Source organism: Tenrec ecaudatus, chromosome 1, assembly GCF_050624435.1.
Source record: "Tenrec ecaudatus isolate mTenEca1 chromosome 1, mTenEca1.hap1, whole genome shotgun sequence".
NCBI classification, from domain to species: Eukaryota; Metazoa; Chordata; class Mammalia; order Afrosoricida; family Tenrecidae; genus Tenrec; species Tenrec ecaudatus.
The window spans coordinates 48,582,062-48,725,802 of NC_134530.1; the positions used below are offsets into that span (position 1 = coordinate 48,582,062).

At 48.5% G+C, this 143,741-nt stretch overlaps 1 protein-coding gene, 1 non-coding gene and 1 pseudogene across 2 annotated transcripts; 2 read left to right on the top strand and 1 right to left on the bottom strand.

Annotated features, from left to right (window-relative positions):
* Positions 1-16,455: 16,455 nt before the first annotated feature.
* LOC142438188 (U6 spliceosomal RNA) lies at positions 16,456-16,569 on the bottom strand (annotated as a pseudogene).
* An 11,501-nt stretch (positions 16,570-28,070) lies between these two features.
* Positions 28,071-97,296, top strand: MACO1 (macoilin 1). The gene is made up of 11 exons (XM_075552605.1): positions 28,071-28,343; positions 46,695-46,836; positions 48,079-48,205; positions 52,028-52,151; positions 54,630-54,808; positions 56,010-56,511; positions 83,022-83,180; positions 84,331-84,513; positions 87,647-87,767; positions 92,107-92,281; positions 95,417-97,296. The coding sequence occupies exons 1-11, from the start codon at positions 28,264-28,266 to the stop codon at positions 95,617-95,619; spliced, it is 1,995 nt and encodes a 664-aa protein (XP_075408720.1). The 5' UTR covers positions 28,071-28,263; the 3' UTR covers positions 95,620-97,296.
* On the top strand, positions 81,819-81,925 carry LOC142438218 (U6 spliceosomal RNA). The gene has a single exon (XR_012782641.1). It is a non-coding gene; the product is annotated as a U6 spliceosomal RNA (small nuclear RNA).
* Positions 97,297-143,741: the final 46,445 nt, after the last annotated feature.

Here is a 143,741-nt window from a genome sequence, read left to right on the forward strand (position 1 = left end):
AACTTTACTTGCATTAGACATTAATGATATTGTTCAATAATATTCCCTTTCTGTTGGGTCACTTTTCTTTGGAAAGTGTACCAATATCGTTCTCTTCCAGCTGATTGACCAGGCAGCTGTCTTCCAATTTTCTTGGCGTAGACCAGTGAGTGCCTCCACTGCTGTATCAGTGTGTTGAAATATTTCGATTAGCATTTGGTCAGTGTGTTAGGCAGGGTTGTCTACAGAAACAAAACCAGTGGCACCCCTACAAGTCTAAGAAAGAACTTTATATCAAGAAGGCATCCCAGTCCTGTCCAACTCAAGTTCGTGGGTCCACTGAGAGCTGGGCCCTGTCCAGGCTCATGTAGCTGCAGGCTGATGACAGAAAGGTGAAGCGGGAAGCGGGGAGATCACAGGCTGGTGGCTGCAGTTATATGGATCCAGGGTTGGTGGAAACACGGCAGGCCACCAACATAGCTCTCCAGTTCGATGGCCCACATGGGGCGTGGCCTGGAGGCACACACAGAGTCCCAGTGAGGAGCACAGCACAGGGCAAAGGAGGAAGGGGAAGTTCTCAGCATCTCTTATAAAAAGGCCCACCCCCAAGGCATTCTCAGACTGTGATGACATTGTACTCCTCCACTACACTTAAAAAAAAATTTTTTTTTCTCCCCTACACTTTTACCCAGGAGCAAGTTGACATAAAATCTAACTCCTGTAGTCAGTTTCTAAAGGTCAATTCTTTCAGAGCAGCTTGGACTTTTTCTTTCAATACCATTAGGTTTTCATCATGCTACCTTTGAAATGATTGCCTATCAATTTTTGTGGTAGCAACTGTGTCTTCCTTCCATCTCCGTTTGATGCTTTCTGCATTTCCAATATGTTGTCGTCAGAAGTTTCACTATTGCAACTCAAGGCTTGAATGTTTCTTCAGTTCTTTCAGCTCAAGAAATGCTGAGTGGTGTTTGTTACTTTGCGTTTTCTAACTCCAGGTCATTGCACATCATAATACTCTACTCAAGCTGTCTTCTCAAGCTGCCCTTTGACGATTTCTGTTCAGTTTCTTTCTTCCTAATTTCTTCCAGTCACTTCAGCTTTGCTACATTCACGAGGAAGTTTCAGCATCTCTTCTGACATCCATTTGGCCTTCTTTTTCTTTCCTGTCTTTTTAGTGAACTTTTGCTTTCTTCATGCATGATGTCCTCCCCAGCTCATCAAGTCTTCTGTCATTAGTGTTCAAAGTGTCAAATCTAGTCTTGAGATGGTCTCGAAATTCAGATGGGATATCTTCAGGGCTATATTTTGTCTCTGATGGGCTTGCTTTCATTTTCTTCAGCTCCAACCTGAACTTACATATGAGCAATTGATGGTCTGTTCCACAAATAGTCCCTGGTCTTGTTTTTGCTGGTGATATTGAACTTCTCCACCATCTCTTCCCATAGACATCGTCAATTTGATCTTGTGTGGTCCATATGTCTGGTCACCACCTATGCGGTTGAAAAAATACATTTGCAATCAATAATTCATCGTTCTTGCAAAATTCTACCATGTGCTCCACTGCATTGTTTCTACCAAGGCCAACATTTCAGCTACTAGTCCTTCCTCGTTGTTTCTAATTTTCATGTTCCATTCCCCACTAATTATCACTGCATCTTGACTGTATATTTGATCAATTTCAGACTGATGAAATTGGTAGAATTCTTTAACTGTTCATCATTGAGTTTAGTGGATGGTGCATTTATTTGGATAATAGTTGTATTAACTGGTCTCCCTTGTAGGCAGATGGATATTATCCTATCACAGATAGTATTGAACTTCAAGACAGTTCCTGAAATAGTCTTCTTTGGCGATGAATATGATACCGTTGCTTTTCAGCTTGCCATTGCTGGCCCAATAAATCATGTGATTATATCTGATTCAAAATGGCAATAACCATCCATTTCAGCCAAGTAATGCCTGTATACTAATCTTTATGTTTTATATTTTATTGTAGATGACTTCCAATTTTCTTATGTCCATACTGTTTATATTCCATATTCTGATTGTTAATGGATGTTTTCAGCTGTTTCTTCTCATTTTGAGTTCATGCCTCATCAGTAAATGAGTTTCTCCAAAGTTTGCTCCAACCACATCATTAAGGTTGATTTTACTTTGAGGAAGAAGCCCTGATGGGGACGCTTGGTGTAGTGGTTACTCATTGAGCTGAAATCTGCATGGTTGGCAGTTCAAAACCACCAGCAGCTCCGAGGGAGGAAGACTAGGATTTCTACTTCTGTAAACAGTTACCGTCTGGGAAGCCCTCAGAAGCTCACTATGAGTCAGCATTGACTGGATGGCAGCAATTTTGTTGTTGTTGTTACTTTGAGAAGGCCGCCTTCTCCTCCAGTCACACTTTGAGTGCCTTCCAACCTGAGAAAAATGAGGCTTTTTTCAGAGGTGCTGTTTTACTCTACTCATACCATCAACTTGATGGTAGCGAGGTACAGCTTGAAGGGCTCATCTTCCAACACTGTATCAATGTCTCACTGCTGTTTATAAGGTTTTCAGAAGTGATTTGCTTGCTTCTTCCTGTTCTTAGTCTGTGAGGTCAGTTTATTGTGGCAATCTGGGGTTAATTGAAGGATGGAGGGATAAATGGCTCAGTGAGCATTGCCTTTTGAGTTCTCAGGTCTCTTGCTTTCTGATGGTCAGATCAGCGTGCAGCTGCCTTAGCCAGTTCCCTGCTTTAGCTGGCAAGGCACACTTCTTGCAAGACATCCCTGAGGGGAAGCCGCATGGACCTACCCCAGTACAGCCCTGCCAGCGCTGAGATGCTTACATATTCACTGATTCGGCTTTCCTCCTGCAGTCGGCATCATTGTGTCTGTTTTGTGAGATGGAGGAGGACTTTGTGGATTGGTGTTGGACACGTGGATTAATGTTGGACTTGTGGGCTTGGGCAGCACTGTGTTGGGATATTTTCTTGATGTACACTTAACCTTTATATGAAACTCTCTCTTATACATGAGTTTCTGTGGATTTGTTTCTCTAAAATACCCAGAATAAAACAGTCTGGAAACTTCATTGAAAACTATCAACTTTGGGCGACTCTGCTGGTCTTTGAAATACTGGTGGCATAACTTCCAGCATCACAGTAATGCACAAGCCGTTAAAGTATGACAAATGGACAGGCATTAAATGTTAGTTCTGGAAAATGTTTAAAGCAAATACAACTATTGTTAGGCGTGTGCAGTCATTATTTTATAGGCATGCACTGATATATATATAATGTTAAACTACATACAATTATGTGACTTTCTTTTTTCGCCAAATAGTGTATTCTCTGTGTCATTTTTAAAAATTAATCATTTTATTGGGACCACCTACAGACAATAGAACAATCCATATTTCCATTAGATCAAACATAATTGTACAATTACTACCACCATCAGTTTCAAACCACTTTCTTTCTTCTTGCACTCTTTAATATTAGCTCCCCTCCCTCCCTCCCCCTGACCCCCAAGAAACCGTTATGGTATTATAGCCCTCGGTGTCCGTGTCAGTCTGGGTGCACTAGAGAAACAAATTCATAGACACTCGTATGTGTATACGAAAGCGCTTTATATACAAGTGCAATTGAATTCCCAGGCACAGTCCAGATCAAGTCCATAAGTGTGGTATTAGCCCATATTTCCAATACCAATCTATAAATTCCTCTTCAGACTCTAAGAACACGTGCAATGACGCCAAATGCAGGAAGATCACAGGCCAGTGGGTGGAAAGTCTTGTGTAGATCCAGTGGCAGTGGAAGCATCTTGGAGCTAGCAGGGGTCTCCACGTGGCTTCTTCAGTTCCAGGGCTTTAGCATAGCTCCATGTCTTCTCAACAAGAATGTCTCGCAGGGAGTGAACATGTGTCCCGCCTCCAGTGAGCTATTTCCAGTGAGCTATCTCCTTCGCGCAAATGAGGTCATTAAGCTGTGGCCTGGTTGACAGGCTAAACTCCACCCCTTCACTCTTAAGTCTCAAATTGACAACAGATTATGTAACTACCAACATGTCACTTTTGATAAGCCTTAAAAACATTTCCTCTGGCTCTTCCTCACCTGTATTAGTACCATCACATTAGTGGCCAGTTGCACATTCTGGAGTTTATTTAACCTACACCCAACTAGTAGAAACTTAGATTAGTCTCAAATTTTTCTGTTAATAAAGCTTTGTTGGACTAGTGGCTGATGCTGAGTGTATGATTTTGAGTGTAAGAGCTTAGAGTCTTAGTTACATCATCTTAAAACATAATAAGATTCTACTGAATGTTTTAAAACTTCTGCAGTCCATACACGAATCCCTGCCAAAACTCCCATGTAAGTAACTATGTGGCTTCTGCTAGTATTTTTGCAATGGCAGGATGCTTACTGCCTCATAAACATTCCATTTCATTGTTGGATCATGGCAATGGTCAATAAAGTATCCATTTATGTTGGAACTCTAGTGACATTGTGGACTAAGCATCAGGCTACTAACCAGAAGTTTGGTGATTCAAAGGCACCAACTCCTCTGTGGAAGAAAGAGGAGGTTGTCTGCTTTCTTAATGATTTATAGTCTCAGACACCTTAAGAAATTGGGTCTGTTGGGTCACTGTGAATAGGAATGGATTCGATAGCAGCTGTTGATTGGCTGCATGGTTATTTCAACCTGAGACCTGGCTCCCTGCAGCTTCTAGCCTAATTTACTTATCTGCCTTCCCTGCTTCAAACCCCGCCCTGCCCCAACCTTTCAGTCTATATTCATGGCCACTGGCTGAGAACAGTCTGAAAGTCAAGGAAACACTAGTTCTTTTCTCCTTCCTTCCTCCCTCTTCCTTCCATGTCTTTCTCTCTTCTTTCCTCCTTTCCCCCCTTCCTATGCTATGTCTTAAAATCGCTGATTATCAATTAGGTCTTTTGGATACAGTGACTGTAATTTTTTCCATCTTCTTTTGAAGCTTCCTGTATCATTCAATATTTTGCCCATAAAAACTTCCAATATTGCACCTCAAGGCTTGAATTTTGTTCCTTTAACATGATGTATTTCGAGTATGTCCTTCCTTTTTGGTTTTCTAATCATAGATCTTTGCATATTTCCTTATAATACTTTACTTTGTCTTCTCGAGTTAACTTTTGAAAATTTCTGTTCACTCTTTGACTTCACCATTTTTTTCTATTTGCTTCAGCTACTCTATGATCAAAATAAGTTTATGACATACAATTTAAAAAAAATAGACAGGCCTGTGTACATTAATGTTCACTATCGCCAATAGCCAAATATGGAAACAATCCAAATATCCATCAACAAATGAATAGCAAAACAATATGGTACAAATGTACAATGGAACATTACTCAGCTTTAACAAGAAGTGAGATCTTTATACATGCTCCAACCTGGATGAACCTTGAAGACATTATGGCAGGTGAAGTCATTCACAAATGACTAAGTACTGTATGATCTAATTAATGTGAAATACCTAGAATAGGCAAACTGACACCCTCTTTGATCTTCTTTCTTTTCTGTCTTATTAATGACTTTTTGCTTTCCTCATTAATGACATTAATGTTCTTAATGTCAATCCACAATGTCAAATCCATTTTTGAGATGTTCTCGATATTCAAGTGGAATATACTGAAGATCATACTTTAATTCTTGTGGACTTGTTTTAATTTTTTTCAACTTCAACTTGCACCTGAGCAATTGACTATTCCATAGTCAGCCCCTGGCCATTATTTATGCTGTTGAAAAGGAGTATTGGCAATAAAGAAGTTGTTGGTCTTGCCAAATTCTACTGTGTGACCCCTAGCTTCACTTCTATCACCAAGACCATATTTGCCAACCATTGTTCCTTCCTATTTGTTTCCACCTTTTGCATTTCAATCACCACTAATTATCAATTCATCTTGATTGCATTTTTTTAAATCAATTTCAGACTGAAGATATTGGTAGAATTCTTCAAATTTCTTCCCCACTAGCTTTAGTAATTGGTGCAAGATTTGAATAAAGTTGTATTGACTGGATTTCCTTGCATGGGTATGGATATTGTCCTATCACAGGCAGCACTGTACTTAAAAATAGATCTTGAAATGTCCGTTTTTGATGATGAAAGTGCAGGCATTCCTCTTGAATTTGTTATTCCCAGAATAGCAAACCATATAGAAGACTTGATTCAAAATGGCCAATATCAGTCCATTTCAGCTCACTAATGCCTAGAAGAATAATCTTTATGAGGACTGTTTCTTTTTTGATGTTTCTGAGTTTTCAGATTCATATTTCATACATTCCAAGTTCCAATTATGAATAAATATTTTCAGCTGTTTCTTCTAATGTTTAGTCATTTATCATCAGAACATGAAGGTTCTGAAAGCTTTATTGCATCAGAATCATTACTGTGATTCTACTTTGAGAAGGCAGCTCTTCCTCAGTCATCTTCTGAGTGTCTTCCAATCTAAGGGGCTCATCTTCTGGCACCATATCTTACAGTGTTCCCTCATATGTATGTGTATAATGTGTGTTGCTATGGTGCTAACATGTGTCACTGGTATTTAAAAAACCAGCAGGGTCACCCAAGGTGAACAGGTTTCAGCAGAACTTTCAGACTAGTAATAGACTACGAAGACAAAAGAGGCTGTCTACTTCTGAGGAATTAGCCACTGAAAACCTCATGGATAGCTGCTGAACATGATCATACACTGAAAATCTCATAGACAGTAGTGGAACACTGGGCCAAGGGGAGCTTTTGTAGTATGTATTTTTTTTCCCTGCTAGGTGAGCATACAGCAAATTGCTCTGAGTTAGTGAACCCAGTGGCATCTCCTGGGATGGTTCTCTCTGGTCACAGTGAATTTTTCAAAAAAAGCTGTTTCACTTGAACCTCTTTCTGTGTGACTTATTGGTCCAGTTGTGGTCATTTTCTTTATGTTGAGTTGTATTCCATACAAGAATGTAGGTGGGGTTAAATGTGATAGTGGCAATAAAGTATAGGGAAATATAAAATGCTCCATATATGTTAATGAGCTTGAGAAGAAGGGAATTTTACTGTTTTGGCCACTCCTGCATGCTCTATTTCTAGTATTCAATCTATAGTAGGTGCTCAATAAATGTTTGTTGAATGAGTAACAGTTGTCATTTCTAAATTGTTAAGCACCTGACCAAGCATTTTTCACACTCTATTTAATTTAATTTTACCTTCAAGACTGTGAGTACAACCATCATTTTACAGAGGAGGAAAATGCTGCTCAGAAAGGTGATGTAAGAGTCCCAAGTCATACAAATAAAATGCACAGCCTAGGACCCAACCCAAATCCTTCTGGCTTCATGACTTGTACTGTTGATTACTTTGTAATTCTTCCTCCCAAATTATTAAATCACCTACAGTTTAATTTCCTTGTGAGTCAAATAAAATGATCTGCTTTCTTCACAGAGTTATTACAAACATGAAAATACACGAACACACTTGGAACCTGTATAACAGAAAAGATAGGCAAGCAGTGCCATGTCTATAGCATCCTGGTCTTGGATCCTGGCTTCCTCGGGTACAGTTTATCAATTCAGAAAGACCACAGCTTTTATGTGAAATGATGTCTTTTCTGTAAAAAACAGGACTCTACAAGAATACGTAATACAGGTTCCAAGATGGCATCCAGGTAGACTCACCTGCCTGGGGCTCCTGTTACTACATCAGAAAATTAGGAGGTAAGAAGGCCAATAATGGGAGGCAGTGTGCCAGATACAGAGTTCAAGTCCACTAGGATGTGTGGTTAAGACCTTCCCCTGCAATTTTCATCCACAGAGTGATTCGAGGGCTCACTGAAATGCTCTAAATTCACCACATCTGTGAGTGGACTCTGCTAATCCCTCCCCAGGTCCAGCATGATGGCACCCAAGATCCAAGACCCACAGTATGCAGTCATTTTCCCAGACTGCTGTCTAAAGGTAGTCATAAGCTTGGGATTGTGGAAAGTTTCTGAGAACCAGCCGCAAGGGCTCACACCGGAAGTCTCCTCTCTGCAACCTTCCCCACTCCGCCATTCATGGGCTTTACATCTCCTCTCTCTGATCAGTAACAGAGCAACTGCACCTGCCATCCTCTTTACCCCTCTACTCAGCTTGGCCTGCCAGCATGGGTAACAAGAGATAATTAGACACTAATTTGTTGTAATTAGAAGCCCCTAGGAATTTACTTGTGGTAGAGTATAGATCCCGAGACCACAGCTTGTGGAGCTGTGCAGGAGGGAACTAGGGGTGATACAGAAAAGCAGCCAGGGAAACCCAGATACAGGGGGCCCCAAACCCACTCAGCTAATCTAGTCTTCCTTCCCTTGGGGATAGCACAAGGACAGCCCTGATACCAGGACATACTATAAGTCCATTATTGAAAAATAAATAAATAAAAACTTTAAAAATGCCTTCAATTCCTTTGTGTAACTTTGAATGTAAGCCACCAGAAACCTGATCCATTAACATAACTTTAACATAACAAAACAGGCAGTTAGCAGATCCCCAGACCACTGCCTACAGAGCATTAACATAACAAAACAGGAAAAGCCAACAGGAGCCAGCAGCCTAAGCCAAAAACTGGTTCTACTAGTTTGGGGCATGACAAAGAGTTTTTGAAAGACTGTTAATTGTGGTCAGAACTAGTTTCCCTCCAGGGTGTAGCCCCAGGCTTTGCAGTGCCCCCACCAGACAGCCCCTGGACCTGTAGATACACTGTCAGCCTGCTGTCTGCCTCAATACACACCCCAAGGCAGGCCTCTGATGCTCTGCACCAAACTGCTAGGGGGCCTCACCCAATCGGCTTACACAGCACCACCCCATGACATGCAACCGTCTTGGCACTGTTCCCTGAGAGGGCCATCCAACCTGCTCCCCAAACAACAGAATAGGGTAGGGTAAGAAGGAAACACCAGAGGGAAAATGGCACTAAGCTCCTCCAAAACAGCATGCAGAAAGCAAATTACCTCAACAACCTCAATGAAAAATCAGGAGAAACAAAAAGCAATGTCAGAGGAAGTCCTGAACCTAATGATGTTCATAGAAAAAGCAGACATTTTAGGGCAAAGACTGTACAGATGTGCTTTATACAATTGATGTATGTATATGTATGAACTGTGAAAAGAATTGTATCAGCCCCAATAAATTGTTAAAATAAAAAAATAAATAAATAAAAGAAAAAGCAGACATTGATCTACCAGAGAAAGAAATCCTAAGAATGCTGGTTTGAGTCATACAGGATATGAGGGAAGCAATACAGAAAAAGGATGAAATGATAAGAGAAGATAAAGGAAAATACAAGAGTTAAGGGATGAGGTTAACAAAAGCAAATGACACATTCAGACTTCAACAGACTAGAAGAAGCAGAGAAATTTCCAGTGTCCTCAAGGATAACCTGGCAGACTTCAACAAATGGGAAAGACAATCAAACAAGAGCATCAGAGAAGCTGAAGAAAATGTTAGAACAATGTGTGATGCTATGAAGAGGAACAACATTAGAATAAAACAAATACTGGAACAAGACACAATGAAGTCAACTGCAAAAATAGTGAGGGAATTTTTAAAAGAAACCTTCCCCAGCTTAATGAATGAAAATCAGGCAATCATTCAGGAGGCCGAAAGGACACCAGCTAGACTGAATCCCAAGAAGAATTTGCCAAGCCATATAATGATTAAACTATTCGACTTTGAATAAAAGGAGAAAATCATAAGAGCAACTAGGCGTGGGGTAGAGGCAGTTATCTATTAAAGTACCCAAATAAGAATATGTTAAGACCTATCAGCAGACACCATGAAGAAGAGCAGAGAGTGGAGTAACATATTCCAAAAGTCTAAAGAAAATAAGGCAAACCAAAGAGTACTCTACCTACCAAATTATCTATCAAGATAGATGGAGAAGTAAGTCTTCCTGGATGAGGAAAAACTCAAAGAATACGTTAAAAGAAGGTCAGCTCTACAAAAAATTCTTACCGACCTAGTTTGGTCAGAAGAACAAGACTGACCGAGCACAAATAAGAGACCACCACATACAGCAACTCCACCCAGAGGTCAGCACATGGAAAACAGACTCCAAGACAGCACTGGCTCAACAGTGGAAAGGAGGCAAGAATGAACCTCCTGACACGTACACAAGCACTGATAAGCGAGTTAGAAAAATACCTAACACAAAAGGTGTAAGATGACATCACACAGTCTACAGATAGATGTAATAACTCAGAATATCAATGGATTGAACTCATCAATTAAAAGACAGAGACTAGCGGACTGGCTTAGAAAACAACCCATCAATCTGCTGCCTACAGGAGACACATATCTTAAGCTTGCAGACAAAAATAGTCTGAGAATCAAGGACTGGAGAAAAACATACCAAGCAAATGGAAATTTTTAAAAAGCAGGGGTTGCAATATTAATTTCTGACAAACTTGATCTCAGTGTGCAAGTCATAATGGGATATAAGGAGGTACAGTATATAATACTTAAGGGAACAGTAAACCAAGAACCAGTTAGCCTAATAAAAAATAGACATGCCCAACGAGAGACCTGTGAAATTCATCAATCAAATGCTCCAAAACATGAAACAAGAAATCACAGGCTCAACAATCATAATAGGTGATTTTAATACACTGCTCTCTGAGAAAAATAGATCACAGGGAAAGAAGCTTAAGAAGGAAGCTACAGAACTAAACTCTGTAATTAGGCAACTTGCCCTAATAGACATTTTCAGAATTCTCCACCCAAATACGCATTCTTCTGAAGTTCGCATGACATATACTCGAAGATAGATTACATGCTGGGGCACAAGTTGAGCCTATGTAAATTCACACACATAGAGTTCACTCAGACTTCCCTCTTGGACCACTTCCATAAGCCTGAAACCAACAAAAGGAATATTAAGAAAACAAGGGCAAGCAATTGGAGGTTGAATAACTCTCTACTGCAAAATGAGTGAGTACTGGCCCAGATGAGAAATGAAATTATGAAGTTTTTAGAAATCAACAAGAATAAGGATATGACATATTAAAACCTTTGGGACACAGCAAAAGCAGCTATCATTGGAAGTTTTATAATAATAAATACATGTGAAAAAGGAAGATACACTTATGATTAATATGCTGGCACAAAACCTCCAGCAGTTCCAGCAGAATCAATGGGATAATTCTACTAATAACAAAAGAAAAGGAATAATAAAAATCACGGCTGAGATTAACAGAGTAGATGTCCATTGGTAAACCTAACCAAAGAAAGGAAGGTACAAAATTCAATAGTGAGGATGAGGGATGAAACAGGGGACATTACAATGGACCCTAATGAAATCAAAAGGCTAACCACACAGCACTACAAAGACCTGTACAGCAATAAATTCAACAACTTGGAAGACATGGACAAATACTTGGGAATAATCCCTCCCTATATTAGCCCAGATGGACGTCAAGAACCTCAACAGACCCATAGCAATGTAAGAAATAGACAAAGTTGTCAAGGGATTACCAACAAAAATTCCCCTGGGCCAGACAGCTTCATAGGAGAATTCCACCAAGCATCCAGGGAAGAACTGACACCAATCCTACACAAACTCTTCCAGAGGATAGGAAAAGACAGCAAACTCCTGAACTCTTTCCATGAACCTCGTATAACACTGATACCTAAAGTGGTAAAGGATGTCACAAGAATTGCGAACTACTGACCAATATCTCTAATGATCACTGAGGCAAAATTCCTTAACAAGATAGTGGCCAATAGAATACAAAGTATGTAACATGATGGTGACCACTTGGTCACTATGACCAAATGGGATGTATTCCAGGGATGCAGGGATGGTTCAACATCTGAAAGTCCATCAGAATTTTTCACCACATGGGCATGAAAAAGGATTAGCAGTGACATGATACTGATAAATCCAAAAAAAGGCTTCAACACCATTCAGCAGACATTCCTGTTTAAGACACTAAAAGGCAGAGGAATGGAAGAAAATTCTTCAATATAATACAAGCTATATGAAAAACCAACAGTTAACGTGACAGTCAATGGAGAATGCGTGGAAACAATCCGATTGAAAAATGGGACCAGACAATGATACTCCTTGTCCCCACTTTTATTTAACATCACACTGGAGGTCCTAGCTAACAACATACGGCAAAAGAAAGACATCAAAGGTATATGTCTGGGAAAAGAAGTGGTGAAACTATTGCTATTTGCAGATGATATGGTTTTATATATTAAAAATCCCAAAAGCTTCATAAGAGGAGTGATGGAAGCAATAGAGGAATATGGCAGGGTGACAGGATATAATATCAACAAACAGAAGTCTATAGGACTGCTATGTACATTGGATGAGATCATAGAAGGGAAATTAAAAAGTTAGTACCCTTCACAATAGCCAAGCAGAAATTTAAATATCTAGGGCTGTATCTAACCAAAAAAATCCCAAAAGATTTGAACAAGGAAAACCACAGAACACTATTACAAGAAACCAAGAGTGACCTCCACAAATAGAAGAATGTCCCATGTTCGTGATCAGAACACTTAATATAGTAAAGATATTAGTCCTGCCCAAGGCACGATATAAGTTTAATGTTATCCCAATACAAATACCAACATCCTTATTCAAATAATTGGAAAAACTGATTTCAACTTAATTTAGAGAAGGAAGAAGCCCCAAATTAGCAGAAAACTCCTCAAGAAGAAGGACGTCAGAAGCTTGCTTTAACTGACTTTAGCACCTATTATACAGTCACAGTGGTCAAAACAGCATGGTACTGGTGTAATGGCAGATATTCAGATCAACGGAAAAGAACTGAAAAGCCAGAAATGAAATCATTAGCATATAGGCAGCTGATCTTTGATAAGGGCCCCAAAAATATCAAATGGGAAGTGGTTGCCCTCTTCAATACGTGGTGCTGGGTAACAATTCTACCTACCTGTAGAGAAATGAAGAAAGAACCATACTTCACTCCACACACAAGAATAAACTCACGTTGGATCACAGACCTCGAGGTAAAACCCCAAACTAGTAGGGCCTTCAATGAGGGAATTGGGACAAACCTAAGAACTTTGGCACAGGGAATACATAGGCTATTAGAAATAGGGAAGGACACAAATACAGAAGAAGCACTAATTGACAAGTGGGATATACTGAAGATAAAACACCTGCGTGTGTACATAGAAAGAATTCACCAAGAGAGTAATAAGAGAACCACAGACTGGAAAAAAAACATCTTTAGCAATGACACATCAGACAAAGGCCTTATTATTAAAATCTACAATACTCTGCTAGTCTACAATAAGAAAAAACCCCAAAACAAATAGCCCATTGAGGAGGTAGGAAAAAGACCTGAACAGAAGTTTCACAAGGGCGGAAATCTGAATGGCCAATAAACATATGAGAAAATGTTCCCAGTCTTTAGCGATATGGGAAATGCAAATTCAAAACACTATGAGATACCATTTAACACCCTTAAAGATAGCCCCATTTTAAACAATCAGAGAGCAACAAGTGTTGGCGGGGGTGTGGTGAGATAAGAACTCTCCTCCACTGCTGTTGGACCTGTAGGTATATGCAGCTGTTATGGAAATTGATTTGGCAATACCTAAAACACATGGAAATCGGGCAACCACATGACCCGGCAATCTCCCTACTGGACATATAACTAGAAGAGTTAAGAGACAGAGGGTATTGTTTTTGCCTCCACAAGAAAGGGAGAGAGAGACCAGACCTCAACCTGGTATACCAAGCCTTGAAGGCAACATACCAGCACAAAGCAGCAAACTCACAGAGAGGTCTGCGGGGCTGTCCCCAATGCCAACTATGTTGACACCATCCCCAGAAGAGTTCGCTGAGGACAGCACTGAAGATACAGCCTGGAGAAAGTGGTGGGTCTGCCCAGACCACACTGGAGCAAACTAAGAGGGAAAAAGAGAGAGAGAGAGAGAGAGAGAGAGAGAGAGAGAGAGAGAGAGAGAGAGAGAGAGAGAGAGAGAGAGAGAGAGAGAATCACATCCTGGCCCACCAAGCCCCGAGGACAACACTCCTACTCAGAGTAGCTACGGCCCAGAGAGGACGGAAGGGCTGGCCCCCTACTATGGGACATGGCGTCCCCTCATTGACCCATAGCACTTTAGGGAACAGCACTGGAGACACAGTGTGGGAATTGTGCCAGGTCTGGACACCCTCTCCCCACTACTGGGGTGAAACACAAAGAAAGCACAACAGAGCCACACGGGGAGCAAAGCAAAAAAGTCCCCAAGGGTTCTCCCAAATAGACTTCATATTCAGAGGGCAAGGCGTGGCACCTTATCAGACTGGATCAGAAAACATACAAAAGGGTCAGAAGACAGACCTGGAACTATTTATAAACTGCCCCCCCCCTTTTCTTCCTCTTCCTCCTCCTCCTCCTTCATTTCTATCTATATAAGATAGGCAAGATAAACAAACCCGAGGAGAAAACAATGGGACTCATGGTTCCAAGAGGACGGAGGAGAGGGGGAGGTGGGGGAAAGTGAGGGGAGAGGCAACAAACCCAGGGACAAGGGAACAACAAGAGATCTAAAATCGATGATGAGGAGGGTGTAGAATGCCTGGTGGGGTTCAATCAAGGTCAATGTAAGGTAGAGGAATTACTGAGAGCTGAATGAAGATCGAACATGATAGTGGGGCAGGAGGAAAGTAAAAGAAAATAGAGGAAAGAACTAGGAGGCAAAAGAAATTTGTAGAGGTATAACTATAGGCATATACATATGTAAACATAGTAATACATTGTGTTAGGGATATAGGTCTATATACATATATTTATGTTAAGTATTAAGAAAGCAGACGGACATTGGGCTTCTACTGATGTCCTGCCTCAATGCAAGAATATGTTGTTCTAATAAACTGGCATTCTGTGATGCTCCCCTTCCCAACATGATTGCTGAAGACAAAATGGGTGCATAAGTAAATGTGAAGAAAGCTGATGGTGCTGGGCTATTCAAAGACATTGTGTCTAGGGTCTTAAAGGCTTGAAAATAAGCAAGTGGCCATCTAGCAGGGAAGCAACAAAGCCCACATGGAAGAAGCACACCAGCCTGTGTGAGCACAAGGTGTTGACAGGATCAGGTATCAAGCCTCAGAACACCAAAAACAATCATATCAATGTGAATGAGAGAGGGTGGGGAGTGGAGACCCAAAGCCCAGGTGTCCATAATTGGACATCTCCTCACAGAAGGGTCACAAGGAAGGGACTAGTCAGCCAGAGTGCAGTACAGCACTGAGGAAACACACAACCTTCTTCTAGTTCTTGAATGCCTCCCCCCCCCCCACTATCATGACTACCTTACAAACCTGGCTAGACCAGAGCATGTACACTGGTCCAGATAAGAGCTCTAGACACACGGAATCCAGGACAGATAAAATTCCCAGGAACAGTAATGGGAGTAGTGATATCATGAGGGTAGGGGGAAGATGCGGGGAGAAGAGGGGAACCAATCACAGGATTGACTTATAACACCCCTTAGGGGGATGAACAGAAACGTGGGTGAAAGGAGACAAGGAAATGTGGGTGAAAGGAGACAGAGGAAGGTGTAAGATATGAAAACATAATAATTTATCAAGGGTTCTTCACAAGGCTGGGAGGGGTTGAGGGAGGGAAAAAAGAGGAGCTGATACCAAGGGCTGAATTAGAAAGAAAATGTTTTGAAAATGATGGCAACATATGTTCCAATGAGCTTGATAAAATTGATGTATGGATTGTTATAAGAACTGTAAGAGCCCCCAATAAAATGATTTAACTGAAAAAAAAAAAAGGTATAATACTCGTCACACCCTCCTGAGTGAAGCATAACAAAGCTAAGTTTTGGGCAGTGACAAAGGAGGTAGGTCTGGCCACCAACTGCTGGCAGGTCACTTCCTACTCATGGGGACACCAAATGTGTCAGAGTTGAACTGTGCTCAGTAAGGTTCTGAATGACTGGTTTTTAAAGACCTGTACTGTCAGGTCTTCTGAGGCACCTCGGGATGGACTCAAACCAATAAATGTTTGGCTAGTAGCAGCTGGGAGCATGAAGCATTTGCCCCACTCAGGAATTCCAAGGAGGTAAGTAGTTTCTCTATTCTCTCCCTAAAGCGTGACCACAGCAAGAGTGTAATCTTACTCCAGGAAGAGTTAAAGTGTGTGAAAGGTAGCTAAGCCAATCATGCATAGATATTTACTGTAGGAACCTTTGAAAATGCAGGGATGCATAAAGTTTATAAAGAACCGATTTTGGATGCATCAAATATTAATGACTGACAACCAGATGAGCCATTGGCTGACTTCAAGGATATCATGCATGAAGGAACCAATGGCCATTAAAAAGATGGGGGGTGGGCAGAGACCAACATAGATGGCAGAAGAGACTCTGAAACTCGCACTTGAATGTATAGTAAAGTAAATGGAAGAACAAAGCCTGTGATCTGAAATGCTAACTCCCACCTAATTTATAATTAAAATTTGTTAAGAAAAATTTTGGGGGGGGAACGCTTCACGAATTTGCGTGTCATCCTTGTGCAGGGGCCATGCTAATCTTCTCTGTATCGTTCCAATTTTAGTATGTGTGCTACCGAAGCGAGCACAAGGAAAATTTTAAAGTAAGTAATTGGAAGAAAAAGAAGCAAATAGAAGACTTCCAAGGGTGTTAGAAAACCAAGAGGAGAGCACTCCGCATTCATTAAGCTGAAAAAAACCAGCAATTTTGAAGGAGTCTATGCATAAAATATTGACCGACACAGGAAACATCAAAAGAAACTGTCAGGAATACAGTCACCACACCAAAATAAATTGGTTAGCAAACAGACATTTCAGGAGGTAGTCTACGATCAAGAACCAATGGTATTAAAAGAAGTCTGAAGTAGTGAAGACAACCAAACCCACCTGCAAGTTAATTGGACAGTCCCTTTCAGAAGGGTCACACAAAACGGATGATAAATCCAGGCTGCGGTGTGTAGCACTGAAGAAGCACACAACTACCCTCCTGTCATTATTATGGTTCCTATTTACCTCATTAATCATGCTAGATTTGCATATGTTCTTTAGTATAATTAAGATCGGACAACACATGAAAGTCAAGAGAGATAACCCCTCAGAAACAGTAACAGGAGTAATGGTTCCCTGAGGAAAGGGGAAGCAGGTGAGAAAGGAGGGGAAGAGGATGCAGCTGATAGCACTGATGACTCTATAACCCCATTCGAGAGGAGTGAACAGAATTGTACGTAAATGATATACTAGATGGTGTTAAGATATGGCAAAAAAAAATAAGGGTTCCTGGGGGGGAGAGAGGAGGTGATATCAAAGAATTCAAGAAGAAAGAAAACGTTTTGAAACTGACTGTGATAGCAATTGTATAATACTGTTTGATGTTATTGAACTATGGAATGTTATGATATATGTAAAAACTCCCAATAAAATAATAAAGACACACACATGAAGTCCAAGCTGCACTGAAGACAATGAAAAAGAAAACAGAAAGACAACTGAGGTATTTTAAACACATGGATACAACACTAGAAGTGCTCATTTGTCGATGTCAATAATTTGAAAGACAGTTACTTGGCCAACGGGCTGGAAGAGATTCATATTTTGTCTTCTAAGGAAATGGGGTCCTATGGAATAAAAAATATTGAATTATGTCATTAATATCACATGCAAGTAATGTTTGGAAGAAGATACTTTTAAAATGATGCAGCAATATATGGAAAGAGAACTGCCACAACATTAAGCTTAATTCAAAAGAGGACATGGCTGAAATCAGATGGATCTTGGCTGATCCCAGAGAATACCAGAAAGATGTTTACCTGTGCTTTATTGACCATGCAATGGCAGGCAACTGGGTAGATCACAGTAAATTATGGATAAAACTGTGAAAACGGAAGTTCCAGAACATTACCTTGTGCTCATGCAGAACCTGGGGGAGCCCAGAGGCAGTTGTTCACACAGAACAAGGGGCTACAGCATGGTTTAAAATCAAGAACACTCACTGCTGATTCTGACTCATAATGTCTCTACATGGATGTCTGAGGCTGTCTTCTCCCCCCACCCCAAAAAAAACAACTATATAATTTCTCTGCTCCCAATGCAAGTTTTATGGGCATATAACTCACATATCATACAATTGAAACTATAAATCTTTTTTTGAGCAGACAGCCTCATCTTTCTCTCATGGAGCAGATGGTGGATTTGAACCACCAACCTTGCAGTTAGAAGGTGAATGCTTGCCCAATAGTGCCACCAGGGCTCCTTGCAATATTTTAAAAATGATCTTCAGCAAAACTTTACTTGGGTGTGATATTAATGATCCCATTCAATAATTTCCTCATTCTGTTGGATCACAGTTCTTTGAATGGGCACAGCCCGTTGGCAAATCAGTTGTCTTCCAAATTGGCAGAGAAAAGTGAGGACTTAGAGTGTTACATTCATGTGTTGAAATATCTCCATTGGAATTTTATCAGCTCCTGGAGGCTTGTGTTGTGCAGGTGCCTGGAGTACAGCTTGGGCTGCTCCTTTTGGTCAAAGCCAATTTGTCTGTCATAAAAGGATCCAAGTCCATTTCAGTTCGGGTTAGATCTGATGGGACAGAATCTGGGAGGTTTTTAAGGCTTTGACCCATTTCTCTCTTTTTTCTTTTAAATGTTAATTTTCTTTGTCTTTATGTATAAATATTAGAATTTATTTTAATTTATTTTCGTTTGTGAAATATTGTAATACATGCAAATAAAAGCATTCTTATCAAATCAGTGAGCATTGCAATAAACCCCACCCCCATATGTGGGCCTTTTTACCCGCCCTCCCTCCCTCCTTGCTTTCCTGTCCCTTCCCTCTCCCCTCACCCCACCCAAATCTCGTTGCCGTCTTTAAAGTTTTATCCTTCAGGATAAAAACCATGTCTCTCTTGCTTTATTTTTTTCTTTATAATAACGATGTCATAAAATATTTATCTTTATGAGATTGACTGACTTTGCTGGGCATAAAGTTCTCTTGTTTTGTCCATGTCTTAACGTGTTTGGATCTGATTCCTGATCCTGTGCGCCTTCCTGGAATGCTGGAATGTCGACCAATTCATTTTGGTGCAGTGTTTCTGTGTGCTCCATCTTCTTGCAGTGCTTCCTGTGTTGTTTGATATTTTGCTCATAGACTTCTTCAAATTTACATCTGGAGGCTTGAATTTTCTCTTCAGTTCTTTCAGTGTGAGAGATACTGTGTGTCTTCTTCTGCTTGGGTTTTCTAAGTCTCCATCTTTGCATATCTCATTTGTGTCCTTGAGCCTTCCCTGGAAACCTGGTCAGCTCTTTTCCTTCATCATTTCTTCCAGTTACTTTAGCTACCCTACATTCAAGTGAAACTTTCAGTCTCTCCTGGCATCCGTTTGGGTCTTTTTTTGGGGGGTGGTGCGTCTTTTCTTTTTGCCTTTTTATCCCCAATTTCTATTGAGTGAAGGTTTACAGAGCAGAGTGACTTTCCATTCAACAACTCATGCACATTTTGGTTTGTGACATTGATTATAATCCCTGTAATATAACAACACTCTTGCCACTTCTTCCCTTGCCACTTCTTTCCTGGTCACTATTCTAAGCTTTATCCATGAGCAAATATTGCCCTTCCATCTCATAGTTTGGTTGTTCTAGGAAATGCATTACCATTTCAACATAAAGACGAATCAAAAATCTTCACAACTGGGCCAATAAACAACATCACGACAAATGGAAAACATGGAAATTGTCAGAAATTTCATTTTCCTTAGATCCACAATGAACCTCCATCGAAGCAGCAATTGAGAAATCAAAGAATCTATCGGCACTGGTAACCTGCGGCAAAAGATCTCTTTGCATGTCACAAAGCAAGATGTCACGTTGAAGACGAAGGTTCTGCTGGCCCAAGCCATCACTTTATCTATCAATTGCTTCATATGCATGTGGAAACAAGGAATAAGGAAGATGGAAGAATTGATGTCTTTGAATTACAATGTTGCTAAAGAATCTCAATATCCCATGGACTTCCAGAAAAACGAGTAAATCTGTTGAACGAAGTACAGCCAGAAATAATTTTGGAGACAGGGACAGTGAGACTTTGTCTCATGAACTTTGGAGAAGGACATCCTGCTTGGTAAAGTCCAGGATCAGCGACAATGAGGAAAACACCCCCCTCCCCCACCCCCACAAGATGGATCGATACAGCGACTGCAACAATGGCTCAATAATAGCAACAGTTGTACGAGGCTGTAGGACTGGACATTGCTTCTGTTCAGTGCAGTGAATCATCATCACGTCACCTACCCTTCACAGCAGCAACAGAACCTTTATAAAAAGTGCTCCTTTTCATCTCCTCCAAAACTGGAAGTATATTTTTTAAAGAAAAATGTTAACTAGCAATATTTTATTTTTTGTATGCAGCCAATTCTTAATATCCGTAGTAGATTTGGTCTGTAAACTCACCGAGAACACCAAGTGAATATTGAGTCACTGCTCCCTGGGGAAATAAGGAATCAGGTTCTTGAGAGCCTTTGTCACAATATTTTCACCAACCAATCCATCTACGACTTAATTTTCTTTGGGTTCCTGTTTAAAGAACCTTCTTCCATATACAGCCAAACCTGGGAAAGCTGGGCCTGTTGTAAGTGCAAACTCAGTATTTTCCAGTAAAATGAGCAACGGAAAAGTGATTGGTAGACTGCGCCTTGTCAAAAGCAGGAAACTTGTAACTCCCAGGAAAACAAACCAGTCCCATTGCATTCTGGCCCGTGTAGGTTTCAGTGCTTCTGGTTGATACATTAACTGATTGCTTGGTCAACTATACTCAGAGATTGTTAATATTTATAACTCAGGTCTCAGCAAAATTTAGCTAACATGATTTCTCCATAAGGCAAACCACAGCCGTCCTAACTTAGGAATCACGTGGACACGGTGGGGTAGGGGCTATCTTACGTGGCAAAATCACTAACAAAGTTTTTTTTGTTGTTTTTAATGCAAATTATGGCTCTAAAAGACTGTGTAAAAGATACTTGTTTAAAGTGGGAGAGCTGAAACAAGCAGGCAGAGGGCTGCCTTGGTGGGGCGCAGCTGGAAATGTGACCAGTGGGTGGGCTCACATGTTTTGTTCTGCACACGATTGTTTTATTGTGCTGCACAGATACCGTGCCTTTTAATGAATTGAAAGTCTGAGGCAAAGCTGCGTTGAGGACGTCTACTGGAGCCATTTCCCCAAACACGTGTGTCTTACCTCATGTCTTCTGTGTCACGTTTTGGTGATGTTCATGATTTCAAACTTTTTCATACTGTACATTTAGTAGAATATTGTAAGTCCCTTGTAAGTATAACTTTTCTATGCACTGGTTACACATTGGGCTGCGTACTGCAAGGTCAGCAGTTCGAAACCACGGGCCGCTCCACAGGAGAAAGATGGAGTTTCTACTCCTACAAAGAGTTCCAGTCTTGAAATCCACCAGGGCTCTTGTACTTTATCGCCACGAGTTGGTATCAACTCAATAGCAGTGAGTTTGATTTTTGTTGCTGTTGTTTTGGGAACAAAAAAATAATGTGACTCATTGGCCTGGCACTGAACTCATACTATCTCTGAGATATGCCTATATTGATTTTGGCTCAGCGATACTTTTTGCAGTGAGTAGGCAAGTTCATTTGCAGCCCTGATGGCACAGAGGACATGCATTGGGCTGTTAACCAAACCATCCGCCCCTTCCAGGGAGAAAGACGAGGCTTTCTACTCCTGCAACATGTTTCAGTCTTGGAAACCCACAGGGTCAGTTCGACCCTGTCCTATGGCATTGCTCTGAGTTGTCATGGGCTTGATGGCAGTGAGTGAGGCAAATCACAAACACCGAATCGGTGAATGATGGGGGGATTAACTTCAGATTTTTTTTCTCACATGGCTATAATTTATTCCCACAAAGATGATAACTACTCGTACTTTTGGTAACTGGCTTTTCTAATGAACACTGTCTCAAGGGCAGTTTCTAAATCAGAAAAATCTTTAATACTCACAATGGTGGCTTTGAGCTCAGCCTCTGGTACCAGACTGCCTGGGTTTGAATGCCAGTTTTGTCACTGAGTGACTTAAGCCCTCTGCACCACTGTTTTCATATCTGTAATATCTGTAATACGGGGCCAGTCATCATTACAATCAGATGAATCAGTGGTGATCAGATGGCTCATAGCTAAAAGCAGAGAATACCAGAAAGGTGCTTACCTGTGATTCATTGACTATGCAACTGTGTTCAACTGTTTGGATCAAAACAAACTACATGTGGCACTGTGGATACTTACAGAACTCACCATTGGACTCACACAGAACCCGTACATGGACCAGGAGGCAATTGTTTAAGCAGAACAAGGGGACGCTGTGTGGTTACAAATCATCAAAGGTGTGCCTCAGGGTTGCCTCCTTTCACTTTATTTATTCATTCTGAGAAGAGGGGTTCCATGAAGAACATGGGATCAGGGTTGGAGGAAGGCCATTAACAACCTTTCTTGTAAGTGAAGATGGCTTGAAGCATTTACTGATGAAAATCGAAGACCACAGCCTTCAATGTGGATTACAACTCAGTGTAAAGAAAACAGAACGCCTCGACTGGACTAAGCTGACATCACAATAAATGAATTAAAGACTGAGTCATGGAGGATTTCATTTAACTTGGGTCCACAATCACTGCACACGTGGAAGCAGCAGGCAAGAAGAAATCAAACGACATAATTGCATTTGGCAAATCTCCTGCAAAAGTCCTCTTTAAAATGTTAAAGAGCAAAGATTCACTTGAAGGACAAAGGTGTCAATGACAAAAGCTTCCACAATAGCTTCACATGCATTCGAAAGCTGGGCAGTGAATAAGGAAGACCAGGGAAGGATTGATGTGAGGAATATAGGACTGCCAAAGAGTGAATTATAGTCAGGAGGGTCTTCTGAAGCCAAGATGATGAGACTTTGTCCAGGTACCTTGAATGTGTTACCAGTAGGTGCCAGTCACTAGAGGAGGATATCATGCTTGGTAAAACAACGGATGATGGAAAAGGAGGAAGACCCTCCAGACAGGAGATCAACACAATAGCTGCAACAATAGACTCAGACGTAGCAAGGACTGAGAAGATGGCGCCAACCGGGGGTGTTTCTTCTGCTGTCTATAGGGTCATTGAGTTGGATCCAATTGGATGCCACCTGCAACTACAACAATCATCTGTGCCCCAGAGTGATTGTGTGGGGATAATAAAAACGTACACAGTGCGTAGAGTCGTGTCTGGAACGTTGCTAGTGCTAGTAAAGTCTTCCCCTGGAGGCTCCCCAGGAACATTCTGGCTGGGCTTCCTCCAAAACAGGGCCCTTTGCCATTCTGGAAGTCCGGTGGGTATTCAATCTTTTTTGCAAACACCACAATTCACATGCATTCATTCTTTTTTTTGTTCTTCCTAATGTGTTGTAGTTTCTACATGTATATGAGGCGATTAAGAACGCCATGGCTTGGGTCCTCAATGTGAACTCTTTGGTCTTTTACACTTTAAAGAGGTCTCGGCAGCAGATTAGCCTAATGCAATTCGTCACTTAATTTCTTGACTGCTGCTTCCATGTACATTCATTATGGAGCCAAGTAAAAGGAAACCCTTGGCAATGTCAATCTTTTCTGTTCGTCATAGTACTGTCTATTAGTCAGTTGTGAAGTCTTGGTTTTCTTCACGTTGAGTTGTAGCACAGATTGAAAGCACTTATCTTTGATCTTCACCAGTCCTGCATGTTCAGTAGGCAAGGCAGTGTCATCTGTAAACCGAAGGCTGTTAATGAGTCTTCCTCCAATCTTTATATTAATATAGTGTTCTTCTTCATATAACCCATTTTCTCAGATTATTTGTTCAGCATATAGATCAAATAAGGGTAATGAAAGTACGTATACAACCCTGATGCACATCTTTCCTGTTTTGAAATCAGGCAGTAACCCCTGTCTCTTAGTCTATTCCACATGAGCAAAATTAAGTGCTCTAGAATTCCCATTCTTTTCAGTTATCCATAGTTTGTGATGATCCCAACAATCCATGAATCACAGGTAAACATGTCTATTCACTGCTTTCAGCCAAGATCATCTGGCATCAACAGTGATATCCCTTATTCCAGGGGCTCTTCTGAATCTGGGCCTGAACCTCTGGTGGCTTTCTGTCAAAGGACTGCTGCAACTGTTGTTGCATTGTCGGCAGAATTTTACTTACATGTGATGTTAGTGATACTTTTTGATAATTTCCACATCCTGTTGGGTCACTTTTCTTGAGAACAGGCACAGTGATGGATCTCTTTCAGTTGATTGGCCAGGGAGATAACGTCCAAATGTCTTGGTGTACAGCCCCGCAAGAGCTGCACTGGAGTGTTGAAACATTTTATTTGGTGTTTCGTCAATTACCAGAACTTTGTTTCTTGCTGTGGCCTCTAGTGCAGCTGGGATTTCCTCCTTCACCACCACTGGCTCTTGATCATATGCTATCTCTTGAAATTGTTGAATATTGATTAATTCTTTTTGGTATAGAGACCCTATGTAGTCCTTCCATCTCTTTTTTTTTTGGGTATAAAATTGTTTCATTTTTTCCCCCTTTTTAAAACATTTTATTAGGGGCTCATACAACTCTTATCACAATCCATGCATATACATACATCAATTGTATAAAGCACATCTGTACATTCTTTGCCCTAATCATTTTTTTCTCTTTTCTTTTTTTACATTTTATTAGGGACTCATACAACACTTATCACAATCCACACATAAACATACATCAATTGTTTAAAGCACATCCGCACATTCTTTGCCCTAATCACTCTCAAAGCATTTGCTCTCCACTTAAGCCCTCTGCATCAGGTCCTCTTCCCCCCCCCTCCCTCCCCGTTCCCTCCATCTCCTTTTAATGCTCCCTGCGTTGTTCAATATTTTGTCCATAATTTCTTCAATATTACAACTTGAGGTTTGGGTCTTTCTTCAGTTCTTTCAGCTTGAGACATGCTGAGCACATTCTTGCCTTTTGTTTTTCATATTTCATGGTAACACTTTCCTTATCTTCTTTGAGTTGTACTTAAATTTTTTTGGTTCTGCTTTCTTTCTTCTATTTGTTTTAGCTACTCTGCACTCAAATGTGCCTTTCAGAGTCTCTTCTCATGCCCACTTTGCTTGTCTTTTAAAAGGCTGCTTAGTGTTCTTCATGTATGATGTCCTTGATGCCATCCTTGATGCCATCCCACAGCTCACCTGGCCTTCGCTTATTAGTGCTCAGTGCATCAAACCTATTCTTCAGATTACCTCTGGCTGCCATGATATGATCATTTGGGTGACTGACCACCTTTGTGGGATAAATAGGCTGCTTTGATTCTAACCCAACCATGAGGATCTTCTCTTAGTTCTCTGGAAAAGTAGAAGAGTCTGGATGTCTGGACTTTGTGATTGCCGTGGGACAAGAATAAAGCCCAGGGGAAGCTAGGTCAGCCCCATGCAGTTGGCTGCGTCGAATTGGAGCTGTAGAGGCAGATGCCAGTACAGTTTCCTTATGTGTGAAACGGTGCAATGCTCCCTCTGTAGGAGCTATCCTCAGCTCAATTGTAATCCTTGTTTCCCCAGGGTCACTACATGAACATGCTGGAGGGGAAGTGAGAGATGAACAGCACACGGTTAACAGCAGTTGCCCCTTATGAAGTGTCTACTGCAGGCTTGACTCGGGGCTTCATTCTCCTCCAAGCCTTAAGACAAACCTTTTGGAAACAGAGGCTCTGTAACTTGGGTAAGCTCCTAGGTGGTCAAGCTGGAATTTTCAACCCTGCTCTGAAAAAGCATTTGCTGTAGGAATCTAATTCCCAAGAAGCTTTGTGGCAAGGTAGATAAACGATCTTCATCTAAGAAACCACCAAGGAACAGCAGCACCGATGGAGATGCTCTACATGGGTACCACGGCCTCCAGTGGGTTAAAGACAGCAAAGAGCAAGGTTTGCTTGCCTGCAAACGAGGGTGTGCCCTGATCAGCCCTGGTCCCCATGCTAAAGGGAAAGGGTTTTTCTCTTCCAGGCACAGAGGTCTCTTTGAAGGTTTGTGAGCAGGAGAAAGTAAGCTTGATTGAGGACTACCCCTACTTTAATTACAAATGCCTCCTTAAAGTGGTGTTAAGAGGTGATCACAGAGCAGGGAGAGGTCTATCCATCCTGGACAGGGCAAGATGGCATCTAGTCTCTGGACAGCTTTAAAATACGCTGCTGGTGAGTGGTTGAGTTGGCACAGTCGCTTGGTGGTTCGTTGTGCAACCATCAGAAATATGTACCTGTACAAGACACATACAATGCTTGTGAAGGAAAGAGCAGGACGCAAAACTAGATCTCTAGTGTGTTTAGTAAGAAGCCCCGGTGGCATAGCTGGTAAGCTTTGGGGGTTAGGAGCACCGTCATAAGTTCAAAGCACCAGCTTACTCCATGGGAGAAAGAGGAGGCTTTCTACTCCTTTAGTCTTGGAAACCCACAAGGACAGTTCTACTCTGTCCTGTCAGGTCTCTGCCTTGGGACTGACTCAATGGCAGTGAGTTGGTTTTTTTTGGGACTGTGGTCACTATTCCGTTTAAGAATAATAATTATAAAATCATCCATGGGTGAAACTAGAAAGAAAGTTAATAAAATGCGAACGGTTGCATTAAGGTGTTTGTTTTCCTCTTCGGCTATTATTGTGAGGTGCCTACTTTTCTACATTTTCTTTCGGATGATATGCACTCTTCTTTCTTAAATAGTCTTTGCTTTGTTGTTTCTTTTAAGAGCTCTTACAGTTCTTATACCAATCTATAAACATCAGTTGTATCAAGCACATTTGTACATATGTTGCCATCATTATTTTCTAAACATTTACTTGGTATCAGCTCCTCTTTTGCCCTCCCTACCTCTAGCCTTTTTTAATTGTCATTTTGCTAATTCACAGGTAAGGAGCCCTGGTGGCGTGGTGGCAACGTGTTGGGCTGTGATCTGAAAGGTCAGCAGTTTGAAACTACTAGCCCAGCCCTTCCATCCCGTCCTACAGGGTCGCAATGAGTCAGCACGGTTTCAATGGCAGTGAGTGTGTTGTTGTTGTTGTTTTTAGGTCTGAGGGTAGGGGGGTGGGGATAGGGGGAGTGGGCGGCAAAGAGATGAAAACTAACCAGTACGGTGTCTTGCACAAAGTCGCCGCTCAACAAGGCGTCTTGTCTTCGCCCATCCTTTAACCACGACCCTCCACCCCACCACCCCAGCCCGCGGCTGGGAAACCACATGCCTGAGGCGGACGCTCCGCGGCGGCGCCCCGGTCCTCGCCCGCCAGGTGGCCGCGAACCCCGCGCACCGTCCCCGGCAGCCTCGCGCGATGTGGCGCGCGCCCACGGCCCCTCCCCGTGACGCGGCAGGCTCTGGGGGTGGGACCACAGGCCCCGCCCCCGCGCCCTGTGATTGGCTGTCGCCCTGTCACCATGTCGCGGGAAGCTAGCAGGGTGTGCGTGTGTGTATGTGTGCGGGGTTTGCTTTGTCATTCGCACCCCCCTCGCGCGCTGATGCGGCTGGCTTGACGGGGCGCTCGAGCACCCGCCAAGAGGGCCCTCGCCGCTCTCCCGGGCGGCTCCCGGGTCGGGAGGCCGCTGCCAGCGCCTTACATAATGACGCGGCCACCGGAGCACATGGGAGCGCGCAGGACCGCCGCATGCCGCCAGCCCGGCCCGCGACTTAATAGACGGCGGGGTGATAGCTTCTGATGAAGTCTGCACCTTCTGCTTTGGCACCAACTATAACACAATGGAGTGAAATCCAGTAATAAGAACGTGTACCTTCGCAACAAGGCAAAATATAGGATGTTATATTTATAGGGCCTATTTATAAGCCTCTATTTAAATCTTTTCTGATAGGTCCGGCTACAGATCTAGACACTCTAATGATTGGTGCATTCTTTTGTCCTTCAAGGAGGCGGGGTCTAGAGTCCGTTTTGCCTCAACTGGCCCTGGGGTTGGCCAACATCGCGGAGGCGGCGCCTCTGATTGGCCCCGAGGGCCGTCCGTCGGCGCCCGGAGGCGGGGCAGGCGGCTGGCTGGTGCTGGGGCGGGCGGGCCCCGGAATTGTCATTTCTTTGTTTCCGAAGGCGGAGGAGGCTCTGAGCCCCCCCTCCTCGGCCCTCCCCCTCCCCCCGGTGCTGGTTCCATGTCTGCGTGACCAGCCCCAGGGGTAGAGTCCAGGCCCGAAGTGGGGCGGGCCGGCGGCGGCGGCGGCGGGGGTGAGGCGGCGGCGGCGCGGGCACCCGGCCCCCCAGCGTGAGGATGAAGCGGCGGAACGCCGACTGCAGCAAGCTCCGCCGCCCCCTGAAGCGGAACCGGATCACCGAGGGCATCTACGGCAGGTGAGTGCCGGCGCCCCCCCGCCCCCCGCTGCCCGCCGGCGCCGCGGCCCCGGGCCCACGCTGGAGGGGCCGGGCCCCGTTATGTAACCCCGACTAGGCCGCACGCCCGCGCCGGGGGCCCCCCGGGGGAGCGCTGTCCGGGGGGCGTCCGGCCCACCCGCCGGGGCCGCGCCGGGGGCGCGGGGCGTGGCGTGGGCTGGCCGGGCCGGGCTGGGAGGGCGCGTCGGCCGTGGCCGCGGGCAGAGGGAGCCGCCGCGCCGCCGTTGGGAGGACCGGGCCCCGCCGGGGGGAGGGGCGGCGAGCCCCCTCCCTGCCCGACGCCCCCCAGCCTGCGCCGTCGGCCCCCTCCCCCAACAAGAGCCGCTCCTGGGGGTCCCCGGCCGCCTGCCCCCAAACCCGCCTCTGGTTTGAGTTTGCTGACTGGAGCCGGGAGGCGCGTGGACCATATGTACTGCGGGGGGGGGGGTGCGGGGGGGGAGGGAAAGGCTAATTCCACCCGCCGGACCCCCTAGCCAAATTTAGGAGCAGACAGTGGCCCTTCGGTGCCCCTGAGCTGGCGGCCAACTGAGCTGGTGGCCACGTTGTCGCTTCTTTCATCTTCTACTTCACTGAAGGGATGTCAAACTTGCCACTGTTGGGCTGAAGCCAGTAACCCCCAAATTATGCCCAGTGGCCCGGCTCCGGACTGGGAAGGGGCTGATGAGCATTTTCCTTGCAATAAGTTTTTTTTTTTTTTTTTTTTTTTTAATAATTTCCAGTAGGTCATATTCTTCGGATCGTTGACTGTGGTTTTTCAACAAACTTGTTCACACACCCTTCCCAACTCTTCCCATCCCCAAAAGAAAAGCGCCGTTCTTTTAAATAGAAATTAAATTCAATGATCCGAGAGGGAGAAAGAACATGTTGTGGGGCAGCTTAGTGACAGTGGTCGCTTCTTGCTGGCAGAATTTGTGTATGACTTGTGTCTGGTTCTCACGGTGTCCGTTCTACACCGCACTTGCTTTGATAAAAGAAATTATTTCAGTGGAGAAGTAATTAGTTGGCAAAGGAGAATTCTCAGCGTGCGGATATAGGCTTAATTGAGTCCTCATGGTGTTATACCATTTAGCTCTCTTCTAGCTGTGGGATTTAGAGAAAGAAGTGAGGTGACTGATGACGTCGAAGTTGTCTGAGCATTAGCTGGGCTCTGTGCACATGCCGTTGTTTACATGTAGGGCCTGAGTGATTGTCACCAACAAGGGGTGCACATTAGGGGTGGGTTCTTTCCAACACAAAAGCATTCAGAAAGCAAAGCGAAAAGTTCTTGGAAAGGTAATGAACCCCATAGATCACAGGAATAATTAATAGTCAACACATTCACATAGAAAGACATTCAATCAAGACACATCCATGTATACATGTATATGCATACGAATATACTGTGCACCAGGTACTGTTCAGCCACAAGGACACAGCAGTGAGAGAAACAGGTCAAACTCCATGTAGAATCAGCCAAACCTGACACCTTGAACTAAAACAATAAAAAGGAGAACAATTTTCCCTATAAACTTAATGGATGGGGAAAGGTCTATTCAAGTTAAACACAGTATAACTCTAGAATCAAAGAAAGCCTCCCCCATCCCTAGTCCCCCTAGCAATCGAAAAAGCTTTGAATGACCAGTATAGCAGAGTTGCTAAACTATGGGAAACTGACATTTGAATGGTTGCTATTTCCAGTAGCATGATCGTGTACCTCCATTTATAGCAAGAAGATGGGGAGTCCCAGAGGCTACTAGTGCTCTCCTTTAGTGAAAGCTTTTCTTTAGACTGGATTGACTGTGCCCAGTCTTGTTACCTGCCCCACAGCTGGCGTGCAGTCAGTGAGGTCAAGAAGTGAGTTGGATGTCTATGATGATACATTTTGTGAGTGCTCTTTTGAATATAATTTTCCTACTCTTAGGAGTGTAATAGTAAATACACTAAGCAAGTTATTCAGAATTTCATCTCTTAAAAAAATAAATCAAGTGCACAGATCTGTTTGGCATTCTGTTAAGTTAAAGGTTAGTAAAAGACCTAGGTATTTCTGCTTATCTTTCCTGGTTGAAGCATCATATCAAATGAATATCGCCATTGGACCGAAGGACGCGATCGTAGCTGGGGTGGGTTTGTTTGTTTCTGCCCCTGAAGAGAGTTCTCTTTTTAAGAAGAGGTTTAGAAGATTTCTAGCAAACGGAACTGAATGGGCTAGATAGAAATTATGACAGCTGAGGATTTGCGAACGGCACATTGTTGTTGGTCATCAAACTTAAGTGTATACTAAAATGTTTCTTCACACATCTGTGGCCCACTTTGTTTCTCAACATCTGGCCTAGTTTGGTCTTTTTTTGCTTTTCCTCAGGCTGTTGGCAGTTTTGATAACGCTGTCTCATGTTGCCTGACCTTACATGGACTCATTCTCTCCTCAGTCCGTACAGCTCGCTAAGCGCTGGCCGGAGGGGAAGCAGCTGTGGTGGGGAGAGTCCTGTACCCAGGGCCTCGGAAGACCTCTCTGGAAACTCCAGTCCCAGCTCAGGCATGGTGGGCAGGCAGGACACATACTCTCAGCTGTCAAATGCATTTTGAGAACTAAAGAAGATAATGGACAGTGTGAGAAAACATAAATTCTACCTGGTATTTAAATATTATTTAACATGGTGTGATTATATTTTAACTTCCCTACCCCCACTCTTAGGGGGCAAAAAGACTAAGAGTTGGTACAACCATAAGGAATCGTGGGCAAATCAAGGGGTCAGTTGCTGTTCTTGGTCTGGCTTAAAAAATCCTGTTGCTGATAAGCTTTCAGCCACAGGCTCCAGTTTAGCCATTGTTACCAAAGTGCTTGTCAAGTGATGGTATCATGTGTTTTCACGGCCATGGCTGCATTAGGAATCTGTTCCAGAGGCAAGGTGGAAAGAAAAGAAACTTTAGATTAATGATATGTATATATAGGAAGGCTTTGAAAAGTTTGTGGTGAAAATTCATTATCTCTTAATTCCATCCCCCCCCCACATTTTTTGAGCCCCCCTCACATATCCCTTGACTTGAGAATTGAAGCATGCTATAGAAATACATTATTCTAGTCAAGTTCGTAATCAAGAATAGAGAAGGGCAACAAGAATGGTGATCATTTGATATTAAAACCACCGGCATCGAGTCTAACTCAGCAACCATCTGTAGCGTAGTATAGTTAATATAGTTTATATGCTCAGTATGAGTCGGAATAGACTATGGGGTGTAGACAGAATAGGGTTTCATATTTTTTTAAAACATAAATTAACCCATTTATCACAGGCCAGAGATGTTTCAAATCGTGGAGCTTCTCCTGGTCTTTCACTTCCTTCAGCCTTCTGATGGCGGACTCTACTCTGACAGCAGAGGTGGTGGTGCAGGTCCAGGCCCCCCCAGCTACTGCAGGAACCACAGTGCCAGATGCCCACGGCGCGTCTCTTCATCTTGGTTTTGCCATAGAAGGAGCAAGTGTACGTGGCATGTTGGTGGATTTCAGTTGTCTTCATTTTCCTGAGGGAGGCGCCATAGCGGGCCCTGTATGTTTTCGCGATCCCGACCTTCTTGGTGTGTTTGGCCATCTCACCGCAAACTAGTTCCAAGCCAGAGAGCCAGAACAGACAGGTGTCTGAGACTGTAAAGCTTTTAGGGAACAGATGGCCTCATCTTTAGTCCAAGGAACAGCTAGTGGGCTTGAACCAGCTGACTTTGTGGTCAGCAGCCCAGAGTTTCTCTCACAGCACTATCGGGGCTCCCTTATAAGGATTAAAATCCCTTTCATTTTAAGAACATGGAGCTGTCACTAAACTTGGTGCATAGTAGGCATTCAGCGCTCAGTGACTTGAATGAATGGATTAGTAGATAAAGGATTGCAAGTGCATCCACAGGGCCAGCAGTTTGAAACCACCTCTGTGGGAGAAAGATGACGTTTTTCTGCTCCTGTAAAGAGTTACAGTTTCAGAAACTGGCTGGAGCAGTTCTGCCTTGCCTACAGCAGTGGTTCTCAGCCTTCCTTATGCCAGACCCTTCATACGTTCCTCATGTTGCGGTGATCCCCAATCAGAACATTATTTTCATTGCTACTTCATCACTGTAATTTTGCTACTGTTATGAATCGGGTGACCTCTGTGAAAGGGTTGTGCGACCCCAAAGGGGTCACGACCCATAGGTTGAGAACCGCTGCCTTATAGCTCCATCCCTATGAGTCAGCATCAACTCAGTGGCAGTGAGTTTCATTTTTTTATTTTAGGTACAAGACATTTTCCAGGGAATTGGGAAAGATACAGACCAAGTTGCTATGAGTTGGAATCGACTTGATGGCAGTAGCTTGGAGCATAGGCTAAGACATGATTTTTGTCTTTAAGCAGTCTACAGTTTAGTAGTAATTCTGTTTTAAATGTTGAGGCGCCTTCAATTACCAGTGTCCCTGTTGAGCTCAACTTTACCGTACAGTGTCAGTGGTTCACCGGCCCATATTGGCTTCATTTGACTCCGTGTATGTGTTACTCTGTTTTGCTCTGTGTTGCCCTAGGCAGTGGCCATAAGTGAGGGAGTGTTTACTCTCAAACGAGGTATAGGTGAGTGTGTTGGAAACCGTGAGAACGTGCTAGTAATATGAGAACGTGGAGTGAAGGCTTCTACAGAAGCACAGTGTGGTAGAGCGCCTCCGTTCTGGGCACTGATTCCCTTTACACACCTGTCCGCCTCCACACACCTGCACCCTCTCCCAGCAGTAATATCTCATTACAGTCAACCTCCTGGTGAGGGCCAGACGGAGGACTGGGTCGGATTTGAAAGCCTTAATAAATCTTGTGTGGTCCGCCCCTCCACCTGTCACCCTCCGCATCCCAGCCACCCCTGGGATTCACTGATGCTGTACTCCTTAGATGAGGTAAGCGATAGCATGTGAAATTTGGAGGCAGAAACATTAATGTTTAACATCTCTTCCCAGACTCTGCAGTTAAAATTGTTACTTAAAGTATTAACAATAATAAGACTTTCAAGTAAGATGTTTCAACAGCAGGAACTGATCTTACATCTGTTACTGGCCATCGAAGAAGGCATCCCTGCCATTGTGAATGTGTATGTACTTCCTGTCTTCTCATACTAGGCTCTGCTCCTAGCACGGCACCGGAAGCTTAGGCAGAGCCGTTCTGGACCTGCCTCCCACCTGTTTAAAGTTTAGTAACTTAAAACCCCAGACCAAGGCCTGTCCTGCTGTCTCTTTGATATGTTCCTCCCACTTTCTATCAGAGATGCTCTTGAAAGTGACTTTGTAAAATAATTCAATTTTGTGTCCTTCCCAGCATCCTAGTTTCCTTTTTTCAGGCCCCTATCAATTGTCTGGCCTGCAGAGACTTCACGTTACTGCTTTGCTTGCCTCCTCAATGTTGTTTCCTAAGCCTGGTTTTAGACCGCGTCACTGGAGGTTGGCTTGACCCTTGACTAATTTGACTGTGCTTGTGTTCTTGCCACTGAAACCCTAGATCACAGCCAGTGTTGCAGCCGCACAGCCTCTTAAAGCACTTTGGTCATCTCGCTCGGCTTTACCTTCTACAATGCTGGATCTGACCTGAACGAGCTAAATTCTTTATTGTTTAGAGAGATGTTGGGGCAGGAAGCAAGGATAATGGAAAACTTGAGGTGCAGTCCAATAAGGCCTGCTATATGAGGCCTTCATGAAATGCATGGACTAGAATGTCGGTGTTTAGTTTTTGTAGTAGGTAGTGTACTACCTTTCTTTTTTTAGAAGGGCACTTCCAACTCTCATTGATCAGTCTTCTTGTGTGAGTGGTCTTGGCAGTGTTCTTTAGTTAGATCTTTTGAAAAGCCCCATAAATTGCTGCTCCTGAATTGATGGGGGGGGGGGGGGGAGGAGGGGGAACATGATCCATCTCAGATTATTTGCTTAAAAGCTTGCTGTTTTGCCAGCAATAGTCATCTCTTTTTCACAGGGGTTCCTTGTGACCCTTCTTGACCCTCAAGGGTTTGGAGAGGCATTTTGCTGGCAGGTTTCATCATCCAGGTGCATATTTGGGACATATAAGAAGATACACCACCTATCTTATGGAGTCGGGAGGGTCAGACAGAAGTTTTCACAAATATAATTAAGACCACCAAGTGAAATGCTGTAATTGCCATACTTTCTTGTTGCCTGGGAATGCCCCTTCTCCTCCTGGTCTCCCACCTTCAGGCACATGCACATGCTCTGGAAACTTTATAAAAATTAATGTTTGAGAAAATTCTTTCAGGCCACATAGCTTCTACTTGACATTTTAAATTAACTGGCATCACCTTGACCTTTGCTCATCAACCTTCTGAGGTACCTAGTCTCCCCAGCCCCTTGAAACCCCTTCAGATAGTTACTGGCCTTTATTCCTTTGTGTCCCCCCCCACCCCCCGCCCAGCTGCCCATAAGACCACTCTGCTCACTTGAGTCATGGGATTGGTAGTCAGTGGGTTGAAGAGGTACAACTAGTCCATTTTGATATGTGTGTAGGATACACAGGTGCATTTTTGGCCTACTTAGTACAAGAGAAGCAGCTAGAAATACTCGTTTTGTTTTTAAACGATATTATTACTCTGTTCGTCTGCACGACACTTTTGGAAACCAAGTAAAGGGCTCAGTACTGAAGGCAGCCCTTGGCCTATCTGACACTTGAGTGCCAGCAAGAATGAGCAAAGCAACCATTCCTGTGTCGGTGAGAGTCGTCTTGCTCAGATGTGTCAGAATTGTTGTCTTTTTCTAAACATTTCATTGTGTTTCTGACTTTTAAAAGAGCGAGCTCTGATTTTTAAGTTACCGATCTTCTCTATTACAGTGACAGTCCAAGTGTGTGCTATAGTTTTTTTTTCTATAAAGCCTATTAGACGATTATTTTTTTCTGCAGAGCTCAGTGTGTGTTATGAATGACGTTTATGAATTCGGAGTTTGCCAATTAAGGTGCTCAGCGTTGGGGGGAAGTGGAGAAAGCGCTGACACACTGTGGGAATTGCACACAATGCCACAAAACACTTTGTGTGTAAATTGCTAAAAGGGAAACCAGTTTACTTGGTCAGTTTTCACCTAAATCACAATACAATTTTTTTTAAAGTCACGGATTGTGTTTGGCTTTTTAAAATAAGGTGGTGAGAATGTTACTCTGTTTTAAAGTATGCCTGCTCAGCTTTATACAAATCGGATTCTTTTGGATAATTGAAATATGTCTAACTTGACCATGTCTGTAAGAAGAGGTATGAAGGGAACAGTAAGATCTCCCGTGTTTATCACACAAGGTGAGGAAGTCTAGACTGGTGGATAAGCATGTAGGCAGGTATTATTTGGATTCAAATATTACCTCTGACACCGGCTAGTGAATGTGATCTTGAGCCATTTTAAAGCCCAGAGTATAACCATATCCCTGTCGTCTAGTCGATTCTGACTCCTAGTGACCCTGTAGGGCAGAGTAAACTGCTGGACACCTTCATGGGCGCAAACAGCCTCATCTTTCTTCTGCAGAGTCACTAGAACCACCGGCCCTTTGGTTAGCGGAGCAGACCTTAATCCATGGTGCCACCAAGGCCCCGAGGATAATATTGCCAACTTTATAGAGGAAGGATCGCTGAGATAAGGCACTTAAAATACTTAACGCAGGGCACGGGCACAGAGGAATTGTTCAAAAGGGTTTGCTGTGGCTGCTATTGGGTCCATGTTCATTAGTCTATGTCGTCCAGAGTCTTGATAGCATAGTCATGGTGACGAGTTGGGCTGCTAAGTACAAGGTTAGCAGTTCTACCCCATGCTATGGGGTACCTGTGAGTCTGTGTGGACTCGGTGGCGGGGAGTTTATGTAGCCCAAGTCAGAGGATTGGCTTCATTTTCCCAGGTGAGGAAAGAGCCTGCTGGAAGTTTAGTTACCTAATGGGGAACCGTATCTCTCTGTCTGCAAAGCCAATCTTTTTGTCTCATTGTATTGTGCTATCTCATCCTTCTGAATGGTACTTGTGTGCATTCATGTGACCCTCTCCAGCTTGCCACTCTTAAGTAGGGCAGGTGCCAGTACCTTCCCTTTCCAGATGAAGCAGAGCTACAGGTCCCAGGAATATCTTGTCCACAGCACTGGCCCTTCTGCTTCTCAAAACAGGAATTTCTTCTCCATTAAAAAAAAAATCAATAAAACCCTGACAACATAATGTAAAATGTGATCCTGAACCAGGACTTCTATTAGTTCTTTTTCAGAGACCCTTGTGAGATAATGAGTGAAATTTAAATAAGGTCTAGATTAGGTAATAGTTCTGTATCAGTGTTTGTTTCCTAGTTTTAGTAGTTATAGAAGAAAATGTCATTGTGTTAGGAAATTTAGGAGTAAAAGGGGCATTATGACTGTAATTTACTTTGAAGTGGTTCAGGAAAGGAAACACCCAACGATATGCATACACATACTAGCGGGGAATGATACATGAACTTGGTATAAGATTATGATTTATGGAATCTGAGTGAAAAGTATAACGGATTGCATTTTTTGGTAATTTTTCTCTGAAATTATTTCAAGCTACAAAATAAGAAAGATCCAATATAACAGATAAGATAATAGTAATTTTCAGTAGTCCTGCCTTGAGATGATGGTGCTTACATAATATGTACCTATCACCCAACTGAAATGAAACCCACTGTTATCCAGACAGTTCCAATTTACAGCGACCTCAAAGGAGAGAGCTGACTTCCTCCTTAGGGCTCCCGAGACTATAAATCTTTATGGGGCAGACGGTCTCATTTTCTTGAACCACATGAAACAAGCATGCTAGGATTCTATTTGATGTGGCAGTGTCGTGGCCGCTCCCCTCTGCTTCTCTCCCACATCCAGATCTACCTCACTCCTTCTGTGTCGGATTCACACCATTCTTTGTGGTCGCCAGCTCCAGACTCTGCCCTCAACGGTGCCCTGCAGCCTGCTCGCTCTCAGTTCTTTGGTTTTCTTTCCTATGAAATGCCAATAACTGCCCTGTCTGTGTCACAGTCGTGAGAATAAGATGAGAGAAGTAAAAAGAGCAAGTGTTGATATAAATGTAAGGTGTGATTAGGTAGATAATGATATTTGAGAGGATACAAAGACATGTCCGAAGGGGCACCCCAAAAAACTGGAATAAAGCTCTGCTAGGTGGAGCTTTCGTAGTATGCATTTTTCGCACTGGGTGAGCATCCATCAACTTGCTCTGAGTTAGTGCACCCAGTGGTGTCTTCTGGGAAGGTTCTCTGATCACAGTGAATTTTTTCGTGAAAGCAGTTATGCTGAAACCTTGATTTTTGTGATGGCAAATTTAAGAGAACAGTGTGCAGCTGTGTAATTTTGTTTGGGGGCGGGGGGGGGGGAATGCCGCAGATACTGTTGTGATGTTGAACACAGCTAACAAGGACAGCGCTATGGGAAAAACTTAAGTGTACAAGTGGTTTTCTCATTTCAAAAAAGGTGAAATGTTGATTGATGATAAACCTCATTCTGGATGGCCATCAACTTCCCAAATGGACGAAAATGTCGACTCATAGTGCATTCAGAATTCATTCCACCAAGTCAGACTGTTAATCAAGCTTTCTATTTAGAGGTTCAGAAAAGATTGCCTAACAGTGTGCAACATAAAAGGCCTGATTTGTGGCAGACGGGGCACTGGTTTTGCTACCACAACAATACACCTGCTCATGCAGCCATCTCAGTGCACCAGTTTTTGTCAAATAACAGCTTGCCTGTCTTGTTCCACACACCTTACTCACTTGTTCTCGCTCTGTGTGACTTCTTTTTATTTCCACGAATGAAGACAGACTTGAAATGACAGCGATTTGACAGTGTAGAAGAGGTGAAGAAAAAAACAAGGGAGGTGCTATCAGCTATCCAATCAGATGAGTTTGAAAAATGTTTCCAAGAATGGAATTATAGATTTGACAAATGTGTTAAGTGTAATGGAGAGTACTTTGAAGGTGATAAGGTTGTTTTGTGAAAAAATTTAAATACATAGCTTTGGGAGGGGTGGGGAATTCCCATTGTGGGGGGTGGGTGACACCCTCTCCTATAAAAGGAATTTCTAAAACAAGGTTAAACAGGACTTTTAAGACCTGTGGGTTGTTTATTCTCAACTGTTTTGCTACTTTGGCCCTCCTCATCCCAAACTCCACAGACTCCATGCTGTTGACAGTAGTTTTTGAGACAGAAATGGGAAAAGCTCCGGAGTTCCAGTCATTGCACGAGGTCACAGCACGTATTCTTGCCAGCTCTGCGCCCTGTGCGGTCCTGTATCAAAGTGCAGTGCCACTGTCTCTGGTGCTCTCTGTCCTGGGGGCTTTCTTTGCTTTTAATCTGGCGTGTTTCACTCTGTGAGGTTTGTCACTGCATTGACTGTGTGTGTGTGTGTGTGTGTGTGTGTGTGTGAGAGAGAGAGAGAGAGAGAGAGAGAGAGAGAGAGAGAGAGAGAGAGAGAGAGAGAGAGAGACTGACTCTAGAAGAGCTCTCTTTGCAGTCTGCAGGAGGCCTAGAATAGACGGGGAAAGAAGTGTGGCCCAGCTTGGATCTTCTTAACCATTTCCCCTTCACCGGGTCCTATGCCAGGCGGTGTGACTGTAGAATGGGCATTGAGTTCAGTGAAGTTTATGTTGAGGTTCATGCACAAGTTTCTCTAATCTAGCATTGCTCAAATGTTTTTTTGTCTGAACAATTGTCTCTTACAAGTGACTGAGATCTTTGGTTTATATGGGCTTCTATTTACTAATGTATACTGTATTGGAAATTACAGCTGAAAACTTTCAAAACAGTTATTGAGTCATTTAAGAATAACGATAATACATGCGTTGTATGATAATATTATTTCTTTTTTTTGGGGTAATATTATTTCTTAAGGAAGATATTTTTCCAAAGTTAAAAAAAAACGCAGTGAGGAGAGGGATGGTTTTGTGAGTCTGCACACCTCTTGAGTGCCTTTCACGGAAGCTTTTTGCAGGGCCCTGTTGCAGGTAGAGCCAGTAGCAAGGTGACCGGTTTGGGATGGTAATCTGGCCCCAGAACAAGGCTGATGGGAATAATTTCTTCAGAATGAAGAATACAGCCAGGAGATGGGAGCAGGTCCACCATAATTCCTCGGGCTGAAGGTTGTCGACATTGTTGTGCCCAGACACCTTGTGCATCGGCTCACCCCTCCCTTCAGTGCAGATGTGTGCTCCTGTTGGTGCGTGTCAGGCCATTCCTTAAGGGGAAGGAAGATACTGTGCTGGCCACTGAGGATAAAGCAGGAAACGGACCAGGCAATGCCTCTGCTGTCATGGACTGTACAGCAAAATGACCTAAAACATCGCCTAAGGATTATGGTAATGAAATGCCCTCATGGTGCAAGGTGCTCTGTGGGCATACAGTGGAGATGCTTCAGCTTGGGGTCAAGACAGCTTTTTCTTTGAGGATGCTCCTGATGAGTACTGAAGGTTGAGAAGCCATGGAAGGGCTTCATTTAGTTTAAATTGTGGTAAGGTTAGAGGCCTTGCCTGTGAATTAGGAGTGAGTAAAGAAATAGCCAGGTACAGTTGGAATGCTTCCCATTGAGGGGTGGATGGCTAATAGTGTGGAGATAGTACTGTTGATCACGTCAGAGCCTTCTTTGTGGGGCATTGTGAACTCCAATGGGTTCGCCGTGATCATGAGAGGTCTACCTGTAGACAGTACTTCTCCAATCTTAGTGTACACACAATTGACCTAGGAATCTGGTTCAAATGTAGGCTTAGATTAAGTAGACCTGGGGCCTGACATTCTGCTTCTCTGGCAAGTTCATAATGATTCTGATGCTGCTGGTCCACACACCGTACCTTGAGCAGCAAGACCACAGATTGCAACATGGTCAGTGGGAGACTTTAAAACACAAAGATTCTGACTCAAGTGACTCTAGAGAACAGAGTAGAGCTGTCTCTGGGGTTCTTCAGGGGTGCAGATCTTTATGGAAGCAGACCACCACGTGTCTCTCCCTCGGAGTAGCTGGCAGGTTTGAACTGCTGACTGTTTTGTTTAGCCGAGTGCTTAACCACTGTGCTACCAGTTTGCCTGATCTCCAGTAGGGAGAAGTATTCGATAAAACACAACAAGCAGTTGGGACGCAAAGTGTCCTGCTGCCTACTGAACACTGAAGTTGATTCCAAGCACTTGGCATTACACAGGGGACAGAAAAGCTAAGGATTGAGATGGGTGCCACTAGCATGAAAATCAAATAAACTCACTGCCCTTAACTCGATGCTGGTTCATAGTGACCCTAGAGGACAGGGTAGAACTGCCCCTGTGAGTTTCCGGGAGTGTAACTTTTTACAGGAGTAGAAAGCCCATCTTTCTCATGCAGACCGCCTGGTTGTTTCGAACTGTAGACCTTACAGACCCAGGGCTCGTGCCAGTGAGTATTCCAGAACCATTTGTGTGGTGAGGACGAAGAGAACTAGGCCATTAGTTTTCCTAGGTAAAAGGGCAGGCACTGAGGATTGATGGCCACCCTGTAGTAATTATGTGGGCCCCAGAAAATTATTTCGGTGACAAGCTGCTAGAGATACTGGAAAGGAGGTACACTTTACTTGGAAACAGAATAATGTTCAATACTACTTCTCGTTAATCATGGATGATGGAACCATAGAGAGTATTACTAAATGGATCCAGGTAACAAAACGGTGGTAAGTGGCTAAGGTAGGAATCGAGTGGGAGTGGGGTGTGTGGAATCATCTTCTGTTCACATTGACTTTGAATGATAGTTAATAATGACTTTGAAAGAACTCCATCAAGCCTGATGATTACCGATATCTTCTCTTTATTTCACTGGCACCCAGAGTAGAAGCCTATAGTACTGTCAAAAGACTTTGCCGGCTTCAATGGAGCAGTATGGGAAATACAGCTTTTTGCGGCAGTTCTGCTGTAAGACTGTTGAAGATGTTTTAGAGCATTTTAGCAAATTTATTTGGATTACAGAATTCAAGTAGCCTCAGATTTCCCCATAAACCCTATCATGAGCTGTGTACATAAAAACATTATATAAATCTTGTATTCCTTGTGGTTTACAGTAAATCATTTGGAACGTTGTGCTGGCTGGTACCCTAATTAATATTCTCCTCCTTTACGTGTCACCTCCTTGGACTTGCAAAATCTCTTGACCTTCAGAGCATGACGGAGAGGAGTTCCTTTCAGCGTCTGCACTGATGAACATCCATTTGTCAGTTTATTTCTCGTTGGACACCGTTTATTGTCAGTGGGCTGAAGGGTTCCAGCTCAGATCATCAGTTTCATGCCGAACCCTTTGAGCCGACTTCTCCCGCCTCATTCGTGCAGTCCCCGCGGTGTGACATCACCCACCTCACTTCTGTTTTGCTCTTCCTGTTTCCCTCCTTCCTCCTTTCCTAACCCTTCTGAACTTTGCCCTTGCTGCCTTTTGATCTCAAATGATTGAGTATTGTAAGGTGTGCATACTGTATTAGTGTTGTTCCCTTATAGATCAATCTGTCTATTGTTTAGCTGAAAATTGAGCCCGGGGTTGGGGGGGCGGGGCGTCCATGTCTGTGTGTGTGCGCACACCTGCGCATACATGGAGTGACTAAGGGCCACGTCTCAGGGCTTCCATGAGAAGCTTGATCTTTTTTGAATGGTTTTGCATTTTGTTCTACAGTTTCTTCCCACTCTGTTCAGGCGATCTCCTTCACAGCAGTTGGTAGCAGAGACCCTGCACCTTCTAGTTCATGTGGTCTCAGGTCATACAGCCCGATGTTTGGGTGGTGTATTAGTTTCCTGGACTAATTGTTTCCATGTGTGTTTGATTTCATTACTGTTCTCTCCTCTAGACATGGACAGACCAATGTTTGCACCTTAGATGACTGCTTGGCTACTCAACAAAGTAGAATGTAGAACAGCGTCTTTGTGGATGAGAACATTCATTTTAGATTACTTGTCTAGCTTTTGTACATATTAGGTAAGATATAGAGGGTTCAGTGACCATGCAATCGGGCAGCTGTCTTAAACTTGGAAGGTAAGACTCTGTAAAGGCCGAAATGACTCAATAAAATTAGAAGCCTGGTCCATTCTTTGGGCCTTCAGTGTGTGACAGTGTTTCAAAGCTGTGCATAAGGTCACATCCTTCTTGGGGCACGATGATGAGACTGCATTGTCTGCACATGCTGTCCAGAGAGACCAGCCCCTGGGGAAGGACCTCATGCTTGGTAAAGTGGAGGGGCAGCGACAAAGAGGGAGACCCTCTACGAGATGGCTTGACAGTGACTGCCACGGTGGGCTCAGGCCGAGGAGCAGTTGTGAGGATGGCGCAGGGCTGCTGTGTGTCGTTCTGTTGTTGCACATAGGGTTGCTGTGGGTCAGCAGGGGCGTGATGGCACCCGGCAGCAATAACAGACCAGGCCAGACCACCTTTGCGAATTACCGTGTGCGTTATAGGAAGGGCGCGAGTAGGGCCCATGTGTGTGAACGACCATGTTTCCTTGGAGATCTGCACTCGACACCGTGGTTCCATGTGCTGCCGTTCTTTGGCTGAAACGATTCACTACGGATGCAGCACTGTGGCCGGTGGCGAGGCTGGGCTCCCGCCAGGCTCTGGCAGAATTTGGGTCAGTGAGCAGTTGTAGTTGTACCTTCTCCACCTGGGAATCTGGTGAAGACTAGACAGGCCTGAGGTAGTTCCTCCCCACGGTCGCACTCGGCTGCATTCCGGAGACGGCCCCATGCAATGTTGCAACCAGGACAATAAACACATCTTCAAGCCATTTTATGAAAAACCCTTGAAAAGTGGAGAGTCCGTTACTATTGTTCCTTCTTCAAAACCCAGAAACATACTGCTAGAAACAAAAGAAAACACACTTTTAATTTCAATGCAAAGCCGCTTGGAAATCTAATGTTAGTCTGGATATGTGCTCCTGAATGCCTGTGCGAGTCAGTTATTGTTTCAATGAAATGTGCGTTGCTTTCCAATGGCTAGTGACAGATTTAACACGCCAGTGAGACTGAGGGCCGGCCCTCATTGGGCCAAAAGAACCTTGTGGGAGAAACCAGAAGGTGGGATCGAGGATTCAAGCCTGTGCTGTCTGCTTCGCCCTGGGCTGCATGACTGCAGGAACCCTGGGAAGAGAAACTTACTGCTGTCAAAGAGCCACTGGAAATCCACCCTGGTTGACAAGCTGTTTGTATCCTGGATGTTTGCTCTCTCTCTCTTACCTTATGACTTTCAAGAAGACAAAAAAGTCCCCAATGGTGGATACTGCTTTGGTTTCTCTTCCCAAGTATGGAAGTCCTTTTGTCCCTTTCTAGATTGTATTTCAAAATTATGTATTAAAACTCTTGATTTGGGTAATACATAACACGGACAGTTCATTCAAGTGCATCAGTGTTGCAATATTTGTGTTGCAAACCATCATGCAAAAACTTTAGCCCATCTCAAAGTGAATGTAGTGTTTGTATCCAGTTTATTTTAGGACCCCTTTTTAATGGCTCAATTTAATCTGCTCTAAAGTGGACAAGGTTAGAAGCCACTGTCGCATGGATCACGATTCCTGGTGACTCCACCTGTGTGAGGGGACTGTGCCCCACAGAGAGCTTTAATGCTTTGTCTCCCGCTTAATACTGTGTTTCAGTCCTCAGCCAGCAAATTCTCCTCTGGTGATTCCATGACACTGGCTATGGTCTTCACCATGTGGGAGGCTTCTCATTATTACTGTTTTGGTGGTTCTATGTCCATTAATCTCGTTTCCCTGCCTCCCCCCTCCTCTTTATAAAAAAGTTGTGGCTGACTGATTTCATTAAGCTGATTTTCAAAAGGAGCATGGTGCTTATGAGTGATCTACATTACAACCAAGCCCACGTCCATCAAGTTGCTTCCAACTCAGTGCCACTATGCACTGCTTCCAGGCCAGCAGTGAGAGGAAGATGAGGCTACCTCACCACGCTCTACCGCCTCAGGGTTGCTGTGAGCCCTTGGAATTGACTCATTGGCAGCTGGAGATAGATATTCACTTAGATGCCTTTCCAAGGCCACACTCAGTGCCTTCGAGTCTCTGCTACTCAGAGTGCCCTGCGTGCAGGTATCTGTTAACATACTTGTCTACACACACACAATGGCACATATTTTAAACTTCTGTATACCATATCAATTACAGGTCTGTTTTACCTTTTAGTGATGTTGTTTATCTGTGCCACACTGTGTACGCTTCACTTTCATGTCACGTTACCTTTCCAATCACTGAAACCAGCAAGTGGCTGCTAGCTAGAGAGTGTCATAGGGTTTTTAGGGGTTGGTTTTTAAGCAGTCGGTTGCCAGCCCTTTCTTCTGAGGCACTTCTCTTGGTGTTAGTGGGTGTGCTAACCTTCCGACCCGCGGCAACTGCATGTGAAGCAGTTGGCGTGCTCCGTAAGATTTCCGTGGTTGTAATTAATCTTTACCAGAGCAGGCATCTAGCTAGCTAGTGGGTTTGTTTGACCTGCCAGCCTTTCTGTTCATAGCCAGCTGTTGAATCGGCACCTTTTGACCAGGTGAGGAAACACCCATTGCTGCCAGGTTGCTTCTCACTCTTAAAGGCCTCCTAGGGCAGAGGGGATCCAACTGCCGCGTCGGAATCCCACGGCTGTTATCCTTCCTTCCCGAGGCAGCCAGCCACCTGCTTCTCCCACTGAACTGCTGGGGGGTTCGAACCTCGAATCTAGTGGTTAGCAGTCCAGTGTTACCCTGCAGCTCCACCAGGCTCCTGCTCAGGGTTCAAGGAAACCCTCACTGCCATTGAGTCAGTCCTGACTCACAGCATCCCTGTATGACAGAATACAACTGCCCTGTAGGTTTCTGAAAGAGCCCTGACAGCACAATGCGTACTCATTGGGAGGCTTAACTGCAAGGTCAGCAGTTCGAAACTACCAGCTGCTCTGAGGGTAAAAGATGAAGCTTTCTCTCCTGTAAGAGTGACAGTCTCAGAAACCCACAGGGACAGTTCTACCCTGCCCTGTAGGGTCCTTTTGAGTAGGCATCCACTCAACGGCTAGGAGCAGAACCTCTCTTTCTCCCAAGGAGTAGCTGGTGGGTTCTTCACTCCTCACCTTGGGTTAGCCGCCCAGCATGTGACCACCACATCACCAGAGCTCCTTTGTCAGGGTTATAAAACCCCAAACTCGCTTCCATTGGGCCGATTTGTGGGGGCCCTACAGGACAGGGTAGAATTTCCCTGTGGGCTTCCAAGTCTGTAACTCTATGGGAGTAGAAAGCCTCCTCTTTCCCCCTGCGGAGCAACTGGAGATTCCGAACTGCTAGTCTGGTTAGCAGCCCAGCCCCATGCATAACCACTATGCCACTAGGGCTCCTATGTCAGGGTTAAGGACGTAAAATTTAGGGGCTTAATAATAGAATTGGAAGACATCTGTTATGTAACCAATCAGCTAGACTTTTAGATGATATGAAAAATCGTTTTCATCCATGTCTTTTTTGAGGGAGCCCCAGTGCTTCTGTGTGAGGTCATCGGATCAAACTCACCAGCTGCTCCACGGGAGAAAAATGAGGCTGTCTGCTCCCATGAAGACTGAACAGTCTCGGAAACCCAAAAGAGCAGTTTTACTCTGTCTTATATAAGTTCTTCTTTGTCACTATGAATCGTAATCTACTTCATGGCAGTGGGGTTACCCAATTTTGACCTCTGCTGTGGTAAGATATGCCCTGACCAGCTTGTCACAGTGATTACTGTTCATACTGAATAGGCAGGCACTTGCATCTCAGAGCAAGGCCTGATAGAGATTTTTGTGCCCTCACGGCCCCTAGTAGTGATTGGCAGCTGCTCCTTAAATTACTCTCTGTCTATTTTGAGAAGCCATTTGAGTTGCGTTTGTTTGGTGTAGATGAATACTATAGAGAGAGGCAAGAGGCGAAAGGAAAAAACGATGGAATTCTTCAAGCATCTAGGGATGTGCATCGAGAACTTCAAGCACTCTGTGAACAGATGTAGCGGGGTGGAGGAACAGCAAATTTGAAGCCTTTCAACCATGACATTTTCTTCTAATGAAGAACAGCTTGAAGGCTGTAATTTTGAGAGTGTTGCAGTATTTTGAAGTCAGACACTTAGCACATTTTTAAATAGTGGTGAGATTAAAATCTTTCCCCTCTTAAATGGAATCAAGCATTTTTGGTCATCCTCTTGTCTTGGTAGCCGTGGAGCCCAGAATGCCAGAGCTTCCCAAATGCAGGCGGACCAGGCAGCGTCTCTTTGTACCCATTCTCCCATTATTCCCATGGTTTGTGCAACCTCCCCTCCCCTTTAAGCATAAGCAGTGTTTAAACAGAAATGACCTTGGATTAATTCTTAATTTTTGTATCTTACAGTACATTTTTATACCTGAAATTCCTGGTAGTGTGGGCGCTTGTCCTCCTGGCGGATTTTGTCCTGGAGTTCCGATTTGAGTACCTGTGGCCGTTCTGGCTTTTCATCAGAAGTGTCTATGACTCCTTCAGATACCAGGGCCTGGTATGTCACTGATGCACGCTGTCCAGCTCCCTCCAGGGAAACGTTCGTTGGCTTTGAGTGAAGTTACTGAGTGCCTGTGTGACTCTGTGGGCTCTGTGGGTTGATACTGGCCTCCGAGGCCCGTTTCGCCTCCTCTCTCCTCCTTAGAAGCGGGGTTGCCGTGGGGAGCAGGACTGTGGCAGGGAGACACCGGGAGGAGGGGACACTACTGAGTCTCCGCAGTCTCACTGGGGAGCACTTTCAGCTGCAGTTAGGGTCCTCGCACACAGCGACCTCAGGCCCCGTTTATCCTCTGAATTGTCGAGAGCTCCAGGGAGCCTTTGTTGATGGGGATTATGTTACATCTGTCCATGTTTACTGCGTTTCAAATGAGTAAATTTCTCACAAGTTAATATCAGTGATATTTTAAAAACGAAAAGTAATTATCTCCTGTCCCTTTTCCCCCAAATAAAAGAAATTAACTCAAGTGATTCTCTTTTTGGAATCTCTAATATCTGTGTTCATCGAAGACAGCAGGATTCAGAGTTCCCTCTATTAGAACATGTCATGAAGCTTCTGAATGACACTGCCATACTTCAGAGAAAAAAGGCAGAAAACATCTTTATATTGTTGCAAGGCCTGCATTTTGAATCCTCATCTCCTGTATTGAGAACCACTGGTTAGGTGAGGGCCCAGGCCGGGGCTTGTTCAGTTAAGCTGTTCTCTTGCACCCTTCTGCCCACCCTCCACTCGAATCCCAGCCTTTAGATGGTTCTCATCTTCTATTGGCAGGGCCCAGAAGGAGGCTACGTCATTAAATGATGTATTAACATGATCATAGTTCTTACTTAGATTTTGATTGGCCTGTGCCCCAGGAGGTCTGTCCTTTAAGAATAAGGTTCTTGGGGAGCAGTTAAACATGAGAGAGCAACCTTTTTATGTTGAAATCCCACTTTGAGTTAACTCGCCAGTGGCATCGGAATGAACTCACTGTTCATTTGTTCCGGTCCAATTTGGATTCATGGTTTGAGGTCTATAAATGGTATTGCTCTGCGAAGTTAAATAATCACTAGTTGCATGCCTAGCTTTTAAATGTATTTAGGTTGATTTTAAATATTTAAACGTTCCTGTTCTTAAATGGCTCTCTGGTATTGCGCAGTAGTTTCAATAGTTTCAGAGATGATATTTGATACATTTTTAACATCCACTGCTAGAAAGGAACAAGTTCTAAGACTTTTTAATCTTGTTTTTTCTTCCCTTTAGGCTTTCTCAGTGTTTTTTGTTTGTGTAGCATTTACGTCAAATATAATATGTCTGCTGTTCATCCCCATACAGTGGCTATTTTTTGCTGCTAGCACATACGTATGGGTCCAGTACGTATGGCACACAGGTAAGTCTTACCGATGTCTTTGATATATGGAATCAAACTTTGTAATGTAATTTTTTCAATTAAACTATTTAGAGCTGAGTTCAAGTGGGCATTTGAAAGTTGCCTTTTCTTAATAGATTGTAATCTACTTCTTAAAATATATGAATAAAAATTTTATCTTCATGGGATACCGTCTTGATTGTAGGCATATCGACTACTGAACCTAGGTGTACTAGATACCCATTAAAAATAAATAGTGATTGCTATTTGGGTAGGCTTGAAGACAGCCACGTGCAAGTAGGAAACGTGTCCCTGCATTTCAGTATTGGAAGGAACACCAAAGGTCGTCTAGTTGAACCCGTGGCACAGACTGAAATCTTGGCACAGGAATCCCTGCCATGTGGTGCTTCTCTGTCTGATTGAAAACCTACAGGGACAAGGAACTTACTCCGTTCCTGGCACCTTCTTCTCTTCTGTGCAGCTATAGTAGTTCTTGGCCATACTGAACCCAAACCTTCTTCCTCACGTTTCTGAGCCAATAGGCCTCAGTTGTTTCTGAATTTCCTCATCTCTCTGAGGTTCTAAAGAGGCTTTCCCGAGGAAAATCTATAGGAATGCACAAACAGTTTCCTCAGAATTTTATCGGGCTACAGGTCACACCCTAGAGTTCAAACCGTGGATGCCGGCATTAGAACCACACTGCATGAGTGTAACGTCTCTTCCATATTAACATTTGAAAAAGAATTTTATTGGGGGCTCTCACAGCTCAGCACAATCCAGCCCACTCCTCCACAGGCAAAATAGCTCTGTGGTTTCATCAACTTTTCCTTGTGTGGTATTTTAAGTCTTTTTACCGTTTCGTGTAGGAACCCTAGTGGTTTAGTGGTTACCTGTTGGGCAGCAATCCTCAAGGTCAGCAGTTTAAAACCACTAGCCCACCCCATGGCAGGGAGGGAGAGGGCTTCCTACTCCCATAAAGAGGTGCAGTCTTGGAAGCCCACGGCCAGTTCTGCTCTGGCCTGTAGGGTCACCATGAGCCGGCATCGACTCAGTGGCAGGAGTTGAATTCCTAGTGGTGCTCTAGCCTTTGTGAGCAGACCTCCACAGCTTCTGTTACGCCAAACTACCATCAGGGAGCTGTTGTGACAGCTCCGGGCCCCCGGGAGAGCGTGAGTGTGGTAGGCACTAGGATGTGAGGATTGGCCCACAGAGCATCACGTTTGGCGACACGTTTGGCTGCACGAAGCTGATTGTTAAGTCCAGCTGCCACCACTGAGAGCACACTAGTAAGGGCTCTCTGGGGCAGCAGTCAGCATCTTCTCAGAGCTGCTCAGAGGGTGATGTTCACCCACGGAGCACTTTAAAGTATCTGGTACGAGCGTGGCGTTCTCCGTAGTTAGTATTCCCCTGAGTCTGATTTGGCTTACAGGCTCGTGTGAAGGTGCTGTGGTGTGCTTTATTTAATTACTGCACATTGCTAGTTGTACTCCCTGGTCCCGGGCCTCACCTTGTAGTGAAAGCCTTCTTTCTCATCACCCCCTGTGTGTCTCCGTTTCCTCTCCACCCTGTGCTAGACGATGTCTGAGAGAGCCATCCAGCCCCAGTCTCATGTGACTGAGGAACTCTGACGATGCCCTGAATTTAATAGATGCCCCAGTAGTTGGAAAGAAACTGCTCACATCAGTGTTGTGGAGCCTCCTGAAAACCAGGTCACTGGGGGCCGCCCGAATGTCATAAGTGTGACTGGCCGCTCTGAGGAAATGAGTTGAGAAATGGGTGTTAAAAGAGTTACACTGCAAAATCTCTTTTAATTTGGGGTGACTGGTGCTTAAAGGAGCCCCAGGGGCGTTCTCGGGTAAGTGTTGGACTTCTGACCTCAAAATTGGTGGTTCAAATCTGCCAGCCACTCTTAGGGAGAAAATAGTTCTTGCATTTTCTTTTTTTATATCTGCTTTCAAAGATTTACAGCCCTGGAAACCCTCTGTACGGTCTCGATGAGTTGGAATCGACTTGGTGACAGGGGGTTTGAATGCTTAAAAAGACAAACAAATAAACAAACAAACATTTTGTTCTTACTGAACCAGACAAATATGAGTGTAACCTTTTTAACTTGAGGTTACTTTTCTTCCAGTGGTTAGAATTTAGGGGTTGAAGTGAAATTTTATACGGTTACCAAAAATGACGAAATTATGAGAAACTTCTTTCCCGCGCTGTTAAGAGGGGAACGATAGAACCAGTATACAAAACTGTGATAAAACTTGATTTCTTATGCTTCCTCAGAAGTGCTTTCCATGTGTTGTTTTTTTATAATGGTGGAATTGCAGGCGATTTTTTCTGCATTTGTTCCTAGAAGGTGCTCGCCATAGCTACAGCAGTTTTAGAATGTAGTAGAGGCGAAGGGAATGCAGATTTTTTGAAAATAGTACATTTTGAAATTATTTTGAAAATGCCTTTTCCTGTGAGTTGTTTTTCTTTGTACCCAGTGGGGAGAACTTGGGGGGAGTATGTTAAATGCTATGACTGGGTGAAGCAGTTGGCTGCTTCCCAGAGCTTCCTGTGTCATCTTACTCCACTGACTAGGTCTAAGGGCGCTGGGGTTCAGCAGACAGGAAGACTCTCTGAACTTGGACACAATTTGCTTAATCTCTGGGTCTCACTTTTCTCTTCAATTAAATGAGGAAAGTAGACTAACTGGCCTTTTTTCTGGGTAAAAGATTCTTTGGATTTTCTGTCGTTATCCCAAAGCACCTTAGCCAGTCAGCCCTTCAGGTGCTGGTATTTGCTCCCTCTCCTCTCCTTGGTAATGTTCTTGTCCAAGTCCTTTCAAAAGAGCTGTGCCAGATAAGCACATTCGTAGACACCCAGTTTGTCATGTTCTAACATAGATGTTGTTATTGTAAAAATATATCAACACACTGGACAATGGAGGGATAGCAAACCCATTAGTCATTCCCTACAGATATTGATTCTGAAAGGCCAGGGAAACTCATGCCACAATTTCATTCTATTTATTTTGTTGCAGGTTAAGTTTTTTACTTCCCCTGAAATTTGTTCGTAGTTACACAAGAAGTAGGAGCTTGTTTTTAAGAAAAAAAATTTTGAACAATACTTAAATGTCAGAAAATTAATTTTTGTGGCAAGTCATTCTTAAGCTGATTTTTGTGTGACCCACCATGTCCATACCAATCTTCATTCTTTGAAAAGCTCCATCATTTTATTATATAGATATATCATAATTAAACAATTCCTTGATGCACACTTATGTTAATTCTGAATGCTTACTACTGTAAATAATACTATGGTATTACTTACTTCATATGTTTATCCCAAGACCCTTTTGTATTTCGATAGCCCAGATTCCTAGATACAGAATTTCTAGATCAAATTTGAGAGTGAACCTTTCTCCACACTTGACTATGGAAGTCTGCACATGGTTGTCCTACGAGAGAGGTTAAATTTGCATTTCCTGATGAACAGTAAGCATCTTTCCTAGGATGCTGTTCCCCTCTTTGTGTCCGTCGTGACACGCACGTTTTTCCCTTCAGTTGCCATCTTACTGGTTTGTAGGCACTTTTCTATATTGGGGCCATAAGCCCTTTGTTTTATATATAGTTTGATATTTTCTCCCAGAATATTTGTCTTTAAACTTTGTCTATGATTCCGTAGCACCTTGGTATCTTTCATCATCTACAAAGGTTAGTTTGGATCGAGTTGCTGTGTATTAATTTGTTTGGTTAAAAGTCTTGGCGAAAATTACTGTAGTTGACTGAGCCTCCCAACCCACCTCTTCTGCTCCCTTGGCTGCTGTGTCATTGACCCTCTCTCTCTGCTGCTTTCCCACAGAAAGGGGAGTGTGCTTGCCGACAGTGTCCCTCTGGATACTCTTTGTTTATATTGAAGCAGCAATTAGATTTAAAGACCTCAAAAATTTTCACGTAGACCTTTGTCGTCCGTTTGCTGCTCACTGGTGAGTGTGTTACGTGTTTTTCTAATCTGAAATTTATTTGTCCTTTCCACAAAATTGGTAAATTCAGCTACAGGGTTTTTTTGTTTGTTTTTACATGAGCCCAGAAAGCAGCACAGCAGGTGGTACAAAGCATGAGCCTTCAATTTCGGCCTAAGAGTTTGCCTACCAGCCCTGTGCCTTGGGCACACTGCCTTGCTGGCCTCAGCTCTCCTCCCCACGTTAGCGAGGGCCTATTTTATTTGCCCATGTGAGAGGTGATAGGTATTGTGTTTAGCTTATTGCCAAGCACCTCAGTGCTTGCTATTTTTATTACAATCCTATACTGGCTCAAAAAAGTATGAATGAAATATATGGCTAATGCTTGAAGCTAAAATGAACCTAGAATTTTCTATTTTAAAAACAGTGTTACTACGAGTTTTAAAAGAAATATTTTACTCTGTCAAAGATAATGAATATTAAGATATCATTGTCCATGTTAACTTATCTATAGAACATTAAAAAAAAATAAGTGTGCTTCTTATTTGTATCTTTTGTGGAAATCACACCATAATATATATTTTTCTTTTAAATGTACCAGTTTCAGTTAGCGTTTGTGGCAGAAAGCCAAAATAAACAAGAACAAATGAAGACCAGGCTATTTCTAATATTTTAAAACTCTTTTCACGAACACATAAATTAAATAAAGCTAGTCTATAAAACTTGTCACTTTAAATTTATAGGTGAGACTATATTTAGGCTAATTATAATTGATGAATTTTAATGTTAATGTTAATGAAGCTTAATGGGGATTTGACAGCATTTGCTTTGAAAAGATTAGATATCTTGATGAGGTGAATGCAAATTGTTCGATTTATTCTCACAGAGATTAGAGGTTTAAGTGTAGCTCATGTAGTTTGGTGGTCCATACCAAATGCCGGCACTGGTGGTGATCAGGTTATTTTTAAATGATTCTTGGATTTATATATGACAGGGCACTTGTGAGCTGGCTTCCCAAGACTTGCTGGAGACGGCACCTCTCGGGCAGCAAGAAGTTTAAGTGCATGTAGATACCTGAATTTGACTCAGCCTTCTGGTATTGAAAACCAAGATGTCCTTTTGGTTTTTTTTAACAACTATGTTTATTTGTAGCCACCCATAACATCTCTACCCTGTTAAGAACATACATATGTGTAAGTTCTAACACAAGGCAGTTCTGTGTTTTTAAAAATAAGTGTTTCCTCAAGAAACATTTGGCCACTGGGGTGACCCCTTATAATTAGGAGGAAGACCACCAAAGTCTGATGGGAGGCCTCTGCTTGTGGTCTAGCAGGGGCTGCTGCTCCCTGGGCTGTGGCCACAGGGTTGGACTAGCCTCCTATTTCCACAGCCGGCATTATATTTACTGTATACACTCAAATGTAAGCTGACCCTAGTATAAGCCGAGGTACCTAATTATTACCTGGGAAACCAGAAAACTGATTGACTGGAGTATAAGCCCAGGGTGGAAAATGCAGAAGCTATTGGTGAGTTTCAATAATCAAAACAAGTGAAAATAAAATTACTAAAAATTGAGCCATCAGTGGGGTAATGTATTTAAATATTTATTTTAAATAAAAGGACAACAAGTCATTTAACATTAGTAAACCAGCACAGTAAGTGGAACAGGCTCAACAAAAACAATGATACCTTAAGAGTACTATTCCCTGAGCTCAATCATCAACCAAGCTAAAATGTAAAGAGTTAAAATCCTTCAAAACTGGATTCCTCATCATCATCCGTATCCCAATGCAGAGCTTCAGCTGGTGTGAGGTCATCATAGGCGCTGTCCTCACTGAGATCGCTGTCATCACCATCACTGCTGTCATTTTCATACAAAGCGCAGTCTTCACTGCCATCCATGGCATTACTAATACTACATTTCTGGAAGGCACGTTGCACCATGTCTTCTGGAATGTCTTCCCATGCATCTCGAATCCACTTTGCTATTAACTCTATGTCAGGCTTCATGAAATTTCCTCCTTCTGTTAGTCGGGCTTGACCAGATGACATCCATTCATGCCACATCCTTCGCACACGGTCTTTAAAAGGCTTATTCAGAGATACACGTCGTAGGACGGCTCTGATTGGTTAGATGTGAGTAAACAAACACTCAAAGCCCTGCAGTGTTGCAGGGCTTTGAATGAACAGTGAAGAAAAGGCAATCACCTGCGAGACAACGGGCGCTAGTTCCGTTACCTGGGGGGGAGGGGGGGACCCAGCGAGATGTTACACCTTGCTGGGGTACCACTGACCTGTGTATAAGCCGAACCCCAGTTTCTCAGCACATCTTTTGTGCTGAAAAACTCGGCTTATTCACGAGTATATACGGTATGTATGTGTGACCTGAAGGTTTTCTTCACCTACCATCAACTAGGATTTATTTTTTCATTGTAGAGGTGCTTGTTTGCATAAGTTACTGGGTTTTAACTTAAACCACTAGCTGCACTGTCTTCTTTTTAGTATCGGGTACCCTGTGGTGACGTTGGGTTTTGGCTTCAAAAGTTATGTCAGCTACAAAATGAGGCTAAGGAAGCAAAAGGAAGTGCAAAAAGAGAACGAATTTTACATGCAGCTTCTTCAACAAGCCCTCCCTCCGGAGCAGCAGATGCTGCAGAAACAAGAAAAAGAGGCGGAGGAAGGTAGGTCTTTACTCCAGAGCCGTTGGCTCAGTACACGAGTCATGACAAGTCGGTGTGGAGCCTTTTTCTCTTTGGGGAGAGTTTCTGGGCCTGGGATGGTTAACACGCATCTTCTTGCTTTCTGGGGTTCCTTTTTGGGCCACATTTGGGCACCTCTCCCGGAGTGTGGGTGATTTTATCTGAAGACCATGTGCTTTTCAGTAAGTTTTAAAAATATTTTATTGGTTTTGAATATTTAAAAGTCTGCATTATCAGCAGTGAGATGTTAAAAAATCTATGTGATTGTGTAACTGAAGGAAGCCAGAAGCCAAAGCATAAGCAAGATAGACATGTAGACCAATGTAGAATTGTGACTTCCAAGTTGAAAGTTTCCTGACGAGCGCCCCTATCCTAAGTGCCTCATGGAGTGATACGTGAGCCCTCTCTCATGGGACGTCTCTCTTAGGCTTTTACTCCATAGAACTGCCCATGATACCTGCTTGCTTTGGGTTGAATGTTGGAAGTTTGGTGCCATATTATTAGTTGATCCAAAGTCTTATTTTCTGGCCTGAGGGGTGACAAACATCGTTTCATCCGCTGTAGCCGAGACAGGTAGACCTGATGCAGAATGTTCTTTACAAGTAGCCTAGTAAACGACACAAACTGCCGAAGTCACTACCACTGGTCAGAAAAAGGATAAATGTTCTGGACACTAACATCTCAATTCGTTTTGGATTTCATTTGGCCTCTCTCTTTGCAGTAACTTCCTAATTAGCAGTTTGTTTAATCCAAAGGGTTACAGCCTCTTTGGAAGATGCCTGGGTCCTCTGACTCCAGTGAATAGCAACCAACTCACTCACTGCTGTCACTGCCATGGAGTCGACCCTGACTCACAGGCATGCTAGAGACGAGTTTCATTTGACCGAGAGAGAAAGTATGCCTTCATTTTTAAAAGTCTGATCTTATTTTGAGGGCCCAGACTTAGTGGCTGGCACTTATGAATGATCGCAATTTTCCAAATGTGCCACTTGTCAGACTTACTTGGATTTGCCTTTTGAAGTTAACACGATGCGCTATGGTTATTGCACTTCATGACTTTGCAATTACAGTGAGTTTATAAGCAGAGATGTTGCAGTTTGATTAATCAGCTTCTTTTATGTTCTTTGCAAACTTAATACTCTGGTGTGGTTCTTGTTTGTTTGTTTGGTTTTCGGTATTGTAGCAGCCAAAGGATTACCTGACCTGGATTCCTCGCTCCTTATACACCACAATGGAGGTATCCCGGCCAACAAAAAACTTCCCGCCACTCTGCCAGAGATCGAGTACAGAGAAAGGGGGAAAGAGAAGGACAAGGACGCCAAAAAGCACAACCTTGGAATAAATAACAACAATATCCTACCCCCTGTAGACTCTAAAATACAAGAGATTGAGTATATGGAGAACCATATCAATAGTAAAAGATTAAATAATGATCTTGTGGGAAGTACAGAAAACCTCTTAAAAGAGGACTCATGCACTGCTTCCTCAAAAAATTACAAAAATGCCAGTGGAGTTGTGAACTCCTCACCGCGAAGTCACAGCGCCACCAATGGGAGTATCCCTTCCTCCTCCAGCAAGAACGAGAAGAAGCAGAAGTGCACGAGCAAGAGCCCCAGTGCACACAAGGACTTAATGGAAAACTGTATTCCTAACAACCAGCTGAGCAAGCCAGACGCTCTGGTAAGGTAAGTGTGTGTGCGTGCCCTTGCCAGCACGTGCCAGTGAACTTGACCTAGGTCTTGACACGCGGACATCCCAGCTGGGCCTGTCAGAGTGTTTGTGTGCAGATGCTTTGGCTCTTCCCACTGTGGGATTTGGCATCCTGGTGATTGTTGGCCTTTCCCTGCAGCCTTGACTGCAGTGAGTTTCCCCTGGGTGTTTCCAGTGCTCTGAGTAAGAGTTAACGAATGTCCGTGTCGCTTGCTGCCTGGGCTTCAAACTAGTTCCAGACTGTTCTGTTGTGGCAGATGGAGACAAGGACAGTGTGAGCACCACATGGCCATTAGGGCTCATGTGCTTGGGATTTTGACCTGACAGGGAAACGGGCTGCGGTGGGGCCGCACTCAAAGAGGGCAGCCAGCACACATTGTGGAAAGCCGCGTGGTGGCCGTCATGTTTGAGTGGGCACTGCGCGTTGCCTACTTGAGTCAAAATTGACAGTGTCCTGGGTGTGGTTGCTCTTGACCACGGCCTGTTTCCTCAAAAACACCTCCACGACTGTCAAGTCCATTCTGACTCATGGCAACCCTCTAAGGCAGAGCCGCCCTGCCCCGCCGGGTTCCACAGCTGTAACAATGGGGGGGAAAGGAGTGAGCGGCTGGTGGGCCGCCTCTCACTTTGGGGCTGGAGTCCAAAGTACAAGCGATGGGGCTGCGACCCACGGGCCGCCCTTGTCTCCACTGGGACCGCACCATTTCCACGGTCTGAAGTCCTGCCCGGTTCACCTGGTGGCACTGAGAGGTTCTTCTCTGGCCCGGTCATTGGCTGCTGGCATAGCCAACATTCTTTTGGCATAAGCACAAAAAGAAGACTTTGTGCCCTTTGAGTGTAAACCTGTTATTTGCCAAACAGATACAGAAGGGATGGGGGTTGTCCTTAGCCCCTTGTGCTTATTTTTGTTTTGTTTTCCCTTAGAGTGTGAACCTCTCCCCAGATAACTCGGGGAAAGTTGGGTTTGAAGTGTACTCACTGATTGGTAGACTTATCAGACACGCTCCTTTTCTCCGCTTCAGCTATGAGAAGACCATTATATTACTGTCACTCCGACTACATTTGCCTTTTTTTTGTCGGATGTGTGTTAGGTCAATACGATTACATTCCCTTTGCCTCAGCTCTTTCCTCACAGAACCTGAAGTGTCCCCTGGCACTTCCCTTTTTCTCTGTAGCTCGAGAGGGCATTGTCCCTCCCTCCCGCTCCCTCTCCACAGTAGCTCTGTTTCCCTCTTCCTTTGGCTCACTGAAGGACAGAGGGCTTATTCTAGGAGGGAAACAGGTGTAAGTGACATAAGCCAGGTTATTTGTTTAGTTTTCTAGTTGAGAGAAATTCATTTTGGTTCTACTGCTCAAGCCCCCAAAGGTTTCATGGACCCCGCGCCATTTTGGGGAGTGTGCCATGCTGGTGCCGGTGCCGGCGCTGGTCTGGCACTCGTGTGTTTGTTATGGCATCCTGCCCCTCCGCTCCTGCAGAGAAAACACTCAGCAGAGGACCCATGCGAGAAACACCCAATGAGCTGACCTTCGGTTTCGCAGGAAATACCCTAGAAATCCCCCAAGACCGGCAATAAATGAAAACGTATCTGCCACCAAGGTTGTGGCATCCTTTGCCTTAAACCATTTAAGTGACGACGTTGAAGCCGGTTCCCCTGTTGGTTACTGCAGTCAGTGCAGTCTGCCCGTCTTGCCTGAGCCCCAGTTGTTTGGGCCGGTGAGTGCAAGGTTGACTCTACTACCCAACCTGTCTGGTAGAGACGCTCCAAGACCCTGTGGCCAGTCAGCCTGCGCTGGTGGCACAGATCGAGTCCCTCTGCCTGCGCCTCGGTGCTCTGCATTGACCTTACCTACAGGCACGAGGATCTCAGAGGATCTCTGTTTTAGGAAACTACCTGCTGCCAGCTAAATATATAGAAAACAGTTTAAAATCCGTTTATAAACTTCCACAGGAGTACTTTAAACTGTTATTGGAAAATTACAAAAAAAATAGGAGGACCAAAGTATCCAATAATGGGGGAGGCATTCCAGTATTTGATGACCTCCTAATACAGGTAGACATGACAAAATACTATTTCTGAGCTGTTGCGTAGTAAGGAGAAGTGCTCGTGACATGTCTAATGAGAGGAGAAAGCGATTTTTAGTCCCGTCTTTTTTTTTCTTTGAGCACTCATGAATGTTTAACTTTTTCTGTGAGGAGCAACCACGGAGAGTTTTCAAAGAAGAGTGTCTGTCTGAGTGCTTTGTCCAGCGTGGCGGTAGGAGGCCTTCTCCCGCTTCCTCTCGCCCTTCTTGGCTCTCTCCTCTGCTTCCTGTGGTTTGGCTCCATGTGAGTTGTGATGAATGTTCCCAGCCTCGCACCTCTGAGTCATTAGCTGAAGAGGAGCTGACTGTCTTCAGAGGGAGAGGACTGGACTCCGTGGTCTCCAAGGTTCCTTTGAATGCAAACATATTTGGGTTGACAGCAAGTCCATGTGTGTTGGCACACCCAGGCCTGGGCACGGTTCCAGGCTGGCTGTAACTTCCACAGGAATTTTTTTTAAATCATTTTATTGGGGGCTTATACAACTCTTACCACAATCCATACATTCATCCATTGTGTCAAGCACATTTGTACATTTGTTGCCTTCATCATTCTCAATATATTTGCTGTCTAATTGAGCCCTTGGTATCAGCTCCTCATTTCCCCTCTCCCTCTCCAATCCTCCCTCTTGAACACTTGATAATTTATAAATAAATGATTATTTTTTTCATGTCTTAACTGACCAGTGTCTCCCTTCACCCACTTCTGTGTTGCCCATCTGCCAGGGAGGGGGTTATATGTAGATCTTTGTGATCAGTGCCCCCTTTCTACCCCACCTTCCCTCCACCCTCTCGGTATCACTACTCTCACCACTGGTCTCGAGGGGTTCATCTGTACTGGATTCCCTGTGTTTCCAGTTCTTATCTGTACCAGTGTACATCCTCTGGTCCAATTGGATTTTTAAGGTAGAATTGGGATCATGATAGTGGGGTGAGGAAGCATTTAGGAACTAAAGGAAAGTTGTATGTTCATCGTTGCTACACTGTACCCTGACTGGCTCATCTCCTCCCCACGACCCTTCTGTAAGGGGATGTCCAGTTGCCTACAGATGGGCTTTGGATCCCCATTCTGCACTCCCCCTCATTCACAATGATATGATTTTTTGTTTTTTGATGCCTGATATCTGATCTCATTGACACCTCATGATCACACAGGCTGGTGGGCTTCTTCCATGTGGACTTTGTTGCTTCTGAGCTAGATGGCCACTTGTTTACCTTCAAGACTTTAAGACCCCAGATGCTATATCCTTTGATAGCCGGGCACCATCAGCTTTCTTCACCATATTTGCTTAGGCACCCGCTTTATCTTCAGCGATTGTGTCAGAAGGTGAGCATCATGGAATGCCAGTTTAGTAGAACAAAGTGTTCTTGTGTTGAGGGAGTATGTGAGTGGAGACCCAATGTCGATCTGCTACCTTAATACTAAATCTATAAATATATGCACATAGATCTATTTCCCCATCATCATAAATATATTTACATATGTACATGCCTATATTTAGACCTCTATAAATGCCCTTTGCCTCCTAGCTCTTTCCTCTATGTCCTTTTACTTCCTCTTGTCCCACAATCATGCTCCGTCTTCATTTGGGTTTCAGTAATTCCTTTCGGTTACATTACCCTTGATCAAGCCCTACCAGGCCTCTTACACCCTCCTTGCCACCTATTTTGGATCACTTGCTCCCTTGTCCCTGGGTTTGTTAACACCACTTCCTTTTCCCCACCGCCCCCTCTCTCATGTCCCTCTGCAACTGTTGGTTCCCGGAGTTTTCTCCTCCAGATTGTTTATCCCGCTAATGTTATCTAGATAGACCTGGAGAGATAATAATATGCACAAAAACGACAGCAAAACAAAGCAACAAAAGAAAAGAAAACAACAGCAACAACAAACCAATGACATAAAAAATATCCTGTAAATAGTTCAAGGTCTGTTTGTTGACCTTTAGGAGTGTTTTCTGGATGAGTCTGATGGGGTGCCATGCCCTGGCCCCAAAGTCTGTTTTTGGTATTCCCTTGGGACTCCTTGCATTGCCCCCCTTACTGTTCTCTTGCACGCCCTTAGTGTTTTGCCTCAGTGTGGTGGGGTCAGATTGGGTGCAGTTCCCACACTGTGTCTCCAGTGTTGTCCCCTGTAGGGCTATGGGTCAGTGAGGGATGTCGTGTCTCAAAGTGTGGCCGGCCATGTGGTCTTCTCTGTGTATTGGCTGCTCTGAGCAGGAATATTGTCCTCTAGGCTTGCTGGGCCAGGATGTGCTCCACTCTGTCTTCCTCCCCCTTCATTTGCTCCCTGTGCTCTGAGCAGACACGTCCCTCGCCCTGAGCGGTAGTCGCAGTGCTGTCCTCTGAAGCACAGAAATGTGTTAAGGATAAAATGGAGCCATTTCTTAATATGTTTTCTAAAATAGCATTTGAAAGCTAGCACTGTATTGTGATTAGGTGCTGTGTTGATTTTCAGCTCCTAGAGACCCCATGTGACAGAGTAGAACTGCTCCCAGATGACGGTCTTTATGGAAGCAGCTTGCCAGAATTGTCTCCCCCGGAACTTCTGGGTGGAGGCCAACAGTCACTTTTTGGTTAGTAGCTGATTGGTCACAAATGAATTGTGACCCACTCAACAACTGTTTGTCCATCAAGTTAAAAACAGCAGTTTTTTTGAAGAACTGGTTGTTATGGTGGGGTTGGGTGGGGAGGCTGGTAAAAAAGCCATTCTTACCCTACCTTCCCCACTTTGCAGGAGAATCTTGGCGACTGATGTGGCTGTCAGGAGGAGGGTTGCTGGCCGCTCCCTGCAAACGATCGGCAGGCCTTCAGGTCTTTCCCGAGCCCTGCAGGCTCTGTGGGATGTTTCAGTGCTCTCCAGACAGGACTAGCCCACTGCCTGTTTTTGTGAAAAGTTAATGGACCACAGCCAGTCTCATTCATTTACGAAACATCTACAGCCAAGTTCACGTGACCTCATAGCCCACCAAGCTAGACACCCTTGACTTCTGGCCTTGACCGAAAAGAAGGGATGCTGCCCTGTGCAGTACAGCCCTGGTCAGTTTTGAGAGTTGTTTTTCCTCACTAGACAGGTCCATCTGCGTCATCTTGGTGTCTCGGTACAGAAGTGCAGTGCTCAGTGGAAGCGTGTTGAGGTGAGCGAAGTGAGCGAAGGGGAGGAATCGGGAAGAAGCATTGTCCGGAGGGCTTGTACCCGGAAAAGTATGGAGCGTGCCAAGGTTGGTCTAAAATCCTCTTGGTTTGAGGAGCGCCTGTCTTACAGAGTGACCCTGTTTCTGCCAGCTTGACTTCTGAATTCCTTACCCAGTATGTTTAAAAACAGTCATATGTTGATAGCCAGAAATATTTGTTATTCTTTCATGGGAAAAAAGACTGGACAAAAACACACAAGGCAATGAGGAAAGTCAATGACTTTATCTAAGTGCTAAATTAAAAAGAATTGTAAAAATGAGCACAAAATGTTTTTCTTCAGTGATCAACTTGAAAATATTTATAGAAAATGTAGGCCGAAGAAAAGGGAAATGCCGTCACTTAAGGTCTATCTACCACCTTGACACAAAATCACTGGAAGTTTTGTTGTATTTTACATAGTTGTGGCTGTACTATTGGTACAGTTTTTGTGTCCTGCTTTTTTTCTTAACGTCACACCAAAATAATTTTCCAGCCAAGTCTAGCATTTTAGCTGGAGTGGAATATTCTATGCCAAGTCACTGTTCAGCAGTCTGGACAATCCTCTACAATTAGGCAGACCTGGGTGTGACGCCTGAGCAGCTTCCCCGAAGTCTCAAGGCCTGTGCGTCAGGCAGAGGACTCACCGCCGGTGGCACAAACGTTGCAGGTGGCACGCAGCGCCCCCTCACCCTGGGCCCAGGTCTGTGGGATTTCTTGTTGGTGACTGTTACTTGTTTCAGTTTTGTGGTTAAGGGAGGGACTTTAAAAGTTGGAGCTAACAAAACATAAAGTGGCCCATAGTCTGTAGAAATGTTGAAGCCAAAGTCTCTCTGGGCTTATTTCCATGCCACTGTTTGTTGTACCCAAGACAGACAGAGTCCTCTGTTTCTCAATATGCTCTTAACTCTTAAAGTAGTTGAGCAGTGTCTGCTGCCAGGTGTCATAGAGCAGTGTGCTGCAGTTTACCGACGAGAGTAGCAGCTAACAGGATTTGGAGTAGCTGTTGTTTTGGGGGGCTGGAAGAGATCCTTGAGACAGCTCTACTAGGGCCTCAGCCCCCAGCATCGGTGAAACAGGGGTCTGAGAGGGTTAAGTGGCCAGAACTAGGTGTGAGGTTTGGTTTCTCGAATTCTTCCATGCTACTTCTCAGTAGCTAAATGCTCTTTGAGTCACCTTTACAGCAGGCAGTCCTGACTCGTAACGAGCCCTCGTCTAACTGGCTTTAGAATGTGTCTGAGATGCTGAAGTTGGCTGTCAGGTTGACACTAGAACTTGGTTTGATTAACCCTGGCTAAAATAATAGGGACAATGCTTCGAATTTCAGAATTTAATTTTTCCCCATTCATTTTTTTCTGTTAAAGAGGTGCATATATATATATATATAAATTTTTTTTTCTTACGCAAAAGACACAAGGAGATACCTAGGGACAAAAGGTGGCCAGCTTACAGGGATCTCTGAGAAGTCAACTCTGGTTAGGGTTGCCTTGGGAATTATTCTAGTCCAGAATAATTAATAATGCCACCCTGCCTGGGACTTGCCTTTTACTTGGGTAGGCTTAACTTGGTAGTAGCCAGTAAGCACTCAGAATTGGAAAGCTAAAGAAAGGGTGAAGTAGGGAGAAGGTGGGGAAAGAAAGGGAGGAAGGGGGAGCCAATCGCAGTGATAGACATATAACCACACCCCTCCCCTCCAGGGGAACAAACAACAGAAACCAAGGGAGACAGTGGGCTGTGTCAGAGATGAGAATAATGATAATTTATCATTTATCAAGGGGTCATGAGGATTGGGGCGGGGAGGAAAAAAGAGGAGATGATACCAAGGGCTCCATAGAAAGTGTCTAGAACATAATAATGGCAACATGTACAAATATGCTTGATACAACTAATGTATGGATTGTTATAAGAGCCCCCAGTAAAATGATCGTATAATTACAAAAATAAAAAGATGGAATGAAACTGCCAGCTAATAACCCAGCAGAGGAAGGTCATCAGTGGCTGTGTGTGTGTCTTGGACATGGGGTGCCCAGGGTGGGCATAGCCATGGTGATGGGAAGCTCAAAGCCCAGACTCACTGCCATCGAGTCAATGCTGACTCACAGCGGCCCTGTAGGACAGGACGGAACTGCTCTGGTGCGTTTCTGAGACGTGACACTTTACAGGAGTAGAAAGCCCGGCTCCTTCCTAGGAGCGGCTGCTGCTTTCAAACCACAGCCCATCTCTTTTGGAACCACTGCCCCAACAGGGCTCCTTACGGGATGGGCCTAGAACTTTTCAAGCCATAGAAGGAGAGAAAGCCATTTCTTAAGGGGAAAAAAGACATCCAAGATGTTGGAATATACAGAACACTCTTAGTTCATTTGGTTATTTCACCCGGCTGTTGCGTCAGCTCTGACCCCTGTGTTGGAGAAGAACTGTGTTCCTCAGAGTTCCCAGAGGCTGCTCTCCTGGAATTGGGTCATGAGGACTTTCCCCACGTGGACTTGAAAACCCAGCCTTTGGTTAGCAGGGACATGTGTTGACCATCTCTTCTGTCCAGAGACTCCGTGGCTACTTTGTTGTGGTTGTTAGATGTCATCAAGTCAGTTCCGTGCCTGGTGGCCAGAGTACAGCAGAACAAAATACTGCCCAGTCCCATGCCCTCCTCCAGGCACGCGAGGTCGGAGCCTGCTGTTGCAGCCACCATGTCAGTCCATCACACTGAGGGCCCTCTCTTTCCCTCACCAAGGATGCTGTCCTTTTCCAGGGACTGTTCCCTCCTGATCACTTGTCTAAAGTATGTGAGCCGAAGTCTTGCCTCTTCCTGTCTAAGGAACATTCTGACTCAACTTCTTGCAAGACAGACTTATTCACTCTCTGGCAGACTATGGCACATTCAGTATTCCTCACCAAGCACCGCGCACATGCACCCGTTCTTCAGTCTTCCCTGTGCATCGTCCAGCTGTCCCGTGCATATGCGGCCTTGGAAAATAGCGTGTCTTGGGTCAGGTCAGCCTCAGTCCTCAGAGTGTCCCCCGCTTTTAGCTGTATAGGGGTTCCCATGCAGCAGATTTGCTCAGTACAATGAATGCATTGTTTGATTTCTGCACGGCTGCTTTCTTGGGTGTTGATTGTGGATCCAAGTAAACAGAAATCCTTGACAACTTCAGTCTTTACCCCCTTTTACCGTGATCTTGCTTATTGGTCCAGCTGTGAAGGTTTCTGTAATTTTTTATGGCGAGGTCTGATCCATGGGAAAGCAGTAGTCTTTGTCCATCACTAAGCGCGTCCACTTGCGTTCAGCAGGCAAGGTTGTGGTACCTGTCCATGTTCTTCTTGATGTAATCCAGCTTCCCCATGGTTTGCTCGGCACACAGAGAGCGCCCTGCATGCAGCACTCACCTAGGCTAAGAAATGTGGAAGGCGGCTACCTGGCCACCTGACTGGAAGAGATCCATATTTGTACCCATTCCAAAGAAAGGTGATCCCACAGAAGATGCAAAGAACCAAATAATGTCATTGTCACCACACTCAAGTAACGCGTGCCTAAGTTTGGTGAAGATACAACCCTGATGCATACCTTTCTGCTTTAAGCCATGCAGTCTCCCCTTGTTCCATCCAAATGACTCCCTCTTGGTCTGGGCTTAGAGTCTGCAAGAGCACAACGAAGCATTCTAGAATTTCCATTTTAGTGATGTCTGTAGTTTGTTAGGATGCACACAGGTGCATGCCTTTTCACAATCAGTGCCCAAATGAACATTCTTTGCTTTTAACCAAGCTCCACCTGACGTCAGTGATGATACCCTTCATTCCATAACCTCTTCCGAATCTGGCTTGTGTTCCTGCAGTTGCTTGTTGATGTACTGCAAGCATTTTTAAATTACCTTCAGCAAAATTTTACTCGAGTGTGATATTAATGATATTGTTTGGTACTTTCCACATTATGTGGGGTCACCTTTCCTTGGGATGGGCACAAATCTGAATCTCTTCCACTCAATTGGCCAGGTTGCTGTCTTCCACATTTCTTTGTATAGATGAGTGCTGCATGCTTACATGTAAACATCTTGGTTGTTTTTCTGTTGATTCTTTTATTTTTACTCATTTTATTGGGGGCTCACACAACTCTTATCACAATCCATACATTCATCCATTGTGTCAAGCACATTTGTACATTTGTTGCCATCATCATTCTCAAAACATTTTCTTTCTACTTAAGCCCTTGGTATCAACTCCTCATTTTTTTCCCTCCCTCCCCCAACCTCCCTCCTGCATGAACCCTTGATAATTTATACATTTTTTTTTCACATCTTAACACTGATCGATGTCTCCCTTCACCCGCTTTTCTGTTGTCCATCCCCTTGGAGGGGGTTATATGTAGATCATTGTGATTGTTTCCCCCTTTCTCCTCCCACCTTCACCTTACCCTCCAGGTATCTCTATTCTCAATATCGGTCCTGATGGGTTTTTCTGTCCTGAGTTTATCTGTATTTCCAGCTCTTATCTCTACCCGTGTATGTGCTCTGGTCTAGCTGGATTTTTTATCAGGTAGAATTGGGTCATGATAGTCATGGGGAGAAAGCATTAAAGAAATAGAGGAAAGTTGTGTGTTTCAGTGGTGCTATATTGTACCCCGACTAGCTCGTCTCTTCCTTGTGACCCTTCTGTAAGGGGATGTCCAATCCCCTACAGATGGGCTTTGGGTCTCCACTTTGTACTCCCCCTCATTCACGATGATATGATTTTTTTATTCTGGGTCTTTGATACCTGATACCTTATCCCATCGACACCTCATGATTACCCAGGCTGGTGTGCTTCTTCCATTTGGACTATGTTGCTTCTCTGCTAGATGGCCGCTTGTTTATCTTCAAGCCTTTTAAAACCCCAGGCTCTATATCTTTTGCTAGCCAGACACCATCACACCACATTTGCTTATGCACTCACTTTGTCGTCAGCGAACGTGTTGGGAAAGTGAGTATCACGGAATGCCAGGTTATTAGAACAAAGTATTCTTGCATTGAGGGAGTACTTGAGTCGAGGCCCAATGTCCATCTGTTACCTTAATACTAAACCTATAAATAGATGTACATGGATCTATTTCCTTATTGTTATAAATAACTATATTTACATGTGTACATGCCTGTGTTTAAACCTCTATAAATGCCCTTTGCCTCCTCGTTCTTCCCTCTTACTTTCCTCTGTTCCCACACTTGTTCAGCCTTCACTTGGGTTTCAGAAATTCCTCTTGGTTACATTGCTCTTGATCACACCCTACCAGGCCTCTTACACCCTCCTCACCACCGATTTTGGATCACTTCTTCCCTTGTCCCTGGGTTTGTCCCTTGTCACTTCCTTTCCCCTACCTCTCCCTCTTTCGTGTCGCCCCCCCCCACCCCCAACCATCAGCCCAGTTGTTTTCGCCTCTGATTGTTTATCCCCCCCCCCTATTTTATCTAGATAGCCATATCAAGACAATAATAAGCACAAAAACAAGACAGAGCAAAATAAAGCAACAAAAGAAAACAAACAAAACCACCAACAAAAAAATAGACACGGTCTGTTTGTTGACCTTTAGGAGTGTTTTCTGGTTGAGTGTGATGGGGTGCCATGCCCTGGCCCCACAGTCTATTTTTGGTATTCCCCGGGGCTTCATTGCTTTGCTCCCCTCGCTGTAATACTGCTCGCCCTTTTGTTTCGCCCCTTTCTGTTGATTCTTGGAGTCTTGTTTTTTACCATTGCTCCCAATACAGTTTGAGCTTTTCCTGTCAACACCTTCAGTTCTGGATTATATGCTACTTCCTGAACAGGTTGATCATCCGATTCTTTTTAGTACAATGACTCTTTATATGCCTTCTACTGTCTTTTGATACTTCATGCACCATTTAATAGAATCCTTCAATATTATAATTCATGGCCTGAATTTTTTTCCTTAAGTTTGCTCAGCTTGAGGAAAACTACTTGTATTCTTACCTTTTGTTTTTCTAACCCCAGGTCTTTGTACTCTGTTCATTATATACCTTGTCTTCTTAGGCTTCTCTTTGAAATCTCATGTCACCTCTTGATTCCTTCTTCCATTCAGGTCAGCTTTTCTGCTGGCCACCTCTCTGGCCCTGGGTAGTGCTAGGCAGTGCGACATAGCAGTTCTGCAGATGGTCATAAACTCAGGCTTGCACTTTGGTTTTCGTGGACTTTAAAGTATTTTCTTAAGCTTCAATTTGTACTTGCACAGAGCATTTGATGATCCGTTCTGCACTTGGCTCTTCACCTTTTTCTGTTACTGAGTTTTTCCATCGTCTGTTTCCACAGATTTAATCAATTTGCCTTCTGGGTACTCCATGTGATAAGGATATTGATGAAAAAAGCTACTTCCAATGAATATCATACATACTCGAGTATAAGCCGACCTGAATATCAGCCGAGGCACCTAATTTTAACACAAAAACTGCATTAAAAATGTGCTGAAAAACTTGGCTTATACACGAGTATACATAGTAACTGGTTTTCCTTGTGGGTGTGTTGATAAATATATATGTATATAGATATGTAGATATACATACACACACATATATATTTTTTTGTTTTTTGAAAACATTTTTTTAGGGGCTCATACAACTCTTATCACAATCCATACATATACATACATCAATTGTATAAAGCACATCTGTACATTCTTTGCCCTAATCATTTTTTTCCCTTCTTATTTTACATTTTATTAGGGTCTCATACAACTCTTACCACCACCCATACCTATACATACATCAATTGTGTAAAGCACATCCGCACATTCCCTGCACCAATCATTCTCAAAGCATTTGCTCTCCGCTTAAGCCCTTTGCATCAGGTCCTCTTTTTTTTCCCCTCCCTCCCTGCTCCCCCCTCCCTCATCTGCCCTTGGTAATTTATACATCATTATTTTGTCATATCTTGCCCTATCCGGAGTCTCCCTTCCCCCCCTTCTCTGTTGTCCCTCCCCCAGGGAGGAGGTCACATGTGGATTCCTGTAATCAGTTCCCTCTTTCCAACCCACTCACCCTCCACTCTCCAAGCATCGTCCCTCACACCCCTGGTCCTGAAGGTATCATCCACCCTGGATTCCCTGTGCCTCCAGCCCCCCCACACACATATTTTTAAAGAATCATTTTATTGGGGCTCTTGCAGCCGGGAGTGTTGATACTATCTATCGTAGACAGCATTGCACTCCTCGGTAGAACTTAAAATGTTTTTGACAGTGACGGTGGTGCCGTGCCTCGTGGTTGTCGTTCCCTGCATAGTGAGCCACATGGTCGTTGGACTCAAAAGGGCCAATACCAGGCCGTTTCAGTTCACAAACACCTAGGATCTCCATCTCTGTGTGTTCCGTTTCTTTTTCAACAGCTTCCAACGTTCCTGGGTTCACACTTTTTTCGCTCCATGGTCCAGGGATGGAGACCGCTGCTTCTCCACATTTGGACTGTGCCCCCACGTACCCGAAAGTCCAGAAAGCTGGCCTTTTTTCATCCGTAGCATCGGGGCTGACTCGACTTGGAATGGGCAGCTTTTGTCCAGGTGTATTTTGAATGCCTTCCAGCTTGCAGGTCTTGTCTTCAGACAGTGCTCTGCCCCTGTCCGTACGGTTTGCAGGGGCTGCTTTCCCACCCTGTGTTAGTCGGGAAGTCTTGCTGAAATGTGACTGCCATGGTGGCCCCACTGGTCTTTGAAATACTGGCGGCACAGCTTCCAGCAGCACAGCAACAAGCAAAGCACCGCAGCACGACAAGCTGGCAGATCAGTACAAGTGGTTATTGTAAGCACACCAAAATGTTACTACTTATAACTTGGCTTGTTGATATACTTGTGTATTTGGAACTTGAGATCCAGGGGGAATGGAGTTTTTCCTTGGACCCTCTAAGCATGTGGTGGCTCTGCCTCAAGAGGGGAGGGAGCGGCAGGGCTAGAGGAGCGCTTTCCAATCGTTAACTCATGCACCCTGAAGGGCGTCCAACTTAGAGCTACACACAGGAAGCAAGTTACTGCTCTTGGAGAAATGTTTGGCAGTATACAGATTGGTAGCAATGTAGTTTCCAGATAAGCTATATAATGATTTAGTTCAGGAGTCCTCAAACTTTTTAAACCGGGGGCCAGCTCACTGTCCCTCAGACCCGTTGGAGGCTGGACTGTAGTTTTAAAAAAAACTGAACAAATTCCTATGCACACTGCACATATCTTTATTTGAAGTCAGAAAACAAACAGAGCAAAAACACCCGGCGGGCTGGGTAAATGTCCTCGGCGGGCCACAGTGTGAAGATTCCTGTTTTAGTTAATTAATGATCCTGTTGATTAATGCTTGTCTAAATTATCTTGAGTGTTTATGACCAATTACTTTCTAGGTGTAGCTGGTAGATGAACAAAATATCATTGTTCCTCCTTTCAATTCCAACTTCATCTAAACTTTGTGTTTACATTTTCCTGTTTGAAATGTTTCTTTGAAAATTGCAGAAGCTGAAAATAGCAGAGGCTAAAAATAGGCAGATTCCTCCTCTGACTGGATTTTGCTGATGGCACAGATTGTCAAAGTGTGGTGGCATGACCAGTAGTTCACGGGCTTTCGTACTTGGAGTTTCATCTTGTCTTTACGACACACCCAGCCTTGAAGGAGAGAGGATCGCCAGCTGACTGCCAGGGAGCCCTGGTGGCGCAGAGGTACTGGTGCTCAGCTGCTAACTGAAAGGTCAGCGGTGTGAAGTGGCCCCCTGCTCTGAAGGACTGGGGCGCTTTACTCTCTCCTCTAGGGTTGCGATGAGTTCAGTTGACTTTATGGGAAGAGCGGGGTTTTTTGGTGTATTTGTTTTTTAATAATCACGGACTTATTATGTAAGACTCCTTAATGTAGTCTTGCTGCTTGGGGAAAAAGACAAAAGGTGACAGTTTATGGTGTGCTCTATTTTTTCATGTATTTCATTGTAATATGTCTAGCCACAGTTAAAAACAAGGCGTCCATTGGAAAGAGCGCCCTAATTGTAGATGGTGATTTTAACCGTCAGTGGGTTCCCTGTGGTTTGTATGAATGCCTGTGGAGCAGGACAGAGGGAGGCCGCTGTTTTGTCATCACAGAGAAGCACAAGGCACAGTGGAGCCTCGTGGTGGTGCCTGACATCAGAAAGACCCCACGTCTCCCCTTTCCCTTGGGGACCCTTCCTTAGGTCCTGGCGGGGTCAGGACTCCTAGTTGTGCAGGCGAGGGAGAAAGGGGACCTGCTGAAGAGGAGTCGGAGCGCTGACTCCCGTGGTGTGGCTGTTCAAGTAGACTAGGGTCCTGAGCGGAGGCCTGATGCGTGGTAAGAGGCAAGGCAGAGCAGCCAGTGCAGGAGGCATCCCCTGTGAGCACCCCTGAGATGAGTCCCCAGGGTGCAGGGCCTGTTACGGATCCCTGGAGAATCCTGAGTGGGAAATCACACAACAGTTTATGTGGGAGAGACCCCACCCAAAGCATCACCTTGAAAGGTATAGGGCTGCCTTGAAAGACAGTAATTTAGGGAATTACCCAATATTTGCTGTCAGAGAGGAAAAATAGCAAAATAAATTATACAGCATGAACTTGGAAAAAATCTGAATATATTTTGCAAGGCCAGTGAAACCAATTAGAAACACTTTATGTGAAATGATCGGTCACAGCTGAGGATAGGTGATACGTACCTTTGGCTTTGTCTATTCTTGTGTGGTTTGAGGTTCTGCAACACATTTGTACCCGTAGGCGTAAACTCAGTGAGAGCATTTCATTTGTCGGCCGCTGTACGCCGTGCTTGACGCAGCGTAGGGAACAGTGAGTGCCTGTGTGATACTTAGCTGATACTTGTCTCATTTTACTTTAGTGTAAAATATGTCAAAAAGGAGGGGAAATAGATGGGGCCCAAGTAACGTCAGCATAGTGTAACTCACAGGCCTTTGAGCAAGACCCAGGCACCAAAGTCAAAACACTTGATGTTTTTGAGGAGCTTGTTAGTGATTTTCTTTCCCCCAAATAGAAAACCTCTTTACTCCAACACCCCTCTCTTTAGTATTTCCCAGAAAGTTTTAAAATGATTCTGTCTGCCCTTTTTTAATAAGGCTCTACAGAGGGTTTAAAAATTGCTAGACGTTACAAGGGACATGAGGAGAAAGATCAGCTGAGGAGCAGCAGCTGCGGGGCGGTTTGGTGGTAGGTGTTGTACTTTAGGGACTGGGAATAGAGCCCAAGCCACATCTGAGCCAACAGCAGTGGCCAAACCTTGGTTTGCCTCACCTCATTCACCTTCATCTTCCCCAGGGTCTCCTGCCCCTGCCTCCAGCCCAGAGCTTTCTCCCTCACTGTGGCAGCTGGAAATTGAGCTCAGATCCCACCTTTCTGTTCCATCTGTCACGTCAAGGAAACGCCCAGGTTAGAACATACGTTTAGCCAGCTGGACGTCATCCCAGTTAACAGAGCGAGCAGCTCGTTTGCGGGTCCTCCTTGCTTGCATGCGTTCTACGCGTGTGTCCGAGGAGTTCCCCGGGGGAATCTGGCTGCAGGAGATAGAGACTTGGGTGTTGGAAGCCCCACTGCATGCTGCCCTCCCTGCCAGGCACCCTCAGGGCTGCGCCTACCCACCCATCAGGGCTTTCTGCTGCTACCCGTGCACAGGAGGATTTATAACCGTAGTTTTTCTGAGCTGAAATAAAACTGCGGTAGACATGTATGAAACCAGTTAGGGTAAAGGCTCATGAAAATTGGGATCTTAGAGGATCTATCTAGATTAGATTAAGAATGTGATCTTGGATAGAGCAGACACATAATTTGAAAATTATGTAAGGAGGCAGAACAAACTTGTAGTAAGGCCATATGTCTGTTTGGTAAATTGAGTGTGTTTGTTTTCTGTTTCCCTGGAAACATAGTCTTGATTTGGGTTTGTCTGGCACTGTTTCTGAGCACATAAACATTGTCAGTCACTGAAGACCCGATTTGTTTTTACTTTCTGCCATACTTACAATTTTTTTAGGGACCTATGGGTTTTACTTGGTTAATGCTGATTATATTTGCTCACAATACCACTTGTGTTGATTTTAACCATTGCAGGGGCCTAAACATCAACCCTGGGATGTAAATGTTTTAATAGACACATGGTGACTTTATACTTAGACAAGTCTTTTTTTTTTTTGTCACTTGGATTCCATGTTGCAGTATAAAAACCAGGGACGGCAGTTTAAGAAAGCAATTGACCCAGTGTTTCCGTGTCTCAGTAGTCAAGCAAGAAGGTAGTGGTCTGCGTTGTGTGGGTGTAAAATGATGCAGTAATGCGGAAGTTATTTTAGGGGTTCACAATGGAACACTTTTTTTTGGCCTGAATGCTAAGTGTATTCAAAGAAAACGGGGATTTCGGGTTAGATCTGAGGAGGAACTGCAGTAAAACTTGGGGAGGTTTTGGGTTGCCCTCTGAGTCAGCCCCTCATTGGCATGTATGGAATTGAGATTTCTAAACTGAGGGGATTAAGGGTGGATTCCCTGAAGGGGAGGTGCACCCTAGGAAAAGGAACCATGTTCTTTAAATGTTGCTCAACGCCCGTCATTTAGAAACCGGCTCTTTGGCCGCTTGGCCAGTCAGCGTGGGTGTGTTTCAGGCTTTGTGAATCTCACGGAGGCCTCCTGGGCCTTTTACCCCAGCCAGCAGGGGCTCTTGGGCTGAAAAATAGCTTTGGGTTCTCATTGGGAAGAATGAGAACACACCCCTCTGGTGAGGTGTAGTGTACCTCTTTGTTAGAGTGCGGTAACAGGCTCAAAACAGATACACAAAATAATAAGAGGACCATGGTCCAGCTCGCTCCTGTAGGCTCTCAAACTGAGTTGACCTATACCCCTGTTTTAGAAAAGTCAAAACAAAACAAAACCCTCAGCCCCAGCCAATTAAAACTGACTGTCCTCTAGCCATAACCCAGGATAAAGTGTCGGGGTCTGCTTTTGTACCTCCCCTGGATGGTTCCAGATGCCCCCCTTCTTGGAGGTGGGGGTATCTCCCACTTTAGGAAACACTGGCCTAGCGCCAGTGTTGGCCAGTGCAGGATGGTACAGGAGAGCGGGACAGGGCATGTGAGAGTGGGGGGCAGGCTGCAGCCAGCAGCCTGGTGTGGGGGCCGTCGGCATTCATACTCAGCCCTGCAACTGACCCCGGAGCTCGACCACCCAAGAGTACATAATAGGCCCATTGCTGCCATGGAGAATTGTAAGCCCAAGGTTGCCAGATCGCCTGGCATTTTGAAGACATGCTAAAAAACAGACATCTTCACGTGAAATCTCCAACTTAGAAAAAACAAAAGCAAGCCTCCCTCCCCCTTTTAGTGTCTCATGGAGGAAGAGTCAAACAAGCATATGCGATGGGCCAACCTGGCTTGGCCTTGTCAGCGCTGGCAGCCGCTGCTCCTGCTCTCTCCTGTTCCGAAGCATTTTTGTTCTCCATCCTCCAGGAAGGGCCTTTCTGCTACCATCCCATGAATGACTCTGTCAGCCTCGTAAACCCTGAAGTTGGTCCCTTTTGACAGTGCCTCCCTGGGGGCTCCCCACACAGCACAGCCTGCTGCTCAGGAAGACCGCTCGGCAGGGAAAGGAGACAGCCTCATGTGAGAAGGGTGGTTTGGGGTCTTCCCATGTTACCCCCAAAAGTGAAGGACTAGCCTAGGCCACCTGTGCTAGGAAGGATGGGTGACTTCTCTCAACGCGAAGATTTTCCCCTGCCGTGTTCTTGACGCGTAAGATAGACCGGAACTCGGGACATGGTCACTGGCCTTCGACAGCCATCACGGGCCAGCAGGTTGAGCACTTGACCTCTCCAGCAGCACCCCTTGCCAGTGCCATGGTACAGTCAAGAACCTCAGCGTGACGGATGCTCGCCCGAGACCAGTGTGGCGGCAGAGCGAGGCTGCCAAAGGGCCCAGAGCTGGACAGTCAGCTGAATGCAGCTCTAGGCTTCAGACGTGGGAAGGCTGCCTTCCTAGGAGCTGGTGACTGGGAAGCCCTGGAGATGCCGTGGTGAAAGCGCACGGCGGCGTCCATGAGAGACAGAGTGGCCGTCTGCTTCCACGGGACGTCGCGCTCAGGGCAGGGTGAAGCAGAATTAACCGGCAGCTCTTCCTCAGGCTCCCAGACGTGTCTGGAACTGACCAGTGGCAAATAGAAGAGTCGCGGTGACCACCAAGCTGCTCACCGAGCCTTCTTTTAAATGAGGATCCTCCCAATTAGAAACCATCATGTAAAATCTGGAAATTAAGGTATATATCCTCAAGACCTTAGCATGGTGGTTCTCAACCCTTTCACACAGTTCCTCAGTTCCTCATGTGGTGACCCCCAACCATAAGATTATTATTTTTTTCTTTTTAAAATCATTTTATTGGGGGCCCACACAACTCATCACAATCCATACATCCATCCATTGTGTCAAGCACATTTGTATATTTGTTGCCATCGTCATTCTCAAAACATCATAAAATAATTTTTATTGCTACTTTGAAACTGTGATTTTGCTACTTTTATGAATTGTAATGTAAATAGCTGATATGCAGGATGTATTCGGCTACCCCTGTGAAAGTTGTTTACTCCCAAAGGGTCTCGACCCACGGGTTGAGAACCACTGCCTTAGTGCTAAGGAAGCATTAGCTACTGTTTCATGTACGCCTAAGTCCCCAGCTCAGACTGTGTGTGTGTGCTGTGTGTAATTCTCTTTTCTACCAGCCCCACTGTGAGCCTTCTCCCACATCATTGCTTAGTCCCGCCCCACGACCCCCCCCCCAGATTTCAGAGTAAGTCGCATAAATACACCAGAAGTTACTTGTCCTTACTTTGTTGAGTGTTTGTTTTCCCGTTTTCTCATTTGAATGATGTCTCCAAAACGCTCCTGGGCGTGTAGCGGTGTGCTGCCCCCTTCCTCAGCTGACCATCGGGGCAGCGCTGCCTCCTCCCTGAGGTGACCGGTTAATGGCTGGCTGCAGACTCGCCATCCCAGCCGTATCTCCCTAAGGGCTGCACTGCACTCGGCGCTCGCTCACACTGCTGCTCTGCTCTCAAAGGGCCTCGACAAGTCAGCGCCCTTGTTGCCCTCGTAGCCCGTTTTGCGGAAACCTGCTGATTCCTTTTCTGTCTCTGGCTTTTCGTAATGACAGTGAATATGCGGGACAGGTGAGGGGCCAGAGACAGAGTGATTCTGGAATACACTTCCATCTAGTAACCAGGTCACTGGGTTGTGTGCCGCGAGGCAGCTGTGGGCTGGGGTTTCCAGGACTGTGGTGAAGGCAGTCGATGGGGCAGCTTCAGGTCCGGTAGGCCTCCGGTGAGCGGAGCTCCCTCCCTCATGGACACATGGACTGTGGTCTCGGGTGAATGAGCCGACCCTCAGTTGTCAAAGAGCCCTGGTCGCGCAGTAAGCCCCGGCCTGAGCTGCTCACCACACGGTCGGGGCTCGGCCCCACCGGAGAATGGTGACGCAGCCTGTTCTCATAAGGACGTCAAGTCGCAGGGACCCAAGGGAGCCGTCGGCCACCAGGAGTGGGGATGGACCCACTGGCTGGAGGTGGGTGGGCCTATCCTTCCCGCGGGGTGGCCCGGGAGAGGCATGACCTGATGCACAAGGTAATCGGTCTTTTTTCTGGGGACTGAGCTCTGATTTACGAGCTCAGCTTTCTGCGTGGACAGCTGTGTGGTCCCTAAACAAGTCTTGTCTTGTATGATTAATGTCTACCAGGGGATTGCCTAATGGAATTAGGTATTTACCAAGATGAAGCAGTTGCTCTTCAGCTCTTCATTCATTCTTTTCATGTGCACCTGCCTTCTTGATAAGCAAACACTCATTTACCCCTGTCAGCCTGCTGTAGAGCTGTGGTTTCCAGAGCCTCGCATGCCACAGCACTGACCCCGTCCTGTTCTAAGCTCTGAGGAGATAGGCGCCAGATGAATGAGAGACCTGCACTATAAGGCCAGGAAGAAACCTCAGGAATATCATCCTGATAAACACTCAGGAAGAGTCAAGAGCACGGGGCAGCGGTTGGTGCCAAACAGGAGGCCATACCGTGCTTACAGAAGGAGCAGGTTCCTTGGTCTGATGATCAGTGTCTCATGCTGGCTTATTTTTAGTTTATTGTTCCACGGTCCTTGAGGGCAGGTAGGATTGGAAACTAGCCATTCCCACCTTGGAGAGGGCGTAGGTGTCTGGACACGCAGTGGGTCATGCCAGCTGTGTGAGGGATTTGCTCCACCCCCTTGGCTGTGAAATTGGAGATGACCTCTGGGCCCTTCTCACAGAACAAGCAGGACTGTGAGTCTGTGCTGCAGAACCTCGGGCATGCTTTGTCCACCAGCTCTGGAGAGGCTGGAGATAAAATGCGAGGTTCTTCGTGAGGCCCTCAGGGATGTGCATTTAGGTTGTTTTCCTATCCCCCGCAGTGCCACCAGGGCACCCTGGGGAGGGCATGGGGTGTGACTCTGAGTTTGAGGGAGCCAGCAGCCACCACGTGTCCGTCACCAGAGGTCTGTATATTGCTGTGAAGAGTTTTCAGCAGAGCTTCGAGACTCAGACAGACCAGGAAGAAAGAACTAGCGATCTACTTAGGAAAATCAGCCAGTGAAAATCCTGTGGGCCACTATGTACAACTCCAAGAATATTATCAGTGTGATGGGTTGTGTCTGTAGAAATTACTGCTTTGGTGTGTGTTCTGCTGTGTGTATTTGCAACAAGAACAACAGAGCGGGCCGGTCCATCGCCCAGCCTCGGGCTGACACGTCTCCCTCTGTCGTGCATGCATCATTCTGAGTTGGGGCCCGCTCAGCCGCAGTCAGACAGTGCCGTCTTGTCTGTCATGGGGTCTGCCTCTTTACAAGACTTGCTTCCTAGGGGATGTTCACTGCCCCATGCCTTTAGCATCCTTTGCCCTCTCACCCAGGCATCATTTTAGACCGTAAAGTTATTGGCAGGACCCATACGAGACAGTCAGATGTTTGAAGTCATAGCACTGTGAGCTGAAATTCAAGGGGTTTCTGAAAGATGAGGATTACACATATTTAGGCCTTTTCAGACACCCAAAAATAAGACCCACAGCAGCTAAATGCCATCTCTTAATACCTTTCTTTGTCTTCGTCTATTTTTCCTACTTTACGTGCCTGCTAACATTTGATCGGATAGATTACCCCTTGTAAAATGTTAATGTTTTCCTCTTAAAATCAAAGTTATTGATCATGTACATGATGCTTTCCGTAAGTCATGGTTAGAGCAGAGGTCAGCTGTAGTTAGAGGTCGGAGTTCCCACCTACTTTGTGGGAGAGTCGGGTTTGATTTCTGATGGAGGCCTCGTGCATCCGACCGTGGGGCCTGTCTCTTGCTTTGGTGTGGAGCAGGTTTCAGCGGCACGTCCAAACTGAGGGTCTAGGAAGAAAGAGCTGGCGAGCTACTCCTGAGCATCAGCCGGTAAAAACCCTGCAGGTCACAGCAGGCTGAGGGGCGGCCTGATCGTGGAGGGGACACAGGACTGGGCAGTGGCGTATTCCGCTTGCAGCGAGTCAGGGACCAGCTTGACAGCAGCCAGCAACATGAAGCAACAAGCTGTAGTGGTTGCTAAGATTTGGAGTGGGTCGGAGGGATCCGAACTGTGGCAGTTTGGCTTTGAAGTCAGACCAGTTCACCCAAGGAAGCACCGCTGTAGCTGGGTCCCAGCTCTTGCTGTGAGTCGGGGATCAGAGGCTAGCCTCGCAGTCTTTAAAAATGACTGGCAAAGCAGTTAGGAAAAGCTTGGGGACTTAATATGGAACATTCTGAGTTCATTGTCGTATACAATCGGACAAAGACCGATGTGTCTGATAGTAGAGACAGACTTCAGCTGTGCCATCGGCCCTGTCTGTGGCCCAAGTGCTCATGCACTGGGCAGCCCTTGCCAGGGTGAAACTGGTTTCCCTGGAGTTGGGCAAACAGGACGTCCTTTATTTCCTAGCCGAGCCTTGTTGAAGTATGTGGGTACCCTCCATCTGGTCCTGGTTTTTGTTGTTGTTTTTTTAAAGGAAGGGATATAGCTCTTCCCAGGGAACGTTCTCTCTTTCTCTGTACCTTCACAGGGTGGGGATGAGAGCGGCAGAGCCCCACTCAAGCGTCTGAGCTTATGGATGGATTGTCCCCCTTTCTTTTGGCCCTTGTGTCCTAAAATTAGTTGCAAGGGTTGTAAACTCTTGCTCCAGCCTCATTTGCTTCCTGACGACATGTTTTTAATTCGGGTCGCAGCTGTTGATATTTTAATAAAAATCCCATGAATACATTTGAAGATTTTTTTAACCTCTTAACACAATTTAACGAGAACGTGGAGCCTCGCAGGAATAATTGCGACTGCGTTTCACCTAGCAAGTGTCGACCTTCGGCACCGAAGGGTTAAGTACATCATTAGCACGAGTAGCGCTGTCTGTCGAAGAGGTGCCCACAGCACTTGACCACCTTGACTCAGTCCAATTTACTGACATAATCCCGTTAAAATGCCCGAGAGCACATTTTTCAGTGATATACTGTGAGCTGTATATTACAAAGTCGGACTGTGGTGTGGTTTCACCCTGGTGCACATTGCGCAGTGATGGAGCTCTTAGGAAGAGCATCGCAGTCACCCTGTGAAACAAGAAAGCAGACATCCCGCGTGTGAGAGCCCTTCTGCCTGGTGCGAGGGTCATGAGTTGTCTGTGTTCTTTCTCGTGGTTTCTGTTTGCACCTGTTTTTGTGCAGACTGGGTATCGCTTTTGTAATGAAAAATAAATCTAATAAAGAATTGTAAATCATGTTACTGCCTACCTTAGTAAGGATTTAAAATATAGAGCAAACATTCAAGGTTAAATTACTGCTTTTCTGTGGAGAGACCATGAAAAATTGCCCATCATAAATTTTTTTAAATGACTGCAAATTTACCATGTAGCACTTGGAAGTCATTTTCCATTCACTGCTCCTGGGACCAGTGTTCCTTCAGTTTGGGGATGCCGGTGTTAACTCACAGGCTTGGGAAGTCACTAGCCACTCAGGTATCCATAGAATCCACGGTAGCCGCCGTGGAAAAGCCTGAAGCAGCCCAGCGCCATCTCTCGTCAATAAGTGGTTGATGTTGTCAAGTACACATTAGAGATTTGAATTGTTAGCATACAGCTGATGGTAAATCCACAGCAGGAGCATATCCCTGTAGCCACTTGGCTTGGTGTTTGTTGTCTGGGCTTTTGGGTCTGTCCTTATGTCCGGGACAGTGCTGCGGTAGAGTGTTCCCTGGGGAAGCAAGGAAGGACTGCGTCTGCGTCTCCTGGTGCCCTGAGGTGACCTCCCTCCGCCCCAGGCCATTTGCACTTGGCTTTCCCACGTGGACCCCAGCTCCACACTCAACGGTGACTCCATAGGACAGCTAGACCTGCCCCCCGGGGGGGCTGGGGAACAGCGGTGTCCCGAGACGGCGACTCTACGGGCATAGGAAGCCTCGCCATTCTCCCGACTCAGATTACTAGTGCTTTGGACGTTGGGTTTGTTTTTAAGACACTGTCACAGCTCACTCAACTATCGTGATCCTTCTTAGTTCGTGGGAGAGAGACAGGTGCGGTAAGACTGGAAATGCAAAGAGAAGAGAGAAAGCGGTAACTGCAAGTGACTGAGGCCTGGCCTCGGCAGGGTTCCCTGTCCCTTCCCTCTCGGAGGCAGCCCCGTCTCCCCTGGGTGGCCGGCCACAGCACTGGGAACTTGACCCTGCACCTCAGCAGACGGCACAGTGCGGTTTGCTAATCTGAAGAAGCAAATCAACAGCTGTCTGTCTGCAAAGTATGTCAGAGCCAGAAACCCTGCACCAGGCAGGGAGTGACGGCAGAGACCCTCGGTCTCCAGGTGGAGAAACTGAGGCCTGGGAGGGTACATGCTGTCCACAACTTAGAGGTGGCCCAGAGCCGAGTCGAGAGCCCTGTCTGTCCCCAAGGTCCTTCCCTCAAGCATGCCGTGCCCTGTTCTCACCTAAATGCCACGCGCAGGCCAGCAAAGTGGCTCCATAAGGAAGAGAAATCACCTTCGCGGGGATTACCTGCGACGCATGTTGACCCAATGTGGGTGTGTGCCCCTGGGTCCTCTGAGGTGAGCACGGTGGTGGGCCAGGCGCAGATCTGAAACTGGACAGGGCCATTCCAAGCACACGTTCAACTGGAATAACCCTGGCAAAAGGGAACGGGTGGCGTGATGGCAACTCGTGACCCTTCCCTGGGGAGCGAGCTCTGCCGGGGCCCGGCGGTGCTTCTGAGTGACCAGGTGTCTCGCCTGTGCACCCAGGCGCTGGACAGGAGCTGGCTGGTCTGCTTGGGCTTCGTGACGCGTGTGTTCTTGGGATACTTTTCTTAAGTTGGCAAGAAGTAGCCAGAGAAATCAGCGTGCTTCTCGGTGTCGTCAGGGAGGCCAGGCAGCCACATCGAGTGCCTGAGTGCCTGACCCCACGCTGTTGTGTAGTGTTGAGTCTGTTCTGAACCCTAGTGGCCTTGTGGGACAGACCAGAACTGCCCCTTAGGGCTTCCAAACCCATAACCACAACAAAAGCTGACTGCATGTTTGCCTCCCTCTGCGCAGCTGGGGCATTCAAGCTGCCGGCCTTTCCACGAGCAGCTGAGTGCTTCACCATTGCACCACCAGGGTTCCAAGTCACTTCAGAATCACGGTGATCCCAGCCGTGTCTCAGTGTGTTCCCCAGGGCTTTCACTGGCTAGTGTTTTGGTAGAGTGGCCAGGTCTTTCTTGTGAAGGTACCCGAGAGCGGGCTCAAAACTGGCCTTCCCATTAGCAGCTGTGCTAACGGTTTGCAACACTTAGGTACGCGCTTGGAGGTTTCATGTTCACAGCTGACCGCTCCACAGAGGGAGCACTACCAGCTCTCTCTGAGTCTAGAGTGGCAGTCCTCTTGGTGTGCTGGATAATGCCGTGCCAACTGCGTCCACCTGGGACAGCTGATGCTTCCCCGCCTGAGCTTTCTGCCCCCTGGTCTAGAATGCACCCCCTTCTGTCCCCCAGCCTTGGGCCCCACTCAGTTCCCATCTTCTCTGTAAAGCCTTCCTCAGTCGTGCTCGCTTCGGCAGCACATAGACTAAAATTGGAACGATACAAAGAAGGTTAGCATGGCCCTTGCGCAAGGATGACGCGCAAATTCCTGAAACGGTCCATGTTTTAAAAAAGCCTTCCTCAGTCAACCCACCCCTTGCTCTTCCCTCCCCGGAACTCACGCCGGGAACCCGTGCTGAAGCGTGGACTGTGGAGCTCTATGGCCCGGGGCTGACACTTCTCAGACCCACGTCCCCTCTGCAAAAGAGGGGTGACTGATGTGCTTCACGGAGGCTGTGTCGCTTCAGTGAGTGAATACCATCGAGTCTGGCTGCCAGTGCCTGGCACCTAGTTCCCAGTAAGTATTAGCTGTTAAGGGTGTCCCTCCTTGCCTCCCATGTGGTACTGCTTAATCATTGTAAGTATCTGTTGGCCCCTTGTAGGAGGGATCGTAAAGGCCTCCCGTGAGGAAGGACTGGACTTTACCCTCTCAGTTACACACGCACATCAAAGGTTCCTAATACTACTGCTTACGTGAACTCTGCTGCTGTCGGGAAGAAAATAGCTGGGCGAGCAGTAGGCATTGAAGAGGAGACACACACAGATGGGTGCTTTGCTGCCCATAGAGCACATAGCGAGGCCCGCCTCGTGTTGGGTCCAGTGAGCTGCGCGCTTGGTGGGTCAGCGTCACAGTGTCAGCAAGGGTGCTTGTGTTTCAGAAGGTTCTCCGAGCCAGTGGGCAAGGGGCTCTGCCTGCCGGGGTATCTCAAGGCAGACAGGGTGGGTCGCACCTGCCCTCAAACTCACCACCATCAAGTCAGTTCTGACTCAGGTGACCCTATAGGACAGGGTAGAATCGTCCCTATGGGTTCTTTCTCCCGCGGAGCACCTAGTGGTCTCAAACTGAAGACCTTGTGGATTGCTCGAATCCACCAGCAGGGAGGGGACCATCGTCGCCTTCTACCATGCTCTCCTTGCCTTCCTCTGCTCCCGTGTCAGCAAACTCAAGACCCCTGCTTGCCCCTGAGTGCACACGCATGAGGGAAATCACAAGTCGGCCCTGGTGGAAAGAGGCTGCGACCCAGGTAGATGCTCTCCAAGGTGACTGTGGATGGGGATCCCCTGCTGGTGCTGCCAGGGGGAGGTTCACTACCACCACCCCCATCCTTCCACAGCCCTGGGGGGACCGCCCCTGATGAATACGCTGTGTCTCTCCTTTTCCTAGGCTGGAACAAGACATTAAGAAGTTAAAGGCGGACCTGCAGGCCAGCAGGCAGGTGGAACAAGAGCTCCGCAGCCAGATCGGTTCCCTGTCGAGCACCGAGCGAGGCATCCGCACAGAAATGGGCCAGCTCCGGCAGGAGAACGAGCTGCTGCAGAACAAGTAGGTGCCACCCCAGCCCCAGTGGTGCCTCCCGGAAGACTCGTTAGATAAGTTCTTTCAAGTATTTAATTGAGTTGACCCACCCAAGACAGATATACACATGTGTGTAAAATCGACGAAACCCTATTCTCCCCACCCCAAGAACAGTTGATTAGTCTGCCTCCTCTTGCTTACTGATGGCTTCTTCTCTTGGTTTAAGCACTTACGGAGTCTTTGTGAAGTAAGTAACATTGACGAGAAGTCATTTCTGCCCTATTTTGAGACACTTGTTCCTTTCAGTGGAGGCTTCCAGAGGGTTCCACTACGTTTACTTTGATTTCAGAATTAAAAAGGTGATGTGATCTCTGCTTGATTTTATTTGGAGAGAAGATAAGAAGCCAGCTCTGGCCTGTGAACTCTTTTTCAGCTTTTCCTTCCTTTATTCTGGAATTACTTCTTGGCTCGCTGTGGGCCTGTCTGTCTGGAGTCTCTCAGCAGTGTGTGCCTGTGATGGGGACGGAGGCTGGGGCGGGCAGGCCCTGGGCCTCGGGGTTTCCCACGTGGAAAGAGAAGGCCTTCGCCCTTGGGCGGGGAACTGAACCGAGAGCGCACCATAGGCAAAGCTGCTCGCACACAGGCGAGCGGAGCTGAGCTGGCTTGGGGTCGGTGTGGGAAGGTGCGGGCAGTGGCAGGCAGGGAGGGGAATCTGGCTGAAAGGCTCCTCTGACAGGCAGCCCGCTGTGACTCTGAGGAAGAGATCTATTTTGAGATGCTCTGAGAAGACCTCGCACAGCTGGAAAGCAGAGGCTGCAGGAGGCTGCAGCAGAACTGTATTTAGGAAGCACCCCCACCCCCTACCCCCAGCCTTGCCTCCGGGGCTGTAGAGCTGGACCCACCGGTGGGTCCCTGGTAGGAAGGAAGTTCCTTCTGTTTGTTTTTGAGCTACCCACTGTCAGGGAGCCTGTGTACTAGAATGTAGGAGTTGTTCGATAACTGGCAGTGTGGGTTCTCTGGGAACTCTGGCAGTTGATGTTTACGGTTTGCTGTTGAAACCTCCTATGGACTTGGCCGGAAAATGATAAAAGCTGTGTTTTTCCAAGCATGGTGGGGGCGCCTGGGGAGGGGTCGTTTCAGGTGATAGAACTCCACTGTAACATTCATTTCCATGTAGGTTACATAATGCGGTGCAAATGAAGCAAAAAGACAAGCAGAATATCAGCCAGTTGGAGAAGAAGCTAAAAGCTGAGCAGGAAGCCCGGAGCTTTGTAGAAAAGCAGCTCCTGGAGGAGAAGAAGAGGAAGAAGCTGGAAGAGGCCACGGCCGCCCGGGCCGCTGCGTTTGCTGCTGCGTCCAGGTATGCAGGCAGCACCCGCCCGGCTCGGCCCCCTCGTCTGCCGTGCACCAGACACACGGGGTACGGGGTCCAAAGTACCGTGACCCTCCAGGGTCGGGGTGGGGTGGATTGTTTTTAAAGGACAGTTTTATTAGCTGGCTCAGCTGCCTCCCTCACTGCCCTCACCTATAAGGTGGGATGAGGGAATTCCCCGGCCACCAGGTGTCGGGGCCAGAGCCTGCGTAAGAGTAGCGGCCCAGTCGCTTTCTCAGACTGCAGATGACCGAATGCTTGGAGCGAATTAAATTTAGGAAAAGATTGATTCCATCTGCAACCTCCCCCGCCACATACAACAGTTCTCCACCCTTAGGTGTAGAAGAGCCTTGTCGGTGCAAGGGTTAAGTGCTCTCTTGTCCGCCCTCCACGGGAGAAGGAAGGCTGTAGTCTTTTCCAGCACACAGTGACCCTGTCAGGCAGGGCAGGACTGCCCCATGGGTGTCTGGGTCTCTACAGCTCTACAGGAGCAGAAAACCTCATCGTTCTCCCTGGAGCAGCTGGCAGGCAGCCCGATGCATCCATCGCCCACTGTGCCGCCCAGGGCTTCCTGTGAGTCAGCATGGCCTTCGCAGCACTGGGTCTGACAGATGCTTCCAGAGGCTGCCTTAAAAGGGAAGAGAGAGAGGCCAGTTCTTGGTTGCCTCAGCAGTGAGCTAACTATGTGCTCAGGCCTGACAGGTGTCAGCCAATGAGCTGGTGAAACAGCGGCGCTTTTTCTTACTAGTTTTACTAGTTTCTAGTAAACCTGACTCACTGCCTCGAGTTGCTTCCGACTCTCGGCGACCCGACGGGATGGTTTCTGACACTCACTGTTGACGGAGCAGAGAGCCCTGTTGTCTTCTCCCTGGGGTTTTGTGCTGCTCCCCTGGGACTACAGTGCCGTGTGGAACCACTGCACCACCCTCGATGAAGTTTCCGGTAGAAAATCTGACACTGTGGCCTGATGCAAACTGAGGGCTGTCTCCTAAAAGATCCAGGGAAATGCTTGGAGCCACTGGCTGCAGGGGGGAGGCGGTCAAAGCTTATGTTGGAGACAAGGGGAGGGTCTCTGCGCCCCTTCATCCCCATTTCTTTGGGTTTTCAGCCCGTGCGGCCCGTCCCGAGGGCTGGGTCATTTGTGGGTCTGCAGCTACAGAAGGAAGGTCTGTCATGATCTTTGTTTCCTTAGGGGTTTCCTTCCTGGTTTGTATCTGTGTGGTCTAATTTTTCCTTCAGTTTTTGCTTTGCTGTGTTAAACAAGTAGTTTATTTGGCCACCTTTGGTATGCTAATGACGCTCTCTTAAAGTCAGTGTTTGTAGAATTGATGCATTGTCATTTAGGCGATTAGGAAGTAGCCCTGTGTGACTCTGCCTTACCCTCAGCCTGCCAGCTGGTCACTCTCCCATTCTCTGCCCCAGCAGCATCTGTCTCGGGTTCTCAACCTTCCTCACGCCACGATGACCCTTTCACTGTGGTGGTGACCCCCAATTATAACATTATTTTCGTTGCTACTTCATCACTGTCATTTTGCTACTGTTATGAACCAGGCGACCCCTGTGACCCCCCCCAAAGGGGTCACGACCCAAAGGTTGAGAACCTCGGATCTATCCAGACTCTCAAACCCTTTCACCACCCTGCATCGAGGGTGGGCGCTTCTCTTTGTTAGTGTTAAGGCCTTTCTGCTTCACACTCACAGGAGGCTGCTCTGGACAGTCTCCTGGTTTGTCCTGTGCTCTTGTTCATTCACGCAGTGACCGTCCAGCCTTTCAAAAACCCACCCAGGAGGACCCTTCAGGCCCGTTACCCTGCTGTTCAGCGCCTCACATACCTGAGAGGCTGGTTTGGTTTCTGGGTCCCATTGGCTTCTAGTGAAGCTTGTTTGGTGTAGCCGGTCCTTGGATGGGGGGGGTGGGGGCAGATAGCATAGCAGGTTACACATTGTGCTGTTCACTGGAAGGTCAGCAGTTCACTACCACCAGCCGCGCTGCTCTGAGGGAGAACAGTGAAGCCTTGTGCTCGCATAAGGATTTATAGTCTCAGAACCCCACAGGCGCAGTCCTACCTTGCCCGACAGTTTTGTTACGAGCCGGAATCTACTCGAAGGCGGTGCGATCCTTTCCTGCTCTTGTTTGCATCATCTACACAGAAGTTGTCAGTCTCAAGCGTGCAGTCTGTCCCGGGCCCTCCTTTTCATTTTTAACATGTTTGTTGGCACATAATTTACACAGCATACACTTCATAGTTCAGTCGTATCAAGGAGAATTGTACGATCATTACCACATCAATTTTAGAACATCTCCCCCCTGGTTAAATTGTCAGGGGGCGATTTGAATGAGTTGTGCAATCAGTCAGTTCTGGTGTTCCCTCCCTGTCTCCTCCCCTACCCCTGCACCCCCATCAACCCGTATCCGTTACCGTGCATCCACTCCTGAGGGGGGACACTGGGAAACCCCACAGAAATAATAAACACAGAATTAGAAATAATATAAAAACCACAATACAAATGATAAGACCCTTGTCAACATTCCCAAAGCCAGGGGAGACATTTATGTAACGGAACAAGCGAGGCAAAGCACCGCCCACTGTCTACACTGGGCTGCTGTCTGTTCCCAGCCAGCAGTGTGAGTTGGACCCACACGAGGGCAGGGGGTGCTAAAGCTCTGAGAAGCAGCCCGATGCTGCTCCTTCCCCTTCCCTCTAGGCTCTGCTACAGGCCTGGGGCAGCGAGTGACCAAAGCTCACCTGAGGCGCCCAACCCACAGCCTGCAAAGTTTTAGCTCAGCGCCCCCTGCTGGGGGGGTGGTGTGTGTGTGTGTGTGTGCGCGCGCGCGCGCGCGCTCCTGCTCTGACGGTGGCCTTGTGCTAGTACTGGCTCCCTTGCCCTGGGACGTGGGGTCATACACCTTGCCCCATAAAGCTGGGTAAGGCGGTATAGGTAAAGTACCTAGCTTGGTAGCGGCCTCGTGCTAGACCTCTGAAATAATTCTTACAGATGATTGTGGAGTCTTAACAAAGGACAGAGAATGAAGCCAGACCTGTAAAAGGACTCGGACGGAACCTCACGGTGAGAGTACACCTGTCTTAGAAACCCTTCATTCCCGTCTCTTTTCTACAAAGGGGAGAGTGCACGGAAACCTTGCGGAATCGGATCCGAGAACTCGAGGCCGAGGGCAAGAAGCTGACAATGGACATGAAGGTGAAGGAAGACCAGATCCGAGAACTAGAACTGAAAGTTCAGGTAAAGTGGGGCAGGGGAGGCAAGGCAGCAGAGACCTCCCTCTCCTATAGACTCCTGTTCTAGGCTAGATCCATCCTCTTTGCTAAGGCGCCCTGGTGGTGTAGCGCATTACACGTGGAGCTGTTAAACCCAAAGTCAGCAGTTCAAAACCACCAGTCCCTCCTTGGATCTGATGGGGAAGGAGACAGGTCTTCAAGGCTGTGAGTCTGTCTCACTGTCTCTCCCTGGAGAGTATCACCACACAGGGAAAACACACAAAACTTCAGTTTCACAGCCCAATTGCCACAGAACAAGCTGGCAGAAAGACCACCCCCATGAAGAGTTGCAGTCTCGGAAACCACGGGGCAGTTCTACCCTGTCCTAGAGGAGCGCCGTGAGCCGGAATCACTCGATGGCAGCCAGCTTTTGATACAAGCCACACCCCATCACACCTGAAAACCACCCGGTGGCAAAAAGACTCATAACTCTAATCCTGTCCAGCTTGTAAGTCCTGTGCCGCAGACCCAGAGTCTAATACCAGCCAGATTGACGTGTTGTGCCGGGCGCTGATGGTACACCCTTCTGCTGGGGCAGGTTGGGCAGGCCGGATTCGTGTCCTTCGGAATTGATACTTCTCAGCCCCTGGCCAGGGAGTCAGTCACCTTTCAGGGTTGTGCTTCTACGCAATGCTCGCTGTGGAAGGACACCCGTGCGTGGACGTAGCTAGTCTTTGGGGGCTTGTTTTCCGTCACCAAGCACTTGACATTGGCTCTTCCAAAGGACATTGAGAACTGATGCCATCAGTTGGAAGGTTTCTGTCACTTGCATCACGTGGCACTCTGGTGACACTGTGGTTTAGTGCCCAGCTGCTGGCTGAAAGGTGGGCAGCTTGAAGCCACCAGCCACGCGCCGGGAGAAAGTTGGGTAGTCTGCTTCAGTAGTTCTCCAGGAACTCTCTGGGTCCGAGTGGACTTGGCAGCAGTGGGTTTGTGGTGGAACTGGGGGGCAGAAATACCAGCAAGTCGCTGCAGGACCCTCGATGACAGAGAAGCCTAACGCTGATGTCATCCAGGCGGCCTCGGGTGTCGGTGGCATAGCGCGGGCTCGGGGCAGGGGCTTTCGAGCAGTCCATGTCACTGCAAAGAAGAGCCCACGGTTAGAAGCTTGTTTCACATCACACGTAGAAAGCAAGCCATACCAGGCGAATGGTCAGATACAGGAAACCAACTTGAAAAAAAAATGGAAGGATAGTAGAAATAGTTTGATTTTAAAGCCATGGAAGAAATTACAAAGGAGGGAGGGGGAGAAAAGTGAAATTAGAGCAGAAACAGATGGCACAACAAATAAAATAAGTTTTAGGGGCTTAATATTCTCAGTATATAAGTAGCTCAAAAATAGCATGCTAAGACGAGCTAAAGTAGTCGGGACACATGCAGAGGATGTGCACAGATAACTCACAAAACATTATGGACAACCGATAAGAACATATCCCCCTCAGTCACTGAAGAAATGCACATGAACAAAGGTGTCATTTTTCTCCTTTAAAATGAGCATTGATGGGGTTTTTTTTGGGGGGGAGGCTCATTGTGTGTGTGTATTTACAATTTTAAAATTAATAAGTCATTGGGAGTTCTTACAGCTCTTATAACCATCCATCAATTAAAAAAAATTATTGGGGGCTTATACAACTCGTATCATAATTCATGTATATATCCATTGTGTCAAGCACATTTGTACATTTGCTGTCATCATCATTCTCAAAAACATTTGCTTTCTACTTGAGCTCTTGGTATCAGCTCCTCATTTTTCCCCTCCCTCCCTGTCCCCCCTCCCTCATGAACCCTTGATAATTTATAAATTATTATTATTTTGTCATGTCTTACATTGACCGACATCTCCCTTCACCTACTTCTCTCTTGTCCGTCCCTCTGGGAGTGGGTTATATGTAGATCCTTGTGATTGGTTCCCCCTTTGTGATCGGTTCCCCCTTTCTACCCCACCTTCTCTCCACCCTCCCGGTATCACCACTCTCACCACTGGTTGTGAGGGCTTCATCTGTCCTAGATTCCCTGTGTTTCCAGTTCCTATCTGTACCAGTGTACATCCTCTGGTCTAGCCAGATTTGTAAGGTAGAATTGGAATCATAATAGTTGTAGGGGGTGGGGGAGGTGTTTAAGAACTATGGGGAAGTTGTATGTTTCATCGTTGCTACACTGCACCCTGACTGGCTCTTCTCCCCGCAACTCTTCTGTAAGGGGATGTCTAGTTGCCTACAGATAGGCTTTGGGTCTCCACTTAGCACCCCCACTCATTCACTGTGATAAGATTTTTTGTTCTTTGATGCCTGATAGCTCATCCCTTTGACACCTCGCAATCACACAGGCTGGTGTGCTTCTTCCATGTGGGCTTTGTCGCTTCTGAGCTAGATGACCACTTGTTTATCTTCAAGCCTTTAAGACCCCAGACACTATCTCTTTTGATAGCCAGGCACCATCAGCTTTCTTCACCACATTTGCTTATGCACCCATTCGTCTTCAGCAATCGTGTCTGGAAGGTGAGCATCATGGAATGTCAGTTTAATAGAACAAAGTGTTCTTGTATTGAGGGAGTACTTGAGTGGAGGCCCAATGTCCATCTGCTACCTTACTACTAAACTTATAAATATATGCACATAGATCTATTTACACATCGTCATATATATATATATATACACATGCCTGTATTTAGACCTCTACAAATGCCCTTTGCCCCCTAGTTCTTTCCTCTATTTCCTTTTACTTTCCTCTTGTCCCACTGTCATGCTCAGTCTTCATTTGGGTTTCAGTAATTCCTCTCGGTTACATTTCCCTTGATGAAGTCCTACCAGGCCTCTTACACCGGATCACTTGTTGTTCCCTTGTCCCTGGGTTTGTTAACACCACTTCCTTTTCCCCACCTCCCCCTCTCCCATGTCCCCTCGGAACCATCGGTCCCATTAGCTTCTCCTCCAGAGTGTTCATCCCGCCTATCTCATCTAGACAGACTTGCAGAGATAATAATGAGCATTGGTGTTTATAAGTGGTAATGGTGAGCCACAGAATAGTCCTTACACATTGCTGGTGGACGTGTAACCTAGAAGAAGTTATAAATATTGTAAAGATCTCTGATATATATAATGACAATCGATTTTCCAATATATATGTGTGTATATATATATGTATATATGAATAGAAAGTCTCTTTCTCCCAAGGAGTGGCTGGTGGGTTTGAACCGCCAACTTTAGAGTTAGCAGCGCCGTGCATATCCCTTGGAGATGTCTGCACATCAGACCAGGGATTGATGCACAAAGATAAGGTTACTGCCGACTCGTCACAACCTTGTGCTGGGTAGCACTAGCCTAGTGGGTTTCTGAGACAAGACAACTTCTTAGGGGGTAGAAAGGCTTGTCTTTCTCCCCAAATACAAATTTAAATGCAAAATTGGAAATAATCTGAACACTGAGATTTTTTTAATGCAGTGTGACATGCATGCACACAAGAATATTATGTAGCCATTAAAATTATATTTTGAAAAATTAGTTGGAATAAAAAATTTTAAGCTACATATAAAATTGCTCATTTGATATGTTTTCAGTTATGCTTAAAGAGGTTTATGTGCTGATTAAAAGACAAAAGGGAAGACAAAATTTTTCACAGTATTACTTAGACTTGGGGATTATGGGTGATTTTTTTTTACTCTCAATTCCTTGTAGTGTTTAGATATCTCATAATCCCCCCACCCCCAATATTGTGTACCTGTTTATTGAGTATTGGTTTTGTGTGCTTATTCTGCATTACATGCAGTCAGAATTATTCCCAGTTTTGTTGGTTTTAGTGTAAGTTCACAGTCGAGTTTTGACAATGGAACTACAGCATTGCATCAACCTTTCCAGCTGCCCGGCAAGGAGACGTTCTGCGTACTTGTGAGGGAGGCTGGCAGGACAGTTTTACTCATAGACCTATACCCCCAATACAGATATCTCTCCCCTAAACGGTTCTTGCATGAGTATCACTATACATGTTGTAAGCAGTAATGTCTAGCTCCACAAGATGTTGGGATGCTCAGTGCTAGTGGCCAAGTCAACAAGAAAAACTCCAAAACCCCACACTCATTGCCGTTGGCAGAACTGCCCTGCGGGGTTTCCACGGCTGTCACTCTACGGGAGTAGAAAGCCTTGTCTTTCTCCCGGGAGCTGCTGGTGGTTTTGAACCGCTGACCTTGTAGCTCGCAGCCCAGTATGTAACCACGGTGCCACCAGTAGTGGGATTTAATTTGGATCTCAGCTAACTTGTGGACGTGGCTGCCTGAGCGTGTGTCCCACTGCTGTCTGTGCTCATGACAGGAGCTTCGGAAGTATAAGGAAAACGAGAAGGACACTGAGGTGCTGATGTCCGCCCTGTCCGCCATGCAAGATAAAACACAGCACCTGGAGAACAGCCTGAGCGCAGAGACCAGGATCAAACTGGACCTGTTTTCCGCTTTGGGGGACGCCAAGCGGCAGCTCGAGATCGCCCAAGGTAAGAGAAGAGCCGGACAAGAATGGACAGGGTCGCAGAGAGCACCCCTCCCCTGAAAGTTCTGAACCAAAGGGCACTTCCCATTTCTCTGCCAGGAGATTGGTAAGTGTCCAGCACGGAAGTCTAGGAATCAGCTCATTTGTTCATTCAGTCTGCGAACGTGTTGAGCTGAGAGCATTCGTGGGAGGACACAGGACACGACGAGCTGTCTCTGCCCAGTGAACTCACAGGCTGGTGGGGACTCGGTGCCACTGCATGGCTGTGTACAGCGAGCGCTGGGGGAGCATCGCAACTGCGGAGCAGTGGACGGAGTTAGCGGGAGCTGGTCCCCAGGGCAGCTGACCCATGCTGGGCAGAGGCAGGAAGGCTCGGTGGGGGCAAGACGAAGGGGAGGAGAGGCTAGAGGGCAGGCCATTCATAGGCAGGTCCTTACTGGACTTGTGAGCATCCCTCCGGATCCAGCCCTAGTGCGGACAGACAGCGAATGCGGAAATGTATGACAGACCAGGAGGTCGTGGGTGCAGGAATGGCGTAAAGCAGTGAGGGAGAGGGTTCCAGAACAGGAAGCCTTCGAGCAGGGGTGCGCTCGGTGAACATCGGAGGAGCAGCCGGGGCAGGGCTGGGTCTTCTAGAGCCCTGTAGCCCAGGGAGAGAATGCTGAGTGACCTGGGAGATTTGCAAAGATTCTCAACGTAGCCTTGACATGACTTGATGACAAGAAATTTGGAATTTATCCAGGAAATAATTATTATTCCCCTACTATCATATGACCAGTCGGGTCATTTCTGGGCAAACTCCAGTGACACTCAGAAAGACCGGGAGTCATGAAGGCGGGTGGCAGGCTTGGCGACAGTAGGACGGATTGGACCTGGTAGCCCCTGGGACGGCACTCTCTGTGACCAGTGCAGTCCGGGGGTGGGGGTGGGGTGGGCTGAGAACTCCCTCTGAGGAGAGGGGCAGGGTGTGTAATGAAACCGTGCATTTGCAGAGCAGGGCCAGCTCTGTTCCCTGAGGGAAGAGTAGGCCAAGGAAGGGCGAGCCGTGTCCACAGCGGTGGCCTCAGCAGAAGAGGTGGAGGACGAGAGTGGGCGGTCAGAGGGCCACGAGTGAAGCCACATGCAGTGTCTCCCAAGCTTTGCAGGGGGAACAGGGGCACAGGTTCTGCCCCTGAATTTGGAGGTAACGGGGTAAGAGAGAGCCGAGACGGCCAGTGCCATAGCTGTCTGTGGTCTCGTGGGCCAAGAGGGGAGTGTCGGGGGCGCAGAGGGCAGACGCTGGGGAAGGCTGGGAAGCTCGTTGCAGGAGCCAGGAGGAGAGCAGAAGAGGCTTCGGAGGGGAGAGGAGAGGCTGAGTTTGATGGAGAATGGAGAGAAGTCAGAACTGTTGGGGAAGGGGGGTTTGGAGGTCATGCTGCTTCTGCATGGCTCGAGTGGCCCAGGCAGAGCAGCAAGCAGAGAAAGGGCTTAGAATCGAGCTAGTGTGGCCGGAGAGGCTGTGGCCTCAGAGAGAGGTGTTTAAGAAGGAGGCTCCTGGGAATCTTGCAGTAAAGCCTGACTTTGGGCCTGGCTCAGCTCATCGCCATGCACTTAGGGGACAAGCATGGAAGCACCCCCACCAGCCCCAGGCTGAGTAGCACTGGCCTCGCAGTAGCCAGAGGAGCTTAGCTTCCCACCGCCACGGAGTGGGGTCCCGCTCTGCCCATCTTTGTGGGAGCAGCAGCCTCGTCCTTCACCCACAGAGAGGCTGGTGGGCTAGAGCAGCTTGAGACTAACGCACAGCCTGGCCTGGGCTCTTCGCTGTTGGCCCCAGAATCCCCATAAAGAGGCCCAGAGACCGTTCTCTCCAAAACTCCGAGATGGGTGTTTCGTCATCCGCGGCCTCTTGCTCACAGAAAGACTGCACGGAAAGGAGAGGCAGGGTGCAGGGCCACCATAGCTCTGGGCAGTTCCCACCACAGGGGTTCTCACCCAACCCCCCTGGGTTCCACGGTGACTTCCTCTGACGGCGGCCTCTTGACCATTCCACCAACCCCTCAGGGCCGTGACCTGAGCATGAGCACAGCTGTAATGCACCTTCGTGAAGGTCCTGCCTTTCCCTCAGTCGACGGGGACCTGAGGCACCGTAGAAATTACGTGGGCTTTGGAACAGAGTGGTCTTGAGCTGGGGTGCTGCCTCCATCTCAACTGGATGACTTGGAGAAGCTGTGTACTCTGTAGACTCAGTGTTCTCACCTTTAGGCGCCCATTAACTGGAGGAATTTCTGTTGAGTTGGGATTTGGGGGGAGAGGGGAATCAGCAGGCGACCAGGGATACAGTAGTGGATACAGTCTCTGTCCCAGGCGGGCACATGCCATCAGCCAGGTGACTGAGAGTTGGGAGTGGGCTCTGGGGCCCCCTGGTGGCTGCGATGGGGAACCACTGGGTGGCACACATGAAGCCTTGAGTGCTCCAGGTGGTCATCCCGGCCACCGGCACAGGAAGCACAGAGCAGGGTAGAATGTTTAGCATGTGTGGGAACCGAGGGGGGGGGGAGGCATCCAGGATGAGAGACCAGGGACAGTGGTGCGAGTGGATATGGACTGCAAGCGGACAGGAGGTGGCAGGAGATGCCCAGGAAGGGGAGGTGACCAAGGCAGGACCTGGAAACTGAGTGGGGAGGACGTGCCGTGAAGTTGTTCAGGCTGATGTCTGTCCCTGCATGTACAAACCAGATGGCCCAAAGGCTCCCTCTGAGGACCAGCTCCGGGTGACGGAGGGCCCCCCCAGGCAGCAGTCACAGTGACAGTGCCCCTTCCCATGGGAACCCCTGTGTTGCTGAGTCTGAGGTACTGGCTGGACCGGAGCCCTGGAATGTGCTCTTCCAGCTGGATAGAGGCCATCATAGGCCATTCACATCCACAGAATCACTTTGACCCCAACCCTGGGCCAGTCAGCCCCGAAGCGCACAGGCCAGCCCAGCCTGCCACCGGTTCATGCACGGGCCCTGTCCCCGTAGCTGGGGCAAGAAAAGAGGCACGATGCGAGTGTGCGGCCCCTCCCAGGAAAAGTGCGCATCCTCCCCCCACCCCCACCCCCTGCGAGCTCACACTGCCAGGCTCGCCCTCCTCACTGGCCCCGTCTCCGCTCTTCCTCCAGGACAGATCCTGCAGAAGGACCAGGAGATCAAGGAGCTCAAACAGAAGATTGCCGAGGTCATGGCGGTCATGCCCAGCATCACGTACAGTGCCGCCGCCAGCCCCCTGAGCCCCGTGTCCCCCCATTACTCCTCCAAGTTTGTGGAGACCAGCCCCTCCGGACTCGACCCCAATGCCTCTGTGTACCAGCCCCTGAAGAAATGAAGGCCGGCTTGGGCGTGCCCCACCATCGGGTGCCAGCAGGCAGTGCAAGAGCATCTCTGGCAGTCAAGATTAAAAAAAAAAACAAACAAAAAAAGAAAAAAAAAGTTTATATTGTATTTTGTGGGACAGTATACGTTGCCATTTTTAAAATGAGAGGGGGGAGACCATCCAAATCTGATAGAACTGCCCATCGGTTTTTCATGTGTCACTTTCTAGACGACCTCACAGAACTTAGCAGTTTATTTTTCTGGGCCAACACATTAAAACCGTTCTTGGATTTCAAGTCGCCAGTTTTGCCTTTGATGTATTCTCACGTGGCTTCCTCTTGAAGGAGAAAAGCGAAACCTAAACAAAGCCGGGTTGCCACTCCTCCGCCCTCTATTTCTGCTCTGCCCGCAAAGCCAGGCCAGCACATCGGATCATGTCGAGAGCGAGAGGGTTCATTAAACAATCGACCCACTTTAGTTCGATAGCTGCATACAGGGAGCTGATTATTGATAGTCCAGAAAATAAAAACCGACCGCCCCTCCAAGGCCCCCCTAAATTCCAGCCACGTGGTGTCAGCCGAGAGAAGAGACAGGAGACGAGCTTGATTAACAGAGCAGGGCGGTGTCTGAAATACTTAGGTTCCCAGCAGTTGGTTAGGCCTAGAAAGCGGCGAGCGGCCGTCCGGTGCACAGCCGTCGGGTGCACAGTGCCTTGGGAAAAGACATTTCCAGAGGACGCTTGGATCACTTTAAGCTATCCCTCCACCCCCGCCCCGGGCCCCGCTGTACCACCATCTGTCGTCTGTCTATTACAAGCTCACTGTGGATCCTGGTGGCAGCGGGGCTGCCGTCCCCACCAAGGCCCCAGCCTCGCAGCTGCTTCTAATAGAAAGCTGCCCGGGGCTCGGTGATTACCGGAGCAAAGTACCTTGGGAAGGGGAGCTGGGCAGCGTTGCAGGGAAGAGACTGATGACAGCTAAGAAAGCTGCGATTCTAGGTGGTTTTTCCATTTTATTTATTTTATTTAACTGTGTCCCCACTTCTCATCATCTTGTGTTTGACTGAAAACAGCAGCTGTGCCAAGGTGGATTTTGTTTCCTTGTTATTTAAAAAGTTTTCTGAGCAAACTGCACAAAGATTTGTTGTCGATGTTTGTCGCACTGGCCACTTTGGAAGGCATGTGAGGTCAGGGTGGGGAGGGAAGGGCATGTCAGGATTATTTGGAAGCTAGCAGAGTCAAGAAACCCAGTCGACTGGTTTTGTCTCCTTGCCCTGAATGCCAGAAGCACAGAGTGCTGGGATTCCTGCTCAGGGCGTCGGCACCTGTAAAGCAAAGGCAAGCCAGGCTCGCCGAAGTGTTAGGCTCCGTCCTGGTCACAGAGCTCTGTGGGGATGAAGCACAAGAGCCCTGCGTTAGCCAGGTGTGCACATTGCATTTTTGAATCATCTTGTGAAATTGTCGCCATAAAAGTGTTACTTAGAATTGTTACAGACATTTTCTTTTTTTCATCTTTGTGCAAAAACATGGAAAATTGTCACCTGGCTTTTGTGTTTGAGAGTCCCCTCATTTTGCTGCCTTTGGGGACTCTGTTTACGTAAAATACTTGGTCTTGACTGCATTCTCTCCCCCCTCCTCCCCCCCTTTCCTCCTGTGGGGTTCGGAAGAATAAACATTTTCTTGCAGATAAAACCAGCTTTCTGCCTTTTTCACTTGTAGGGTGAAGCCAGGTAGGTCGGCTCCCTTGCCTTCCTAGCCCCCACCCCCCAGGCAGTGTCCCCCCACTTCCTCCACAGGCCCGGCCGGGAGCCAGGCAGTCAGTGGGGTTTCAGTCTGCTGTTGAGGCCATTCATCTCGCCTCCCCTCGCCGCCGTCTCTTGGAGCCAAGGCTGGCTTACCTTCTGGAACCTACCCCCGTCTGCTACCGATGCGGAACTGGACCCTGCAGTCGCTCCCCCTCTTGTCCCGCACGTTCACCCCCGAGGAGCCACCTGCTCTCCTGGCTCGTGGTGTCCCTCTGTGGGCTGCGGTGACCTTTGGTCTGGGCCCCAGTTTGGGAAGACTGCTCTCTGCAGCCGCCCCTCACTCATGGCTGGATGGCCTCACTGGGTCTTGGCCCCCAGCCTGCCTGGCCGACACACCACCCTTAATGCCAGGACCCCAATTCCCCCGGGCACACGCCTCGGAGTTGGCCCGCATGCTCCCAAGAAGAAGGGGCTGCCGACAGCGGTTTCCAGTTGTCTTGGTGGCTTTCTGCCCATCACAAGGTGCCTCCACTTAGACATCCTCGTTACGACGTGCCGTGGGCAGTTAAGTATTTACGGAATGTGCAGGCCCCGCGTGTTTTGACGGACTGGGTCACCGTTACTGAATCGCCCAGCTTGGCATGCGGAATAGCTACCCCATGTCCAGTCTCCCCAAGAAGTCCTGTCAAACAAGAAGAATGCCAGGTCCGTGTCTCGGGGCTTGCCCACCTGAGAGTCGAATGACCGGTCCGAGCAGCTGCGGCTTCTTGCAAAGCGCACCCCGCAGGGGGCGCTGAGCTAAAACTTTGCGGGCCGTGTGCAGGCGGGCCGTGTGCAGGCGGGCCGTGTGCAGGCGGGCCGTGTGCAGGCGGGCCGTGTGCAGGCGGGCCGTGTGCAGGCGGGCCGTGTGCAGGCGGGCCGTGTGCAGGCGGGCCGTGTGCAGGCGGGCCGTGTGCAGGCGGGCCGTGTGCAGGCGGGCCGTGTGCAGGCGGGCCGTGTGCAGGCGGGCCGTGTGCAGGCGGGCCGTGTGCAGGCGGGCCGTGTGCAGGCGGGCCGTGTGCAGGCGGGCCGTGTGCAGGCGGGCCGTGTGCAGGCGGGCCGCAGGGACTAGACCCGCTAGGGTTAGCTGACCTCTGAGACTGATGTGAACGGCTGAGCTGACTTCTCTAACGGCCCTTAGAAATAGTTGCAAGGCTGCCTCTCTGACGGCCCCAGTCAGCTCCAGGCCGGCCAAAGTGGAGGCGTGCCCTCTGAGCAGGCAGGAGGGAGCTGGTAGTCTGGCCCCAGCTTTGCCCCCGCTGGCTTGGTGACCCGTCCCCCTACTAAACCTCCCCGGGCTGTTTCCCTACCTTGACAAAAGAGGATGGCTCCTGGTGCCCTGCCAGCTTTGGGAGTTGCTATGGCAACTGTGTGGCACAAGGCAAAAGCACTGCAAATTCCCTGCCTCCCAGATGATGTCCAGAAGGGCAGCAGGAAGTGGGGAGCCAAGGCCCTTCACCCAGACAGAGCCCCGGCTCCTAGGGCTAGCTCCTATGCAAGTCGGTGGTCCACTTGGTGGCCTGGTAGCAGCAAAGCCCTCTAGGGGCTGCCATCGAGTCAGCCCAGATGCATGGCCACCCCCTGCCCAATGGAAGGCACACCCGGTCCTGGGCCGTCTTCATGATGGGGTGTAGACTGGGCTCTTGTGGACCTCAGAGCTGATGGTGCTGATTGTCAGAAGGAGAAGTAGACGTCGTTCAGCAGCATAGCCGCGTGCAGACCACCTGTTGGAGGCTTGGGGCAAACTAAGCTACTCGGGCTCCCGTCAGACGCACAGATTTCTCCCGCATAAGACATGTTTAATGGTGTCTCTCTGCGGGCACGTTCTCTCAGCAGCGCACTTGTTTTACTCTCGCCAGGTGGCCTTCAGAAAAGGGGCAGTCGAACCTGTGGCTGCCCAGGGCAGCTGGTGGGTCAGTTCAGTGGAAGGCAGAGAGATTGGCTCACAGGTTATTCAGACTTTTTAAAGAACTTTTTAATCCCAAAGGAGTAAACCTGGTAAAGGGACAGAGGGTGATCATGAGGGATAATTCGGGAGAGAGTTTAAGAAAACCAAACACTGCATCGATGAGGGAAAGGCGCTCTTTCCCCTGCATCACGGCAGGTGCATGCTCCTTCTCCGTAGGCAGCGAGGGCGCCCTAAGACGCTCTATCCGAGATTTGCCCCGTCTCCCCACAGCCCTGCTGTTGCCCTTCAAGCTGCCTTTTGTTCCCAACATTCAAAACAGCTACAGGAGGCGTGCAAGGACGCCCAGACTGCCACTTTGACATGGCGTGAACGGAAGAGTGGGAAACCCTTCAGGGAAGGGTGAGAGGTGGACTACCATGTTGAGCCGTGTAGACCTAGGTGGTGGATAGATACATTGAGAAACATAAGCTTCGTATTGTGATATTTTTGTTTAATAAAGGTTACTATGATTTCGTAGCAATACTTTTTTTTACTTGCTGTGTATATGTGTGAGCGCGAGAAAAAACATTTACCGTATATCCTCAAGTATAAGCCGACCCAAATATCAGCCAAGGCACCTAATTTTACCACAAAAACTGCATTAAAAATGTGATGGAAAACTCAACTTATACATGAGTATATACAGTAGTTCAAGAAAATGGCTCACACAGCTGTGGAGACTGGGGTGCTCCAAGCCAGGGGTTCTCAGCCTTCCTGGTGCCATGACCCTTTCATATAGTTCCTCATGTGGTGGTGACCCCCAACCATAACATTTTCGTTGCTCCTTCATCACTGTCATTTTGCTACTGTGATGAATCGGGAGACCTCTGTGAAAGGGTTGTTTAACCCCCCAAAGGGTCCTGAGAACCGCTGCTCTAAGCCCATGGGTCTGTCAGGCCAAGACTAGTGGCTTCTCCTGACTCAACCTGGTAATGAGTTAGCAAACCCCAATTGGCTCAGGTCCTACGCAGGAATGACAAAGGGCAGACTCCGACAAGACGGCCGAGTCTACCGAAGACCAGCCCCACCAAAGAACTCAGCCTCGCACATCAGCTCACAAACGAGGCTGAGGACATAAAGCGGGCCGAACCACAGGGCTGTGGCTTAGCCAAGTGGACACTTGGCCACCACGCCTCACATGACAGAAGTGGTGACTGCAGGGGCCCGAATTGAGCCAGCGGCGGCAATTCTATCAACAAACCGCCACTGGGGGACAAAAACTATTCCTCAGACTCACTAAGTCCGCATCTGCGTTTTAGGAAGAAATCCGGGGTTCGTTGGCCCGTTAGTGGGTGTAGAAGCCCTGTCTGAGCGGACTGACCCCCGTGAAGACGGCTGTGTCGCACCTCGAGGATCCCATGCTCTCTCGCCGCCACAAGCACCCACACGGCGCGTCGTTTGATGCAAAGACCTTGAAACTCACGTCCGTTTAGCCCTGGGTGTTTCGAACAGTTAACGCTCAGCTCCTGACTGCAGGGTGGTGGGTGGAGGACACAGAGGGAGATGTCTTGTACACGGTCCTGGCGCTCTGTTTCCGAAAGTCAGACTTGAAAATCGCACGGCAGGCCGGTTCTGCCCGCAACCGTGGGGCGCCATGCGCGATAGCCTAGAGACCCGCGAGGGCAAGGCCTGGGCACTTTCCTTAGTGGCTCTCCCCTCGTGGAAGGCACACTCCAGGTGGCACAGATTATGCCCTGTCGACTGTTGTGACATGTTGCACGATGACTACCACGGAGCAGGGCACAGGAGATTTTCCTCGAATGAATAAAGTTCAGCCACAGCTCGGACCTGTAATCGGAACAGGGCCTGGCAGTACTGCTGCCGGAAGCACACATGACTGTCCTTAGGAGGAAGAGGGACAAGCCTGAGGCGAGAGAATTACAGCGACAGCTCCCATCTGCTTTCTGCCCAAACCTTGTGTTGCCGAAGGACTTCAGCCCTGACCAGTTCAGTCTTGGCCAACGTGGTGAAATGGGAACAGACTGGATTTGTGACATGCGAGTCAAAGCTCTGGGAAGGAAGACCCACTCGCGGGCGGTGCGCCTTGTCCGGAGCCTGACGCAGAGCTGGGGCGACTGCCAGAGCTGTGGGGAGCCCACCCAGTCAGGGGGAAGCACGTGGCCGCCAACTTTGAGCTGGGCACTGTGGTGCCCAACACTGCCGGTCATGAGATTCGGTGCCTACCCGAGGCACACGCCGCCCTGGCTTTCTAAGACATGATATTTCCACAACGCAGGGCCCATATTTTCCCCATTCCACTTAACATTCTGGTGCAACCTCATTTTACACATTCAGGTCTACTGAGTCTTCACTTGGTCAGCCGTGACTGACCTGCGAAGACCCAGTCCGAGGGCGCGTGCCCATCAGATGGTTTCTACAAACTCCTGCTGAGTTACCCAGGCACAGACGTTTCTGAATAGCTACGTGCACTGAAAATAGCCCCCTCTTGTCTGGGAATCCTTGCCACCAGCCACCTGGGGATCCATCGTCTTCACCCAGTGGGAGCTTAGACCCGGTTTCTCTTCAAGTCAGGTGGGGCATTCTCAGCACGACAGTAACTGAATTATAAAATGTTTACTGCAGGAAGGCATCCAATTAAGTGAGCGGGTCTCAGAGGATCTTCCCGTGTTGGAAAGATCTTTGCCCCCCTCCTCTCTCCTTTGGACTTCTGTTTTCAGTTTTTCTGCTCTGTTCCGATCTCAATTTTTGCCCTCAATCCCTCTTGTCTTCTGCCTGAGGTTTAAGTATTGCATGACCCTCACAGGAGGTTTTCTCGGGTTGTGGAGTCACCTGCCATTACAAAGCCGGTCTCTCTCCTCCGACACCCGTCACAGTGTGGTGTGGCGCTTTAGACCCGGCCCAGAAGCCTGGCTCTGCTCACTCTGAGAGACACCTGCTCCACCTCTCTCCCTGCTCTGCAGCCTCCAGACTCCTCCAGGGTTCAGAACGAGCTGGGCTCCCATGTGTTCGGTAAGGCTGCCCTGGCACCTGGCGTTCACAGCATCAGTTCCTGCCGTCTCCTAGTGCACAGCAGCCGGTCTCATCGCTTAACACACGTATCCAAGGTGAACAAGTTTCCCAATCAGTGATTCATGCACATGGTTCTGTGACATTGGACACAATCCCTCTGATGTGCCCACCAAACCCTAAAACCAAACGCCCCGACACATACTGACCCCGTAGGACAGGGTAGAACTGCCCCTGTGAGTTTCTGAGATGGTAGATTTACGGGAGTAGAAAACCCCAAGTTTTCTTTCTCAGAGAGGCTGGTGGTTTTTGAACTGCTGATCTTGCGGTTAGTAGCTCAATTTGTTACCACCAGGTCACCAGGGCATCAATGAGTCCGTGTTCTCCCCAATTTCCTCCCGGTTCCCATTGCCACCTGCCTGGCTGCCCTGCCTCTCCCTGCGGTCTCCTTGGTTTAGGGCCAACGGCGCCCTTTCCGTCTCGTCTCCTCGATTGTTCTAAGGAGGACACACTCCAGTTTGTTGTGCCTAGGCCTTGCTCTGCGGCTGACAGGTTCCGCCAGGAGCACCTTTGACTTCCAGTTAGGACATAGTCTCCAGGCAACACAGTCTTGGGGCTTCCTCCAGCCTCTTTCAGACCAGATTTGCCCTTTTCCCTCGCCCTTTCATTTGACTTTTGTTACTACCTTTCCCCACCATTCTAACCAGACCCTCCTCTTGTGGTCCTGGCCAGAGGGGCCGGGGGAGTAGCCAGGCACCATCTAGTCCCTGGGGTCTCGGGTTCGTGGAGGCTGTGGCTTGTGTGGGCCATAGCAGCAGGTCAGGGGCAATGCTCCCTTGAGTCTTCGGCGCACCAGCAGGAAGAGCCCACCCGCTGCCCTGTCAGTCAGTCAGTCGCCTCGAAGACTTTTAAGACCTGACGTGAAGACAGTGTTTTGCACCCTCACCCAGCTCTGGAAGTTGCTTAGAAGAACGGCCCTCACACTTAAGTGTTGACAGACCACCTGAAGGGGCTCATTCAAGCCCAGCTGCCTGGGCCTCCATCTCTGAGTCTCTGACACTGAAAAGCACACATCTCACAAGTCCCAAGCGAGGCTGATCCATATCGTTCCGGGGCCCCACTTTGAGGACCAAGGACTTGAAATTTTTGAGAGAGTTTCCTAGAGGGCCAACCTTGGCCGTAGGTCATGCCCTCTGACTGCCACCAGGGCGCACTCAAGTTCAAGTTGAGCCATCAGCCCTCCGGCACTGAGGTTCTTCCCAGATGACTTGCAATTGTTATGTATTAGGAAGAAGAGAGGTAGATCTACACATCCAGCCAGTTTCCCCAAGTCTGACTGGCAGGATCCGGACTCTCCAGAAGTGGAGCGGCTGTGGCTGGTTCATTTCTGGACCAGACGGGGCTCCTTGCTCCACTCCCTACAGTCAGGATTCCCTTCAGAATGACCCGGGATCCTTTGGTATTCGGGATCCACCGGCCAGTGAGAATGTTACTAGGTGCCATCCAGTCAATTTCAACTCATGGGGAACCCCCCCCCCCCAATCCCCGGTGTTTTCCAAGTTTGCAATCTTTACAAGAAGGAGCCCAGGGGTGCTATGAATTAGGTGCTGGGTCTGCGGTTCAGACTCAAACCTGCCCACTGCTCCTCAGGAGAAAGGTGAGTCTCAGAAACTCACAGGAGCAGGTCTACCCTGCCCTGGAGGGTCGCTATGAGTCGGCCTTGGCTCAATGGCCCTGAGTGAGTGAGTGAGTGAGTGTGAGGCAGGCTCCTCAGGAAGATGAAAACCCCAAACAAAACCAAACACTGCCACTGAGTCACTTCCAACTCAACTGCTCCTAAGTGTTTCTGAGAGTGTCGTTGACAGGCGTAGAGAGCCCCATCTTCCTGTAACCACCACGTCTCCAGGCTGGGTTCAAAACTTTTCCAAGTTTAACAATTGTGTCCCCAAGACTCCTTCTGTTAGGAATATAAGTGGTGTTAATTTTCTTCTTAAACCTTAGTGTCAAAAAAATAAAATTTAAAAAAACCTTTGTGTCTGTTTCAAATATTCTTCAATGAACATGTAACTTTTATAGTAAAAAAAGAATGGTTGTTGTAAGACACTTTAAAAATGTAATTAAAAGCACAAACAACTCTGAAGAAGGGTAACTACCGAGGCGTGGGTGGAAAGAGAGAACCCTCCAATTGGCACGTGAGCCCCAGGACTCCCTGCTCATTGGCTCGCTGAGGTTCCTGGCTGGGGTCACAGGTGGCAAGCAGGCTGCTCAAGAAAGCAAGGCTGGGCCCCACTAGCAGACAGGCATCGCTGAGCACCGAGAGAGGCCTTCTCAGTCTCTCTGTGGCTGTTGCTGGGCCCCACCCACCCACCCAAGCCCAAGATCCCCGAAGGCCAAGCCCAGGAAAACATCGGAGTTCTACTACAGGGTCTGCCCTGAATTGTTGTCGGTGCCCGTCGAGTCAGCCTCGACTCAGTGACCCCGTGTACAGCAGAGCCCACTCCTGCACCATCCTCACCACAGTACACCCGCCCCCCCCACCCCGCACCCCACCGCCATGCAGCAGGAAGGGAGGGGGCAGGTGAGCTCAACCCCAGTTGCTCATTAGAAACACCTGGGGAGCTTTTACAAATGCCCCCAAATATTCTGTTCTGCAGTCAGAGCAACCATGCCTCTCGGGGGCAGCTCAGAGCAGGAGCTTCTCAGCAGAGCCTGGGCCCTCACCCGGGAGGAGGGGGTTCCTGCTCCAACCTCCCCTGAGTGGGTCTAGGGCAGCGGTTCTCACCCTGGGGGTTGAACGACCCTTTCACAGGGGTCACTTGATTCATCACAGTAGCAAAATGACAGTGATGAAGTAGCAATGAAAATAATGTGATGGTTGGAGGCTCACCACCACATGAGGAACTGGATGACAGGGTCGCAGCATGAGGAAGGCTGAGAACCATCAGTCTAGGGAGACGGGAGGTGGGGTAGATGTGTATGATCATGCCCATCCTCCCCCCTCTCTCCCCTGGGAAAAGGCTGAACCCACTCTGGCTCTTCGACCTGAGCAGGGAGTGCACATCCCCACCCCAGAGGCAAGGTGGGCCTGTGGATTGTGAGCAGAGACTTCATACCCCAGGGCTGAGCAAAGGTTCCTGGGGCTCCCCAGGGGAGAACAGCCTTTCCCACGCGGCCTCAGACCTGTGAGCCCAATAAAACGACACACGCTCCTGATGTAAGCCTCTGGGATGAGGGGGCTGTTTGTTACCGCAGCGAAAGCTGACTCACACAGGGGTAAGCAGAAACCTCAGACACCGGCCTGGGTCTCCTCCCAACAAGACCTGCCTAAACGTGGCTGCAACCCCCGGGGGTGGCTGCAGACCTGCTCGTTCTCTCAGTAATGTGCTCCTCTTGGTCACCTTAAAAGGGAAAAGACTCCATCAAAACACTGGATTCTCAGATCTACTGGGCTAGTTAAATTCAAGGCTTAGGGGATCCCAAAGGGTAATTGGTGGGTTTTCTGGAAGAACCCGATGGCCACGGGGGCTCATCATGAAGAAGCTTTAAGAAAATGGAAGGTCACATTGGTGAGAAAAGGGCCGGAAATGTCGCATTGAGGACCCCTTTTTCCATCACAACGATGCCCCTGCTCATTGAGGGCAGTGAGGACTGTCCTGTGAGAACTGTCCTAGGAAATCTCACCCTGTCCACCCGACTGCCCTGCCTGCAGACTCCTTTTTGCTCCCAAACTCAAGGGTGGTGGGCTAGGAACAGGATCTGCGTCCCTCGAGGTCGCCCGAGAGAGTCTATACTATACCATACTATAGAGTTTATACTATACTTGACAGTCTATACTATACCACACTATAGTCTATATTATACTAGCGAGTCTATACTATACCATGCTATAGAGTCTATACTATACTAGAGAGTCTATACTATACCATGCTATAGAGTTTATACTATACTAGAGTCTATACTATACTAGAGAGTCTATACTATACCATACTATAGAGTCTATACTATACTATAGAGACTATACTATACTATAGAGTCTATACTATACCATGCTATAGAGTTTATACTATACTAGAGAGTCTATACCATACCACACTATAGAGTCCATACTATACTAGAGTCTATACTATACCACACTATAGAGTCTATACTATACTAGAGAGTCTATACTATACCACACTATAGAGTCTATACTATACTAGCGAGTCTATACTATACCACACTATAGAGTTTGTACTATACTAGAGAGTCTATACCATACTATAGAGTCTATACTATACTAGAGAGTCCTAACTATACTATAGTCTATACTATACTAGAGTCTATACTATACCATACTATAGAGTCCTTACTATACTATACTAGTCTATACTATAACCTACTATAGAGTCTATACTATACTATAGAGTCCTTGCTATAATATAGTCTATAGTATACTAGAGAGTCCATACTATACTGAACTATGATATACTATACTACAGAGTCTATACTATACTATAGAGTCCTTACTACACTATAGTTTATACTATACTGCAGAGTCCTTTACTATACTATATTATACTATACTATAGAGTCCTTACTATACTATACCATAGTCTATGCTATACTATAGAGTCCACACTATACTATACTATAGGGTCTACACTATACTATAGAGTTCTTACTATACTAGAGTCCATACTATACTAGAGTCCATACTATATTATACTATAGAGTCTATACTATACTACAAAGTCTATACTATAGAGTATTATACTATAGCCTATAGTACTATAGAGTCTATACTATACTATAGAGTCTATACTATACTATAGAGTCTATACTATAGTATAGTCCAGGTGTCCTCAAACTATGGCTCGTAGGCCACACATGGCCCACCAAGGACATTTATCTTGCCCGTTGGGTGTTTTTGCCCCATTTGGTTTTTACTTCAAAATAAGATATGTGCAGTGTGCATAGGAATTTGTTCATAGTTTTTAAAAAAAATCTATAGTCTGGCCCTCCAATGGATCTGAAGGGCAGTGAACTGGCCTTCTGTTTAAAAAGCTTGAGGACCCCTGGTATAGTCTAGATGATACTATAGGGTCTACACTAGACTATATTATACTATACTACACTATACTATACTATCTCTAGACCCAGATGGTGACAACATCGACAAATGCCAGCTTCACATTTTGATATCTTTGTTTCAGAAGGGCATCAGCCATCTTGTAGCAATACTCTTTAACTTCTTCTCATACAGAGAGCCCAAACTAGGATCAAATGCTCTCCCCTTGGCCCAGCTCTGGGGAGGGGGAGCAGGAGTACAAGACCCTCTCAGCTCCCACAGCCGCACACAGAGACAGGAGGTCCTGCTGGGCTGAGGGGCCCCCAAAACCCACATATGCCCATCACCAATAGTTCTAGCAGCCAGAGGTCAGGGCAGGCAGTCTTAGCCTCCCCCTCCTCTCCAGTGAGCTCCAAGGGGGTTGCCAGCAAGTACAACTATGAACTCCAGGTATTGGTTCATGACAGCGGTGCCGTGTCAGCCCAGGGCGTCACTGCCCATAGAACTGACCACCAGCCATGGTGCGGAGCCAAAAAGCCAGCGAATTCAACCATTCAAGTCACCTGGGCAGCCTCATGTGGGCTTCCCGAGATCTCAAAATTAGCTTGGCGAGTGCAGTTACCACTGCCCCAGGCCTCTGTCTGTATATCTGGGGCCCACTCCCTTTCCTGAGGGGGTGCCATTCCTGTAGCGACACTGGAAGTCAGAAATGTCCTCCAGGCCCAAAGGAGCCGGCCCAGTGGGGATACTCCAAGTTCAGCATCAGGCAGGGCAGGGCACCGGGTCTTCTGAGGGAAAGGCCCTGGAGGGCTTTCCTCCACTGCACTCCGAGTGGTTCACCAGTCGTCCTGGCCCTGGCTGAGGAAACTGACTGAGACAGAGGCACGTGCAGGGGCGCACAGGAGGGACGAGAAGCTGGGGTTCAAGCCAGGCTGGCCTGCAGTCCTGTAAGACTGCAAGAGCAGGTCCCCGGGTGTTGAAGGTGAGTGAGTGTACAAATGTGGCCGCCTCCCCACCATCCAGCCTGCCTCTCTCCAGCCTCCATCCACTGGGGACTCACCTCTCACAGGAACCCATTCCTTGGTCGGAATTGGCCCCGCCCACTTCCCGGGAAGCATCTACCCACCAATGCCTGACCATCCCGATTGATTCCAGGATGCAGCCCAGCGAAGGCCACTGGGAGACAAGGAGACATCGACCAGGAAGAGTGCTTTCTCTCTTTTCCCACAAAATGCCTTTATTTGTTTGTTTAAAAATCATTTTATTAAAGCTCATACAACTCTTATCACAGTCCGTCCATCCATCCATCCATCCATCCATGTGTCAAGCACAGCTGTACACATCTTGCCATCATTGTTTTCAAAACCTCTTCTTTCTACTTGAGCCCTTGGGACAAAGCTGTCTCATCCCCGAGAAAGCTCCTCTCCGGGCTAGGCCACAGGTGTGAGGTGTTAGGTCTGACACAGGGGAGAGCACGCTTAGAGAGCCCAGGGGTGCCTGTTGGTGATAAGCCAGGCACTGAGGTTGGAAGCCAGATTTGCTCACTCACACCCCTGGCTGGCACTCTCCCTGTGGGTGCCCAGGGACCAGGACTTCCATCCATACACACCGTCGATCTCACTGGACACAGCTTTTTTTGAGAGAGTGAATTGATAAGTAAGGTTTGCTCTCGGCTTCCCACCCCTAACGAGCGGCGGGGCCGAATGAGTTATGTCCCCTACAGTACTTCTGCCACCAAAACGTCTCTGAGCCTCAAGGTCCCTGTCTGCATCACTGACCCCGGCACTGCTGGAGACCCGGGACTTCAGAGCTGCTCCCACGTCAGTCATGGGGACAGACAGGCGGAGGGATCCATTTGCTCAGCTGTGACATGGGGAAGCACCCATTTGTGAATTCACTCAACAAACTGCCGAGGGGAGGCCTCTTACTGAGGGTGGGGGGCAATGACAGAGATGAACTGGGACTTGTGCCCAAGACACTCCTCCCCTGTTGTGGGAGGCAGGCAGGAGTCAAACCCGGTGGGAAGGGAGCCAGGAGTGGGGGCCCAGGACAGGGTGGAGGCAGACTCCTCCAGGGCAGAGCGCACTGGGAGAGGGCATGGGTGCTGACTCCACATAGCTCGGAGTTTCCCCCCTGAAATACCACCTAGATTTTAAAAATCAGGCGGAACGGTGCAGACACAACTCCTTAAAGACTTGTATCCTTTTGAAAAGAGAAATTTTGTATGCAGCTGGAGCTCAATGTGAGGCGAGCAGTCGGTCACACCGCCACCTGGTGGCAGGATGCCCACAGAGCAGGTTGTATCTTGTTGGGGGAAGTGACTTAGGGAGGCAAGCTCAGTTGGGGACCCAAAGCCACAAGCTCCCCAGTCTGAAGCTCCACTCTCACCCGTGACCTGCATCAGGTTGTTGGAATGGGTCTGTGCTGAAGGTACACCTCTTTGCACTTCCCAGCAGACAAGGGAACAGGCTCCCCTTCCTTAGTCCCTGCCTTTCACCAGCCTGAAGAAGCCTGCTCCCACCCTGCCCGCTACCACCTCCCCAGACCCTCAGCCCAGCCCCCAACGACAGAGCATCCTGAGAAAATCCTCCCCAAGTAATGGTACCCAGTGCAGATGGGCCCACATAGCTCAGACTATGTGGGTTCAAATCCCGACTTCACGTCTTCCTGCCTGTGGGTCCCTGGGTTTCTCCGAGCCTCCGTCTCCCCATCTGAAAAGTCGAATAGAGTCTGTCTTCAAACTCAGATGGTTTGCATTTTCCCCTATGATCCTTCTAAGAGCTGGAGCTGGTAGGGATGTGGGAAGGGGTGGGGGTGCAGAGGATCATGGGAGGCAGAATGCCCCTCACAGCGTGGCCTCTCTCTCAGTGCCTCTCTCTAGAAAAGCCTAAGCCTGGCCCTGCCGGAAGCACCTGAGGATCTTCCTGGGGCTCTTCCCACAGCACCCTAACCAGCCCTGGTTTCTCTTCCGAACTCAGAGCCTTGCTGCCAGCACCCGGGCTGTCTTCCGACTCAGCACTAATTGGACACAGGCCCGTTGCCCCCTCCTTGGGTCAAATTCTACCTGAGAGGGCAATGCTCCACTCCCTCAAACGGCTCACAAAAAATAGTGTTCTAAGCAATCAGCAAAAGAGCCGGGCTGCCCAGCTCTGAACCCCCGGGGCCCTGGTCCTAAGCTTAGGGAGCCAGCCTTCCTCCTGCCTCAGCTGCAGCGGCCTTGGTCTTGAACAGTGGCCTTGGACAAGTCACTCACCCTGGAGCCACGAATTCCCATCTGCAAAAGAAACCTCCCCAATCCAGTCCAGCTCCGACACAGGGTGGTGCTTGGAGGTCCTCCCTCTCCCCTCTGCTTGGAGGAGGAGGTGCTACAGCCCCTGGGGTTCCTGAGGATAATCCGCTGTGCTCCCTGGCAGCCAGCGCTAAGTGTGTGTGTTAATTATTACCAACTCCCCCTGGGAAGCAAATTCAAAGTGAGGTCACCATGGTAACCCAGGTGGTTGCAATGTGACCAAAATTTTTAAGTGTTATTTTCCAGGCAAATGACCTCTCCGAGGAAGAGAAAAGAGCAGAGCTCCAATCCCACACCTCAGTAGCCTCGGGAAGAGAAGCTTTCTGCAAAGAGAGAGGCCGGTCAGGGAGAGGAGCCCGGCGAGAGGGACCCGAGCAGTCACCTGAGCTGGCCACGGCAGCCAGCATCCTGAAGGACCCTGCGAAGCCCGCCTGGACTTCTATACCCTCTCTCTCTGCCCTCAGGGCCCAGAAAAGCTTTTGTTGTTGCTGTTAGTGCCATGCCATCAGTTTTGACTAAAGTAATGCCATGCTCAACAGCGCTGTTGTGGCCACTGTGTCAACCCATCTCATGAAAGGTTGTCCTCCCCCGCCCCCTCTGCCTTACCAAGCACAATGTCCATCAGCGACTCCCTGAGGACAAGCCCCAGTATGTGAAAGAAGTCTCACCACTTCTGCTTCTGAAGAGCCTCGGGCTGGAGCTCTTCCAAGTCAGATTTGGTCATTCCTCAGGCGGCCCATGGAATGGTCCGCATTCTTCTGCAGCCCCATAATTCAAGTGCATGGTTGCTCTCTGGAACTTGCTCATTGTCAAGCCTTCGCATGCCTCTCAGGTGACTGAAAGTACTGTGATTCAGTCAGGCGCACCTTAGCCTTCGGAGGACATCTTTGCTTTGAAACACTCGAAAGAGGTCTTTTGTAGGAGAGGTGCCCGAGGGCAATGCCCCCTTTGGTTTTCCCGACTGCTGCCCCCCTGGGCAAGTGAAGTGAGCTCTTGGACAACTTCAACCTTTTCTGTCTACCATGTCGCTGCTCGCTGACCCACTTGTGAGGAGGTTTGTTTTCCCTGTGATGAGGTGTAATCCACACAGAATCCACGGTCTTCAGCAGCCAGTGCGTCGAGTCCTCTTCACGGCCAGCAATCAAAGTCGGGCCATCTGCATATCACAGGTTGTTAATGAGTCTTCCTCTAACTCTGACGCCACATTCTTCTTCATATATTGCTACAGCTCAGACCGCTTGCTTAGCATGGCCTGACACCCACCTCCCCTGATGTCCAACCAGGTAGACTCCCCATTCTCTTTGAACGACTGTCTCTTGTTCTACAGAAGGGCACCACCAGGTGTTGTGGAATCCCGTTTGGGGCACCATTATTCATAGTTGGCCACAGGCCACAGGGCCTTTGTAGACAAGGGAAGCACAGGGAAACAGCTCTCTGATCGTCTCTGGCTCCTGGCAAGATCTGTCTGACAGAGCGGTCACTCCTTCTGCATCCAGCTGGCGACACTGTCGGAGCGATCTTCAACAAAAGGTCCCCTGCGTGTGATACGAACCATCTTGGGCAATGAGTCCCACAGTCTGCTGATCCCCCTTCTTTGGACCGGGCACGGATTCGGACCTCCTCCAGGCGGCAGGGGCTGTCTGTCCTCTATGGAGGGACATCAGCTCAGAACAAGATGCCAACAGTCATTCTGTTTGTCCCCGTGTCCCCAGCACAGCTGGGGCTTGCTCCTTCTGTCAGGCAGAAGCGGAGTTAGTGGGGCAGGTGGGCTAGGAGGTGGTGAAAACCCTCCAAGGATGCTACAGGAGGCCGGACCCCCTCCCACCCCCCACCCCGCTCCTCCTCCCCTTCGGTGGCCTTCAGGCCCAGGTGCAGAAGACTAATCATTACAGACAACCTTGAACGCTGTTGCTTAGCTCGGACCTGCAGACAACAAAGTTGCGGTGGAAACTTCCCCAGCTCCTCCCTCCCCCCAGTCACCTGGACAGTGTGACGTCTTGGGGCCCCAACTGGGGGCCCGTGAACCTCACCCAGGAGCTCAGGATGCTCCCATCCCTTTCTCTGCTCTCCCGTCCCCCCCGAAGCTCTGAAATAACCCCCTGAAACTGTTTTCTACCTTTTCTTTCTTTCCGTCACCAAATCAACCTCACACCTTCAACTCCACTGGCTCCTGATCAGATGCTGCCTCTTGAAATGTTGGCCGACCAATGGTTTGGATTACCAAAAACCAAGTCAAACTCACTGCCATCAAGTTAATACTGACTCAGACAGGACATGGTAAACCTGGGGTGTGTGTGTGTGTGTGTGTGTGTGTGTGTGTGTGGTGTTTCCAAGACTAACTGTTTACAGGAGTAGACAGACAGCCCTGTCTTTCTCCTGAGGGGCCGCTGGTGGTTTCAAACTGCTGACCGTAGCCCAATGAGGAATCAGGACACCGGCAGGGCTCCTCATTTGGGGGGCAATGCTGTATATTCTGTGAATACACACAAAACCACAGTCAGCAGAATTTCTTAAAGCAACAGCGGGATGAGCCCAGGGATGGGGGTGGGTTATTAACCGCCTGTATGGTGGGTGGGGGCCGGGGGTGCTGTTAATCAGGCAGAGAGACCTGAATTCAAGTCCTACTGCTGCCACCCAGTAGCCATGTGCCGTTGCGGCATGTGCGCTCAGAGCTGAGCACCCGGGCACGACTCCGCGTGACATCCTTACCGCGGTCCTGGCGGAGCACAGTGCCCTTATCAGCCCCGTCTTGCAGATGTGGAAATGAAGGGTAGGGAGGTGGGGCAACTCCGACGTGCACAGACACTCCTGGGGTGGGCCCTGGGGTGCCTGCCTCTAGGACTCAATGCCCTGACCATTCTCTCTGTGCCTGATGATGGAAAGAAATGCAGACCGCGTGTCCGACGCTGCGTGGCAGGCAGCTGGTGCTCATTAAACAGTGGGTACCCACAGGCACACCCAGGTTTTGTGTCATGGCAACTGATCCCTGTTCCCTATCTTCTGGGGCTTGGGGACCTGGATCTGGTGGGTTTCAATCTTCAGGGGCTCAGGGAGCGATGGGGGAGTGGGCAGCAATGGGTCTCCTCCTCAGGGCCCTGCCCAAGGGGCGACCAAGGGCTACCTGGTCCCAGTGGCCCTGGCCCTCCTCTTGCCTGTCTATGGAGCCATGACTGCAGGGACACAACTGGCACAGAGCAGCCTCTGACCTCATCCTGCCGACCCCCCCTGGACCTACACAGCCCCAGGCCTGCCCCTTGCTGCTGGGTCAGCATCCTAGTCCGCCCTGACCCCCAGGGACCCCCAGGCGGGACTGACTTTCCCAAGATAGAACGAGGTCAGGCCTGCAAGTGATGGATGCGTTTAATAATCAGCTGCTCCTGCCACCAGTCCACAGGGTGGCAGGCATATCCAGGGGCAAGAACCAGCCTGCCCGGCCAGGGGCGAGTAGTCAGAGGATGGAGACCCTCCCGCCCAGCCAGCTCGGGGCTCTGAGGAGGCTCTTGGCACAGCTCCAAGTCCAAGTCTGGGGAGCGTGGACACCCTGACCTTAGCCCCTCCATTTGATGAGGTCTAATGTGGGCGAGTTGCTGCTCTGCTCTGGGCCTCCGTTTCCCCACGGGGAACACGGGCGGATAGTCCTCCGAGCCAGCCTCTGGAGTCACTGTGGAGACTGAGCCGTGCGCTCCCACCGTGAACCACCTTGCCCATGAGAAAGTGTCCGGTGTCCCGGAGCTGAGGCCCCACAGAGGCCATCGCAGTGGCTCTCCGGGACAGAAATGTGCTCTCTCCCGGTTCGGGAGCTAGAGTCCAGGACACCAGCGCCAGGAAGGAGAAGATCTCCATGGGCTCTGGGGGAAGGCTTGTGCCTTTCAGCTGCTCCGGGTCCTTGGTCTCGTGGATCACCATGTGGCTTCTTTCTACCACCACGTATGGGTGCTTCTTGGTCTCCGAAAGTGGCGTGCAGGCCGCCTCCACGAGGGACCAGGAGGGTCCAGCAGTCCCCAGCCAAGGCTAATTGCTGGGAGGTAGAGGTCAGGCACGCGTCCACCCTCCACCCTTCTTCACCCCATTCTGGCCCCAACCTCTCTTTGTCTCGAATGGGTTCAACAATCTGCTGGCACAGCTGCACAGAACCCACAAAGAGTGCTCCTGGGTGGGGTCTGTGAGGGACGCCGTTGGGTCCCCCACGTCGGGATCAGAAAACATGAAAGACTCCGTCTTGGCCCCGCGGCAACACCGTCCTCAGCCAGCAGCCAAGTCTCTTTCGGTTCCTCCATCTTTCGAGCTGGGAGTCCCTGGGCCTCTGGCAAAGCCCCCTCTGCTCTACCCCACGGTCTCCGCTTCGGCAGCGTCGGGCCTCTGACCTTGGCTTCCTTCAGAGAGGGACCTCAGACCTGCTCCGCCAGCATCTCTCCTTCCTCGATGGTCGCAGAGTCTCTGCTCCTGCGTCTGAGATGCCTCCTTACACCCGGTGGAAGGACAAAGATGCCCAGGGGCTTCATAAAGTTCATGGGGGGAATGCCCAGTCCCCCCCTCACTGTATAGACTCAACAAGGGACACAGTCCAATCTGGAACAAGGTTGACCTGGTGACTGCTCATCTCGGCTGCTCTCTGGGTGGGCTCCCTGGAAGCACAGCCTGAGATGTGGGTGAGATGGTGAGCAGTTGACTCGGGAGGAGCTCCCAAGAAGCAGTGGCGGGCAAGTGGAGTGGGAGGCAAGAATAGCAGACACCAGTCAGGGCGCTTTCCTGAGTAGTGAGCGACAGACAGCAGGGGCCACAGAGCCTCGGCCCTGCTGGATCCCCTGGGAGATGGTGCCTTCAATCTGTTCCAATCAAAAGGTGAGAAAACTGAGGTCTGTCCCCACCACTGATGTCAACTTCCTGGAAGGAACAGAATGTGCTCTGAGGCCAGGCACGCCTTCAGAGAGTGACACGTACTTACAGTAATAGGTAGCTCTGTCCAGGGCAGGTGACGCCAAGGGGAGGCAGTACCTCACAAAAATGGTCTATTGTTATCTTCACCCCAACTCACTATTACACCTCATAGCGACCCCAGGGTGCCCAAGACTCCCCATCTTTATGGCAGCAGACCACCACACATTTCTTCCAGGTAGTGACTGGTAGTTTGACTCTTCCGTTTCTTCTTCTTTAAAAAAAAATCATTTTATTGGGGGCTCTTATAGCTCTTATCACAATCCATTCATACATCCATTGTGTCAAGTGCATTTGTACATATGTTGCCATCATTTTCAAAACATTTTTTTCTACTTGAGCCCTTGGTATCAGCTCATTCCCCTCCACTTATGAACCCTTGATAATTTATATATATATATATATATATATACATATATATATATATATATCCATGTTTTATACCAACTGTTGTCTCCCTTCACCCACTTTTCTTTTTTCTGTCCCCCCTGGGAGGGGGTTATATATAGATCACCGTGATAGGTCCCCCCCCACCTTCCCCTTTCCCTCCTGGCATCACTGCTCTCTATATGGGTCCTGAGAGGTTTATCTGCCCTGGATTCCCTGTATTGCAAGCTCTTATCTGTACCTGTGTACATGCTCTGGTCTAGCCAGATTTGTAAGGTAGAATTGGGGTCACGATAGTGATGGGGGGCATTCAAGAACTAGAAGAAAGTTGTATGTTTTGTCAGTGCTATGCTATACCCCGACTGGCTTGTCTCTTCCTTGTGACCCTTCTGTAAGGGGATGTCCAGTTGCCTACAGATGGACTTTGGATCTCCACTCTACCCTCTCCCTCATTCACTATGATATGATTTTTTGTTCTGGGTCTTTGATACCTGATATCTGATCCCTTTGACACCTCATGATCACACAGGCTGGTATGCTTCTTCCATGTGGGCTTTGTTGCTTCTGAGCTAGATGGCCACTTGTTTTAAACCCTTATGACTCCAGACACTATATCTTTTGATAGCCGGGCACCATCAGCTTCCTTCACCACATTTGCTTATGCGCCCATTTTGTCTTCAGTGATCATGTCAGGAAAATGAGCATCACAGAGTGCCAGATTATGAAAGTAGAGTGTTCTTGTGCTGAGGGAGTACTTGAGTAGAGGCCCAATGTCCGTTTTTCAGTTGGCAGTCAAGCACTTCGACCATTGGGCCGCCAGGTTCCAGGGAGGTAACATTAGTAGTTCCTTCTTGCAGAAGCATAAAGACTTGCCCAAGGCCACCCAGCTTGGAAGGGACAGGGCGAGGGCAAGCTATGACTTCAGTCTTTGCATGAGTGGTAACCAGTGATGTGCTACATGATTAACAAAGGACAGAAGTCTCGGTTTGTAATGTTTACTAATAGCCATGATGTAAACACTCCAGCCACATCAATTTCAAGCTGTCAATGATGTCACTGAGGAAAGGTGCTAACAATTGGTTCTCCTGAGTTAGTATGAACTCGCTCCAGGACCCCACTGACTGGGACACTGGGGGTTCTCATCTCTACTCAGCACCCCCTCCCCACCAAGTTGACAGACTTTCCCGGGGTCAAACACATCACGATTGTTCCAGCTCCCACTTCTTGGCTCCTGCTTTTCCTCTAGTCTGTAATGGCCTCTTCTTCCTCTCCAGGTGTTCAAATCGTAATTGCCTTTAGGAGGTGGCTCTGATCCCGCCTTGTCCAGACTGAATCAGCCAGGATAAGTAACACTAGCTGCTGTACTAACCCCGCAGTATCTGATAAGCCACAATCCCAGCACGGATGACAGAGGGCGCTCTGCTCTGGGCAGCCCAGGAATCTAGGTCCTCCCCATCTTGTAAATCAACCCCTCCCTTCCAGGTTTACTGCAGAAGGGAACAGGGTGGTCTGGCCTGGGGTGGAGGCTCATCTCTTCGGCTCACTTTGGTTGGCCAGACCCAGCTATGAGCACCTCCTACATACAGTGGGGCTGGGGAGTATGGTTTGACAGGTTATGTAACTCTAGTCTGTTTCTCTGACTACTGTAGCCCAAAGAAACCAACTTCATTCTTGTTGCAATTTTGCTCTGGCGTGCTGTCTGGGGAGCGTTTTCTTTGGGATTTGCCTCAGACTGTCCGGCTGGATGACTCAGTTGTTGGTTTATTTCCGTCCCACAGGCTCACGGAGACTTGTCTGCCAAAGGACCCTTCCAAACAGCGGTGCAAGCACTTGCTTCTGGAGACACCAGTGGATGCTGGGCTCCCAGACCTGCCACAGGGAGTCAGTCTTTGTAACCAGCGTAGATGTCATTCGGATGCGCTCCAATGTTGGGAACCACCAACCTCCCCCAAAGGTCCCCTTTTCATGGCTCTGGAGGCTGAGCCACAGAGCCAAGGAGGAGCGCACCCTGAGCCATAGAATAAATTAAAGCTGGACCTGAGACCTGAGCCCAGAACTCCCAACTCTTCATCCCGGGTTCTGTCTGCTATCCTTGGTGTAGCTCACCTCCCACCTCGGACTCTGGCCCCAGACCCAGGTGGATATTGAGTCAGGTTGCAGGTGGTCCCCGATGACATTTGAGGCCAAGAGACCATGGGATCCAGCATGAGCTCCCGAGCCAGGCACCCTTGGCCTCAAACCTGACCTCTTCACCAACTCGTGGGTGTTAGGCAGGTCACATTTTTTCAAAAAAAGAAATCTCTTTCAATGTCTGTTGAAAATAGACATTGCCCAACAGACGTCAGTTCAACAGTTTTGGCCTGTGGCATCCATTACAGTCTGCGAGGCAGGGGGTGGGGTTGGGAGCGGGGCAACCATGCTCACCCACTTTTTCGGAACTGCAGCTCCCCGCTTCACACCCACTCACAGCCCCCGAGGTTCCCGCCGATACTTGGAGTTGACCCCTTAGAGAGAATTATACCATGTAGGTGCCCTGCAGTCTTTGCCTAGAGTCATCTCTGATTTGAAGAAGACACCAGGAGAAATCTTCTGGTTTGAGGCTTAAACGTGATGTCAGGGCCCTCGTGTCGGGGGTTCACCCAGTAGGACACGCCTCTCAATCACTCTGAACCTTGGTTTCCTCATCTGGAGACGGAGGAGAACAGGGTCGTCTGGCCCATTGGGAGGGCCCGTGTGTGGCAATGCCCAGCACAGTCTCTGATCAGCTCTCAGGGGCGCTCATGCTGGCTCCCAGTGTCTGCAGAGCGAGCAAGGGTCCTCGGGGCATCTGGGAGCCAGGGTGAGATGACCACCAGAGAGCCTGGTCTAGGTAAGATTTCAGCCGCTCTGCGGAAAGATTATTCTCATGAAAACCGCTCCCCAAATGTACGTGCTGATCCCATGGAAACTTCAGCTACGCAGCTTGATCTTGATTTTAACCAGTTTGGTGCATAACTAATTGTTTTAAAAATACACCCAAGCTGTATCTGTGGGTAAGCAAGGCCGGATGGTGTTTCATGCACAGAGCCGGTGGGTCCCTGCCCACAGAGAGCCATGCTGTCAGAGAAGGTGAGGTTCTGCGGCAGTAACAGGCAGCCCCAAAATTTACTGCTTGGGAGGACAACGGTTGCTCAATTCCTCTCCGTGGACATGTGGGTCGGCTTTGACACTCAAGACCAAGGCTCTCAGCTCATAATTCAAGGGGTTTTGTCCCTCGTAGGCACTCAGGGATCCAGGCTGATGGAGCAGTCACTGTAAAAAGATTGTCCTCCATTGGGGCTCAACTCAAGTAGTCCCTCAATGCAAGCACACTTTGTTCTCATAATCCGGCATTCCGTGATGCACACCTTCCTGACACACTCACTGAAGACAACGTGGGTGCATAAGCAAATGTGGTGAAGAAAGCTGATGGTGCCCGGCTATCAAAAGATATAGTGTTTGGGGGTCTTAAGACTTGAAGACAAACAAGTGACCATCTAGCTGAGAAGCAACAAAGCCTACATGGAAGAAGCACACCAGCCTGTGTGATCATGAGGTATTGATGAGATCAGGTATCAGGCATCAAAGACCCAGAACAAAAAATCGTATCATTGTGAATGAGGGGGAGTGCAGGGTGGAGACCCAAAGCCCATCTGTAGGCAACTGGACATCCCCTTACAGAAGGTCACAAGGAAGAGACAAGCCAGTCAGGGTGCAGTTTAGCACTGACAAAACATACAACTTTCCTCTAGTTCTTGAATGCCCCCCCCCATCACTATCGTGACCCCAATTCTACCTTACAAATCTGGCTAGACCAGAGCATGTACACAGGTACAGATAAGAACTTGAAAGACAGGGAATCCAGGACAGATAAACTCCTCTAGACCAATATTGAGAGTAGAGATACCAGGAGGGTAAGGGGATGGTGGGGAGAGAAAAGGGGGAACTGATCACAATGATCTATATATAACCCCCTCCCTGGGGGATGGACAACAGAAAAGTGAGTGAAGGGATACATCAGATAGTGTAAGACATGACAAAATAATAATAATTTATAAATTATCAAGGGTTCGTGAGGGAGGGAGGGAGGGAGAGTAAAAAATGAGGAGCTGATACCAAGGACTGAAGTAGAAAGAAAATGTTTTGAAAATGATGATGGGAACAAATGTAAAAATGTGCTGGACACAATGGATAGATGGATGGATTATGATAAGGGCTGTAAGAGCCCCCAATAAAATGATAAACCAAAAAAGATTGTCCCCATATTATTCTGAGCCAGAGCGGGCAAGAGAATCAAGGTGAACTTTAGCCCAAGGCTGATGGTTCCCAGGTCAGACACATGATCTCTCTCTCTCTCTCTCTCTCTCTCTCTCTCTCTCTCTCTCTCTCTCTCTCTCTCTCTCTCTCTCTCTCTCTCTATGTCTGCTGTGTTTAACCCTCCATTGCCATGGCCACGCAGAGGTCAAAGATCACAGGGGTTCTTAGGGAAGTGACAGGCTACATTCCAGGGTCAGGCAGATCTCTCTGGCCCTCAGCCGACTGGCCCCAGCTCAGGCCTGGCCTCTGCTCTGCTTGGGCGAGTGTTACCAAGCTCTTTTCATCTGCCCAAAAGTGCCCAGACACACTCGCCTCCACCCAGAGAGCCCGGCCTGCAGGCACTCCATGCTCCTGCTCTGGCTCTGCTCCGCGGGTCAGGTTGGCAAGCTGGGCTCTAAAGACAAGTGCCCGGAGGCACCCAGCTCCACCAGTAAGCTCCCGTCCCAGGCTCGCCCCTCTCCGCTCCTGTCTCCTGCCTCTGCTCTTGCCCTTCTCTGCGGCTGGCCATCTCCCGAGTTCTCTGGTGCAAGACTCTCTCTTTCTCCTAGCACCTGGGTCTGGAACAGATCCAAAGGACACACGCCACTGTCAGCTCTTCTTTCTCAATTGTAGTAAAGTCCTCCCACTGCTCTGCGACAGGCCCAGTAGGATGGCAAGCCCTACCAATCCCTCATTAGGGTTCCAAACACCTAATTTGCATCATTCCAATCCCCTGTGGGCTCCACACTCCTTGTTTGCATTGTTAGCAAGCCAAACAATGTCCTTGGCGATCTTACGTACTTCATTTGCATAATCCCACAAATCCGTTTATGGGAGCCACAAAGCCCCTGGCTGGAAGGGCCATAGTAAGCACTGCATTGCACCCCAGCCCCACTCTCATGTTACTGTTTGCTGACTGGATTGTAAGAGGCCTTCTGGGTGGGGGGCAGGCTCACACTGGCGATGAGATGGCCCGGCCTGGGAGGGAGCCACATAATTGTATAAGCCCTAAGGCAAGTGCCACCTCAATCCTGGAACTCAGCTGTGTTCTCGCCCTGTAAGAGGCTACAAAGGAGCCCTGGGTGTGTAGTGGGTTACGAGTTGGGGTACTAACTGAAAGGCCATCAGTTCGAAACCACAAGCTGCCCCATGGGAGAAAGATGAGGCTGTTGGCTTTTGTGAAGCGTTACAGCCTTGGAAACACATGGGGCAGTTCTACCCTGTGCTGTAGGGTGGGTATCAGTCAGAACCTATAGGGTCGATTGCCAGGGGAAGCCAGCCCCTAACACATCATTACGGGTCTGGTAGGCGCAATTGTACAGCGATAATAAGTAAAGATCATAGTAAAGTCATAGAGAGCATGAGAGATAGAAGAGAAATATTGAAATAAATGGAGTCAGACACGTTTCATGGTAGCATGCTCACCTCTGCCCCACTCGATGGTCCACGTGGAGGGAGAGAGTGATTCTTTAATGTTAGCCCACGCTTTTTATATTCTCTAGGGACATGTAAGCCCCCTAATCACAGGTGAGTACCTACGTCACAGGGAGGGGTGGTACCATAGGTAACACAGTAATGAGAAGGGGTGGTCTAGGGACATACATGCAATAGGAAGGGGAGGAATTGGGGGTATACATTTGATAAGATGGGCGTATAACTTAACTTTGGATGTCACAGTCAGTTTGGCCTGTTCCCTGACACAGTTGATAGAGATCATTATTGGTAGGGTGTGAGCGCTTGGTCTCAGGCCTCAAGGAGGAATAGTTTATTGTTCCCAGTAGCAGGGAGTGAGGCCTGCCATATAGTCTGGCTGACTAACTGCCCTAGAGGACTACCCTGTAGTCTGGTGACTAACTACCCTGGGGAGGATGTCTGTAAGCGTTTGACCTCTCCCCACAGTCGATGTGAGTCGATATGAGTCTTGAGTGAGAGGAGGCTGGACGCCTACACTAAGGGGGCCAGCTCTGGGGGAAGGCTCTGCTCTGTCTCTCTGGCTGCCCTAGGGGAAGGTCCTTGGCTCTTTATCAGCCCCTCCCCTGGTCCGTTGGAGAGCTCCTTGTGACATGGCATCTCCCCCATCTCTGCGCTTTAATCTGCGTCTTTTCTATCTCAAGAGAGGTGGACACAAGAGGCATCCTACTACACTAGTAACACGTCACCCCCAAATGGGATGACACCCACAGGGGTAGGTAGAGGTTCCCATTTACAAGGCGTATGTGGGGGGACACAGCGCAGTCCACGACGCCATCACTCCCCGTCGCTAACCAGTACAAGGCTGTGGGACTCCTAGTGGCTGGCGCGGAGAAGGTGTTGGCCAAATGATGAGTATAATGGCCGAAAGGTAACAGCTCATGGGTCCGTCGTCTGTCCGTCGTCTGTCTGTCTGATGAACAGAGAAACACGATGTGGTGTCACCATACAACAGAGTCTTCAACAGGTCCCGAATTGCAGGATTCCATTGACATGAAATAGGTAGATTAGTGCTGGGTAGGGCCTCCGGGTTTGGAAGAATGGGGAGTGATGGCTAAGAGGCATGGGGTTTCTTTTGGGGATGATGGAAATGTTCTGAAATGCCGGGCTGCTAACAACATGGTCAGCAGTTCAAACCCACCAGCTGCTCCTTGGGGGAATGATAAGACTTTCTATTCCTGTGGAGAATTAATCTCAGAAATCCATGAGGGGGCAGTTCTACTCTGTCCCTTGGGATTGGTGTGAGTCGGCATTGACTGGAGGCAGTGAATAACACAACATTGTGAATATATGAAAAATGATGGATGTGTACACCTTAAAATTGTGATGTATACATTGTGTGACTATACAAGAAGGTACCAGGGGAAAAAAACCCGGAAAAAAAACTCCACTTGCTTTCGCAGTATGTTGGTACACATTTTTCCAGCCAGGCGAGTATCCAGCAACTCGCTCTGAGTTAGTACATCCGGTGGCATTGCCTGGAAAAGTTCTCTCTGGTCCCTGTGAATTTTATTGTAAAAGCAGTTTCCCTCAAACCTCATTTTTTATGATTTGTGCCTGGGTCAGTCCAGACGGAGGACTGGTTTTGCCACCATGACAATGCACCATGACAATGCACCATGACATGCAGCCGTCTCAGAGCGCCAGTTTTGGGGCAAAAAACAGCATGCTTCTCTTGCCCCACACGCATTACCGACCTGACCTCGCTCGGTGCTACTTCTTTTTAACGAGCATGCAGAGGGACATGAAAGGACAGCGATTTGACGACATAGAAGTGGTGAAGAAAAAAACCCAGGGCGGTGCTGTCAGATGAGTTTGAAAAACCTTTCCAAGAATGAAATTGCAGATTTGACTAATGTATTAAGTGTAATGAAGAGTGCTTTAAAGGTGAGGTTATTGTGTAAAAAAAAAATTTTTTTTTTAAATACATAGCTTCTGGGGGGAAAATTCAGTTTCTTTTGGACACCCCCTCGTGTATACAATCAATAATAAATGAAAATGCTAAACATAATAAACAATGCACCACGAGTTCCCCCCACTGTAACCCCCGCCATTGCGGTGCCATTCCTTAGGAACTGGTCTGTCTCACCTTCAAGGGTGTGCTGAAGCCTGGCTCCTTGTGGGCCACTCAGGGTCCTGGCTGTAGCATCTGGTGTGTGACCTTTGCTCTTTCTCACGGTCACTCACAGAGCTCGGGACCCATGCTTTGTGGAGGGAGAGTGACCTCCTTTCTCTCCCCTAGCATGCTTCCTGCCCGCTTTGGTCTCCCCAAACCCGCCTCCTGCTTCCCCGGGATCCCATAGGCCCTGGGAGAAAAGAGCCGTGTCCCCCAGCTGTCGGGGCCCTTCCTTCCTTCAGTAACCAGGAAAGCCAGGCCCGGAGGAAGACTGAGCCAACATCACACTTGGATGCAGAGCCCGGGCACCTCAGAGCTGGCCCAGTGCCCTCCTGGGGCGGTGGCCTGTCAGGACGCAGACCCTCAGGGCTGGGCAAGTACTGAGTGGCCCTTGGGCCATCTCAGAGTCCCACCTCCAGTCAAGTGACTGTGGACGTGGAGCGAGGTGACTGGCAAAACAGGGAGGGTTTGGGTTAAAAGGGAAAGGTCCCAGTGACAGTCCCGTGACATTTCCTGTTTTTGTCATGGTTTGTCACGGGAGACAGTTTCACCACAAACCACAGCTGCAAGCCTCCCTGCTCGGAGGCCTTGCTCCGCATAGGCTTCTCCCTTGCCAGGCCTCTCTGAGAGATCGTCTGCCCTCCCTCCCCTCCAGGGCTGCAGAACGGCCCCGGGTTGGGCCTGGGGCTGAACTCTGAAAGGGCCTGCCAGCACTGCCAGGCCCACAGCCCGTAGCAAAGGCTCTCCATTCAGGCATTTATTGTGCACCCGCTGCATGCCAGCTCCCATACCATGCGCTGAGGCTTCAAGGAACAGCAGAACCGACACGGGCCCTGCCCTCATGGGGCATCCAGTCTAGAGGGGAGGGGGCACAGTGCCCAGGCTGGAGGTGTCGGCCGTGGGCGAAGCCATCGAGATGCACTTGATGTGTAGACTACTGGTGTCTCTGCCTCGCCTGTGTTTGTTTAGACTCTGCGACACGAGAGCCTCCCACCGCTCATGACGTGTCCCCATAGGTCACAGCACCAACAGCAGTGGGGTGCAAGCAGGCTCCCGGCCCCACAGTGCATGCCCAGCCGCCAAGGGCGCCACGCAGCTGCCTCCTGCTCTTGTTTGTTTGGTTCCTTTAATTTTGCTTTTTTACAAAAAAAATAAAAGCGAGGTGGACTGAAAAACAAAAACAAAATAGCTACAGTCTTGGAATCCCGTCCAGCAGGATCACCGAGAGTCAGCGGCTATGGGCGGCAGGAGTCTCATTAGGGTGTTTTCATTTAAAAGGATACTTTTTGTACCATGTAAAAAAATTTTTTTTGAGGTCAAGGCCAATATTAATTTTTTTTTTTACAAAAGTAATGGACCCATCCCAAATCACTGAAACTGCAACAAGCAGACAGCCGTGCTGCCCCACATAGAGCAACAGGTTTCAGGTGGACCAAACTTTAAAAAATCATTTTATTGCAGGCTCATACAACTCTTATCACAATCCATACATACATCCATTGTGTAAAGCATATTTGTACATTCATTGCCCTCATCATTCTCAAAACTTTGCTCTCCACTTAAGCCCCTGGCATCAGTTCATTTCCCCACTCCCTCCCCACTCCCCCCTCCCTCATGAACCCTTGATAATTTATGTTATTGTTTTGTCATGTCTTAAACTGTCTAATGTCTCCCTTCACCCACTTTTCTGTTGTCCATCCACCAGGGAGGAGGTTATATGTAGATCCTTGTAATCGGTTCCCCCTTTCCACTCTACCCTCCCTCTACCCTCCCAGTATCGCCACTCACACCACTGGTTCTGAAGGGATCATCCGCCCCGGCTTCCCTGTGTTTCCAGTTCCTGTCTGCACCAGTGTCCATCCTCTGGTCTAGGCAGATTTGTAAGGTAGAATTGGGGTCATGATAGTGGGGGGCAGGAAGCATTAAAGAACTAGAGGAAAGTTGTATGTTTCATCGGTGCTGTACTGCACCCTGGTTGGCTCATCTCTTCCTTGTGACCCTTCTTTAAGGGGATATCTAATTGCCTACGGATGGGCTTTGGGTCCCCACTCTGCACTCCCCCTCATTCACAATTATGTGATTTTTTTGTTCTGGGTCTTTGATGCCTGATACCTGATCCTATTGATACCTCATGATCACGCAGGCTGGTGTGCTTCTTCCATGTGCAGGCTTTGTTGCTTCTGAGCTAGATGGCCACTTGTTTATCTTCAAGCCTTTAAGACTCGAGATGCTATATCTTTTGATAGCTGGGCACCATTAGCTTTCTTCACCACATTTGCTTATGCATCTATTTTGTCTTCAATGATTGTGTTGGGAAGGTAAGCATCACAGAATGCCAGGTTATTAGAACAAAATGTTCTTGTGCTCAGGGAGTACTTGAGTAGAGGCCCAATGTCCATCTGCTGCCTTAATACTTAACATGTAAATATATACACATAGATCTATTGCCTTATCATTACATATAAATACATTTCGATATGTACCTGCCTGTATTTAGGCCTCTATCAATGTCCTTTGCCTCCTACTTCTTTCCTTCATTTCCTTTTACTTTCCTCTGGTTCTGGAAACTTTTTGGGGGGAGAGATTTCAGAGGAGTACTCTTGATAGTTTTTCTCCAAGGACTTAGAATGATCATTGGGTCTTAATAGGAAGAAGTGTCCAGAACATTGAAACCTGCACTGCTGAGAAAAAGGCCAGGAAATTGCATTAAGGATTTTTTCTTTGTCACAATGCGCCAGGTCATTTTTTCAGGGTAGCTCACGTAGCCCTACAAGACTTTCGTTGGGAAACCTACGCCTACCCCCCCTATAGCCCTGAGCTCGCCCCGTCTGACTTCTCTACCCCAAATTTTCGAAGGCACAGAATTGGAGTCACTGGGCAGGGTGTAGTCTAAGAGAGTGTAGAATTCTTCAGGGCAGCATTCTCACTCACTCACCGCCATCAAACCGATGCCAAGGCCAACTCAGCGATCCGGTAGGACAGGGTAGACTGGGGCTCCTTAAAGGGAGGGGAAAGATCCATCTCCCTCCTAGGAGCAACTGGGGGTTTCAAACTGCTGGCCTTGCTGTTCGCAGCTGAACTCTGGACCACGGTGTCACCTCTCATAAAGTACTACTGTCTGGAACACCACAGTGGCAGGCCTACCCTGTCCTGTAGGATCACTGTGAGGGCCATCACTTGATGGCAGTGAGAAAGATGTCAATCCCTGCTGCTGACCCTGTCGTCCCAGATGGAAGGTCTGTCCAAATATGGTAGCTTCACATTTTGATACTTCTTTTGAATAAAGGTTTCTGTGATTTCGTAGCCATACTTTTTGCTTCCCGTTGTGTGCATGTTGTATAATCCCGAGTAACAGCAGAAACAATTCCCTCCTCTCCTCTCCCATCGGGGGAAGTGGACTTGCCCGCACTGTCAGGGAGGGCCATGGTGGCAACCCAGTCTCCAGCGAACCACCTGCTGGTCCGGTTGGAATAGAATGGGGAAGGGGCTTCTTTGCTGACTACAGGGCTTAGGGCACTGCTCGCACACCTGCCACAGGACCGTGCCTGGGCCAGTGAGAAAGGCGTGTGTCTGCCCAGGGCCCAACACTGTGGCCACTGCAGTCAGATTCCTGGCGCCCCATAAGTGACCCGAGTGACCCTGGGCTGGGTCACTTCTTCACCTGCAGAATGCAGGTGATGAGGACCCCTGTCTCTGAGAGACAGGTTGTATGTCTGTAGGTGTGCTGGTGTGTGTACACTAGGTAAGTCCAAAGGTCAAGTGTGCTAAGAATACTGCCTTCCTGTGCTTCCTTGCTCCCTCTTCAAACTCCTGGGCACCTCAACGACGTCTTTCCCAATCTTCTCACTGGTGTGGCAAGCCCTCTGGGTCTTTTCCAAGCGGCTTTGCCCTTCCTGTGGTGTCTCAGTCCTTGGCTCCAGCACCTCCCAGGTACCCTCTCCACCCCACACTCCCACCTGCCAAAATCATACCCCTGTCTCGCCCCAAACTCCCCCGAACTCCCCATTCTCCTCCCGGAGTTCTCACGTTCCTTCCCTCATAGATGTCGCCTCCAGGTGGCTGTCGCTCCGACTTCATGGTGGTTGGGGGCAGGTCACGGGCCTCCTCGCTCTGTGTGGCCACAGTGCCCAGCAGGGGACATGGGGCGCTCTCACCATGGCCGGAAGAAGCTCCTTCTTATGGGTCTTAGTTACTTTGGATTGTGAGTTGGCTGAACGTTCAGTCGGTCAGTTTTCCATCCGATAATTCATGCACATTTTATTCCAGCTCGTTGATGGGCTCTCCGCAAAGAAACAGCACGTAGTCCACGTCCTCCCTGGGTTACCGGTGTCCAGCCCTCCAGCCCTCTCCTTTTCTAACCTTCTGTCTTTAGGCCAATGTTGCCTTCTGGATCTCAAACGGTTGATTAATCCAGAGACTTGCATCTCGCCCCAGTGTGATTGTTCCCCTTATAGACCTGGCTGTCGTTTGGCAGAAAGCTGAGTCAGGTGGCGAGTTCATGTCCAGACCTGAAGGGTGACTAAGAGTCACAGTCTCTACCCATCCAGGAAGCTTGGTCTTTTTATTTAATTTTATGATTTTGAACTATGCTCTCCATTTTCCTCCCATTCTCCGCAGCACTTTCAGAGCAGGGGGCATGGCGGCCAGCTGGTCGCAGGCCTGTGGAGACCAACGTCAGTGTGGTCCATAGACTAACTTTTTAGGCCTCTTCATTCCTTTCTCTCGGGGCAGAGAGAGATGGCTAGATGGCTACCTGAGGGCGTTCATTGTGTCAATCTGGCCGAGAAACACAGGTGGGATTAATTGAAGGGTGGAGAGATAAATGGCTCGGCGAGCCTCACCTTTCTTGTCTCTCGCTCTTTGATCGCCAGTTCAGTGTGCGGCTGCTTTGCTTGTTCTGTGCCTCCATTTGCAAGCTACACTACCTGTGGGACACCTAACCCGTGGACTGTGTCGCTGTAATTTGAGGTTCCTTCAAGACCTGATTTGCCACACAATTGGAATTTGTATCTCTTGAGCTGGGGACTGTCGGATCCTGTCATCTGGCTGACGTTTGGTGACCTGCCTTGCTGTTTGCTGCCTGTGCCCAGATAGCCTGAATTGCTCTACAGAGGACTACCCAGCGGCCCTCAAGACTTGAAGGACGGCAGTGTCTCACAACTGTCTCACAGGAGTGAGTCGCACTGAGCCATTTGTACTGCTTTATAATTTAATTAACTATTTATTTCTTATGTTATATATCTATCTGTATAAGTATGTATAAAATTATTAGCAATCTGGTTTTGTCTCTCCAGAGAACCCTGTCTAACACACTGCCCATGAGCTTTTTAGACTCCAGTCACTACTGGTAGAGCTTTGTCTCTTATGCCAGTTGACCTCGGTGTCGTCCCCCCTCTCCCAAGACCTTGGCCCTGTACCCCCAGGCCCAGAGGTTCTTTCAATTGGGGTATTTGGTTATACCTAAGAAGTTTTCATAATACTGCCCCTGATTCATGGATATATTTGCAGCAAAGCTAAACCCTTACGTACAAATATTCTCTGTCCAGTCCATAGACACACACACCCCACCCTGGGCCAGCCTGTGTGTTCATTCATGCAATCCCCACCCCCTAGGTCCCCATGATTGCAAGACTGGGAGATGCGTGCTTAATGGCGACTCTGATACTGCTCACCTCCTAAACCCTGGCGCCCTTGGCGTCCTGCCCGGCTCACGCAAGTCCAGCCCTGCAGAAGAGCCCGGAAGGAAGAAAGCCTGCTGATTATAAAGCTGCTCCGGAGGCTGCCGGAGCTCCTGAGTCATCCTCGCAGTTACCCATGGGACACCACGTTATTTCAGGGAGGCTGTCCGCCGAAACGTCAGTGTGTGGGTTGTGTGCCACACGCAAACATGAAGCAGGGAAGCAAAACAGAAATCCCGTTTGTTTCCACCTGTGGGTCCGAGCAGGGGCTGTATCAGCCTGAAGGAAGGCGTCTCTATTTGCCTCCTGGAGAGAGTCCCTCCCAGTTCTTCCTGCAAGGGCGTCAATTGAACTCATGAGGTCTCAGCCAGGGCAGGAAGCTGAAAGTAGAGAGGACAGGGACTTGCCCTGGGACACGCGAGGGCAGGGTTAGGATGCAAACTTCTGGATCCCTTCCTTAGCCTCCGTCCCTCCACCTCAAATGACTGGCCACTCCAGTAAAAGGGCTTGGGGATCCGAGCGTCGTCCCCCCCACCCCACGCCCGAAGCAGAAGTGAATCTGGAGAATGGAGTCGCTTCACTGTCCTTCCAGCCTGCCCCCTCCCCCACCCCACCCGTGGGAAACGAACACTGAGGGAACTATTCCCTAACTTATCACAGAGGGAGTCTGGAAAGCTGGGATTCCACAGGAGGAAAGCCTCCACTTTGGTAAGTTAGAAATCAAGTCCAAGTACATGATCCTGTTTTAAATATTGTTCCCACAGATGCTCCCCGAACAGCTCTGCTGCCTTAGAGTAAGCACGCGGTGGATTCTATCTCCCTAGAGAAGCGGACATGCTCGTTCTCTCCTCCCCCTCATCCCTTCCCCCAATCCAGGTAGTAGGTTTCCTCACCTGTGAGCTCAGGGACTTTACTGTGGTTACCACCCACCGTGTGACATATGTAACTACTGAATATGCTTGTCTTATGGCTACCTATAAATATCCCAAGACAGTAAAGGCTCACTCTCACTTCTCCCAGTTCCCCGTGTCCCATCAAGAGGAGCTGAGGTGAGCATGCTACCATAAAATGTGTCTGACTCCTTTACTGTACTCTCTCCCCAATCTTTCTAATCCTCTACGACTTAACTACAGTCTTCATATAGCATTGCCCTACATTTGTGCCTTCCGACCCTACAGTTGTTGGAGGCTGGTTTCCTCTGACACCCAGCCCCGCCCTCAAGGCCCATCATCAGCTTGGACTAGCCTTTAATCCTCTGCCTATCTCCCCCACCGGATTATGAATTCCTCCAGGGCAGAGACCATGCCAGCGCAGGATCTGGTAACGTCTACATGTACTGCAATGGCATGGCCCTCACATCTTGGGGACCCAAGGGGCCCAATCTCAGCACCATGTGAACACTTAGTCAGGCACAGGCCATTAAGCAATTACCCTAAAGTAACTTTTAAAAAATCCCAATTTTTTAGCAGTTAGAAACCACCAGCTGCTCCATGGGAGAAAGAGGCGGCTTTCCAGTCCCATAAAGAGTCAGTCTCAGAAACCCACAGGGCCAGTGCTACCCTGTCCTAGAGGGTCCCTGTCAGTCAGAATTGACTCGATGGCAGCAAGGCTAATCTTAAGGAGCCCTGGTTGTGTAGTGCTTACATGTTGGGCTGCTAACCGTAAGGTCAGCAGTTCAAAATCACCAGCTGCTCCTCCGGAGAAAGATGAGGCTTTCTACTTCTGCCAAGAGTTAGACTCAGAAACCCACAGGGCAGTTCTAAGCTGCCCTCTGAGGACGCCATGCATCTGAATTGACTTGATGGCAGTGAGTTTTGAGTGAGAGAATATTCTTTAAATCCCCTTCCTTCCAGCTCCCTGTCCCTTTCTCCTCTCGCTTTCCCACGTCAGGCCGTCTCCACTCATTTTCCTGGTTTTGTGATGGAAAACCCCAGAACTGGGGACCCAGGTTGTCTAAACGCTGGACTCAGAGAGGGTAGGTTGTTATAGACAGCGGCTCTCTAAAACTCGTCTCCTCTGGCACACTGGCGGTGTTCTAGACCACATTTACCAACCTCCCACGCGGTAGTGGCCACAAAAACAAAGTCCCCTTGGAATGTGAAAGGAAGTGACAAGAGACATGTCTTCCCTTGGATGTAAAAAAAAACAAAAACAAAAAGAGACATGTCTAGACCTGGGGCCTCTTCCGTGTTCTTTTTATTTTTTTTTTAAGATAATTTTATTGAAGGCTCTTACAGCTCTTATAAAAATCCATAGATCAATTATTTAATCCATAGATCAATTTTATCAACCATATTTGTATATATGTTGCCATCATTATTTTCTAAACATTTACTTTCTATTTGAGCCCTTGGTATCAGCTCCTCTTTTTATCCTCCCTCCTACCCTCCTCCATTATCTCATAGTCCTCCCTGCTGGCTGAACCCAGACGTGGCCACTACCCACCTTGGACCACAAAGGTGAGTCACAGTCTTCCGGGATGGAAGACTACCACCCCCCCAGATGGAGCATGGATCTCTGAATGGCCACGGAGAGCAGAGCTGGTCTTGGACGTGGAACACTCACCACCGCAGGACTGTTTTGTGAGAGGGAAATAGACTTGTGTATTCTTTAAGCCACTGTGTTTGGGCATCTTCATGTAAACTGACAGCAGTGGCCACCACCTCCATGGCCACCGCTACCACCTATAAAAAATACAGCACCCAAAACCATACTCTGCCATGGAGTCGATGCCAACTCATAGTGACCCTATAGGATGAGGGAGAGCTGCCCCTCTGGGTTTCAGGACTGCAACTCTGTAAGGGGCTAGAAAGCCTCTTCTTTGTCCTGCAGAGTGACTGCTGGCTTGAACTGCTGGCACTGTGGACCACAGCCCAACACATAACCACTGTATCACCGGGGTTCCTCCACCACTGCTGGGAATCCTAGAGGCAGGACTAGGATCGTGTGAAGCCAGGGAGGCAGCTGGAGGTGGTGTTAGCTACCACGAAGTCATCTCCTGATTCCTGGCGATCCCAGGTCACCAGAGGGTGTTGATTGGCTGCATTGTTTGCAAGTAGATGGATGGCCAAAAGGACAAACCAGTCTGTCTGGAAAGAAGTGCAGTCAGAGGGCTCTTTAGAGGCTGGGATGGTGAGACTTCGTCTCACGTACTTTGGACGTGTTATTAGGAGAGACAAGTCCCTGGGGAAGGCCATCGTGCTTGGTAAAGGAGAGAGGCAGGGAAGGAGAAGCAGACCCTTGACGTGATGGATTGACACCTGGCTCCGACAGAACCACCATGGGGAGGATGGCGCAGGACCGGCTGTGGTTTGCTCTGTTGTCCTTGGGGTCACTATTTGTCGGAAGCAATTCAAGGGCACTCGACAACACAAAAAGGCGGCATCAGCAGTTAGACTCGCTCTAAGTACCAGGGCAAGGAGAGGGGAAGCTGGCGGAGGGGTACAAGCCGCACTGTCTTTGGGAGACAGGGGAGCAGCATCTGGGACCGCTCTCCATCGTCAGCTTCCTCCAATGCCGTGGGTGGCCCAATGCCAGGTGGCTGGCGATGCAATCAAAGCTGACTATTGGGGGGGGGGGGAACTAAAGGAGGGGAAGGAGCCCTAGTGGCTCAATAGTTAAGTGCTCAGCTTTTTTTCTCTTTTGGCTGAGTACATTGTACTCTATTGACGGCACATGGCATGTTGGACTCTCTCACCCCCTCCCTTTCTTCAGGAGCGTCTAGATGTAAACTCTTGATGAGGGGATTTCTCAGTGTGTTGGGGACCGAGTTGGGGCAAAGGCTCCCCAGCCGCTGAGGACCTCTCTTCTTCCGGTGTTGTTGCTGGGGCTGGGGTCCCAGGGAGGTGCTTACTCGTTGGAGGTCATGTGGACCATAAGGTCCACCAGTCTGTTGCTGGAGCCAAATTCATCGTCATACCAGGAAATGAGCTTGACACAGTGGTCATTGAAGGCAAAGCCAGCCCCAGCACCACAGCTGTCACTGTTGAAGTCATAGGAGACAACTTGGTCCTCAGTGTAGCTCAGGATGCCCTTAGGGGAGCCATCTGATGCTGCTTCACCACCACCTTGATGTCGTCGTCCTTGTCAGCTCTCTCCAGATGGCAGATGAGATCCTCGACCGACGCACTGTGGGTGGGGACACAGAAGGACATGCCCGTGACTTTCCCATTCAGCTCTGGGATACCCCTGCCCGCAGCCTTGACTGTACCCATAGATGCAGGGATGATGCTCTGGGCAACCCCATGGCCATCGTGGCAGTTTCCCAGAGGGCCCATCCACGGTCTTCTGAGTGGCAGTGATGGCGTGCACTGTGGTCACGAGGCCCTCCACGAGGCCCAAGTTGTCATGGATGACCTTGACCTGGGGCCCAAGCCGTTGGTGGTGCAGGAGGCATTGCTGACGATCTTCAGGGAGATGCCATACTTCTCGTGCCGTGGTTCACGCCCATCACAGACATGGGGCTTTGGCAGAAGGGGCAAAGATGATCACCCTTTGGGCACTGCCCTTCAAATGAGCCCCAGCCTGCTCTGTGGCCGTGAGGACACCAGTGGACTATACGATATACACTCGGCACCAGCCTCACCCCAGGTGCCCATGCAGCCAAATCCGTTGACTCTGACCTTCACCATCGTGTGTTGGGGATGCACAGGAAGCTGTGGCTGCCTTGTACCCAGGCACGAGGAGGAGCAGAGGGCCAAGTGCTCAACTTCTCACTGAAAGGCTGGTGGGCTGGACCGCCAGCGGCCCTTTCCAAGATGAGGACAAGCTGGCCTCTGCCCCCATGTCCTGTGTGGACCCGGCTGCTGTGCGCTGTGGGCCGGCATGAGCTGGACAGCTCCAGGGCAACAGACGAGAGGGGCCTGGGGGTGGGGGGAGCAAGGTTCTGGGGCATCGAGGAGGCAGGGGTCCTTGCAAAGTTTCCTAGCTTTTTCCACTCGTGACCCCTTTTTGCCAGAGAAAGCTGCACTACTGACAGCCAGCGCTGTCAGAGACACGTCAGATTTATCTCGCATTTGCTTCGCAAATTATCTCAAATTAACTTTTGATCATTGGGCGCAAGAGGTCTTTTCACCGTGGGCCATTTTTTTCCCGTGACCCCCGTATTCAGTTACTCGTCTCATGGGTGATGGGGACCCACAGTTTAAGAAATGCTGCCTACAGAGTTTGGCCTCTGGCACCCCTCCCTCGGAGGAGGGGGTGTGGGGGGAACAAAGGGACTCTTCCCCACCCCTCTCCCCAGGCCACGAGGCGCCTTTCAGTGGGCGGGTCTGACTCCTCCAAGGTCAGCCTGGCAGTTAGAGGCGGAAGGAGACCAGGAAACTCAAGAGCAGTTTGGGAGCCAAAAAGGATTTGAAGTTGGAAGCAGTTGGGTAATCAGTGGAGAGTCTTTTCCGAGGGGGAGAGAGGGACTCCAGAAACAGCAGCCAGAGACAATTGATGGAGGTGACCTAAGGGATCCCGGGCACCTGGGGATGCTCACGGCTCAGGCGGCCCTTTACACCTCTGGTGCTGGCTGCTGGCGGCAGGAGGCTGAAAGGCGGGGGCCCCAGGGTCCCACAAGGAATGTGGGAACCCCAGAGTTCTCGGTGCACCAGCTGGGCCAAATAGCCAAAGACAAAGAGTGGGAGGCCAGGCTTCGGTGAATGCAGAGACAGACCAGCTGAAGTATACACCTTGGGAAGCCCCGGGAAACACAGGCCAGGCACCCACCTCTGTGGGGGGGGGAGGGAGCGCAGCACCCCACAAGCATTGGTGTGATCCAGAAGTCCGTCAAGTAGATGGTTACATGCGTTGAACGCTTTGTGGGGGGTGGGAGTGGTGGAGAAAAGGCTGGCTTCCTAATTGGCCAACCCAATCCAAAGTGGAACTGTGGGGGCCCTTGTTCAAAATGAGGAGCAGAAGGCACCCTTAAAGGGGACCCATGGAAACATGTGGCTTTTCTGGCAACTGGCCCTGGTGGCCGTGGTGGTTCCAAGGGAAGAAATATCAATAGTGACCTTATTAGCATGCAGTTTGCAAGTCATCTTTACCATGTGCAGTTCCCGTTTGAATGCGCGTCTCCGAGCCTTTCCGATCCTAAGTCAATCACAGAGATGGGGCGACTCCTATTCCATGGCTCCCCTCTGAGGGGTGACCAGAAGAAGCAGAAGAGACAGACATGCCAGACTCTAGAGACAGAATGAGGGGTTATTCCCAGACATGGGGATCCTCAAGGGCACAGGGGTTTGTAGGACAAGTCAAGATTCTCATAGACTCCTGCAGGTCTAGCCCCACAGTGGGGACAAAGAAGCCTCCGTGGGACCTGGCCACTGCCAAGCCCGCTCTCCTCCCACCAGCTGCTGGACCTTCAGGATGTGGCCCCGAGAGGAGCAGGGTTTGGGGAAAGCAAGCCAGGATTGTCCCCTTCCTGCTGGATGCCCACCCCAAACCTTGGCAGATGGGCACGCCCCCTCTCCACCCTGCTAAGTCTTTAAACCTCTGTGTCAGCCTAAGCGCAGTGCCGGGGTCAGAGGGTGGGGCTGGGGGAGAGGCCAGCCCTTGCTAAACATGCCCCCAGCCTTGCACCCATGAGATACATTATGGGACTGTCCACCCAGTGTGGGACAGCTGCTGCTGTGACCTGTCCTGAGGTATTGTGGGATACATGCTCCCAACCCCCAGCCCCAGCCCCAACCCACCCCCACCCTGCAGTAATCCAGGAGGAAGAAGTGTGGAGTTTGGCTGACTGACAATGACACTGAATACAATGAGTGCACGGGTCCGGCTAGGCCAGCCGTGGCTCACGGCTCAGAGTGGGCTGGGGGGAGGGCCATGGTCCCTCTGCAATGGAGCCGACATCCTGGGCAGGTGGAGATGGACAATCAACAGAGAAAGGAAGAGCCAGAATGCTGGGCAGCAGTGGAGGCTCAGCAGAGGATTACAATCGGGTGCCGGGAAGGTTCTTTGGATTGGTGGCTCAGGGCGGCCTCTCAGAAGAGATGGCACTGAAGCTGAAACCTGAGAGCCCTGGCAGGGCTCTGGTGAGAAACTTCCAAGCACAGGGGACGGTGTGGGAAAAGGCTCTGGAGGGGATTAGTCCAGGTGGGAGAGCCAGCCAGCGAGGGGAAGAGGCAGGCCGCAGGCGGCTCACTCACATGGCTAAGGAGCCAGTGTAGGGACTCGAGGGCAGCGAGTTTGCTCCTCGGCTTTCTCTGTGCCCGGTGCAGGCACAGTGCTGAGGGCTCGTCAGACACCACCTCCCGTCATCGGTTCTTCAGTCCACGAAGCAGCCACTCGCTGATTTCTGTCAGCCTGTTGCACTATGGCTGTTGGCTTGTGCCCCTGGAAGCTGTGCCACTGGTCTTTCAAATGCCAGTAGGTCACGCTCGGTGGATGGGTTTCAGAAGACCATCTACGCGAAGACAGACTCGAAAGGAAGGCCTGAGAGTCTACTTTTGAAACTCAGTCAATGAAAAACCCTATGGGCCGCCACAGAGCTCTGTGCACAGGGAACACTCACTCGGGCACATTACCAGGAGGGGCCACAGGGCTCAGGCCAGCCGAGGGCCAGCTGAGCCGAGGGAGACCCTTGATGAGATGGCCTGGCCCAGGGGCAGCAGCCAGGGGCTTGAACATGCTGCTGACGAGAAGGGAGACAAAGGAGTGGGCACTCTCGCCCTGTTGTACACAGGCCACCACGGGTCAGGACAGCTCTCTAGCTCGCTCCATTTGCCTAGTAAGGACACCAAGTCCAGGCTGCAGGGTTGGGAATTGCCCTCTGCCCCCTGACTCCTCCACCCCTAGGGACAAGTGCAAGGCCCAGATCTGCACTCAAGCTAGAAGGGCGGGCCTTCCAGAGTGGCAGGAGCAGGCCCTGGATTCAATCCAGCGAGGGCATATTGAGCGCCTGGCCTGGGTGAGGGGGTCCCAGGGCCTCAGGGTGAACCAGGCAGGGTCCCAGTCCTGAGTTAGGCCTGGGTTTCACAAGGTCAGGTTATCAGGTCACTTGTATCCACATCTCCTGAGACACATTCCTGGACCCCATCTATGGATATAGCAGTTCTGGTGTGTGCTTGGGCAGCTGCCTTTTTACCTCAAGGGGAACTCCTGCTGTGAGAGGCAGCGGGGTGGGGAGGACAGCTGGGCAAGCAATTAGCAAAGAGGCATCAGGTGGCCCCTCCTCTGGCCCCTGCTCCCTGCCCCTGAGAGCTGAGCCATCCCATGGACCTGACGGGAATGTGAAGGGCATCCTTGGAAGGAGCAGTGTTTCTGCTGAGCACCCAAGGGGTGAACGTTTCTAGGGTGGAGGATGCAGAGTGAGGTGGGGAAGGACCTGCAAAGGCAAAGGCTTGGGGACAGGACACAACTGAAGTGGACGGGAAGAGGCGAGGAGGTTGGAGGAGGGTGTGCACAAGCCTTGGTGACCCTCACCATGACCAAGGGACACTTGACCAGAGTTAGCTTGATCAGCCCACACCTGCTGTGGAGCAGGGCAATGGGACAGGACAGTGGCTACAGAGGCAGCCCCTACCTTGCCCAGACCCCCAAGAGTCACTGATGGAAGGGTCTCCCAGTCTTCTGTGCATTTTCAGAGGGAGCAGAGAACTAAGCACTGGCACCGGCCTTTACCCCAGAGAACAAAGAGGGGGCAGCGGGGTAGGAATGAATGAGGACCTGGCTGGTCTCCCGGCCCTTCCCTTGGGTGGCCCTCAATGTGCTAGCTGGGCAGAGGGCCGGGGAGGCCTGCCTGCCCCTCCTCTGGGGGCCTGGGACCGCTAGGGCTGTCCCTAGACTCAGAAGCCACACCCAGAGGGTATTATTGCTGGACAGTGCTCCAGAGCAGACTGGTAAACGTCCAAGACTACTGTAGGCCCGTGGATCACTTTGAGTAGCTTGAGATTGGCCGTGGGAAGTGTATTTGCACCAAGGGGATTGGCAAGCACAGTGAATCAGGTTCCCCGTCCCCACTCCCACCCGTCTAGAAAGCGATGCTCTTTCTCCACTTCAGCGACAGAGGTACTTCAGCTGCCAGAACCAAAGTACCAAGTAAACACCTGGGTGAATCAGACACCCCCAAGGGTTGCTCTCAAGGAGCAACTGCTAGAAGCCACTTGAAGGGGTTTCAAACGCTCTTTGGAAGAGTGACGGCAAAGATAAGGGGACTTTCCCAAGAGCTCTTTGGATCCTGCGTATTCCCAGCAGGCACCATCTGCCGTGTCCCAGGGAGCTGTAGCTTTTCCACACGTCCCTATACTTCTCACCGTAGACCTCACGACCCACACAGGGACACTGAGGCTCAGCCAAGGTCAACCAACCCAGCCCTAACCCATTATCATTGAGCCAATGCCAACTCAAGGAACCCTCCTCCCCATGCCATTGCCCACACTCATGAAGCTGGTCAGGTCAGGTATGAAACGCTCCTGAGTCTGTGGCCACAACCACTCCGACACCCTTCCTCCCGACCCCGACTGGACTATCCCATGGGAGCATGGCCGAGGGAGCAGCCAGGCCTGCCTGCGTGACAGCAGGGGTAGCACTGGCAAAGGCTTCCCGGGCATGACGACGGTTTCTCTGGGTCTTGAAGGATGAAGAGGCGCCTGCCAGCTGGAGGACGAAGTGGGGCAGGTACTGTAGGTATAAGGAACGGCACAGGTGGGGAAGGGAGTTTGGAGGAAGAGAGCAGGGTTGTATGATGGGGATGGGGAGGTCAGATGGGAAGCAGGCTGGGATTCAAGTGGGAAAGCCCTGGAAAGCTAGGCGCAGAGCTGTGGCCTTCATCCTGCAGGCTTTTAGAGCCAGCACAGCAGAAAATCTCTGGAAATCACACCCTCCAGCTATGTAAATACTGTGGTGCGTTGCTACCGAGCTCATGGCTCCTTTACGCTCCCCTAGCTCAGCTTTGCTCAAATCATCTGTGAAGACAGACCTATTTAAAAAAAAAAAAAATCAAGTCTGTCACAGACCAATACTTTTCTAAGATGCCACGAAAATGAGTTACTAGAAAAAACTAAAGACCAAGAATAAGCCTAATCTTTTTATTATTAGATTCAACAGAGATAGAATTACCCCACCAAATTGCTCCGCAAGTTTCTCCGCTCACTTTGAGAGGGACGGGCCTGCGCAGGCCCCTCTGTTAGAGACGTGGGTTTAAAAGGCACGTGGGTGCTCCCGGGAAGAGTGAAGTGCTCTCCGGCCTGTCTCCATTCTCGAGATGAGGAAGCTGCTGGCTAGAGAAGGAGGTGACCGACCTGCCTAAGGTCCCGCAGCCAGCCAGTGGCCTGGGATTCAAACCTGAGGCTGGCTGCCCCGTGCACTCAACCTCCTGCAGCCTATTCCTTCAGTAGCAGCCAAGGGCCTACTGAGGCCCTTTAGCTGGGCCCCTTCACCGTGCCCCTCCTCTCACCCCCTTAGCCTAACATCGAGAGCCCCATGGACCGCATGCAAGAAGGCACTTCCTTGTCCAAGGTCCCAGCCGAGTGGGTGGTGGGGAAGCCAGTCACTAGGTCTCCTGACTCCTTTAAGTACTCAGTTACGACACCCTTGCCTGTACATTGACTCAACAGTGCCCAGGAGGGCAGGGAAGCGGGGGTGGGGGGCAGCGGGGACTCATCATTTGCGGCAATTACACAGCGCTTTGTCTTCGTTAATGTGTTCAGCAGCTCCGCAGCCCGGTGATGCTCCCTTGGACAGCTAGGCTGGGAAGAAGCAGCTGCCCCCCCACCCCAGGGACAGACTAGCAAACACCACTAATCCTCCAAATGCAGGGCTGACCTGCTCTCTGGACGGCACACACTGAGAGCCAGGGGCACGACTGCCAGGGCCCTGGGCCAGAGGAGGATGTACCCCTGGCTGCTTAGGTTCACCCACAGCAGGGGTACTCCTTACTGACAGGATGCCACAGGCCAAGCTCTGGGTGATGACATGTGTCCCCTAATATGTTCCACATATTATCCTGCTGTGTATGATCCCCATGGACAGGTGAGCAAACGGAGTCCCGGCATCAGCGTGGGTTGTGGGCTGCGTTGACCAGATCTGACTCGCAGCAACAACTCCCACAGTGGATCGAGTGCGCTGGTTGGTTGTGGGTTGGGCTGTCGATGGGCTGGCACCGACAGATTTCCTCCCAGCCCGTCTTAGGCTAGTGAGCTCCATAGCAGCACCCGACGCTCTGACCCAGAGACGGCCATGGCTGGGTGACCGTGTGAAAGGTGCATCCGCCGGGAATCGGACTTGGGTCTCCTGAATGAAAGGTGGGAATTCTACCCTGAGCCCCCATGCCTCCCTGAGCTGAGGCTGAAAACGAGGCCGTGTACGGAACCCGTTCCCACTCATAGCAACCCCGTGGGACGGCGCAGAACTACTCCCAGGGGTTTCTTTTGAACAGCCTCATCTTTGTCCTGCAGAGCAGCTGGTGGGTTCAAACCACCAACCTAGCAGTCCAATGCTTAACCCGATGTACCACCAAGACTCCTTCTCAGTAAGGTCATGTCGCTATAAACAGAGGTTTGGGTTTTTAAGCTCAGGTATGTGGAAAGTTCCGAAGTCAAATGGTTGTTGTTTAGGTGTGTGTGTGTGTGTGTGTGTGTGTGTGTGTGTGTACCTGTGTGTGTCTGTCGCTGGTTGTGACACTCTGGACAAAGGCAGGGAGCCCAGGAGAGTCTGGGGAGAGTCGGAAAAGGGGGGGTTCAGAGGCAATTGGCTAGGACTGCCAGGCCAGTGGGGCACAGTGGGCAGGAGAGGCCCCAGGGGTGGGTGAAGAGTCAGAGCTGAATTGAAGCCAGACTCCCCGGGACTCCTGACTCACATTGTCACCCAAGTTCCCTGACTCTCTGGAAGGAGGCTGCCTCCTCGCTGCCCTGCTCCTTGAAGCTGGGGTTGGGGTGAGAGGGTGAAGCTGGGCCAGGCTGCTGATGCTTAGCTGCTTCCAGTCCCAAGAGCGCCCGCTGTCTTCCTTGAGGATGAGCCAAGAATAACGCTGATAATCACTGCCTGGCCACTTCATTGTCACTACTTGTCTAGGAGAGCGATGGCTTTATTTTTATTAAAATAAGAACATTCACAGCATTCACAGTGTGCAAGCCGAGCCAAGCCCCAGTGGGTTACGTGTGGGACCGCTTACTGCAAAGTCAGCAGTTTGAAGCCACCTGCCGCTCTGAGGGAGAAAGAGGAGGCTCTCACTCCTGTGTAGAGTTACAGTCTTGAAAACCCACAGGGGCAGTCGGACTCTGTCCACAGGGTTGCTGTGGGTCGGAATCGATTCGATGGCAGTGAGTTTTCCTGAGGATACCGTGAGTCTAATCCTCATCGCCCTCACCGCCAACCCAGTTTACGGACCAGGAACCTGAGGCCCGTGGGCTTTCAATGAATTGTCTGAGCTCATGAAGTCGAGAAGGGGACGTGAGCCTGGATCCTAGGTTCCCCCTTTCCCGTCCTCCACAGATCACCCCATGGCACACAGAGAAAACCAGAGGCCCAGTCAGGTGAAGGCAGTAGCTCGCCGAAGGGCAGAGGGAAGGACGTACAACTTGAGGAGACCAGGGGCCTGGCTGCCTGTCGGTTCCTTCGAAAGGTTAAGTGACAGCTGGAGAGAGACGGGCAGCCTTGGGGTCTCCACCTCCCAGTGGGGGCCACGAGGGCCCAGGGGAGAGAAGCAACAAGACTGCTGTGCTGGTCCTATTTCTCAAAGGCTAGTGGTCCCTAGCCTAGAGGAAACGTCATCCCTAACCTTTCCTCCCTTCCTGCTTCTACAGCACATACGACCGAGTCAGAAATGTTTGCATCAGAGACGCCAGAAGAAAAAAAAGAGAGAGAGAAATCACCCCACGCTCCCTTCTTCAATACGAGCGTTCTTTTCAAATCTTCTTTACTTAGTTTTATCAGCATCCGTCGCCGGGAGATGGGAGACAGGAGACCTGGCTTGTGGTGTGACCTTGGGCAAGTCACTGCCCCTCTCTGGGCCTCAGGCTCCTCACCTGTGAAATGAGGCATTGATCCCGGTGACCTCAGAGGCGGTCCCCGACCGCTCAGACCTTCTGTTTCTGCCTCTGTTTCTGGGTCTGGCAGAAGGAGGCAGGCAGGCTGCCCTCTGCGGGGCATGCTTGGCTGGCAGCTCCCAGCAGCATCTCGGGAGGGTGCGAGGCCCTCATAAGCAGCCGTCCTTGCACGTACATTTCCAAGTCCATATGCCAGCCCTCGCCGGCCGACATGGCCCGCTGCCCTTTCCCAGCCGGCACTGGGCTTCTCCTCCAGGATCCTGGGTGCTCTCTGTCAGTCCAGGACCTAGCTGGCTTGGGAGGGAGGAGGGGGAGAGAGCTGGGGGCTCAACCCTGAGGACCTACCTGCCTATCACCACAGCCCATCTGCCCATGACTAGAGGAGAGGAGGAGGCAGCCTGGTGTGGTGAAAGCTGCAGAGAGAGGGGAAGAGGGAAAGGAGGAAGGAAACACGACTGTCTTCCAGCTAGCTCTGTTTGGCCCCCTGGCTGGCATTTTGGACTCATAAGTAAATCCTGAGACCGCGGTGCCCTGGAGGGACACCAAGTCTGGGGGTATGAAGTATACAGTCAGGCAGCGGCAGCACCTGGAATGCCAAAAGCCCAGGCTGTGGAGCCCATGGGCAGAAACCTGGGGAGGCTTCCTGGGGGAGGTGGTTTTAAAGGTACAGTCTCAAGGACCATACACAGCCGCCTCATCTCCTGGCAGACAGTCCAGTGGAAGAGTTGTCTTGCTGCTCCTAACAGATGAGGCTCGGGACACTGAGGGATTCGGTAGCACAGAGGCAGTGAATTAGTTAACAGTCTGCCAAGTCCCACCAAGTGACTTTCCCTGCCTGGGTGGGTCTCTGGAGAAGGTGGGGAGAACATACTGATAGGAGTCACCTGTGAGTAATTGGGAACAGGAGGTTCTGTTCGGCTGGAGGCCACATCCTGCTGTGTAAAAATGAGCCCTCTGAGAAGGAGAAGGGATCTCCTTACCAACAAGACCCAGGAGTGGATGGAGTACATCCTCTGGACCTGGGATCTCTGTGCAGCGAAACTCCTGGATCCAGATGACAGCTATGCCACCAGAGGAGCAGCAGCGGAACCAGGAGCCAGAGCAGGGAACAGTGATGGAACAGTGCAGCAGCTGGCTTGCAGTGGGGTGCCTCTGGGCTCTTACATAATTGTGGAAGTTGGACTTGCTGACCCACAGAAGTGGAGCTGAGTGCCTCTGGCTGAGGCTT

Bases quoted from the DNA above. Each gene is read 5' to 3' on its own strand.
- MACO1 (XM_075552605.1), top strand. From the start codon at position 28,264: ATGAAGCGGCGGAACGCCGACTGCAGCAAGCTCCGCCGCCCCCTGAAG. The intron at 28,344-46,694 runs GTGAGTGCCGGC...TGTATCTTACAG, and splicing joins ACCGAGGGCATCTACGGCAG to TACATTTTTATACCTGAAAT. The intron at 48,206-52,027 runs GTAAGTCTTACC...GCTTTCCCACAG, and splicing joins CCAGTACGTATGGCACACAG to AAAGGGGAGTGTGCTTGCCG.